We start from the raw sequence: 144,179 nt of genomic DNA, 5'->3' as shown, positions 1-144,179 counted from the left end.
CCCCTGTAAGTTATGTAATCAGATAAAATCTCCTTTTCTTTTCTTCCTTTAAACTTTTTTTATTTTTAAAAAATTCTCTGTAGTTTTCTAAAAAAGAATTCTTTATCTCACTCTCTTCATTAATTCTCTTCCTTTTCTATCCTAAATAGTTTTGTTCCTTATGTTCATATATTCCTATGATTCTAGATGCACTATTTTGAATTCTCTCTTCTAAAATAAATTTCTGTTATTGCCTTATAGATCTTGCTATCTCCACAACCACCCCTCCTTTTTCTGTTATATTTTGCTCTTAGACATACCAAAGCCTATAGGAGATAGATGTTATTGCCCTAGAAATTTTCTTGTATTCTTAAATCATATGGTCCATTTTTACCCCTTGCTTTTTTGATCATTTTCTTTTCCATTTATTATGAAATATCCTTTTTTGGATTCATATCTTCTCTAGATGTAGGTTGTCCCCAGGAGATGTTATTTCACCTTCTGATGCAGGAGGCTGCACATTTTCTCAGAACAATAAATCCGGCATTGTAAAGTCCCTATTTCCTGTTACAGAATATATCTTTCCCATCATGGGAATGCTCTTCAGAGGTACTTTTGCTAATCCTTAAATTAAGATTTTTTTCCTTTCTTTCTCACTAGTTTCTTTGATATCACTCTAGTTCTCTCATTGCCCCTCTTCTTAAGAAAATGAAGGAATTGTTTTCTTTTCATTGTTTACTATTGCCTAGCTTAGGATCATCACTCATTCTCCTCTCTCTTCTTCCTTCCCTTTTCTTTTTGATGCCCCCTCCTATTCCTCCTATTTAGTCCCTCAGAAAGTAAAAACAAAAACACTGATTCACCTGAACAGTATGGGTTGTGATGTTTTGTCCATGGTATTTCAGATTTGGTCCTCCATTAACATTTTCCATTTAGATTGTATTTTATCTTTAGTTTCTTGTATGCTTTTAGAAATCTGTTGCTATTTTATTGTTTTTAGCCCCATAGGTATCTTTGGGGGGGTCTATTTTTCCTTTTTATTATCCTTTATCTATGGGACCATTTATTTTGTTACTTGTGCTTTCCTTGGTAATTGCATTTAGTTAATTTTCTTGTGTTTTTATTACAAGGATGCTTGAAATGAAGTAATTTGCTCACATCCTTTTTTTTTTGCCTTATTTTGAAAGACAATCTTTTTAAAAATGATGATTAGACTTAGGTTTGCAAGATAGGACCAGTTTGGTTTGTATCTTGACCTATTTTGCTCTTCAAAATATGTTATTCCATTCCCATCTTTAGTTTCTGATGGGTACATAATAGTCTTGTATTTAAATTTCCATATTGTAATAGTTGAAGGTCTTTCTTCTGCTCACTTGCAGAATTTGTTGTTAGAATTGTTAAATTTAATTATTAATGTATCTTGGAATTTGTAACATAGAGTTGTTTTCCTTTCTTGGAAGCATTCTATGACTTTTTAAAGTTGGTACTTTGGTTTTTATATAATATTTTATTTTCCCCCAATTACATGTGAAAATTTTTTTAACATTATTACTAACTTTTGATTTCCAAATTCTATTTCTCCTTCTCTTCCTCCCTGAAATCAATCTGATATGTCAGCCGTGCAATTGTGTAAAGTGTTTCCAAATTAGTCATTTTAATGAAAGAAAAATAGCCCTAAAAGAGGCAAGGAAGAAAGTGAAAAGTTGTATGCTTCATTCTCTTATTCAGATGCCAATGCTATCAGAGGCAGATAGATTTTTCATTATAAATCCTTTGAGATTATCTTGAATCATTCTATTGCTGAGAATAGCTAAGTCATTCACAATTGTTTTTCATATAATATCGTGGTTATTGTGTACAATGTTCTCCTAATTCTGTTCACTTTATTCTGTGTTGGTTCATGTAAGTTTCCAAGTTTTTCTGAAATTATTATGTTTATCATTTCTTCTAGCACAACAATATTCTGTTTAAATCATATACCATCATTTAGTCAACCATTATTCAAAAGATGACATCCCCTCAATTTCCAATTCTCAACCCCCACAAAATGAGTTACTACAAATATTTTTTATTGCTACAAATAGGCTCTTCTCTTCCTCCTTCCAGTGTGTGTTCTCTCTCTCTCTCTCTCTCTCTCTCTCTCTCTCTCTCTCTCTCTCTCTCTCTCTCTCTCTCTCTCTCTCTCTCTTTCTCTCTCTGTATGGGTTGTGTTTCCTTTCTCCCTCTTTTTGGGAAACAGATAGCGATTTCTTTTATCTATTTAGGGAAATTTTTTAAAAGAAAACTTTTAATTATGTTTCTTATATTTTAATTTTTGTTGTGTTGTTATTTCCATTTGCATTGTTGTATTTGCTGTGAATATAGTTCTCTCGGGTTTGCTTGCTTCACTCTGTATCAGTTCATATATATCTTTCCAAACTTCTCTGTGTTCATTGCACTATTATTTCTTACCATAAATAATATTCCATTACATTAATGAACTACACTTAGTTTACCCATGCCCCAGTTGATGGGCATCAACTTTGTTTCCAATTTTTAGCTATTACAAAAAGTGCCACTATAAATATTTTGGAGTATATGGAGATTTTCTTGTTATCAATGGCTTCCTTGGGGTATCATAAATCTAGTAATGGAGTCTCTGAATCACTCAAGTTTGTATCTGTTGTCCTTCCTGATTTCACCTTCACAGAATAAGATCCCAGGGTAAATTTGTCATGTCTAAACTCACCAACGTGCTTCCAATTCAACTCTCCATTGATACCATCTCTTTGAGTTTCCTTCTCTTCTTCTGACTATAGGATTGGAAGATAGACTACCAAATTCCTAACATCTTCTTTTATGCAGGGCTATAAATGAACTCTTAATTCAATTCACTTTGCACCTGCTGCTCTAAAACCAACCTGGTTTCAATTCCATGGAACATTTGTTCCCATGTCAGGTACTCTCTGGTGTGCTCCCATTACCCCCTGCACTGGTTTTTTTTAACCATCTTTTTTTTTGTGTGATCTCTCTCTCTCTCTCTCTTTAGATTGTAATTTTTTTATTAATTTTTATTAATTGTATTCCTAGCATTTAGCGACAGTGCCTGGAACATAGTAGGTGCTTAATAAATAATTATTGGATTGAATCAGTTCAAAAAGCATTAGCATTTTAGTTCTTTATTTATATAATTCCAGATTGCTTTCCAAAATAATTGAACTATTTACACAACCTTTCAACATTGTTATCATTTTTGTTGATTTGCAGGGTATAAAGTGAAACCTCAGTATTGTTTGGATTTGTGTTTTTTTTAATTAGTGATTTGGACCGTTTTTAGTTGTGAATATTATGCTGGGTGGGTTTTTTTTTTTTTTTTTTTTTTGAGAACTGTTTGTTCATATCCTTTGGCCACTTATCTATTTTTTAACATAATCTTTTTTTATTATTATAGCTTTTTATTGACAGAACATATCATGGGTAATTTTTCAACATTGTCCCTTGCAATCACTTCTGTTCCAACTTTTCCCTTCCTTCCCTCCACCCCCTCCCCTAGATGGTAGGCAGTCTCATACATGTTAAACATGTTAAAGTATATCTTAAATGCAATATATGTGCATATATCCATACAATTCTCTTGTTGCACAAGAAAAATCGGATTTATAAAGGTAAAAATAACCTGGGGGGAAAAAACAAAAATGCAAATAGTCCACATTCATTTCCCAGTGTTATTTTGCTGGGTGTAGCTGGTTCTGTTCCTCATTGATCATTGGAACTGAATTGGATCTTCTCATTGCCAAAGATATCCACTGCCATCAGAATTGATCCTCATATAGTATTGTTGTTGAAGTATATAATGATCTCCCGGTTCTGCTCATTTCATTCACCATCATTTCATGGTAAGTCTCTCCAAGCCTCTCCGTATTCGTCCTGCTGGTCATTTCTTACAGAACAGTAATAATATTCTATAACATTCATATACCACAATTTACCAATCATTTTCCAATTGATGGGCATCCGTTCAATTTCCAGTTTCTAGTCACTACAAAAAGGGCTGCCACAAACATTTCCCTTCTTTAAGATCTTTTTGGGATATAATCCCAATAACAGCAATGCTGGATCAAAAGATACACACAGTTTGATAACTCTTTGAGCATCATTCCAAATTGCTCTCCAGAATGGTTGGATTCTTTCACAACTCCACCAACAATGCATCAGTGTCCCAGTTTTCCCGCATCCCCTCCAACATTCATCATTATCTTTTCCTGTCATTTTAGCCAATCTGACCGGTATGTGGTGGCCATTTATCTATTAAGGAATGACTATTAGTTATGAAAATATTGATGTTGTTGTTCAGTTGTGTTTGACTCTTCATAGCCTGCCTGTGCTTGTTATTATTTTTTACTTCTCTTCTAGATTATCCTTTACTTCTGCATTTTTGCATTCCCAGCCTATTCTTTTTGTTTGTTTGTTTCTATGGTGAAACTTGCCACTACAGATTCTAGAGAGGTTTGTTTTTGTTTTTTATTTTTTATTCTATTATGATCATAGCAATTGCCTAATTGATGAATATCCACATAATTTCCATTTCTTGGCTACCACAAAAAGCTTTGTATTGTTTTCCTTTGATTTGCAGAATTTAAATATTTATTCATAGCTTCCTGAACTCACTTACTAGACCTGAAGAATATATTTCTCTCTGATGTTTCTGTTTTCCTTTTGATTCTGATTTCCTATTGATTATCAGATTGTAACTTTGTGATTTTTCTTCCAGAAATCTCTAATAATCTCAGGATTTTCCTTCTCTTATTTTCCCCTATCATTCACTTTTTATTCCCTCCTCTCTGAGTGTAGTTTCTGTAGGGGCTAAATCTCAGAGTATTACTGCCTCTTTCCATGTTCTGCAATTCACAATTCACCAGCCTAGATCTCTTCCTCAAAGTGATCTTTGAGTGGTTAGGATTAGCATATTTGGATGCAGTGCCCTTGTGCCCTCTATGGTACTAGAAAGAAGAAGAAGGAACAGGATAATGGGAGTGAATTTTGTTGTAACCCTGTGTCATGCCCTGGAGTCTGCTAATTCAGCCTTAATGCTAGAGACATGGGGGAAAGGTAAGATCAATCAGTCAGTGTCAGTTCATAAGTTGGCATTTTGGTTTGTTTTTTTTTTTTTAACTTCTTTTTAGATTCTGGGTATCCTAGAATATGAAGATAGTTGAAGTTGTTTTATCTTAAATACTTAATTTCTGTTTCAAGAAGTTAGTGAAGATAAGAGGATTGGAAAAAATGTTTAGTCCTCCATCTTATTACTCACATGATGACAGTTTTCTTATATTATTTCTTGCATTATAATTTCAAGTTTTTTTGACTTATCAAGTACTTCTGGGATATCTGTGATCTGTAAGTTGCCGTTATATATCCTGACTTTGAGATCAGTATGTTTTGCTGCTGTTCTTTTAATAGTATTTCTTTTTGCTTCTTTTCTATTAAATTGACATTTATTTCTATATATTTGTGTTCTCCATAAGGTATCGTCTTTCACCTTTTTAGACAGACTCACTTCCATGGATTCAATAGTTTCCTATTTTGACAATTATTTTTGCTGTGGAGTACATACATTTTGTTTTCACAATTCTAATTCCTTTCTTGAGCATTTGTGAACACTGTGTTACTGTTCCATGTTGGGGTCCTCTACCTCATCAAGTGTGGTTCCTTTGTCTTGAAATATTTATTGAGAGATATTTTAGTTCATTTAGATGAACCACTGACTACCTTCCCTTCTATTTTAATATCTTTTTGGTTGATTGAGCTATTTTTGCTCAGAGTTTTAAATTGGATTTTCTTATTCTTGATGTTCATAATTTCTATAGAGACTCATCAAGGTCTGGACCTTAAAGTTGCCACAGACTTCTATTATATTGGGGAATTTACTTTTCATTGGTTTCAATTAGTGACCCCAAATGAATTTTGGAAGTACAGGATTGGGTGTAACTAGATTCTAGTCCCCTTTGCCTCAGATTTATGCAGTCTAACACATAAATTGGTTTTCTTACTCAGTTTTTTTCTATTCTTTATTTCTTTGACTAAGATCTACTATAGCAGCATAGTGCCATCCCATATAGAATACACTTTCATATTTCTGTATTTCTCTCCACATCTCAAGGGAGGGAGAGGTGAGTACCGTTGAGAACCTCCTGCTTGTAGTGAGGGTACTTTGTAATGGCAAAGACTGCAAAAGTAACAAGGGGTTTACTAAACAGTTCCTGTGGGTCAGGTTATGTTGTCCTTCCAGAATGTGAGGACCAAGTGAACACATTAGCTATCAGCAATTCTGTATTGTCAATTCATTAGATTGTTACTTTGATCAGCTTCTTAGTTTATTGGCCTTCAGAAACAGCTGTAATTACTTTACCTCTTGCATATAATTTTTATTTTGGGGAGTTTTGAAGGTTCAAGAGAGTTGAAGAAAATATCTAGTTCTCCTTTTTAGTCATGTGATCTGTATTCTCCAGCATAATTTCTTGCATGGCATATGCATTCAGTAAATGTTTGGTGAATTGAATGAATTAAAATTTGGCTAAATTTTCATTCAGGATACATCACCTTACAGTGAACTCTAAAATATTGCCCTAATTCAATATTATGTTTAATGTTATTCTAAGTAAGTGGTCCATCAACTGGGGTTTGGAAATGTTTTAGCTCTGTCATAATTGTTTTGCTGATAGAGGAACTGATAGGTATATTGTTTCAAGTAGTTTTTTAGGGCAGCTTCCTTGAAGAGGAAGGAGGGAGTTGGAGATTGGCAACCTTACCACATAATTGGGCGTAGAGTGTAGTCAAGGTGGTGGCTGACAGGGTAATTGCTCCAAAACAGGCTGATCTATTGCAGAGCTCGTTTTATAAATACCATGATTGTTAGAAAGGGCTGTAAGTACTCAGGACACTACTATTCCTCGGCCCTGCTGGACAAAGGGGAAAAATGCAGGCAATCCATAAAGGCCCATCGAAAAATTGTTCACTGACTCTGGTTAGGTGCATACTTGGAGTGTTTGAGTCAAGAATCTGTGGTCCAACCCAGGTACCCTCCACCCCATCTGGATTTTATTCTGGTTCACTCCCCTTCTACTATAAAGGCCATTCAGTTCACTGAAAAAGGATACAATTTCCCTAGAGACATAGTTATATACTCAAAAAAGGTGAAGGGTTTTGCAACTTGCTAGTCTGTGATTTTGGCTAAGTTCCTTTACTTTTTTGCATATTGTATAGACACATCCTCCTTCCCCAAAGTGAAGAACTTATAGAAGGGCATGGACAAGAGTCACTTAGAAATGGAAAAGTTGCAACTGATATTACTGTGCAAAAAATCTATCTAGATTAGATGGAATATGATTTCCACCAAGAGTTATGCTGGTAAGTATTTTATAACTAGTTCTCCAGGAAAAAAACAACAACAAACAAAATTTCAAACACAACACTTTTTAATCTGCATAATTAACACTTTCTTCAGCAGTTTCTTAAATCTAGAAAATAATTTAAGCAAGAAATCAAGCCCTAATTTATAGCAGTCAGTAATTTCTAAGGTGTAAAAGTTCACACTAAAAACTGAACAATTTGAATGGACTCCTATATACTCTCAATTAGGGGGTTCTGTGCATATCAACCAATTTGATTTTTCTTTAGGGCATCTGAAGAAGCCTCAGAGCATCTAGTGGCCAGTTATCTACCAGAGCTGTCTTCTGAACTAGGCTACTCTAATTTTTTACTTATTGCAGTCCAAAGGTATATTTTTTATGTCTTGCTTCTGTCACTTATTTCTTCCCTTAGCTCACAGCTCTTAGATGTACTTCAGCAAACTAACTCTGTCCATCTAATAATTTTAGAAAACATTTTATAAGACTAGTATAAGAGTTTATAAGCTCATCAATATCCATCCCCATAGGTCTCTCATATCATCAGTCACCCCTAAGCCTGGATCTTCAGATGAGGAGTGTAGTCACATACACTTTACTGCATGTAAAATGTTGTTTGTTAATGGTTTCTAGGATCCCTTTCAGCTCTATCATTGTAGATCTACACTATACTGACTCTGGATACAATAAATTTTAGTTTTTCTTCCAGCCAGGTATGAATTCATTATTTCAATAACAGGAGGAAAATGCTTCATGGAAGATTAAAAAAAAGATTACTGAAAAGAAAAAATTCTAAGAAATTATAATACCATTTATATGGTGCTTATAACTTGCATTTATATGGTACTTTGAGGTTTGCAAAGTATTTCAAATGCTATATCATTTACAATTATCTCCCTGGAAAGATTTATATGAACTGATTCTGAGTGAAGTGAGAATAATCAAGAAAATATTGACAGCAACACTATGTGATGATCAACTATGATAGTCTTAGCTCTTCTCAGAAATATGGTGAACCAAGACAATTCCAATAGACTTGGGATGGAAATGCTATCCACATTTAGGGAGAGAACTATGAAGACTGACTATGGATCAAAGCATAGTACTTTTTTGTTTTGTTTTTTTTTTTCTTTTGATTTGATTTTTCTTGCACAACATAAAAAATATGGAAATACATTTGATAAAAGTACTATACATGTATAACCTGTATCACATTACTTGCTGTCTCAGGGAAGGGAGATATAAGGGAGAGAGGGAGAACAGATTTGGAACACAACATCTTACAAAAACGAATATTGAAAACTATCTCTACATGCATTTGGAAAAATAAAATACTATTAAGGAAAAAACCCATTATCCTTAATTTATAGATAAAATACTGAGGTTAAGAGAGTGATTTGTTCATAATCATATAGGTAGTATTACAGATAAGATTTGAATAAAAGTCTTTGTAATTTACATAATTTATTAATGGTGCTGATTTGGGGAGAAATTTCTGCTTTTATTTAATGGCCAATGATTGTCATATGCACTCACTGACCAGCAAAAGCTATCCACAGGGAAACCTCTCCTAGGGGTTTTATAGTGCAACAAAATTCAAGATAAAAATTCATCCTAAACAACTCTTATCATAAAGTTCATATTCTGTGAAATGGTCTCATAATAAGGAGTGAACATATTTCTCCTCAGATGGTGAATACCTTTGATTGACCAAAACTCTGTTATGTCCTTGTGTGAAGGACACAAGAAAGAAGTTTGATCCACTGATAACTTTTTTTTTTCCTTCATGACAGGTGCTTCAGGAGTTAGTTGCTTTGCACTCACCATTGGGAATTTAATTAGGATACTGTATGAGGATGTATTCTGATGGAAGTGGATATCTTCAACATAGAGAAGAGCTAATCCAATTCCAGTTGATTAATGATGGACAGAATCAGCTACATCCAGAAAAGGAACACTGGGAAATGAATGTAAACTGTTATTTTTACCTTCTGAATCCAATTCTTCCTGTGCAACAAGAAATTTGGTTCTACACACATATATTGTAGTATAAGACTGCCTGCTATCTGGGGGAGGGGGTTGGGGGAGGAAGGGAAAAAATCTGAATAGAAGTAAGTGCAAGGGATAATGTTGTAAAAAATTACCCATGCATATGTACTGTCAAAAAAGTTATAATTATAAAATAAAATAAAAATTAAATTAAAAAAAAAAAGAGAGAATGTAATTAGGACTCATGTTCCCATCTATAGGTCCGGAAAACACAAAGTCCCTAGAGATGTAAAATACTTCCAAATCCTTTGTGAGGTTGCTTAAGGGAAAGGGGGACTGCCACAGAACTCAATGAGAGTAGAAAGCAGATGTTTCCAATCAAGTGTAGTTTCGAAGATCATAGAAGAAGAACTGGAAGGCCAGCTAGTCCTTCATTTTCCAGATAAGGAAACTGAGGCTAACACAACTTAAGCAACCTGCTCAAGATGATGTATAATAAGAAAAGGAATTGGATCTAATTCCATAAATACCAAATGCCATGTGCTTTCTTTCATACCAGGAATCATTGAGGCCAGGAGGAGTATAGTTGAGAATTTCTAATAAAACTTTATAATTTCCTTATTCCCCTCTCTATCTCTCCATGAAACCCATATATCTGTGGGGGCATTGTGGATGATTGTTAATCTATGGGGAAGCCTATTAGACTTCCCCAGTAGGAAGAATGAAGAAGGACCTTTCCATCCTCATTAGAGCTGGCCCTGGTTATTACACTCCCCTGCCCCAGTCTACTAATTGGAGCACAGAGGGAATCCAAGGGAATGTTTAGCAACCCAGGAAAAGACTCAAGAGCTACTGACTATCCTATCAGATGCCAAGAGTCTTCAGTAGAGGTTTGGTTTGAGAAAAGAGAAACCAATTGGTTAAAAGACGGGCTAACTTTGGCTACCTCTAGTAGTTTAGTAGTTATTGGCTTTAAACTTGCCGGGCCATATATGACTAGATTCCCAGTTGTTGGGCCTTTCATGTATATTGACTTAGCAGCGTGCAAACATGTTAAAAGTTCACTCTCTCTTTTATAGGAGTCTATAAAAAAAGCTCTTAAACTGGAGTCATAGAGTTTCAATGAGACAAATGAATGATCTGCTTCTTGGAGCTGCCCTTTCTAAAGACTTAACCTAGTAGGTGTGAGCAGTTTTAAGATGTTGCTTCAGCTTGAAGATTTGGTTTGGCTGTGAGGCCTTTGGCAATGGGCTCTGGCCACCAGGAGGCAGGATGGGAGGTCCAAAAGGCAGAAGGAACAGCCTCTGGGGAATGGGCTCATGGAGACAGCCCCAGATGTCTGAAGCGTGGTCAGACTAGGAACATAGAGACCTTCAGGCTATGATAGGAGGATGCTGAGAAGGCTTGTTCCTCCGAATTGCTGCTTCACTTATACATACTGACATAAAGGACAGGTCTTTGCACTAGAAAGACTGAAATTCAAATCTGACTCCTGACACATAAATAATTTTATTATATGTAAATTTCAGGCAAATCCGGGAACCTCTTTGTGTTCTGGATAACTTTCTAAGATAAATAAGGTGTCAGCCTGCATTGGGAAAAAGAGTTTCTTCCAAGGAAATCATAAGTCTAGTTTCCATCTCTATCCTAAGAGTTTAATAAATGTATTATACTCTGATGGACGTGGCTCTTTTCAACAATGAGGTGATTCAGGTGATTCAGGCCAATTCCAATGAACTTTGATGGAGAGAGCCACCGCATGCAGAGAGAGGACTGTGGGGGCTGAGTGTGGATCATAACATAGTATTTTCACTTTTTGTTGTTGTTGTTGTTGTTGTTTGCTTGCTTGGGTGTTTTCTTATTTTTTCCTTTTTGATCTTATTTTTCTTGTACAGCATGATAAACATGGAAATGTGTACAGAAGAATTGTACCTGTTTAATATATATATTATATTACTTGTTGTGGAAGGGAAGCAGTGGGGGGAAAGGAGGGAGAAAAATTTGGAACACAAGTTTTACAAATCTGAATGTTGAAAACTATGAAAAGAACTGACTATTCTTGATATGCACATTTCATTAAGAAAATACTTATTAGCTAACTCTATGTTCAGCATGAGGAGGACAGTTTAGCTAAGATACAATCTCTGCTTTCATGTCACTTGGTTTGACTGAAGAGAAAGTTAAGAAAGGGTATTGAGATGTAAGCACAGAGAATTAAACAATATCACGTGATAAACATGGGAAGATTTATATGTCTTAAGTAGTGTCATAAGAAGACCCAATAAAGGCACACAATATAAGTGGAAAGAATAACCAGACAGCAGTTGAAACTTGAATTTTTCTAAGTTATAAAAACCAAATGCTCCAAAGAAGAGATCTGACAAAAGAGTTCTACCTGACCCACACCCCATTTACAAAGGGATTGGATGATGGATGTTCAACACTACATCTACAGATTTATTCAAAGTGTTGAATGATTTTACTGCTTTTATTCTCTTCTCTCTTATTCTTTGTTATACAAGGAATGACTCTCTGAGATGGGGGAGGGATAAAGGATAAAATTTTAATGATGTAAAACAAAATATATTAGCAAAATCTATTTTTAAGACACATAGAGGCAGCTAGGTGGCACAATGGATAGAGCACCAGCCTTGAAGTCAAGAGGACCTGAGTTCAAATCTAAGCCCTGATGCTTAACACTTCCTAGCTGTGTGACCCTGGACAAGTCACTTAACTCCAATTGCCTCAGGAAAAAAAAACAGTAATACATGTTGCAAAGATATAAAGCACTTTGTTGAGTTTCAAGGGGACAAGTAGGGAAAGCTGCTATTATACTGTGCCTGTTTTGCTAAGTTTGATGGTGAACTTGGATCTATAGTTACAGGAAACAATCACGCTAAACAGCTCTGAGTTAGTACCTTTTACACTAATATCATGTGAGCCACAAAAGCTAGCATAGGTTCTGAAAGAATGGCCTAAATTTGGTTTCTCAAGAACATGCTATTGTCATAGAGAACTCATTTGTTGGCAAATTTGTTCCCAAAAAGTTGAACACAATTAAACAACAACAAATCATTCCACTATTTTTCGATGAAGGTATGTGTGTGTGTTTGTGAATTTATAAATAAAGGACAGAGCTGCACCCAGGTAAAGTACTCAGTAAATGTCACTGGAGAGAATAGAATTGAATCTCATTTTATCCTCTGCTTTCAGCACCAACATAGGACTCTTGAGTGTGAGATTTCATGATGGAATATGACCTTATTTTATCTTCTTAAAAACCTTCCATAGATTCCCATTGTTCACTGAATAAAGTAACACAATAATAACATTAAATGCCTGACACAGCTAGTGTCTGAGCTTGGATTTGAACTCAGATCTTCGGGAATCCAGGCCTAGTACTCTAGCTGCTGCACTAACTTAGCTTACTCCCAGCATTTAGGGCCCTCCTTGTGGTTGCTGTAGTAGTTGTTTATCCTTCATCTTGAAGAAGACCATGCTCTTGATGTGTTTGAGATACAAGCACAGAGATGAGACTGAGGAGAGAAATTGGTACCAAGCATTGGGGTTTGGTCATGTTAAAAATTCACAATGGTCTTTCTCTTTGGCAAAAGGTAAATAAATTTATTTGGAAGAGGTGATAGACAAAATGAAGAGGTAAAAATAGACACCAGTAATGCTAAATATGAAATAGAGTTGGGAGAGCATAGAGTATGATACCATCAGGACTGGAAGAGGTGTGAGAAGAAAGCCCTCAGGAGGCATAGACAAAGTGGGCTAACTCAAAAGGGGTTCAGCGAAGATGGCATGGGCCAAGGACAGATTTATAGGGTAAATTTAACTTTAGGGATTTGACATAACTTGGCTTTCTGATTGGATTCAGTAAGGTAGGGTTACATAAGACTTCCATGGGGTGAAACTGTAAGGCTGATCTGATCCCCATCAAGGCCCTTCCCTGCTTGCCTCGGGGAGTATTCTTATCAGTACTTTACACTCTCTCTGCCAACCTTACCAAGGAACCCAGAACTTCATCACTGTGACATGCAAGCTAATAGGATTTAAATGGGAAGGAAGATGCTGTGCAAGGTCACCTGCCTCATTTTTTCCTCCAGAGTCATCTGGGTCCAATGGCCAGATATAAATCAGAATGACTGCACATGGCCCTGGAATGCAGTGAGACCCTGAACTTTTTAAGCTAAGGACTTCAACAGGTCTCAGTTTGACTGAGGTCATTCCTATCCAGTGATTAAGGTTAGTTTGCAAATGAAGCAAAAAAAAATGGCCTCTTTCACCTAGTCCAAATAAGAAAATAATAAGAAAAAAAAATCAATCTGGGAGGGAAAGATCCTCAGAGTTTCTGGTCAAAACAGAAATGATTTTTATTTATATTCACTGAGTCAATCAAGACCCAAACAATGATCAATAGTGGCAAGGCCTGGGACTTATTGTTGGCCAATAAATGAAATTCAAAGAGATTTGGATTTGAGGCAGAGCCCTTAAGAAAGAAATCTAGACAGTAAATACTTAAATATCTTGGGAAGGTTGCTACCTTGGAGCTTTACATAGTTTTGCCTGAACCTGTTTTCCCAGCATTCTCAACTTGCTTCTTTTGATTAATGCTGTAATCTTCACAAACAGTATTATCCTCTAGTGCCATCCTCATCTTTCTTTCTATTTTGATGTGAATCTTTGCTCATGTCATATTCCATGCTTAGCACAGACTCTACTTCCATTTTTATTTGTTGAATACTTTATTTCCTTCCCTGACTAACTGAGATGACAAATCCTCCAGGAATCTTTCCATTATCCTCTGACTAAAAGTGATAGTTTTCTGCTCAATTTAGCACTTTTCATGGACCTCTCCTTTGCACTTATCTCATTGTCCCAATTATCATATTGTGTAAATGTCTTTCTCCCCAATTAGACTGTAAGTTCCTTGAGAGCAGGACTTCTGACTAGTCTATCTTTATGGGGGAATGGATAAGTAAATTTTAGAAACTGAACCTAATAAAATATCATTGTGCTATGACACAATTACTAAGGGGAATTCAGAGAAACATGGAATCTATGTAAATTGAGATAGAATGGATTAAGTAGAATGAAGAAAATAATGTGGCATAATTATAACAGAATAATGTATAATTATAATGATCAAGCTTGGCTCTGAAAAAGAGATGAAAAATGGAGCTCCTCTTTTTGTTGAGGATATCGGGGACTATGGATTTAGGATGCTGCACATGCTATCAGACAAGGTCCACGTATTGGTTTGCTTAACTAGATTTACTAGTTTTTAAAAAGAATCAGTGTTATTTGCTGGGTAGAAAAAGGGGAGAAGAATATTCAAAAATGAATATGTATAAATGGAAAAACCACCAATATAAGGATATTTATTTTTTAATAATTTGAAAATATTTACACAATACCCCTAATAAATAGAATTTAGTAGAGGAAACACTACTATTTAGTCATCCCTGCAGAGACTACTTTAGAGGCCTTTAGGTTATGCAGTACCTAAGAGTGCCAGGCTGGGAGTCATCAGGAAGAACTGATCTTCCAGTTCAAATCTGGCCTCAGATACTAGAGGTGTGATCCTGGGCAAGTCACATAACCCCATTTGTCTCAGTTTTCTCATTTTTAAAATGAGCTGGAGAAGGAATGGTAAACTATTATAATATCTTTGCCAATGAGGTCACATAGTGTTGGCTATGACTGAAAATGACTGAATAACAATAACAGGACTCATTTAATTCTCTGAGATTCAGGTTATTTATTTATGGGGATAATATTTGTATTACATATTCCAAGTATTACTGTAAGGAAAACTCTTTGTAAAGTATAAAGAGCTGAATAAGTGTTGATTAGGGTGTGAGATGGGGATAAGGTTTGAATTTGGACCTGTGATTTGATGAGTGGGAAGAATTCCTTCGTATGAAAACTCTGATCACCAATCTTAGACAGATAGGTTCATAACCTACATGGTTTTAAGAGAGAATTGCCTAAGGTAATGAAATATTAATATTGCTCATGACCAATGACATTACTAGTTGTCATAAATTTCTGGTCAGCTTGAAGAAAGCTTATATCTACATCTTATTTTAGAATAGCATTAGGAAGCTGAAAGAAATTGTAGGTTGAAAAAAAAATCAAGTTTTCAGTCAATTGAATAAAGTTATAAAAAATATCTGTTATAAAGAAATAAAATTACATTTAAGTGACATTTACAAAGATATTGTTTATTATTCTGATTAGGCTATTGATACAAAGAATTTTGTGCGCTTAATCATGTTTGAGCTTACAAATGAAAACATTAAATAAAAATAGTCATTTGATGGTAACTTCAAAAAAATCTGGTTTTGTATCCCTAGTGCCCAGCATAAGATCTTGCATACATTAGGTATCTTTAATAAATATTGAAACTGGCTAAATTATTCATGCTTAAGATTGGCCTTGCCTATAGAGAAGAAAGGATTATTTGAGGAAGTAGGATGCCAATTTTGCCTAAAAGTATTTTTAGGTGGCCTCCAAAATTGTTACCTTTAGTAGAAATTTATTCCTAGGTGTCAGATGGAAGAACTAGAATAAAGAGTAGACATTCCACGGAAAGATGTTTCATCATACTCACTGTAAGGAAGCTTTCTGACAATTGGTGCTTTTCAATAAAAGAAAAGGTCAGATCATGAGCTTCCTAGTGTTGGAAATGTTTAAGCAGAATTTGGATAACTCTATGTCAGGTACAGGTAGACAGGATTCCCATCTGGCATGGGAGACCAGACTATTCAGTACTTTGTCCAGCTCTGAGACTCAAGGATTTTATGACTATAAGAACCTTATTTAGATTTTATGACTATAAGAATCTTACAACTGCTAGGTAAGGACACACAATATCAATTGTTATTGTCTCAGTAAAATAACTCAGATTGCTTTGGTCTATTGAGTTTAGGATAGGGAGAGGCAGGAAGGATGGGCCTAGAAGTTTAGGGTCTGATAGCAGGACCTCCCAGGTGAGTTAATTCTCTGTACCAATGCAGATTGGCACCTTCTTTGTTACTAGTAATCTAAGTCACCTAAAATACTGAAAAGCTGTGACACTTTCCCCCACAACCACGACATTTCAAGGGTAGTTCTAGAACCCATATCTTTCTGAAACAAAAATCCATCCATACTGCCACATTGTCTCTGGGTAGAAAGTGTGAAGCTGGTGGAAAGCAGGTCAGGGCTCAAGACCAGCTTTTCCATTTCATGTTTTTAACTAGGACTGGCCATATCAGTGTGGTTGACAAAAGACTGTTTTCCAGAATTTCCAGCTAAACTGTTGCTGCTGCTGCTGCTGCTGGTGGCAGTGGTGGTGATGGTGGGGTGTGTGTGTGTGTGTGTGTGTATGTGTGTGTAAAATGTGGGAGGTGGGGGCAAGCTTCACTGTGTGGGGTGTGAAGTGTGTGGGGATTTGGATGAGGAAGCAACGGGGGTGAAATGTATCTCAGACATGGGGCATTCGTTTCTTCCAGTTGTTTGGATTTGTCCATAATTAAATCCTGGTGGAGCTGTCAGTGGCTGTTGACAAATATATTACAAGCACATTGAGTTAAGTGAAAGTTACTTAAAATTAATCCTGCCCTTGCACAATATTTCTATTTTCCCTCAGAAGAATGCATTGTGCAGCCCGAGTACAATTTCTGTCAAGGTTCTGAGAGACAGAACCACCTAAAGGTGGAAATTTGCAAATCAGGCTCCTGTAGAACCTAATGAGAAGCTGCAAAGGTTTCAATTATCCTCCCTAGCCTCTCTCTTTGCAGGCTGACTGACAGCTAATTATGCTGGTGCCATTTTTTGGCAGTGGAATTTAATCTCCCAGATGGTAAAGCAAATCAATTTGCCCATCCACTGCAGCTGAGCCTACTTGAGCTCAGTTTTAATTTATTCTCCTAAGCCTAAGAAGACCACTCATTTCGAGTACAAAAATATCAAATTTCTCCCACTTAGCCTGGGCAATGGAAACATGGGGCTAGGATAAGTGGGGGTGGGGGTGGGCAGTAAAGGCCAAAGGCGGTTTTGTAGGTTAGCCATAGGGAGTACTAGTGGTAGTGTCCTCTCTGAGGCCTTGGGAAAGGCTCCAAGAAAGGTCAATGTCACTGAGGCTGCTGGGATAATGGTTACACATGAGTCAGAGAGGCATTAAGTTGGATTTTAAGGAAGGGCAAAGTAAATCTCTAAAGGACATAAGACAGAAAGGAATTGGTGGCAATTTCTAAGTCTTTGAGCTAGTGGCTGCCTTCTACTTCCCAGAAGGTATGTAAATTCAATCCTCTCCCTACCTGCATTCTTTGGGCCCAACAATTATGCTACTGCTGTTACATCTTCGGGCCTCACAATTTTTGTTATTGGAATGTTATGGAAAAATAAGGTATTTTTACTGAGACTTGACTCTCAATTTCTGTTCGTCTTCCTATTAAGTCTGAAGGCCACTGGCTGCAAATCATGTGGCATTGTTTCATGAAAGGCTGCCTTGTCGCTGCTGATTCAGCCTTCCTTCTCCTTTTGGTATAAGTCAAGTCAAGTCATCAAGCATTTATTAAATGTGTACTACATGCTAAGCACTATGCCAAGCTCTAGGGATACAAAGAAAAGCGAAAACTTGGTGTAACAAGGAGATTTGTAATGCTGTTGACATAAGAATGTTAATCTGAAAGTTCTATCCAATCCTTAGTTGGCCAGGCCAGTTCATTTCCAAATGAACTAAAGCAATATTCAGAGAATTTTTGCTGTGATTCCACAAAATCATAGAACCTCACATTTGGAGGGAACCTCCAGGGCCTTTGAGTCTAACCTGTATCTGTTCAAGAATTGTTTCTATGACATTTCAAATAAATGGTCTGCCATCTTTCACATTTTCATACTTCCTCAATCAATTGCTTCTACTTAGGGATAGTTCTAATAAGAAATTTTCTTTTTCTTTTTTTCTTTATTTCTATGCAATTTCCAACTAGTATGCCTAGTTCTAAACTCTCAGGCCAAACAGAATAAAACTAATTTCACTTCCACATGAAAGTACTTCAAAAACTCAAAAGACATCCTACTCAAGTTTTCTTATTCCCCAACCTGATATCCTCAAGTGCCTTAAACTAATCCTCTCTGGAATTTCTTGTCTCCTCAATCATCTTGGTTACCCTTCTTAATAAGCTAGAAAATGCCCAAGTCATCAATAGTTTTCTAAAAATGTGGTACTCAGAATTAAATAGAATTCTCCAAAGTTCTCCAAAAAAAGTTCTCCAAATCTTCTAGTCTTAATGAGTTATCTGGAGTACTGAAACTGAAATATCTGCTCAGAGTCAGTATATGCAAGAGGTGGAACTTGAACTCAGGTCTTCATGATTTTTTTCTTTTCTTTTTTTTAGGCAATTGGGGTCAAGTGACTTGCCCAGGGTCACACAGCTAGGAAGTGTTAAGTGTCTGAGACCACATTCGAACTCAGGTCCTCCTGACTTCAGGGCTGGTGCTCTATCCACTGCATGACCTAGCTGCCCCTGGTCTTCATGATTTCAAGGCCAGTTTAACCATTATGCATGTTATATAATTAGAAATGGAGATATCTTAGGTATCAATATTGCTACATAGATATGCATATTCATGCCCATGTATATATCATCTCCATCATCTTTGTCATCTTTTCAGTATAGATAAAAATACCTTTAGGGAAGAAAAGAGAGAAGAAAAGGAAGAAAAGAGAAAGAAGAAAGGAAGAAAGATGGAAGAAAAGAAAAAAGGAAGGAAAAACAGAAAAAGAGGGAAGGAAACAAAAAAGTGATAAAAAGAAAGAAAAAAGAAAAAGGAAGAAAGGGAATAATGAACAAAAAAGAAAAATATAAAAGGAAAAAGAAATGAGTAAAGAAAAAGAGAAAGTAGTTACTAGAGAAAGTAGGTGCTTCCAGTGAGTCCATAGAAGTCTATATGCCAGTACTTTATTCAATTTTTAAAAACCCAACAAACCAGTCATTTGATCTACCTGTATAATAAATCCCCTGAACATTAAATAGTATTATTTTTGTTGTTGTTTGTCCTTCATTCTCAAAGAGGACCATGACATCAAGGAGGAGATACCATGATATGCAAGTGAACTGGATTGAAGTAAAGGAGGGCTATGCAAAATCACCTGCCTCACTTTCTCCTCCAGAGACATCTAGGTCCAGTGGCCAGATAAGATCAGGGTGACTGGAGATGACCCTGCATGCAATAGGAGACCTTGGTCTTTTAAAACTAAGGTCTTTGACTGAGGCCATATCCATTCCGTGATTAAGGCTCGGTAGCAATTGAAGCAAAAAACCTCTTTTATCTATTAAAAAAACAACAACAACAACAAAAACCAAAACTAACCATTTTTATCTTAACTCCATAATGTATAAAGATGAAAAACAATAACAATGACAATTTTATTTCTTTAATGTCTGCAAAGGATAATCATAATCCTGTTTCAGGTTGGGTTGGGAGTCCCAAAAGAAAAAGGACCTTCAATATGTTGCCATGGTTTGGTGGGAAGGTGTCCCTAATAATCTTCTCAACAAAACTCTTCAAGTTGGGGACAGAGAAAAGATCATATATTTACATGTTTGCTGAGCAGCAGAGGGGCATGTGAGAAAAGGATTAATGAGAACTTTTATTGTGGGGCTTGTCAGTATGTTCTTACAGAACAATTTTGATGTCAAAGACAATGGGTACAAGATATAGAGAAAAAAGACCCAAGAAAATGCCCTCAAACAATCCCATTTAGAGCTAGCTTTCTCTTTTTTTTATTCCCCATTTCCATTCCTCATTTCTTTTCCTTCCTTTTCTATTTTCTTTCACTCTTCCTTTTTCCCCCCCCTTTCTCCCTGTTTCCTTTCCTTGCTGTTTCTTCCTTTGTTTTTATTTCTTTTTTCCCTACATGGCATTCTTATCTTTTCTGAGAAAACTAAAGAAACAGTGGTAGATAACCCCAAAAAAGATAGTCCACATCCAAAATACAAGCATATATATGCTTTCCCTTCACTCAAGTCTCAATGGTAAAAACAGCAAGTTGGAAAACTAGAACCCAAGAATTTGATGTTTATTAACCCGGGAGAAAATTGGAATTATTCCTTCTTCCTCTCTGTCCTTCCTTCTTTCTTTCCTCCCATCTCCCTCTTTCTTTCTTTCCTCAAACCTTCCTTTCTCAGTATCTTTCCCCTCCCTTCCTTCTTTCTTGTAAAATTACATTCCTGTAAGTGGCTAAATGCAGCTGTGACTTAACACTGCAGTTTGACCATGAATGTGATGGAGCAATTTTATAAGATAAACAAATCACATGGATGGACAACCCAGAAGGTGAGAGAATTCTGGTAGGAGCTGGACTGGAAAACAAGGCAGATCTAAAGTTACACATCTCAAGATGCATCTGAGCAGGAAGACTCTGCTGACTCATGGCTCTCACACAGTGTGCAGAGTCCATTTTAATCTCATTTATGTTCAATCATAAATACAAAAAGGAAATTTGAAGACTCTCCATGCATCTGCCTCAAGATGTCTTTCTACCTCAGCTCTTCAAAATCTGGGCTTTTTGAATTCTTTCCCTGGCACCTTTGCTCATACTATTTCTTCCACCTGGAATGTCCTTCCCTCTTCTCTATGTCTGTTCACCTCCCATTTGTGAATACTATGAATTTTTTCCTTCCTAACCCAGCCTACCCAGATTTCTTTCCTTTGAGCTTACAGAACTTTTCTTCACCACTCATTTAACATATGATTCCTCTAAACTGTACTTTCTAACTGTTTAACAAAACAAGTCACTTAATTTCTGAATGTCGGTTTTCTTATCCGTAAAATATTTGTTCTATTTCCCTATGTTGCTTTGAGGAAAATTTTGCAAATTTAAAAATGTTGCATAATTGCAAATTAGTTATGAATATAAATAATCATTTTGTGTATGAGTAAAGGTCCTTGTTTCCATTATGGAGAGGATACTCTCTGAGGGCAGAGATCTTGCTATGCACAAAGCTCTATTTCTGACTATAATAGTATAAAAACCTGTCTTTAAAAGACATATGGCATTTTTCATCTTTCATGGCAGAGTTGTACAGTGATTCTGAGTCACAGAATCCGAATTGGCAGGACCTTTGGAAGTTTGGTCCAGAGGCTTCTTTGGAGTCAAATTGACCCTTAAGGAAAAAATGCTGCTTATATCTAAAACTTAAACAGAACCTAGCAATTAAGATAAAGGAGATAACTGAGACAATTAACTTTTACCCAACTAATTCTAGATTGGAAAAAAAGAACACCCCTCCCAAAGATTATTGATATTGGCATAATTGCTTTATGGTTTGCAAAGTACTTAGCATATATCATTTTACCCTCATAATAAACCTAGAGGTAAACATAATAGGCATAACAAATTCTCCTTGGTTTTTTAGATAAGTAAAATGAGATTGGAAAAGTTAATGGTCATATAGCACAGAGGCAGTATTCAAACCCAGTTCTCTCCTGACTCCAAGTTTATCTTGTGATTCTTTCTTTTATAACTATTCAGATGAACTGATTGCTTTATCAAATCTATTCATTAGAATACAATGTAATTCATAACCTGCAGGGATTTCATTCAGGAGGAAATTTTTTAAAGAAGTCCTGATGTCCTGGGGCATGATTGAAAAGCAGAAGCAGATATCATAGTATATCCATTTACTGTGTGTCTGTTTTTGACAGTTGTTTATTTGGATTTATTTGGATAGGCATACTCATTTGTGATAGGTACACTGGTATGTTATTCTTAAATATATATGTGTGTGTATACATATATATCTTATATGTATATTTAATTTCTTGTAAAAACTTTTTAATATTTGGCACATTATTCTTTTGAAAGCACAAGATTCCCTCATCTGAAGCAAATTACTTTTTTGGTACTTTTTTTGTTGTTATGAGCTAACCTTCTGGCTAAGGGGAAAAGTGTGTTCTATGAGAATTTCTTTGCAGCATCTTGTGTTTGTGTTTTGATTCTTTTTTTCTAAAGGAAGAAACATCTCTCAAATCCTTAGCCCTAACATAACTACTGCTGAACTCATTTTGTTAAATGATTTTAACTGTATATAGAGCTCAGCATAGAGTAGTGGCAAGATTACTAGCTTTGGAGTTAGAGAATCTGGATTTTAACCCTTATTTTATCACTTTTCTAACCCCAGATAAGCCATTTAGCATCCCTGGGTCTCAGTTTTCTCATTTATAAAATGTGTGTGTGGTTGGGGGTGGGGGGGTGTATCTTCCAACTCTCAATCTGTGGTCCCGAGTATAGATTTTTAACAGATGGCAATATTTACACCATAAGATCACAACTTAGGAACTGGAAGGAATTTTAGAGATTGTTCATGGTCACACATGGTCACAGAGAGCAAACTCGTGTCTTCTGGCTCAAAACTTAGCACTCAGTTTTTTAAAATTATTGCTACAAATGGGAGATACTACATTTACAAAGAGAGTAAAATGTATGTAATTTTTCTGAAACTTCAGAGGTCTTCTGGTAATTATAGTAAATAATTACTGCAAACTTCACAGGATCCACACAATTCATGCCTTTGTGTGAACACATGGACAAATGCTTTTACTTTTCAGTCCTTTTAGCGACATCTAGTGGAATCCTTGCAAAACACATGGCATGATTTACCCAAAAAAGAAAGCCAAGTCATTTCAGAATGGGCATATCTCAATTTTCATCAGACCTTGTACCTAAATGTCCATCTTTAACCCAGGTCTTGGAAGTACTGTTTTTTTATTTTTCCAATCCATCCACCACTTAACAAAATTCTATTGATTATATTTCTACAAACTTATTCACCTACATAATTATCAGCCCCCAAATACGTACTAATTGAAATTTTTATCATTTTAAAAATGCATCTTCTTAAGGAATAGAGAAAAATTTTCTTTTGGGGGGAAAAATCTGATTCTTTGGTACCATAGTTACAAAGACTTAACACAAAGAAACTCCTGCAGAGATCATGGAAACAGTCAATGTATCTAATAATAGTCTACTGACTATTTAAAGAACAGTGCAGCAAGCCACATTTGTAGCCTAAATACAAAGTCATCACATGTTGTACAACCTTGGTTGGTTTGAGGAGGAAATCACCTTAGGATAGCACACAAAATGAAACACACTATATTGTATTATATTTTCTAATCTCCAAAATATGTTTAAGTGTATTCTTTCACAGGAGAGAATAATAATTCTCTCTCCCTCCCCTGCTCTAAGCTGGGCAAGATTATCCGGTCTAATTGTCATATAAAATGAAGTGGGCCTTCTAAGAGTCCTTGATGATGATGAACTTTTACTTCTCCCAGAGTGTTTGCTGCATGAAGAGAATAAAAAGATCACAGCTAGAGAGCTGGAAAGAATTGGCTCATTTTATAACTCTGAGAGATTATGTGATTTGCCTCTGGTAGTAAGGTACAGAGCACTGGGAATGTGTATGCCAGGATAGATTAGAGCAAGACAAAGTGTCCTGTGTTTAAAACAAATAATTGTTGTCGTTCAGTTATTCAGTCTGACTCATAACTCCAATGGATCACAGGATGTCAGGCCCTTCTATCTTCCACTATCCCCTGAAGTCTGTCTCAGCTCATGTTCCTTGCTTCTGTGACACTATCCATCTCCTCTTCAGCCACCTCTTTCTCCTTTTACCTTCAATCTTTCCCAATATGAGAGTCTTTTTTAATGAAAAAACAAATAAATGAAGTAACAAAATTGTTCTGAGGTTTGTTTTTCAAATTCAAGTATCTATTATTATTTTCAAAAAATATCCTAAAAAGCATGAAAACAAATTTTTTGTTTGTTTTAGGAAAGGGGGGAGTAGGGGAGATAAGGATACAGACTTGAGACTTTATTGAGATAGAATTTCTTGATGAGTAAACTATAACCAATGCAGATTAGGGGCTATTCTTCAATTTCCAGCTTTAGAGAGCTACCTGAGAACCTGAGAAGTTCCAACCATCCAGAATTACAAAGTTTGTATGGGCCAAGGGCATGACTTAAAGCCCCACATTCTTCATACAGAAGATAGCTTTACATCAGAGGTATCAAAAAGGCAACCCAACCATTGTCCCAGCTAAATTAAAAATATTTGGGAAATATTTAACAGAATAAATAAAAATCAAGTAGAACATAATATTAACATGTATGGCTTTCTAAATCAATATGTAGCAGAGATTCTTAATTACTAGTTAGTGGACTCTCTTTGTATAAGTGTGACCCTACTGTTCTATACAAATCTGACCCTCGCTGAAAAATCCTATCAATAAAGTCAGATTGGACACTTGTTTTTATAGACCTTGGTCTGCAACTGTGGGTGGATGACTGCAGGGACAAGTCCATGTCAAAGGTCCCTTCCTGAACCATTGGGCCTTGACCTAAATAGTTAGTATACAAACTATTTTGTAAGCTATGACATGCAGCTAATCTTAGCTTAGAAGGGTCTGACCTTGCAGGTAGAATGTGAGCTTCATTGCCTGAAAATGTGAGTGAGGATGGATGGGCTATGCATTCTGTGAAGGAGCTAGGAAAATCAATAGGACTTTTAACCCTGGTCTATCTTCTTCTCCAGACAAGCAAGATCTGGAACATTCCTAGAGCTTAACATCTTTTTCCCAACCATGGTGCCACCCAAAAACACACCAAGGCAAAGAAACAGTTTAACATTTTACTAAATCAATTCACACAAATTCCAAATTGCAAATATAATTAAGGACGACAGGCTTCTCTCCCCCTCTCCCCCATTTCAAGATCCATCATTAAGACAATAAGTAAACAGAAATTAGATGTGATTCGTTTTTTTTTCTTTTTTGTTGTTTTAGGGAAAAAAATGAGAACAATGTGATGAGAAGAACATCACGCAATGTAGGATTACGTACCACAACACAGTTACAAAATAGGGCTTCCTGGTTTTTTCCACATGTAAAAGACAATGTATTTCCCACTACTGTCTGCATCAATCCAGTATTCATTAAAATAAAACTATAAAATTTCCTAGATTACACTAAACTCATACAAGGGCTGAAACAGTGCATTAACAGCAGTAACGCCAACTATCAGTGCTAACATAAAAACATTTTAGAAGGTCAAAACAAATTAACCCAAAAAACAAAACAAAACAAAAAACCAAATCTCATTTCCCTAGATGAGCAAAATTGAAAATAAAGGGTGCTGCCTCACAATTAGGAGTTAAGGACTTTTTTTTTCTTTTTAATTTTAAATTGGAGAAAAGGACCAAGTGAGTCTGGGCTGCTTCTGTAGTTCTTTCAACTCAGTTAGCATCTAATTTTGCCATTTCCTGCACATATATCCCTATACTCTCACTGTCGAAGAGCACGAAATAAACCGTTTTGATTGATGAAGACATTGTAGACACAAAGTAGCTGGAGATGGCTCTCAGGATCAGCTGTGCTGCTGTCTGTTTGGGGAAACCATTTCTGTGAAGAAAAAAATACACCAGAGTTACTTTATGATTATCACAAATTGGGGTGAGGGCGAAGGAAATTTGGGGTCAAAAGTAGCAGCTGCTGTTCCTCTTTCCCATCAGCTAGTTAGGTATGTCCAGTAAGATGTCTTTTCAGCTCTGATCCTGGGAATTACTGGTCCAGTATTCTATGATTCCATTCTCCTATGCTGTTTCGTAAACAAGTGCCAGACTAAGATCTGAAAAGGCAAGTTTAGACCACTTACTTTTGTCTAGTACATTAGGCCTCTTCAGTAAGCACCATGTTTGTTGAATGAATGTGATAGAAAAGGAACAGCGATCACCTAAGTACATGCTGCTCTTCCAACAGAGTGTATTTGTATATATGTATAGGAACAGCCCTATTCCTAAACAGACATCAAAATAAACATTTTGAAAGTAAACATCTAGCCTTTTAAATAAAATGGGAAGATTCACTTAATTTAATCTTCTCATTTTATAAATGAATAATTCAGGCCTAGAATGGAAGTGATTTGTCTCAAGTCACACAGTTGTAAATAGTACAATCAGGAACTCAAAGCTTCTGCAAACCTTGAAGTATGATTACTTCCACTGTACACACTGATTTTTCATGACTACTTAAATGGACTCTAGAAGCATTTTAGGTCTCTGATTCCTATAACATGGGGATTTCTGATAGGGGAACTTCTACTGATGCAAATTTTGCCTAGATTACACAGAGTTTAAATGACTTTATATCAAGTTCTTTTAATGCAATTTAATTTTTAACAAGATAAACATACTCCACAGAGCATGTTCAAGAGTGGTGGGGCAGAAACACAGGATAGAAAAGGCTGGAAGCCACAAGCCTTATGGGTGAGTGAGTTTCTGTGCATTTCTCCAAATGCCACCCACAAACACAAGGGCCTGAAACAGAACTCGTAGACAATCTGGCTCCTAATTTTCTAACACTTGATTTTTATCTCAACATCCTTCTTGGTGTAAGGCATCTTTGAATTGTTCCTGGTGGAATGTGCCAAGTTGGATGAAAATTTAGTTTCTCGATTGATTTGTTCTTCTAAATGCATTCCATGTATAACTTTCATACATCAAGGTATCTAAAAATCATGGCTGGGAAGAAAGTCATTATAAAAAGCCAAGGAGGGGGGTAATTTGGAAAAATGAATACAAGGGATAATATTATAAAATATATATATATATATAATAAAAAAAAAATAAAAAAAAAATAAAAAAAATAAAAAGCCAAGGAAAAAACACTGTGAGGATAAACCCTGTTAGGGCCAAAGTATTAGGAGAAAAAGCAGGCCTATTTTGAGCATACCTAATGAAAACTGGGATGCCAATTTTAGGCAAGCCTAAGTAAACCATTTTAAGTCTGCAAAGAGTGATAAATACATCATCTTCAAATTATACTTCCTACACTATTTTTTTTGGTCCCCTTGAGGTAGCTAGCATTTTTTAGTATGTCAAATAATAATGGTGACAGTGGACATCCTTATTTATTCCCAATTTTATTTGAAACATCCAGAGTTTCTTCGTTCATTCAGCTAGTATGTGGTAAATATCTATTATTACTACACCTGAAAAGGCACTGGACCCTTAACTTCATTTATATAGGGAACTTCTAGAAGAGGAGATTTCCTCTTTGACTTAGAAAATGTCTGGAGCCCTGTAGGCTTAAAGGAACTTGCTCAGGTCTATGTGGCAGTCTTTGAACTCAAGTCTTCTTGGTTTCAAAGTCAGATTCTTAGCCACACTCTCTCTCCTAAATAATCCCCTCTCCTCAAGAAGTCTATATGCTATTACAATGCAAACAATGCTAGACCTTGCTTTTAAATATACTTTTCGTCATATTAAGGCAAGGTGTTTCATTCCTGTGTTTTTACTTTTTTCAACAAATAGATTTTGATTTTTCTAAGTAGCTGTCCTTTCTCCTCATTCCCCCTTTTAAACACCTTCCCCCCCAAACTGTCATGGAAATCACATTTACTTTGTATACATTATTTATTTATTTATTTGGATATACATTGCTTCCCCCAAGATAAGTTCATTATGTAGCAGGGAATATTTTCATTTTTACCTTTGCATACCGAGAACAATGTCTGGCATAGTATAATTACTTAATAAATGCTTACTAAATTATTCTGAATGCTAAGTGAATGGTTCAGCCTAGTTCTCACATGTAAGGAGTCATTCAGTAGGGTTCAACTTACATAAGACTATGCATACATATACTCAATTTTCATTATAGGGCATGAGTTAAATTCTTGTTCAAATGCCTGGAGTCAGGAGGGTCTGAGTTCAAATCATGTCTCAGATACTTTCTAGCTGTGTAACTGGAAAATCACTTAACCTGTCAGCTTCAGTTTCCTCATTTGTAAATTGAGGATAACAATAGCCCCTATCCCCCAGAGTTGTTATAAAGATCAAATCAAGAAAATTTGTAAATAGTGCTTAGCACATAGTAGGAGCTATAAAAATATTTATTACCTTCCCTGCTTTTCCTCTTTACATTAAGATCCTTCATGGATTTTGGAAAAGTAGTATATATATCATATATATATATATCATATATATACTACTTTTATATATATACAATAGTATAGAAATGATTTCTTTCTTCCTTTCTCTAGATCCCATTTCTGCTCAATTTTTTTCCAGGTAAATACTGTAGTAGTCTAATTTTAAGAGAAGGGGAAAAAAAGGTAATATGTTCTATTCCTGTCTCATTTTAACATGAAATAAGGTATGTCATTTATGTAAATTTTATTTAAATTTAAAATAAAAAGGTGAAATCTGTGACATATTTGAAAGAAGCCAATCCAACTATTTACTTTTTTCAGGATTTCTTTTCCCCATTTTGTCATCTAAACATGTTCTGAACTCTCTCAGGCTTTTAACTTTAAAAATGAATTTTTGTAAAACTTTGCAGGGGAATTCAACCAAATAGTTTGGGCAGGATTAAAGTCATGATCATCTTTTAATATAACAAAATTAGTACATTCAAAAAGAGTATGGAAGAATGAAATCTCCTTGAGAACAGGCTCATTTCTTTTTTTCTCTGAAGCCCCCAAATTTAGGAAAATATTGGTTACAGAGGAATAAGGTGACCCCGTGAATTCATTGTTCTACAAAGGCAACAACTTCTCTTATGCTTCTAGTCCCATAGAGTCACGAGAGTACTCACTTGCCTAGTCACACAAGCTAGCATGTTTCAGAAGACAGACTTGAACCCAGATTTTATTGGCATATAGTAGTTGCTTAATAAATATTTGTTGAATCAAACTATACACTCATCATTATTTTGGAAGATTGTATACTCATTCCAACAATTCTGCCAATTGCCTAAAACATTTTTGGATTTCCCTTTGATAAATCATCCATTTAGTCATAACCAGTTTGTAAGCCATTTCATTAATTGATAATCATACTTCTATTCTGGACTGAAAACACAATCATGAGCTTGATCACAAACTGAATTTGGCTGACTCTAAGGGGTTTCTTTCTATCTCCGAAATCAAATACAGTCTTAAAGAAGGAATATTTGCTCCCATGCCTGTGCCCCAGGCTCTGATTGCAGTTCCTAAAGGGAAATCTGGAACAATTGTGGGAAAAAGCAGCATCACTGGATTACGTAAGCAACATGTTGTCTCCCAAGAGAACTATTTGTAAGAGTATTCATTTGGATGGAGAATCTTTCTGATAGGTTTTGAAAAGTAACATTTCTCTTTATTGGGGCAATGTTTTCATGGTGGTTGGCAGCATGGTGCCGTAGGAAGAAATGCTGGACTTTATTAAGGAACTTAGTTTTGAATCCTATGTACCTGTTTTTCTTATGTGTAAAATGAGAGGTTTAGCCTAGGTGACTTTCATTGTTCCTCCTCGCTCTTTATGTAAGACTATAATCATGACATTGAAAAGGCAGTACAGACAAGTTTTGGAAAGCTGAGTGGGAAAACTAATTGGCACATGCCATCAGTTAATACTCTGGGGATAGAAAAGCCATATCCAGAAATAGGATAGAATGATTCCACTGCCTCCCCACTTTCTCTAGATACCCATTTCTGCTCAAATTTTTTTCGGATAAGTATTAAAATAGCCTAACTTTAAGAGAAAGAAAAAAGATGATATGCTCTATTCCTGCTTCATTTTAACATGAAATAATACATGCCATTTTAAATTTAAAATAGGTAGGTGAAGTCTGTAGCACATATAAAAGAAGACAGCTCAACTATCTACTTTTTCTAGAACTTCTTTTCCCCATTTTGTCTTCTAATCATATTCTGAGATCCCTCAGGCTTTTAACTTTAAAGATAATACCAGGTGTGATGGTGAGAATATATGTGGTAGTTCTGGACATTTTGCGTGTTGATTTCTAAACTAAGCAGTGGCCAAGGCTGCATATTGTTAAGCTCCCCTTTATAGAATCATCTTTTAGAAGCAGAAGGAATCTTAGGGTTTCTTCAGTCCAACCAAGGCCTAAAGAAATAGACAGATTTTCCCAAGGTCACAAAGGTAATGAATAAGCAGAGTTGGAAATTGGCTCCAGGTACTTTGAACCCAAGTTGGACATTCTTGTCCCTGAACCATTTTGCTACTTCTCATTCCAAGGGTTGTCCATGATTGAGAATTGGAAAAAATCTCACCAGTTCCACAAAGATCCATTCTTGAGTGAAGGCAAAGTAACTATGGAGATAGGATAAGGGATGTTGAAGATCATGTAGGAACCATTTGAATAAAAGATCATTTAAATGTCACCCAAAGAATGAAAGATTATTTTCATGCTCTAAGTACAAGCTAACTTTTAGAGTACCTGATAAGGTTACAGTGATTCCATTAATTTTGCCAGCTGTGAGAGCAACCCAAGGAAGCCGGACTGGTGGGAAGCCTTCCCAGGACTGCAGACATAAATGGGCTTACTAACAACCCAGGATGTGGGAAGGAACTCTAGAAACACATGCTTGAAGAGAAAAATTCTGTTCACTATGGAGATCAAGTCTGGGTTTCTGTTGAGTCTCAAAATACTTCTTTGATTAAGAAGGAAACTGTTGGCTATGAGTGCAATGCCCAGCAGGGGTCTTGGCTGGTGGGGATGGGGAACAGGATTTCATCCCATTATGCTCTCACTTATTTAGTTCACTGCAATACACTCTGCTTTTAAAGTAATGTTGGTTCTCACTGAAGATGAAGAGCCATCTCTATTTTGACTTCATCTAGTATATACCATGGCACTGGACAGAAAAGAAGGCCAAGCAACACATCAGTTGTTCATTAAGTACCCATGTATATGCTAGGTGCTATGGGCATACATTTTATAATTCTTCTACCCTCAGGGAGCTTCTATGCGAAAAATCCAAATATCTGTATCCTTGGTCATCTACTATTATATATTGTTTTCTAATAGCACAGTTCTCTACGCTGCAAGTTCTTAATAAATGTTTATTGAAAAAAAAGATCTTACAACTTGATTCCCCTACAGTGGAGAGAATGCTGGATTTGCAATAACAGGACTTGGGTTCAAATCTCAGATTTGCTACTATATGACCTTGGACAAATCATTTAACCTCTTTGAGAATCATGATTCCTGTGGCTCTCTTCAACAATGGGATGATTCAGACAATTTCCAATGATCTTGTGATAAAGAAAACCACCCTACACCCAGAGAGAGAAGTGTAGAAACTGAGTGTGGTTCATAACATAACATTTTCACTCTTTTTGTTGTTGTTTGCTTGCATTTTATTTTCTTTCTCGCTTTTTCCCTGTTTGATCTGATTTTTCTTGTGTAGCAAGATAATTGTACAAATATGTATGCATATACTGGATTTAGCATATATTTCTACCTTGTTTAACATATATTGGATTACTTGCCATCTAGGGGAGGGAGTAGAGGAAGGGGAGGGAAAATTGGAAAACAAAGTTCTGCAAGGGTTAATGTTGAAAATTATCCATATATATGTTTTGAAAATAAAAAGCTTTAATAAAAAAAAGAGAGAGAGAGAATTGTAGTTCCTGATGTGTAATGGACTAGATGGCCTTAAAGTCTCAAATCTATGCTGTTGTAAACCAGGCCATGTTTATATAAGCAGAACTGGGTTATCTATTTCTGTGTCTTGAAACAATGGTAAGAATATAGCAAATACTCAAGGGCTAACTGACAACTGAATGACTTATAGTTCTAGAGCCAGATAACAATTCTAGGCTTTTTTGCCTCTGGAGCATTTGAACTATTCCCACCAAACTCTTAACAGAGTTTAGGAACTGAATTTTTGAGATCATTTTAGCTTTGCAGACCTAGCCTCTTAACATGGTCCTGAGGGATGATATTTGGATATTCATATGAAATAGGAACATAATTATGATCACTTCCTATACATAGGGCTAATCTCTAAAAGACTCTCATCCAATGTTTCTAATAGTGTCTACTTCAAGTAGCTGGAAAAGACTCAGAGCAAAGGGAAAAGGGGATAAGAGTGATATTTTAAACCACTCCTATATTATCAGTGTTTACTTTGCAATCTAAGCCCTCAAAATGCATTTGTTTCTGTGGTCTGACAGAACCAGGACAGTGAATATTGGAGAAACTCTTGCTCAGGCAAGGAGAAAGCAGAAGCTGCCCATTATGTCTAGGAAATTTTTACATTTTTTGAGCATCATATGTGTATATTTACATGCATGTGTGATATAGTAACCAACACTGTCATATTTAACCACAAGAAAACATGACCTCATTCACAGTCTACTAATGAATGAATGAATGTTAATAAGGATTTATTAACAGAAAATTCTTATGTTCATTTTCCTGAAATGTCTTCCAAGATGTATACCACTTTTATAGTAAATATTTCCCCCTTGTTGTTCAACATGGGTCTCTATGATAAAAACAAATTCTTTTCACCCTTTCAGGTCAGGGGTATAGTCCCAGGAAAATTGGAAAAATGACAAAAAATTTTTTTTCCAGAGAAATAATGGAAAGAAATAACTTTCACCAAGTATTTTCAGTCCACGAGGACTGTCTTGCCAGTCAGGAATTAAATCTATTTCTGTCTCTTTCTCTAAGAAAATTTTCTTTTCTCAAAAGTTAAATTCAATTTAATTCAGCAAGCATTTCTTAACCACCCATATGCCAGGAATTGTTCTGGGTACTGAGGATTTAAAGATAAAAACAAAAACATCTTCAATGATTTTACCCTGCCCTGGGAAGAAATATAAATACACACATATAAGGGAGGCCTCTTGTAGAGATGATACTTGAATTAAGCCCTGAAAAGAGTTCTGTGTGAAGAGAATGAGAAGTGTGGGGAATGATTTCATTATAAAATGGAAGTGAAGTGAATATGGATCCACTTACTTTACCTACAGCTGTGTATTGACATGATAAAAGGAACCTTGTAATCCTAAGTACTGGATATGGCTCTTCTGTAAAATGGAAATAATAAATGTTGTGAGGTTCCAATTACATGTTCCTTTAGCATTTTGCACATTTTAGGGTTCTTAATCTGTGGCTCATGAATAGTTTGATAACTATTTGAACATTGTAATTTCATGCATTTTATCTACTATGCATGTTTAAATTATTATTTCACAAGAAGGGTCCCACAGCTTTCACCAAACTGCCAAAGAGGCCTATGACACAAAAAAGTTAAGTAATCCTACCATAAAGCAATAGTCAGCTATTAGCATTATTTGGCTTTTTTTTTTAATTGGATGCATCATTAAGTAGTGAGATCTTTAAAATTTTGAAAGTCAAGTTTTCTACCATGGGTCTTCTAAGTGTCTGTGGCACAAACTACTCTGTCTTTGCTATATGACTAAGAGAGCATTACATAAATACTCTAGTTCATTTCTCTCAGCCTGCAGGGAAAGCTCTATTAACACTCCAAAAGCATGACAATAAAAAACCTTGTATGTATAATCATGTAAAAAGAAAGGGGTTTCAAAAATGACCATCAAACTCCCACTTGCATCTAGAGTAAAGCTTAAAGTGACTTTTGGAGGGAAGGGAGTACCATCATTTTCTTTTACTTGTAGTGAGGTTGCATGGAATAGGGGAAAACATTGGAAATGAGATTCCCCTCAATACAGAGGAGTACCTCCTGTGCAACTCAGTCTTAGAGAGATGTAGTGTTTTGTCCACTGTCATAGAGGTGCTATCTTTTTCTTACTTTTCTTTGCAGACAGGGACTGTGATTGCATTGGTGATTTTTTATTTTATACTATGTAAACAAAATGCCTCCAACCCACAGTTTCGGACACCTGCTCCAGACAGCCTGCCCATTATTATCCTGCCCATTCCTCCCTTGCATCATCCTGATTAGAATAATTTTCCCCATCCTCTCAGTCTCTTCAAATCTTACCCCATTATTCAAGTTCAGATGCCAAAACAATTACCTTCATGACAGATTGTAGAGCTAGAAGGGCCTACAGAGATCACCTTATAGAAATTCTCTCATTTTACATAAAAGGAATCTGGAGTCCAAATGAGGAAAAAGATCTCAAAGTCACACAGAAAGCCTTTTCTGACAATCTTCCTTCCCTGAATTCTTACTATTTATGTTATTAAATAATTGGTACATCCTGTTGCTAATTATTATCTGTACATAATTTATCTTCAACTAGAGTGTAAGTTTCATGAAGGTAGGAATCCAGTTTCATTCCTAGGATAATAGAATCTCAGAAATAATTTATTCTTTGTCTTTTGTTATAATAGCTACTTAGAGGACTAATGTACTCTATGTAGCACATATTCAATTGTTGAGATTGCAGTGCAAATGGAAAAATCTCATTCTTTTTAATCATTATTACTTTGGCCAAGTGAATAAAAAACCTCTGTTCCAGCTCAGGTACTTTGGCTCAACTACTTTGTGAGTGAGATTAAGATACATAGTAGTTTCCTCTATCTACAAGTACTCACTATTTGTGAATAATGAAACTATCAGAGTATTGGGGAAAAAGTGCACAGTCCAACAACTTAAGAAAATTCACTAAGTGAGTATGAGAGGCAGGCTGGTGTCCTAAAAATAGCCAAAACTCAGTACAACAGAACAAAGTTCTATTCCCAGCTTTGAGACTTTGGATATATCATTTCTCTCTCGGCCTCAGTTTTCTTCTCTTTAAAGGAACAGGTTTAGATGAGATGGTTTCCAGATCCTTATGTAAACTGTCATTTGGTTATGGCAATGTATTATCCTCAGTCCACAAACCCCTTTATCTATTTCTGTACTTTCTAAGCACAGAAATCTCTTTCTTACTTACTTCCTTGGAGAAGCAGCTCTAAATTGACTTTGTCTTAGAACTCATAAATTCAAGAAAAGTTCATGCAAAGTCCTTTAAATAAAAGAGAGCAAATTGACTCTGTGTTCTTCTCCTAGGAGATTGTGTGCACCCTCTTAATGTCAACCAGAATCCAAGAAGGCTTTGCATGGAGTGGGGATCAATAAATATTGTGGTCTAACAGGCTGGAAAGAGGATGTCTAGATGCCAAAGGTAGTTTCCTGTAACGTGCTCTCCTGGCAGTTACAATTACTAGCTTAATAACCGGTAGCGCACTCAAGAACAACCACGTGTAATCTTAAAAGCCTTTATTATACCTACTCACATAATGCCCTAACTGATGCCCTGACTTGTTGGTTCCCTAGTGAACACCTGGTCAGAAGACCCACGTGTTCACTACCAAAACCCTTACCTCTTTTGGCTATCCATCTTGGCTTGGCCACCCAGGCTAGGGAGCCAGGGTGAAGAACGCCAGGTTAAAGAGAGCGATTGCTGCCTGCAGTGGGCTTACATAGGGCCTGTGAGGTCACACACACAGCCAATCAGCGAGAGAGTCACCCATTATGAAGCTATCTCAATATGGCCAGGATCCTGCCCAAGGGCAGTCCTAATATCCACAGAAATTACTTCCGGGCCTCAATCTCCCGATTTGCTGTGGCACCCATTTAAAGGCCCCTTACAGTTTCCTACATCCCATGTTATGATGTTGAGTTTTATTTAACCAAAGCACATTTTAAAAGAAATTATCTGAGGCAAATGTCCAATACAAAGTACACACTGATGCATACTGTATTGTAATCATAATGGCTGCTGGAGGCTGAGGATATCGAAATACTGTTATATGAGAATGCCATCACCAAGTCTTTCCTTTAGCATGCTGGACTTTTTTTTTTTAATCCTAGCATGACTTTCATGCTGGAGATACTGAATGCCACAAACAAGCTTTTTTATTTCCCTTCCTAAAATCCAATATGATTTATTTGAACAGCTTTAGTGTAATCCCATTCTTGAGCCATGAAAGGGAATGAAACTGTTTACATGGCTTTATAAGGTGATGTCTGCTTGACAGATGTCTGTAACAGAACAGCTGTGCACATGTGGTGCCTTTGGCACTTGTGGATCTTAAAAAGGTTTTCAATTTATTATTTTTAAAAAATGTTTTACTCCATGAGAAATGTAAATATGCTTGAAATAACAGATGTACTTTTATGGGAATTAATTTTCATAATTCAATTAAAAGCTTTCTCAATAGCTAAAGAAAAAATACTGTTACCAATAAAGAATAATATTACCTCTCATGTCTGAAACACCTTTTATTAGCATATATCAAAGTGCATTATAAACACTAATTAATGGCGCCTCATAATACCTTCTATGAGGAAGGTAAATCATACTTACTGATAAACAAACCAAGAGATAGAGAGATTGATTCATTTATCAAAGGTAATTCAGTGACAATGAAGAGATGTTACAGGCATGACTATTTTAAACTCCTACAAGACTGCTTTGTGGAAAGTAGTTCCAAATCTACTCAGGCCCTAGTTCTATGTTACTTGCAATAAATCTCCTTAATTGCAAATAAAATGCATTCTACCAGGAGCTTGTTGACTACCTCCTCTTATTAAAAAGGCAGTCACTTTTTTCCCCTTAATTGAATGTAGTAATATCCATATCCTATTTTTTTTTTTAGATAATTCTCAATCAGACAATACTGAAAATCTTCAACATGTGCACAGCAAAATATCCCAGTGAAAAAAAGTACAGTATACTGCCAATGTAAAACAGGCAATGGAGTAGACTGGGAATAACACTAGCTTTCAAGTGAGAGTCTGAATCTCAGTTATGCTCATTTACTGTGTAACCCTGGGCAAGTAACTAAATTTCTTTGGACCTGTTTTCTTATCTATTAAAGAAGAGATTTGAATTAGATGAGTTATAAGATCTCTAAATCTTATAAATGATGCTTCCATTGTCTATCCAGAAAATATCCTATGGCTGACAAACAGAGTTAGCTTTGAATTTTATCCAATTTTGTCTCTGCATGTCAGACCATGTTCCAAGATAATGACTGTAATGTCATTGAGAGGGAGAACAAGACAAGGAAGTAAGAATGTGTTTACAGAATCACAGGGTCTCCAGTCTGACTCTCTCCAATCTAAATTGTTCTGCTAGGCATTTAAAGCCCTTTGCAATTAATCTCCAACTTTTTTTTAAGCTTTGTTTTTCATTGTGCATATTCTTTATCACTGGGCCTGGGCCAGACTTGACTGCTTAGTGCTCCTCAATTTTGTCCTTTTCTTTCCCACCTACTTACATCCTTCTCACTTTCAAGGTCCAGTTTAGGTACCACTTCCTTCATAAAACATTCCTCAATACATCCCTTTCATTCCCCAGTTAGAAGTGACTAATTCCTTCCTTACATTGCCTTTAAGTATAGTTAATTTCTACTCTATGCTTATCTAAACCTGATATGCACTATAATTATAATACATTAACTGAACTTCTACTAAACTGGAAGGTCCAGGAAAATCAGGACGATGTCTTATTTTAAATTTGTATTCTTAGTACTCAAAATAAGACTGCTGTCCTGAGTAAATTTTCTTAGATGAAATTAAGTTATTTAATTTTCAGCATGTCTTATCTTTTCAATTAGATTATAAACCACATGGTGATTAAAACCTAGCTTTACTCATTTTTTTGCCTCTGATCTCTCAACTGAGTGTCCACATTAGTCCCTCAATAATTGGATAAATGAAATACATTACTTGAGAATTATCTTCTGGAACAAATATTTCAACAAGTAGGTTCTCTTACCGGCCACTGCCAATTGATGGAAATGCAATTGATTTCAGCTTCTTGTCATCTGCCAAAGCCAAACAATTCTTCACGGTCTTTTCCAGAAGCTCTTCGCACTTGTCAGAACCCCATATTGGACTGTTACAATGGATCACAAACTTGGCAGGCAAACCATGGCCAGCACTGACAGCCGCTGGTGGGAAAAAGAATCCAAACCTTTAATTCCCATCCCTTGTAAACAAAAAACAATTGACATGTGTACATAGAGTTAACAACAACAACTACTCAGCTCTAAATTTAAACCACCTGCAGATATGGCAGTGGAATGATTGCTTTAACTAGGGACTGATTACTAATCCTGGCTCCTGTACCTACTAGAAGTAGGCTTGAATTAGTCTTTTTTCTCCCCCAATCTATTTCCTCATCAATAAAATGGGGATGATTAGGCCTGCCCTGACTTCCTCATAGAACTGTTGAGATAGTCAAGTAAGTTATTGCATATGAAGAAGTTTTATAAATGGTAAAATGCTATACACCTATTTTAAAACTGTGCTATTTCTTTGAAGTTAGGAGTCTGAAGTGGGAACAAGAGCACTTCTAATGTATTTACATGTGTAACCTAGGTTCCCATGGTGCTAAAACATATGTTTAGTCATAGTCATTTACAATTACACTGCCCAGCCAAGGCATAGATTTGGAAACTTGGCATTCGGTATCCATTTAGCTACTGCCAGGAATGGGTTTCATTATTGTAGGGCAATTCCCTTCCTACCACAGTGAACTTCATATGCCAGACTAATAACCCCTTGTGGTGTTCAAAGTGTTTGAATGCATTGCTTCCAATGGGTTCGTTTGAAAAACGATTAAGTGTGATCTATAATTTCCCCTGACTGACATGTCAATGCAGACACATTAGGAAAACCATTTGTGTTTATTTATAGAATTTAACCAAATACCCCAATATCCTGCTTCAATGGCTTTATTAGGGAAGGAAGGTCTTGAGAGTCTATATGATTTAAATCAGTTTGCTTTAGGTAGGTTCATTTCATTTTAATAGAAAATGTTTTCATTCTTATGTATGTTTTTTGGTGTCTGAGGCAACAATAGAAAAGGGAAAGCTCTATCTTATAGTTTTTCCTTTTGAGGCATTTGTGGAGAATGGTTAATGTTCTTGTTCATTTATCTTACAGATTCAGAGTGCTTAACCTGGAATTTACAGGCTTCCTTAGAGATCAGTGCAAATTTAGTATATGGAAGTAAACTGGTACATCAAACATAATTTCTAATGAAAAGTGTGTCCTGAGGCCTAGACAACTGATCAACAAATAAATTTTTGTTATACAACCAGTTATTATGCTTATACACAAACTGTTTCATAAAGTGTAGGAGTTCTTTTCCCAACTACTTTGTATAAGCTCCAAGGGCTGGGACCATATTTTCTACTCCTCTGTTAAGCAATGGTTCACTATCACTTTCCCTCTGTGGGACAGAGCTTTCTACTATGTAAAATAAAGGGGTTAAATGTGACAGTCTCTGAGATTCTATCAAGCTGACATTCTGTGGTCTACTTTGAACTTATATGTCTTTGCGCTTGAGTTGTAGTAGGTTGGCTTTCCCAACTGGATGAACTTGTGCCTTATGAGGACCATCACAATGTCTCATTTCCTCAGGCAATAAAAAAAGTGTGGAACTGGTTCTATCATCACCTATTCCATCCACAATATATTGCTTAATGCTTCATACTACAAATATTCAGACCATCTGAAGGAATCCTACCATCATTTTATCCTAATAAGTTCTGGTCCTAAGTAACCAGAGAAGACATAAGGAACTGACACTGTTGGAAACAATAAAACCACAGGATTCCTCAATAAGTGAAAAAAAATGGCCTAGTTGCAACTGGTTTGTTATTATCAAAGTTATCATTTTGTAAAACATCCAATAACATTTGTATATTTCACATCCAGCAGCTTGGGTAATACTGTTCTTTCCTATTACTTAAACAGATTAATATTTGCACTGATCTATATGCTCAATTAAATTCTCTTCCAACTTCAGATTTTAAACCAGCTTGGATGGAGGATTCTGTTAGGACCAGGAAAAAGAAAAAATAACTTAAGCAGATAATGAAAAATTGTGTCTGCAGTTCAATGTAATGTTCAAAAGTAAGATTTCCCCTTTTCCTTTCTTTCAAGAGGAATTTAAGTGGCAAATTATAACTAATTTCATTTTTTGCAATTATAAATACAGATGGGTGAATGAAGATTATTACTTTTAAAACATTTATCAGCAACTTTACAGATGGTTTAAAATATTACCCTTTGTAATTTATAAGAGCTTATGTTTGCAGTGTTCTTTCCTTTGTTTTGAAACTCCATTTAGAATCTTAGATCTACAAAAACTATTTTTAATGTGATGGATTCTAACTTTGATTCTATGACTTCAATAAAATTCTCTTTTATAAAGATAACAGCCTTTTACTTCACTCCATTGCACGGATGGGATGAATGTCATATTGTGATTTTCATTTTAAGACTCTAAAGGAAAAATCTATAGGAACAATATACAGAATGGTGGTTGAGCTTAATGTTTAGTGCCCTTGCTCACTTATTTTAATCATCCAGGAGGGCATCCCTAAGAGTGTTTTGTGAGGATTAAAAGATGGAACAGCCCACCCAAGAATGTGCCCAGATGAAACAAGAACCCAAACTGGAAATTGGCAATGTTACTTTAGTCTTACCTCCAGCAATGTCCAATGGACCATTTTTTTTCCGAAGCTCTAACACTGCTTCCACAAATTCCTTGCCACCTTTCTTCTCCAGGGTATTCCCTAAACAAGGACAGTGTCTGATTAAATTTTAAGCATTGTCACTTGGACCCACATAAAGCATGTAGCATATTTAGCTACTATGCTTCTCACAAAATGATTTGACCCACTCAATTTTGGAAGAACTGCAAAATAGGAACTAAATGTTAGTTTTGTTCATGTAAAACTTCAAAGCCATTCCCAGATAGCCACTGGGCACCTTTCACATTGCCTCTTGCTCTTCCTATCTAAGTTGGAACTTGATTCAGATATCAGTGAGTTTCATTTTAACTGGTCTCAGAGGGGTCCAAGTCATCAGAAGGCCAAGGGAATCAGGCCTTTTTTGCGTGGGCCTCTTCCTATTTGTTTTATTTTGGTCAGAAAAGAAACTAGATGGCTAGAAACAAAACCTGAAGACCTATTCCCACCTGAGCTTCTCTGGGGAAAACCAAATTTTCCCTACTGCCCCTTGTTCCTTAAAATAATGAGATCTTTAAAGAAGACTCTCATTCTTCCACCAAACTTCTAATTTCTCCTGTGGCTAAACCTGGAACAAAAGGAGAACACTCCAGTGCTTGGTGGGCATCATTAAGGGTTTTTTTGTTTTAATCAACTTATGGGCACCAATTATTAAGGGAATTAGTTCTTGTTTTGCAGTTCTGTCATCATAGGCAAATACAAAATGGCCCCAGACAATATTTCCCTAATTATACTAATGATCCCCCAATTGCCATATATAAAGATGAGCAAAAAAAGAAACAGAGCTTAAAGATCTTTTATTATATAAAGACTTTTTGCAGTCCCAACACATAGCACAGTCCCATGATAAGACAAGTTTGTGGTGATTTGCTTTTGAGGCAATGGAATGAATTATCCCAACTTTGGTTTGGGCATATGCTACAAAAACAAGGATTGAATGTTTTAAAGAAATCTGCTTTATTCACATGAAATTCACATCCCCAAAATGGGTGCATGGGTGGAAAAACTTCTAGTATGAATGAAAAAAAAAACAAAAAAGACAAATGGCTTCTGTGCAAATAGTTAAGTATTTGAAAAATGTTTAGTGATGGATTGAAATGATTACCGAGTTTTCAACAATTTCAGGCTCAAAACATAAAAATAATATTTCTGTCCACTTATTTGGTAAAAATATAATTGGGAAAATTGTGAAGCAAAAAGCACAGGATCTAAAACCATAAGTCCTGGGTTCAAATCTTGGTTCTTCACTCAGTTACCATATTTACGAAAGAAAGAATATTAAAAAGACAACTTATTATGTCCCTTCCAACTTTAATGTATGATTTTATGCTCTATTACCTTTTATTGGAGGATATTTTTCCAAGTGGAAATACAAGCTCACAGCATAATCTAATGTTAAATATTTAAAACTGGACCATGGCATTGTTCTGATGGACAGCTAGCAAAGCCAATGGATTTTTGTCATTGAAACAAAAGAAAGCAATAAGACTGAACGTTTCTGAATGAATAGAGTTTGGCTTTTTTTTTTTTTTTTTTTTAAAGCTCTGATTCCTGTTTTGCACATCTTAAAAGTTACTTTCCTGAAGGGAGGCTGAAGTACACCCTTTTAACTATTTACTTATGCTTTAATTTGGGGGAAAAATCATGATATACATAGTAAGACAAGTTTGTGGTGATTCATTTTTGAGGCACTGGAATGAATTATCCCAAATTTGCTTTGAATATATGCTGCAAAAACAAGGACTGGATGTTTTAAAGAAATCTGACTTATTCACATGGAGTTCACATCCCCAAAATGGGCAGACTGCATGGGTGAAATGCTTCTAGTGTGGCTTAAGAAAAAAAGATAAATGGCTTCTGTACAAATAGAATTTGGGGTCAGAGATACACTTATGTTTGCAGAGTCCTGTCCCAAAATAGAACCATAGAATTTAGAGTTGGAAAGGATCCTAAAGATTATTTATTCCAACTACTGGGACTGCAGAGTCTGAAAAAGCACTATTGTGAGTACTGAGAGGGTGATAATCAAACTCCAGTCAGCTCCCCATAAGGCAGAGACATTAAGGTGTTAAACCTGGTCCTAGGCTGACTTTCAGAGAGGTGTTCATTTTAAGATGCTTTATGTGGAATCCAGTCTTTCCTTCTACACTATAAAGTTCAGAAAAAAAGAAATAAGGTGTTTTGATAGGTCATGAGGCAAAAGCCACTTTTCAATATAAGTTTCTGAGCTCCAATAATTTTAAGCTCAAATGACAGGAATTATAATTTGCATATGATATCTATCTAAGATAATAATGAATAATAGAGAATAAGGGATAAGCACTTACATAATACAGGTTTGAAATGACCAGAGAATTGAAGCAAGGCCACTATGGAACTGAAAGATGCAAACCTTAGCCTTGGTTCTCCATTCATTACCATCCAGAATGATTGTATCACTTCTTTCATATCAGATTATATATGCAAAATATATTTGCAAAGCTTAAAACACTAAATATTGTGAACCATTATTATGATGATGTATAGCATAGTACTACTTTGGTCTTATACTTTAGCTTGATTTGAGGGGAGAAGAAACATTCTAGAGTAAATGAACACAATTCAGGTTTTCTAACTTTATATATTAACTGAAATGAAACAGAAATTCCAAATTAGAAAATGTTAACAGCATTACAATAAGCCTCTTCCTTTCTACTGCTAAGAGAGATGGCAAATTAATATTTTATTCAATGAAAAGCATATGTTTTAAATTACTTAACAAATTGCCTTACTTTTTTTAATTTGGAAAGAAATTAAAATTAAACTATGTTTAGATTAAGTATTGTGGTATCTGAATTCTACCCAAAATTAAGGACACACAATCAAGGTCCATTTTGATTCTATACATAGCTAGGTATGCATGAATGCATATGTATCTGTAATTTTTTTTAGTAAGATACATTTTTCTTCTATATAGTCAAAATTCTTAACAAAAGTATATTTCCTTTTTTAGTCTAATATCAGGGTTAATGATAAAGCAATTGGCTTATTTTCTCCCAAGCATAACTATGTGTTACTCTCATGAGAATAAGAGCATTATCTCATGCTTACAAAGCAGGCATAATAAGTATTATAGTGCTTAGAACAGCCTAAGCAAGAATTTTGGCCTAGATGACTTGAGGCTTTATGCCTGTGGTAAATTTCACTGTTAGAAAGAACTTTAGGTGATCAAAGTTAATCATCAGAAGCTAAGCATTCGTGCAGGTTCACTTCTTCTTCCAGCAGTCATGGGACCTGGGAATTTATTATCAATGATGAGAAATTGGATTATCCGGCAGGGGTTTCTTTGAGTTAAACAGGCTCACTTCAAAGCAGACAGCAGATCCAAATAGGGTATAAGTTTAGGTTGGGTTTGGTTGAGATGAAGTATGGCTCTGGTTTGATTCTGGTTTAAATGGATTCAGCAGGTATCACTCCTAAAAACAGTTCCATGCTGTCATATTCTAACACTGGTTCCATTAACAACTAACTGTGCAACCTTCAAGTCTTTCAAATTCTCTAGTCCCAACTTCTCTTTGTTCAATTGTGAGGTACACATACCCTTGGGAATGTAGAAAACTACTGAATGTTAAGGTATCATTGCCACCATTGTTCTGACAGTATTTCAAAGGGTTAAGGCGGTTTCCTTTGGTTTCTGTGTCATCTGTCTGCAGAGGTATTATATCATACTGTAAGGTGGGTGTCTAGGGAAAAAAAAAATGGAATTCTTATCTTCCCTAGGATTGTTTGGAATTGTCCTTGTCTGAGAAGAATCTGAACAATCTCATTCTCAGGGAGTACCTTTAGCTTCTAAACCAAGAGATTTGAGTTCAAAATTCTCAGGACAACTGGTAATTCAGAAAATGGCCTTCTAAGTCCAAAGCATATTTACTAGGTATTATGTGTCTAGAGGTCCTATCTTTGGACTAAAAGAGACAAGCTGATCATGATGGATTGAGTATATAGTTCTCAACTTGATAAAGTTTATTATTAAATTGTTTTGTTATTCATAAAACAACTTTTTCCTGCTCATCACATTTCCATTTGGTTAAGTAAAGAGTAAAGTAGTTTCTGCCTCTTAGACTCTCTGCCTTAGGAAGTTTGAATTTCCCTTTTCATACTTGGATTTCCATATATTTCATTTGTCTACATTAGGATTTAATTTTGGTTTAACAGCCTCATTAAGATTCTGCTTAATATTGTCTTCCAAGATGCCACATTAGAAAACAAAATCTATGTAAGTACCTTGAATTACAAAATGTAACAACGATGAATTGTGACAGTCTACAAATACTATATTTTCTTTAGAAATAGTGAACAAAACAGAACAGCAAAAGACTGTTAGATTATAGCCATTTTGGAGACAATATTATAAATTTCTGAAGGTGTCATCTTCTTTAGCTACCTTTAATGTAAGCTGACATTTAGGTAATCAATAACCTTAATTTCTAATATTTTGGTGGCTATCTTTGAACCTACAACTTAGTATTTCTGCATGATATGCTGCATTACATTTCTATATAAATATTCCTTACTATAGAACCATAAAATTTAGAGTTGGAAAATATCCTAAAAATCATTTATTCCACCCATTGGGAACCAGTGAACTCAAAGAAAATAACTCCTCCAGCACATAGAAAAATTACCTGGCACATAGAAAGTGCTAAATAAACACTTGCTGATTGAAAGATTAAATTAGCAAGTGATAAAAAGTCCTTTCTAGAATTTAAGGTTCTAGAAAGTCTTTGGAGAGATTAAACATGTTAATTAAACAACCAACAAGTATTTATTTATTTATTAGGTACCTACTATAATGCACCAAGTACTATGCTAAGCACTGGAGATATAAACACAAAGAATTATGAATATTTTTTTAGAAACATGTCTGTCCCATATATCTATATGCTACACAGAACTATGGATTCAGTTTTGATTCCTTCAGCTCTTGTGCAATCTAAGGCTGTGGTATCTACATGATGTTAAAACAGCTTATCAACCCAGTAAAAGATTGAAGGAAAATAAAAATGAGTCAATTCTGTGATTAAAACAAACAGTGTCATGTAGAGAAACTATACTAATCAGATGATTTTTTTTTTCTCTTTCAATTTACTATGGTGACATTGTTAAGTTAACCTGAAAGCTTTATTCGGCTTGAAAAAAAGTTGTCCTGATGGCATCAGGAGGAGGGAGAAAGGAAGGAAGGAGGGAGGGAGGGAAGGGGGGGAGAGAGAGAGAAAGGAAGGGAGAGAGGGAGGGAGGGATGGAGGAAGAGAGAAATTCCTCAACCAGAAACATCCATTTGATGGCTGCATGGCCCATCACAACTGGTCTTTTTGCCTTTTACATTGAGCCTAGGGAATACATTTTAGAGCTATGATCAGGGGAACTTTGGAGGAAGGATATTTCATTTTTAAGACCCCATGAGTCAGGACTGCTGGAAGTGCAAGATGAATGCAGCCCTGCATAGCTATCAGAACGATCAAGCTTTTGTGGCTGATGGCCCATGCACACACACAAACTCCGCAGCACTGGGCTTTCCATTACCTACTTCACCACCGATGTAGAAGTCAGAGTTTGTCGGGTGAACGACAGCATCACTGTCGATCGTGGCAATGTCAGCCTGTACAACTTGCAACTATAACAGGTAAACAAATGTAGATCAACTGGGTTGGATTGAGACCCATGCATAGGCTGTACATTCACTAACGCACCAATGGAAGTGTGGACCTACCTGGTGGATTCCAAAGTATGAGCCAAAACGGTAATCCAAGATGTGTGTACACGTGTGGATGGGGGTGAGAGGAGGAGGGATATCAAATGTGACATGTTTCAATTAAATGTTTGAATGACAGGTCTGAAAAAATCACATGAGATCATTTCCAAAGTTTTTTAAAGTGGCTAACACCCCTTTCACTTCGCAGACACCTATAAAAGTGGTACCCCACTGAGAAGGATACTAAAATATAGCACTTTTTTTTTTTTTAATTGCGGATCATCAGGCCAACCAAAATAACGAGTTTCTCCATTTTGTCAGCAGCAATAAACTCACAGGTCTTAATTTTTATTCATATGACATTTATCATTTTATCTACCTTCAAGGTACTTCTCTTTTAAATTGAGAAAACAGTGTATTTGTCTGTAGAGAACTGGTAATTTCCCCCCTAATGTATTTTACATTTTAAGATATACTCGGCCCCTCTATTTGGCTGTATTTTCAATGAAAATAGTATCTGGGCAGGCAGTTAGGTGGTGCAATGTATAGAACACCAGCCCTAGATTCAGGAAAATCAAACTTCAAGTTACTTAACCTTGATAAGAAAAAAAGGAAGGAAGAAAAGGAAGAAAAGGAAGAAAAGGAAGGAAGGAAGGAAGGAAGGAAGGAAGGAAGGAAGGAAGGAAGGAAGGAAGGAAGGAAGGAAGGAAGGAAGGAAGGAAGGAAGGAAGGAAGGAAGGAAGGAAGGAAGGAAGGAAGGAAGGAAGGAAGGAAGGAAGGAAGGGAGGAAGAGTCTGAACTGTGTGAAAATGGTATACTTGAAGCATAATGGCATAATCATAAATACTTGAAATGGGGCTGGGCATAGAATACATCTGTAGATTTTGTTTACTCCTATACTTTGCAAAAATGTTTATGTATAATACTTGAAGAGTAGAATGGAATTATTCTTTCATTAAGGAAAGTTGATGTTTTTAAAAAGTTAATAAGTATTTAGCACTATTACTATACACTATTTACTGGAAAGAGTTCCTTTGAGGTCTTTCAATGTAGTGGAGAAGGAGACATCTTCATCTCCACAGCCTATCATTGGGAGGAGCAGAGGTATTGCTAATAGCTTATCACCATGACAGTGAAGGCTAAAGTGTATTTCTAAGCATGAGGATAATATGCACAGACCCACTCATTGACGTTTTCTCACACATATCTTGTCTGCTCAATGGAATTACATGAAACTCTGGAACAGAGATTTTCTTTTCATAAAGTATCCAGAGACTGAATTCCTATCTTTGGACTTTGATCTATTTCTTCTAAAGCACAGGTTAGGAAAGCCCCCTCCTATATAGAGGCCTTTTCTAGCTTCCCCCAATTTGAAGTTACTTTTTATTACGTACACATTTTATTATGTGTATGTGTTGTACCCCCTCAGGAGACTAGTCTGTGAGCTCCTGTTCTGCAAGGTAGGCTGGGTTGAGGGGTATTCACTGTAGTTTCTTTCCTCTGTTTTCAATATCTAAGGCAGGGTTTTGCATATAATTTGCTGAATCAAATTCACTCTTTGATACCACAGTATGCTCTAAATAATTGGCACTGATTATTATACTTTTTCAATATAAAAGACAATGCGAAGGTAGATAATATTGAGAAAATCAATTTGTTTACCAATTAAAGTCAGCATGACAACTCGTAGCCACATTATATAATTTTCTTCTATTTTTCAATTATTTTCAGGTTTAGTTTGAATAACATTTGTTATGAGGGTTAGAATGGAGAAATTCTCATTTTGTTGTTACCTGAGTATTTCAGTCAGTTAAAAAAAAATCCCCCCTCCCTCCACCCCAAGAAGCCAACAGTCAGTTTGATCATTATGGAAAAGAATTTAGACATAAATGTATTTGCAATCAGATGAGATGATGCCAATCAGAATCAATGAAATGTACTGAGTCCCTTATACCTGGGCTAAGGTTGGTGTAAGCTGGACACAGCTCTGCAGGCTCAAACGTCAGCCTAGGATTTGGGAATTTGGGTTAAACTATTTTACAAAAAAAGTTGTTCAAGAAGCTAAATTCTGGGTTCCATAGTTTTCCATCTGACAGCTGGTTGCGCCAAACCCATTCCCCCAATTACCTAGGTCATCTTTAAGGTCAATGTCAGCATTGGTAGGATTGATAATGGCCTCCACCTCAAAGCCGGCTAAATTACTGATTTCACTGTGAATAAGGTTCAGCTGAAAAGAAAAGCATGAGGTGGGAAATAACAGGACAGCTGGGAAGTCACAGAAAAGCTGCAGAGAAGTGAGCCTTGCAACATAGATGGAAGTAACAAATACTCAAAACAAAGTATACATCACAAACACGGTTGGTGATGGTGCAGGGATGGGGTGGGGAGGATCAGTGCTCAAAATGAATCCATTTCAAACACAAGACTCAAATGCTACTCAGAATGCTGAAAGGAAGTTTTTTGTTTTTTTTTTTGTTTTTTGGTGTTTTTTTTTAGGTGCCAGCTTTAGAAAGACATTAATGATGTTAATATGGAGTGAGGTGGGGTTGGCAAAGTCTTAAACTGCACTAGATACATATATTACCCTTGGCAATGTTGATCATCCCAGAGCCTCTGTCCCAGAAAATCCCTACCATGAGATTCAAAATCTTTCATTATGAGAACACAATGTTATTGAATTCCTGTCCCCTCCCAGTGGCTTCATAGAACCAGACTGGCTTTGTTAGGGCTGGGGGTTGGGGAGGAGTAATGTCATGTCAAACAAAGCAATCATATATCTTCTGATTCAGTCAGGAGGCCAGTTAGGAGTCCTAATGGTCTGTTGCTTAGAGACATTTAATTTCACCTGCCCATTCATCACCAGAGGCTGGATTTCTCCAGAGAGAACCAAGGGGAAAGGAAAAATAGTACTTCTCCAAGGACTGGTAATCTTAAAATTTCCCAAACTCTTTGGGCACCATTGTCCTAATACCCAATAGACTTCTCCTCTAGAGTACTTCTCTTTGGCAAGTTTATTTCTATCCAATAAAATAGCTCCTTTATATTCTAGCTCATGGCCATCCTTTTATCACACTTCCATGACAACCCTGAACTATGAAGGGAAATTTTACACAGCAACCAGTAGGGTGTTGAAAATTAAAGTAGAGACCAATGGATGTAGTCTCATATCTTCTATTTATTGTTTTTTAGATGCAAATATTCAAATAGATTTTTTTAAAAATGCAGATGTTAACAATTCGGCTTTGGTATTTTAAGAAAAATTTGTGCCGAAGAAAAATATCAATGCTAAAAATATCAATGAAGGTTTCTGAGACAGATTCTAGCCAAAATCTACCCCCAGAAAAGAGGATGACCCATTGCTGGTAAAGGATATAACTAACCCTACATAGCCAGAATCTACTCTAGTCAGAGCTGTCTTATATTGGTTTTCTGGGAAAACAAGTGAAAATCACATCAGAGGAACTGAAAACTGGCAATTGGGTCAACTGCTGCTTAGACTTCAATCCTCTGAATTTATGGAATCAAATATTTTATTGAAAACAAAACAAAACAAAACAAAAGCCCAGTACACTCTAAGCATTAGAAACATAAACCCAGGTTTATGATCCCCAGAAGTAGTTAGTACATTCTCAAAATCAGGACCCTGTTTAGACTAAGAGCAATCCTTTCTTAGGAAAACAGTAGTGGAAACAAACTCTATGTAACTATGCCAGGAACCATGCTCAGGGTAGGTCTAGCCATCTGACAAAGGGAATCACTTTTAATTACTAACTAGAGAGGTAGTAGACTAGCTTTCAGTTTGAACATTTAGTGGTTTAAGATAATCTTCCAAATGGCCTTGAATTGAGATCCTCAGATGTGTTTCTTGGAACTCATGTGTGATGACCCGGGGATAGGGAGGAATGGTCTTCAAATAAAGAACTGCAATCTGGGACTTCAGCTGCCCGCAGTCCAGGCTTTTGAAAAAAAAAATTAGTTTGGGATTAATTCTCATTCATTCATTCACTCACTCATTAGATGGATTCTTCCTGTGAACAGGAATAAATGGCATTAACGAAAGTCAAGATTAACACTTGTAAACCATGGGTCTACCAATTGTAAGAAATGTGGAGGCAATTTAATGGTTACTGTCTTAACATATGCACAATTGAGAACAAGGGGCGGTTGTTTCCAAATGATATCATTTGAGTCTTGCAATCTGACAACATGCAAATGCTGTTTAAAAAACAAAACAAAAAAAAAAAAAACTCAAATAAAGCCAATACCAAAGAAACACTGTTTCAGGGTTGGGAAAGGGAAGGAAAGAGGGGAGAAAGGAAAAGGGAAAGAAATACTTCATTTGGCATAGTATGGATGAGTGCACTTTTTATTATATCTATCACATTACTGCATTTTTGTATGTGCTTAAAACCATACATGCTTAAATCCTTAGAAATTCACACTTTTTTCCAGTTATATAAACTGTTCTGGTTTTGTGTTCAGAAATGCCTCATAGGAAAGCTGGTTATTTATGTAGGATCTAATTCAACCAAGCCATAAAATACTCTCCAGTTTTGAGCTGGCTTTGTCCTAGGGAGACTGACTGCCTACATTTAGTGGAATTGGATTCTCTGCTGAGAATATGGAGTATAATATGAGTAGAATCTTATATCCTAGTCTGGTAAAGAGACAGAAATTTCAAACTGAAGCCATGAGGCTCCACAGACAATTTACAACTGTGGTGTGGAAATGTTTATCTTTATACCTGACACCAGTTCCGTAGAGAGACACGGGATACCAGAGAACAGCCATTGCTCATTGCTATGGACATATATACCTTCAAATCAAGATTTTTTTTCCTTCTTTTTTTGAGGGACAGAAGGGAGGAAAAAGAAGTAGATGAAAAGAGGTGCAGGTACCTTGGTGTGCAGGTAACTGCACATCATGTGGAAAAAATGAAATTCAGCAGAGACAAGTAATACAAAAAGGAAGAACAAACAGTGCACAGAAAACAGAAAGGCAGTGGGCTGGGCATGAGCAGAGATGGTCAAGAAGATCTCAATGCCATAACACATCACATACCAGCCGGAATGAGTCAGCCCTTCATAAAAAATGCAAATGTAGAAGGCCAAAATAAGAGAACTCAAGACAGAAAATGTAAGGCCACCCTCTCATTTTCCTAGAAAGAACCTGACTGGGCAACAATGGACTCCCCCCCAAAAAAATGTGTAAAAGAGAAAAGGACTAGAAGGCAATTGAAACTACAACATAGGGAAATTTAGACTCGATATGAAGAACACTTTCCTGCCAGTAAGAATTGTGAGGCATTGGAAAGGGTGACATAATAATGTTGATATGTTTATAAAAATAAGATGGTTTCTCATAGATCAATCAGAATTTAATAAAATCATGTCTGAGAGACATCAAGGATAACTTCTCAAAGTTGCTGCCTGCACAAGGCTTCACAAGAAGTCCATGGCTTTAATTTTATTGGTTCTTAATGACATTGACCTTGTTCCTGACCACCTCAAAGCATTTGTCTTTACTCTGCATTTCAGACCCTAGATTATGTTCAACTAAACACTAGATATTGACATTTGTTTGTATTGGTTTCTAAATGGTATGTGTGTGTAAGAGAGGTTAGAACCCCAACTAGCCTGGAAGCTTCTTGAGGGTGAGGGACCGATTTCATGCTTCCCATAAGTGTACTCCCATAGTATCTAGGACAGGGATAAATAACAGACGAAATTAAATATTAGCTGAAATGAATAATAAAACATATGGAGATGTAATGGTGAAATGGAATAATATTTTTATTATAGTCTCTCTTCCTTCAATATAGAAAATAGAGTGAACCACTTTAAATATTCTAGATCTACCCACTACAGTGACAGAAAACTGCCTTAACCTTCTTTCTTTTTATGCAGAATAATAAGGTCAGAAACAATTATCATGTCTATTTTGAACAGACTTTTGAACAGAATTAGCTTTTTTAATGATCTGAGATGATGGTATCAGTGTCAGAAGTATTAAAATCGGAAGCTGCCATATGCAGATAAATTTGCAATATATAGCAAGTGTTTTCTTAAAACCTTTTAGATATAAAGGCAGATTTTATGAAATCAATGTGAATGATCAATAAAAAAAGATTTAGATAATTAAAGATTATTGATATTGATAATCCTTTCCTGTAATAGAGGCTTGGGTGTTAGCATATATTAATTCTCTGAAAATGGGGAATTTAGATGAAATTGGAGTTTTATCTTCCTACATTATTCACAAAGAATGGAACAATCCACTATCTCCAAAAGAAAAATCCAATCCCATAGAGCCTGTTTTTCTAATCCATTGTGAGAATTAGAACTTAAGGTAGTATTTGTTCATCTTCCCCATGCTGGGGAGAGTCATGATTGAACACTCTTACTTTTTTTCTTATAAATATCTTTACTGGGGTATCATGAAACATCCAATGGCCACCAGGCCTTAATAATCTTGATGAGAGAAGTGCTGAGGCAATTCTGGGAGTTTCAAATTGGCAACTTCCTCATAAAAAGCTTTTAGTTTGTTCTATATGGAAACAACAACCAAAATTCCCTGAAATGGAGTCATTGCAAATTGTTCTGCTTGTTGTCCGAGTTGGTTCATAGAAATTTTCAAACAATAGCTGAAATAGTCACAGAATGGGATGGGAATACATGAATCTTTTCATAATCTAAAATAAAAAGAGTCTAGAACTACAAGGAAAAAATAAGGAATTAAGAGTCCTGAGGCTGATCCATGAACACTAGGAAGATTTGTAAGTAATGACTCATCACACTTCCTGGGCTGTTCTGAAGAAGTATTAACTCTACTAAGAAAATTATTAAATTTGCTATCATTTGACAGTAATTTATGGAAATCTATGTTGGATGCTCTTTGAAAATGTATCAGGTTCTGAAAAGTTCTGAAAAAATGACTCTTGTCTTAAGTAGTAATTGCATCAGAGACCACAAAACAAAGGCAAACAATTGGTTCAATATCACAGCACTGCCTTCATTTTCACAACCATTTTACAACGCAGTATTTATATGTGTTTATTAAAAACTTACAGCATAATTAAAGCAATTATTTCAGAGATTTAAATATGTCAAGTACAACATTGTTAACAAGAACAATTAACTTATAGTCTCAAACAGCATCTTCCAGCCCAACCTTCTAGCCATGTTCAGGAGACACAAATTTTTCTCTTCACAGATGGGCAATCCTGATACATATTTGAAAAGTATGACTTGAGCAGTATAAAGGACCATTATATAGAAACTGTACCACTATGAGATTTCTAAAATCAAAATTAACCTGTAGGTTAAAATGGCTAAATCAAAGTGCCCCAATTAAAAGGCAACTTGAATCTGAATACTGGCATTTTTTTTTTCTGAGGCAATTGGGGTTAAGTAATTTGCCCAGCTGGGCAATAATAAGTGTCTGAGACCAAATTTGAATTCAGATCCTCCTGACTTCAGGCTTGGTGCTCTATCTACTGCAACACCTAGGTGCCCCTGAAGACTGGACATTTTTAATGGTGTTTTGAGATAGTGAGAATCATAGATTTATGATTCACATGATTCACAACATATGGTGTCACTTGTTTGTGTAAATGTTATAGTAGACAAATGACTGGAAAAATCTCTTATCAAATAAAATTATATTAAATGTAAAATTCTTTCTTTGTTTAATACCTCAAAGGATGAGAATGAAAGCCTTTTGACTTTTATAGTGTTAACATCTAACACTATAGGGGAGAGAACAGCCATACTAACAATATACTATGTTATATCTTACTTTTTTGAGTTTTATTTGGGCAGTGGGTAAAGGAAGCATGATCTGAATCACAGAGAAAGTGCAATTTAGGGAAAGGAGAAATAGGTGCAGAGAAATTCTTAGGTTCAAAATCAGGCTCTGACATTTGCTGTTAATGTGAACATAAGTTATTTAACTATTCAGATTATCAGTGTCTTCATCAGCAAAATCGAGGCACTAATACCTATAGGCTTGTGAACAAAATGCCTTGTAAGGTTTAATGTGTCATGTAAGTGTGTTATTATATATATAAATCTAACATTTAACTGCTTTATAAGAAGACTGAATTTTATTTAGGAAATATCTCTTGCTGATGTTTATGTATCTTTAGTTTATTATATATAGGAACAAGTGATAAGCATTTTTCCTGTGCTGATCAGACTTTATTTTGAAGTTGTTATTTGAAGGTAATCTAAACACAATTAATTCTGTGAAAACTATGGGAGTACAACTCAATAATTGCTTCCAACTTTAAAATGCTGGAGGATAATTTTCTAACAAAGTGCTCAACACAAAACGCTTGCTGAGAGGCTTAATAGTTAAATTGCAAAAATTCAGTCTTAGCATTGTATTTCAGTAGCATACTGAATTACTAATGTGCAAACTCTCTCCCGCCAATGTAATGCAATAACTGTCCTGCAACTTAAGAAGTCTTAATTAGTTGCACGGAAAAATTAAGTGACTTGCCAAAAGTCACACATTCAGGATATGCTAAGGCAGAAGTTGAACCCAGGTCTTTATTACTTTGAAATTGGCCCTATGGCCAACCTGACACCTATTGTGTGTAGTCTACAGATTCTAAATTTGGCCACAGAAATAGTTCTTCTGCATGGAGTTCTGGCATTAACTTTTACCTGCATGCTTCCTAAAGTATCCAACATTCTTAACTGAAATACAAATTAAAAGAACAGTATTGTTTCAGGGACTTTCTTTTCAAGGATCAAATAGCGAAAAGGAAATACTGATTTCATTGCTATACTCTAACACAACTCCTTATATTTTTGCTATTTCCTAAATAATATTGCTTTAAATGTCTGCAAACAGTTTAAATGGTGACAGCACAAGTTACAAGCTTGCTATGCATTTTGGCTGGCTGCTCCAAGTCCCTGAACACTGTTGTGTGGTTGACATTAACTAGTTTAGCCTGTTTAAAGAATACTCTTCTCATACCAAAAACATTTCTGTGGAGTCTGGTAATGAAACATAAATGAGAAGGAAGAATAAATTTAAATGAGTCGTGTACAAGTTCCACCTCTTTCCATCTTAACTTTCAACAGACTTTTGAATGAATGAATAAAAAACTCCTGATTCTTTTATGTGCACTGAATCCTACCTACTGTGCTCAGGGAAAAAAAAAATAGTGGATTGGGTCAAGTTTACTATAAGTGTAAAAACACTGTATCCAAGGAACTTACAAATAACTAGGAAGGAGAAAGGCAAGCCAGAGGCTGTTTCTTTATAAAATATAAAAGAGTTGGAAAAAGGGGGAGAATTTTTCCTTAATTCACACACATAAAAAATTTCTTTTTAACTATGTGGGAAGCATTTTTTCCCCTATACATCAAGGCAGGGTGAGAAATTCTGACACAAAGCAACAATAGGAGTTAGCTTTAAGTAAGTAGCAGAGATAGAAGCAAGCAGAAGAGACTGTAGGGATAAGCTGCCAAAGAGCAGGGAAAGGGGATTGAAGAAGTAGGGGTGGGAATGGAACCCTAAGGGCTCTATGTCTTCCTGTACTTAACAGATTACCAGGTCTTAGAAATTCCATCTGGCCCAAGGAACTTAGTATAAACTCTGGGGGAGGGGGACAGGGCTCAAGTTGCAACATTTTTCACCCCTTATTCCAATCAAGATAATTTGTATGAAGAGTCACATTAATCTGGGATCTAAGGCCCAAGGAACAAATAAAAGTATGTAAAAAAAAATATTCCCAATCAATTGACTTTCTTATTTTGTGCAATTAAAAACATAAAGTGAATTTAGAAAGTTAAGTAAAAATTTCAAACCTTATGCCTTAAAACAACAAATTTGTGCTATTTTTACAAAAAAAAAAAAAAAAAAGCACTAAAAGCACAAACAGCATTTGCAAAACAGAAGCTGTTTTGATTACATTTTAAAACAATAAATTAGCATAAAATCACAATAAGAGACTACATATAACCTGGTTTTGGAAAAACATAAAAGATTCAAAGAAAAATCTCAATGGTGTGATTAAATAGAATGAATCACTTATGATGCAAAAATAACTTCACACTGAGAGTTAACAAATGATGCCATGTCTAAATAAAATATTAAAAATAGATTAAATTGTACCACTTAAATTTTCAAGAAAGGAAATGATCCGAATATAATATCTAATTCTTTTTTATTCACTGTATGTTTTTTAAGGCAGTGTTCATAACTATTATATTTTCAAGGCTTAAAAGCTCTTGATATCATTTTTATTTGCAATAAAAACAAATTATCTTTTATAAATTGTGATATCTTTTGCAAAACTGCATCATCAGAACAACTGAAAATATATTGCACAAAGTTAAAAAAAACAAACAACCAAACAATAAGGATTTTTATAAATTGATGTCAATAAATAAACCCAGTACACCTACCCGTTAGGTCAGAAAGATTACTGTACTGGAAAATGAAAGTGATATTCTTCCAGATGTGATTAGTGACCCACCAGTTGTTCTCTCACTTTCTGCAGAGGATTCTTTTTGCTTCTAGCTAATTTAACAATTTACCTTTCAGACAGAGTTCCATCTGTACCAGGAAGCTTATAGGATCTGCTGACCATATTATATACACATATCAGCTTCTTAATCTCTTATATTTGAAATGTCTACACTTTTCCTTATCCACACAGCACTGAACATTCTTTTTTTGAACATTCTTTTTCACCATTCCCAGTTTTTCCAAATTTTCTATTACCTTCAATGTTTTCTCAACATATCTGACACCTGTAGCTCCTCTGGGATCCAATCTAGTCCTTTCCTCAATCATGGTGCTATCTTAGAGTCCCAAGGTTCCCACAAATCACACCAGATCACCCCCCCCCTAAAAGTTCCCAGATTTCACAAAGGGCATTATGTGGCTCTGTGTGTGTGTGTGTGTGTGTGTGTGTGTGTGTGTGTGTGTGTGTGTGTGTGTGTGTAAGAAAGAGAGAATCTTGAAGGGCTGTTCAATAGTTCATTTAATTTAGAAGAGTGTTAGCATACCTTCTGGCCGAGGAAGAGGCTTTTGGTGGAGAGGACGGTGAATCCATCAGCAGGAGTGCCCTCCGTGGTACTATCTGCACTGGCTGCTTTGCTGACTTCTCCCTGCTTCTTCTTGCATAAATAGAGTTGATTAGTTTAAATCTGCATATTAGGAGGTTCTCATTTAACTGAACATTTATCTGCTGAGGCTGGCATGTAGCACTTCACTGCAAAATCAAGAGAACAATTTTAAAACATCCAATCATGGAGTTTAAATTTAGAGATGAGCAGAACTTTATGGCTTATATACTTCAATACCCCTCATTTTGCAGAGAAAGAAATTAAAGCTAGGTATTATACAGGCGAAAAATGGCAGAGCTGGAATCATCTAGATTTTCTGATTTTAAATCCAGTATTATTTTTACTGTGCCCATGACATACTATCAGTAATGGACTAAAGACAAGTATCCCTCCCCTCTCTGTCACATGTCCCACACTCTGAGAATCCTTTTCTCACTCCTAGCAAAATCCAGTCTTAGAAAATATATGATAAATTCTTTCACAAAGAGCTGTAATTGACTGGGTTTTTTTGTTTTGTTTTGTTTTTTTGCTGAGGCAATTAGGATTACATGACTTGCCCAGGGTCACAAGTTAGAAAGTGTTAAGTATCTGAGGTCACATTTGAACTCAGGTCCTCCTGACTTCAGGACTGGTGCTCTATCCACTGTGCCGCCTAGCTGCCTCAACTGACTGATTCTTAAAAGATTGATTTTTCTTGATTCTTGTATCTTCACAAAATCTTGAGCTAGATGAATGGATCTGATGAAATTTCAAACATTAATAATAAAGGTAAAAGATCTGGTAAAAGGTTTTTTGGGGTTTTTTGTATGTGTGGCTATAGATCTTCCTGGCAACCCAGAAATAATCTGGTTCACTTTATTTTATGCCAACATTTATAACTTTTAGGCTAAAACCAATGATTTGCCTAAGATCTCCCTCCCCAGTGTCTCACCTAAAAGCAGTGTTGATGTTCCATGAATTATAGTTGGAATAGTTTAACAGTGCTCAGGAAAAACAGGTAAAGCAGGGTGACATGAGGTCTTTTGTCCAAAAGAATGGTCCCTGGACCCCTAAATGTCTGAGGGTCAACAATCTAGATATGAATTACCCATTCTATACGTATTCTATCTGCTCCTTTAAGGACTCAATTGGGACACACACTTCTCCATAAGAGGACTAATTCAGAAGGGCTTTGAGAACAGCACCAAAGATGGTTGCTTTTAATATATACAAAATGGATTTCCTGTGTCTTCTGTGAATTTAATGAAACAGAAGTGGGATTTCTTTTTTTTTCTTTTTGTCTCTTTTACATTCTGCATAGTATTTAGCTGGGAACTGGAAAAAAAAAAAAGAGGTTGGTGGCTTTTGAGCACAGAATGGATGACAGTGAATAATTATTAACAGAAAATAGGATTGTAGAACTTAAGGCTAGAAGGGAAATCAGAGATAATCTAGTCTAATCTCCTGAGAAAATGGAGGCCTAGCAGTTAAATACTTAGGCTCCTATAACTTAGTGCTGGAAGGTCTCTCAGAGATCAATTTGCCCAGTAAGCAGTAGAACCAGAATTTAAACCTCAGTCTCCAAACTCCAAATCAACTTCTCTGTCACTGATGCAAAGGAAGAGATAGCACCATCGTTTCTAGAAGGGCCAAGTCCCTTCTTCATAGGCCTTGCAATCAACTCAAAAGGTGGGACAGTAGTGCAGTACTAAGGAAACTTGGACCTTGGAGTCAAAGGAACTAAATCTGAATCCAAACTCTGCCATTCACTCTGTATAGAACTCTGAACACTTCAGCTGTCTGGGCCTCAGAATTGAGGTTAAATTAGATGACCTCTAAGGTCCCGGAGAACATTAGATCTGGAGTTCAAAATGTAGTTTCAGACACTTACTAGCTGTATGACCTGAATCAGTCTGCCTCAATTTCCTCAACTGTAAAAGGTGATAATATTGTCAGGATTAAGTGATTAAATTAAATTTGAATATTTGTAAAATGCTTAACATACAGTTAAGGTAATTAATAAATATTTGTTTCTTTTGTTTCCCTACTTTCTTCCTTTCCTTTCTAGAACTCTTGTTCTATGATCCTATAAAGCAGTCTAAATGACTGACATCCATTCCAGATTTTGTTTCAATATCCCAAATGTTCAGCTGATCTATGATCCAGATTTGCATACTTAAAGAGCAACAATATCCCTCTTATTGATTCCCTATATTAGATGGCAGAAACTCAGTTGTCACTCATGGAAAAAGAGTCTGACTCCTCAATAAAAGTTTACCAAAGGGTCAGTAGAAGTGTTAAAACAATGGCAGCTTTTCCAAAGAGCCATTTCACTTTGTTGTTATCCTGACCTAAACACCTAAACAATCCTTACCTGAATCCCTTATATTTGTGCTTAGAATATTTAGACCTCCAATAGAGAAAGACTATAACAATATCATCCAGGATCTTGATTAACCTGTGAGAAGGGAGAACTGATGCCAATGTCCTATTTTTTACACTGGGTAAAGGAAAAGATTCTGAATGAAAATTATCTTTACCCTAACTTCCGGGTAAAAAAAACTAATCACATTAGTAGGTTACCAATCCCCCAAGAATAATCTAAATGTTATTTGTCCTTAAGTTTATTGTCAAGATATTTATCCATAAATTCCTTTCCTCAACTTAATATGCACATAAAGTTTACAGACACAATTCAAGTCCTCATCTAGATAGGGATTATATTTGTGATTTCACTGAGTTAGAGAATGCCTAGATGAGAGAAAACTTTCAATGCAGGTGGCACCCTCTTTGTAACTTAAAAGTACTAGAGAATTGCCTAGACTACTATTGAGGTTAAATGCTTTACTGGCCAGTCACCGAATCAGAAGGTTTCAGAGGCAGACTGTGAACCCAGATCTTCCCCACTTCTTCCCACATCTATCTGTATTTGTGTGTACATTCAAAGACAATTTTTAAAATGAAGTGTTTGAAACTAACTGGATCAAATGCGTTAAATGAAACATTTTACTATCTGCTTAAAAACCTCCATTATAACAGATTCAGTTGTTAGATACTTGGAAAGAGTTTTTTGTTTTTGTTTTTGTTTTTTTTAATTTAAATGACATGCAATTGAAAAAGAATACAGTATATCGGACTTCAATGTTTGACACTTGATAAGGAGCAATGCCCTTTCCCTTCAAGTGTTTGGGAATGTTAGAGGGCATTCCAAGTATTCTTTGACAAGGTATTTTAAGAAGAGGAAGAGAGGAGAAGCAGGGCTTTCCACTGATTTCTGGGAGTTGACACCACAATTCACATTAAACAAATGTTTGGAAAACTAGCTGTTCACAGGTCCAATTTCAATTCCCCTCAGGGTTTAACGTTAGCCAAATACTGGTACAGTAAGCACACAATGTGCTTTATTGTGTGGAAGAAAAACAGACCACCATCACAGACTTCCTGCTTTTGTAATCAAGGAAAAAGTGGAGTTTTGGAGTGATCATTCGTGTGTGGTTATTAGAAATTCTGAGCTCTAAATAAAACTCCATCAAGAAATGTTCCCCACTATTTTCCTCTCTCTCCTGTCTCAGTCCAAAAAGAAAACATGCCTGGATTTGGAAGGTCTGGAAGTTGAAAAAGGCACTGGGAATAAATAAATACATTTTAAAAACACCTAGGGGTCAAGGTAGCAGGACTGGGAATGACCAAAGGCTGCATTCTGAAATCATAATGAAAAGCCAGAGACTTTGTTTAGCTACTCAGGCAGGCTTTCTTCAGCATTCTGGATTAAATATGAAGCAGTGAAGTTTGAATACAAAAAATGAAATTCTTCTGCTGTTCAACTGTTCAGATAAGTTGCTCAACCACAGTGCTTATGGGATGCTTATGGTCAGAGCTGGGAAATCTCTCAAAGAACAGATCTGGATCTTTTTCATAAGCTTCGGAATTGATCCACCTGACTTTTTTCTTAGTCATCTCAAATGCACATATGAGAAGGGAAAAAGAACAGTTCAACCTGTTAATTTTATACTTTGCAAGAACAAGTATGAAACATTCCATGGAATCCCTGAGAAGCCCTGAACCACCTATGGGACTTCTGAGGGAAGTGGAATTCAAGTCTGGAAATAACTTCTAGTAAGTTATTCAATATTTTGTTTCCCTTTCAAAAGGCTTTCAAATTCTCAGGTGGTCTGGGAAAGGTTTTTTGAACTGTTGTTTTATGGGAAGTACCTCATTGCTCTGAAAGAAATAAGGTTTGCATGGAAGAAATTTCTCCAAGTTTACTTTGACTCTACTCAGAGACATTAGCAAATTCTAAAGGAAATAGATAGCAGGCAGACAAAAGGGGTTAGTAAGCCAGTCTTAAAGCTGGAAAGGGGCAGGTTCCAGTCTTTCTTTTGGTATAAATGGAACAGAATGGAAAAGCACACGTTAAGTGCTTTCTAGATACTAAGTACTATCATCATAAATAGACAACCTGTAGAAGTTCACATTCTAAACGGGGAGACAACAAATAAAGGAGGTTTCATATTCATGTTCAGTTCACAGAAGATAGAAAAGTCAGGAAGTAATTAAGCAAGAGAGGCAGATGGCAAGGCCCTGAGGACCTGGAGAACCATGTCAGAGCAGATGGTCCCCTACCAAGATAGTGGGTCCAAGGGTTAAAATGGAGTGGGGCTCTGGCACAACTCCAACAGAAGCAGGGAGATATATATATATACACATAGAAACAGACATACAAGCTGTCTGTGGTTCGACTCTCTTAATCTCTCAGTGTCCTCAGCAAATTTCTAAAAACTGTAAGCTAAAGATGACTCTATTTAAACAAAGAACCAACCCCATCTCGAACCCTCCACCCCAAAACAATAACAACCACAAAACAGGCAGCAAGAGGTAATTGATTACAAACCGTCTTTAAAATTTCCAAAAAAAAGAGGAATTCTCTTCATGCTGATAATACACTCCCACTAGGCAAGTCATTCAATAAACTCCCAGAGCTTCACCCTCCCCATTTGTAAAATGAGAAGGGTTGCAGCATTTGATCCCTACGGACCCTTTCTTGCCACAACTCTATGATTCTATGGTTAAATAGGGAGACAAAGACTAAAGGTTTTCATCACACTCCTGCTAAAACCCAGGCTGTGCTGACCAGAGACATAGAAGAAGTGATGCATACATATATAGATAGATAGATTTTTTTTTTAAAGAAAAAAATGTATGCTGTAGGAATGGATGGCAGATCATTCATCTTGATCATTTCCTTTCTATCAATCTAACCTTCCAAAGGACACTCTCCTTATTGGTAGAAATTAAAAGATCCTCATCCCAGGAAGCAGAAGTGGCCTTCTAAATCTGCCATCCATCTTCTGTGATTTTAAGATTCCTTCCAGTTCTGAAATTCTGAGTTTGCATGGAAAATTGCATATGTCTCCATGAAATTAGTGCCAATGAAATCCTAGATCCAAGCCCTAGATTCCACTAGTTTTATTTATATACTTGGAGACAATATGGTACACAAGATAAGAGGACCTGGTTTAGGACACAAGTTCTGCTACTAATTATGTAATCATGAGTGAGTCACATAACTTTTCTGTATCTCAGCTCCATACCTGTAAAATGAGGAAAGATGGGGGTAGATGGGATAAAATGGTTTGCAAGATCTTCTCCAGCTCTAAATCTATGAAAGATGAATGATGATCCTATGAACCTGTCAGGTAGAAGTAGAGGTACCAAAAGCAGAATATGGCATGTATTGTCAAATTGTTATGTAGTAAGTTTGGCTTAATTGCTTCCTTTTTAGATGGACTAATAACAAAATTCAATATAGCACTTTTTAAAAAGAATGGGTTACCAAAGAGTTGGGAGAACAAATTTTTCAAAACAGAATGGCCATCATTCTGTTTGAGATAGGAGACTAAAATGAATGCCTTCTAAGCACTTTTCCAGCTCAAGTGCTGTGGTGCCTATCTTATTAAAAATGCATCTGATGAAGCAAAAGGAAAAGTTTCATCTTTACCCTTGCGGCCTCTTGATTTAAAATGGAAGTCTTTTGGCCACAGTTGACAGATATGTAGAAAGCAGGACAAATGTGTTTATAGATTATTCTCAGTTACTCCTCTCTGGTCAAAACAAGCATATCATTATTATGCTTCATAAGAGTCAGCTTAATCTATTTCCTACAAGTAATCTGATAACTAAGATTCAGTTCCATCAGAATCTTTTCATGCTCACCCACTCTCCCACTAAGAAAAAGGCAAATCATTCCCATTTGCTTGTTTTATTCCATAAATTAAAATAAAATTTTAAAAATTGTAATGTAATCTGAATTTCAGAAGATAAAACAGAGCAGTTCATTTACAAGAGCAAAAAGTCATCTACCTACCACCCCTCAGTAACTAACCCTCTTCACATTCTCTGAACAGGAATGTATGGCACTAAATGTCTGGACAGCACTTGTGTTTTTCTCATTGATGCTGGAGTGATAACATTCCAATGAAGAAAACATCTGGGATATTTGGGAATGCTCCCATTTACCGGGAGATATAAAGTCATTGCAATTAGTAGTGACAACTGGGGAAAACTTATTTTTCGAGGGTCTAACATATTCCTTTGATGGTAAATATTTCCCTTCGAATAATCAACCAGCATGTTCTCTTATATATTGAATATTTAATTTTTGAGGAATGTAGATTACTTAAAGAAAAATTCCTAAGTACAAGTATATGTGAGAACATAAGAACTGCTACACCTAGTTGTCCCATAGGCTATCTGACCCATTATTCTGTATCCAACATGATAAGAAGGAACAGAATATGAAGGGTTTGGCAGATCTAAGTGATATAACACATGAAGATTAGATAGATAGATAGGTTTTTTAGAAGGACATACAGTTCTGTTAGTCATGAATGTGTCCAATTCCTTAAATTCATTTTTACTTCCTGCCTCTAACAGTTCTTGGGGTAACAACTTCCACAAATTATTGGTCATTGTACAAAGCAAGACTTCCTTTTATTTGCCCTAAATTTACTTCATCTAAAGTTCCTAAAACTCCCTTATCCTAGAGCAGGGGTTCTCAAACTACGGCCCGCAGGCCAGATGTGACCCTTTGAGGACATTTATGCCGCCCGCCAGGTTATGGCAAGTGGGCTGAGGGGCAGAGACAGAGTGTGAGCTTTTGTTTTTACTACAGTCTGGCCCTCCAACAGTCTGAGGGACAGTGAACTGGCCCCTATTTAAAAAGTTTGAAGACCACTGTCCTGGAGGATTCACATAGAGTTTGAGTGGAACTTTGTTCTTATTTCACTAGTGCCTCACACACAGAAAGGGCTTAATAAATGCATGTTGGCATGAATAGTGTATTAAGCCTCAGGGGTCCAATGTTGGCTTGGCAAAACAACGTACCTTAGATTTCCTGGGACCTTTCTTGCCTCCTGCTTTCTTTGATACAGGTTTCTTCTGTGATGGAGATTTGGCCTTTTTGGCTGGTGGGGGAGTAATGATGGCTTCCAGTTTGCCTTTGGATCCTCTCTTCTTTGCTAGCAATTCTGGGTGAATATTTGGTAAAACACCCCCGCTGGCAATGGTGACCCCCTTTAACAGCTGCCGGCAAATCAAAGAGGTGCATTATAAATCAATGTTCCCATATTGACAACTTTTTCATATTGAAGCTGATCACCTAGGGCCATGGAAGGTCAAAACTTCAGGGAATTTAAGGACTGTGGCTTAGAAAAGGGAAAGATCCTGTGACCAGGCTGAGACAAGAAGACAAACTTTTGGACTTTTATTTTTAAGTGTTCTTTATCAAATGGGCCTCTCCATCAGAGAATATACATCATGTCTTCTAAAGTGGGAAAGTTGTTGTATTACATGATCTCCAAGTTTACTTCCAATTCTAAAATTCTAAGTACTCATTTTTAACGAATGGCATACTTTTCCTCTACTGTCAAACACAAAGTTTCAAGCACTGAAAAAAAAAAAGTGAAATTTCCATCTGCATTAGCATCTTTGCTTTTATATAGTACTTTCTCTCCCTCAAACTGCATATACTTATTTCACTCCATATTAGACATGTGCTGATAAATATTTAATAAACAACTCTCCCACCGCCCCCCAAAAAGGCACATACAACACATTTTTAAGATTAATCTGCATAATTAATACCTTTCCCATTACCTTTTTAAGGCTAGACAACCCATTACCTTTTTAAGGCTAGACAAAAATAAAATGATAATAACCCCTGATTTTGTAGCATAACCAATTTCTGATGGGTAAATACTTACATTGAATACTTAACAATGAATTTTCATGAACAGGTATGAGCCATCTGTAACAGACCAATGTTTCAGAACCTCCCCCCCTTCCTTTCTGTATAGTCAAGGAAAAAAAAAAAGCCTCTCTAAAATTAGCATGACACATGAATTGCTTGATGCTTAATACAGCATACAACTTTTGCCTCCTGCTCTACTCATTCTTGGAGATTTGTTCTTTCAAGAATCTTACATTTAAATCTTACTTTAATGTCTGACTGTAGAATGGTGGTGATGTGGCATTCTACTAAGCAGTCAGTTAATAAAGATGTGAGAGCCACTTGACAAATTGTATACCTCTAGTGTCAAATAAGGAAGAGACCAGTTAAGTCCAGAGAGGCCTATTATTAGCAAGGAGACAACAGAAGAGGTATAAACAAACTCCTGGACTTTCCCAAGTACACAGAACCAGATTAAAATGTAATTGGCAAATGTTTGAATAAATTAAAATACAATACAAATAAATTTAGTGGTTTTATGAGTCAAAATGAAGCCCATACCCTCAGACTACAGAATAAGTTTTTCAACCAGGGCATCTCTTGAATACAATCTACCAAAACTGGGGGTTCAATAACTGAAGATTAGCCTTTCCCAATAGGCCATGAGATTGCAGATAAATGAAAGAGAAATCAAAGTGATGACCCTTGATACTGATCTCATCCTTCAAAACTGGCAGACACAGAAAGGCTTTGGAGAAGGGAGAGGCTGATATAAAAAAAACAAAAACAAAAACAAAAACAAAACAAAACAAAACTAGACTGTTTGCTAAAACCTTTGAATGAAAGAAGTTCTTCAAAAGGGGGTCAACTATTTAAAATCTATCTGAGATGCACCCATGGCTTGTGTTCCTACCTGGTTTAATTCTTCATCATTGGCTACAGCCAAAAGGATGTGCCGAGGAGTGACTCTTCCCTTCTTGTTATCTCTTGCAGCATTCCCAGCCAATTCCAGAATTTCTGCTGTAGATGGGAAGATGCAGAAGAATAATGGCTCTTGGTTAGTGTCACAGAAGTGGGAAATTTCCCCTTGTGACATACAAAGTAACTTCTTATTAGGCACTGCAACTTGGTTACCTCATGAAACATTACAATCCTGATCAAATGTCTCATTCTTTCTTGATTCTAACAATTATCATACAACATGGTAACGAGAGAAAATTAACTTCCAGGACCTTTCAATGAAGCAATATTCTGTATAGGGCTGCTTCGTAGAATGGTGTTTCCTGAAGTCACTGGTTTAGAAACTAGTTTCTTTTCCTTTCTGAGTGCTAGTTTTCTTGTGAAATAAAAAAGGTCTTAGATTAGATGAGGTTGAAGACTTCTCCCTACTCTGATAGAAACAGTACAGTATAGAAGAAAGAGAAAAGGCTCATTTATTGTCAGAAAACAGGAGTTCACATCCCTACTTTATGACCTGGGCTGAAAAACTTAAGCTACATAAACCTCAATTTTCTTATCTGTTCATGAGGGATTGTGATATTTAAAATATTTCAGATTAATATAAAGACCAAATAAGATGTATAAAACACTTTATAAACTGTAAAGCATCATAAATAAAGGAATTATGGAAAGAATTCTGGTGTGGATGTAGCTGGATGGAGACCTGGGGCCAGAATAACACTATGGCCATATAAGATAGCATTCTACCGAAGATATAGGTTTGAATTCTATTTCATCTTTACTAGCTCTGTGACCAAAAGCTAGTTCTCTCACTTTCTGAATCTCAATTTCTTCATGTCTACAAGTAGGGTTTGGTATCTAAATCATGATGGCATCTAATGCCAAAAGACCCTTCTGTTGCTCACTTTCCATATTTCAGTTAGTGAGCATGAAGTGAGTAAATATGTCTAAGACAATGACATACAGAAGTTTTAACACATTCCTATTCCCTCAAACCTCTAAAGTCCCCTCACAATTTCCGTAACTTGTTTTGAAAATGAGAGATTTTAAAACTTAGGAGTTTGTGTCTATTGAGATTCCATGTTCACGTTAACTGGCATCTGTCTGCAAAATAAAGCATTAGGTTTCAATGACAAATGTTTCAACTGCTGCAACTGAAAAAAAAATTATGAATAAGCCATTGAGGCAATATAGATGGTGTTTATTTTGTTGCACCAAATATGTAACAAGGAATGGATCAACTAATCAATAAATATTTAAGTGCCTACTCTGTATTAGGCACAATTCTAAACACTTTATAGATTCTATCTCATTTGATCAGATAAGATGTACCCCTGAGCAAGAGATTTCCTCTTTTAGTATCAATAGAATCATAGACCATTAAAGTTGAAAGATACCTTAGAAATCATTTAATTCAATCCCATATTTCACAATATATAAGGAATTTGAGTTTTTTTTATAGATAAGATGACTTTTCTTGATCACACAAGAACTGAAACTTTGAACCAGGTCTCCTTAAACTCAACATCTGAGTCCTTCTCAAGAATGTTTTTTACCTACTGCTCACTCACCTTTCTAAGCATTATGCTTTAACCAAACTGATTTCCTCTCCCTGATCCTTAAATACATTCTGGGTTCAAGCCACTCCCACCAGAAATACCTTCCCTCTCCTCTGGACCTATCCAAAAATAAGTTCATGCTTTGGTTTACAAGGCATCTGCTGCCTGATATCTCTCCAGCACATGGTGATCCCTACCACTTCTTAGGCTACCTTTTGGGCTTACAATTATGTTCTGACTTGTTTGTGATATGTTGTCTTTTTAAGTTTTTGGTTGTGTTTCATTTCCCTAACTAGTTTATAAGGCAAGAGCTTCAATATTTATAACTAACAATGCCTCCCCAGGCAATCACACCTGCTCAGTTTGCAGGACTCCAGGTCATCCTGAAAATCTTATCCTTTTGCTTAGCAAGACTTATCCTTTGTACACAGTAAATTTTCAATAAAATCTGTTAATTCAAATGAATTTAACAAATTTTTATTCAACTCCTATTTACTAGGTACAAGCCAGCATGATGCATACTAGAGACAAATATATTAAAAATGACACTTCTGCTTTTTAAAGAATGTATATTTCACTAGAGAATATAACATGTAAACACAATTGAATATATGGAAATCTGAGCAGCGAGAACATTTACAAAGCCATTAAGTGACCATATATTATATCTCTGAGTTAGATAGAGAGGGAGCTCAGAGGCTATCTAGTTTAACCCACTCATTTTATCACTTAAGAAAAGTTAAGTTGTGACTGAATATGCAAGCACAACCTTTGCATGTATGATATAGAATTTAGATTGTGCTTAGCCTTTTGGCCTAAATTTTATAAATAAATTGTTGCATAGAATAATAATAGAAATAATCACTATTTATTAAATAGATAACCATTGTTTTATAAATATCTATTACTGTTTTTAAGAAATCATATTGGTTATGTTGATTGGCCTTTTTCCTCTATCCCTGATTTAAGACCTGCCTTCAGAGAGGATGGAGCCCTATTTACAAGGTAATTGAACCAAGTTTATGATGAGTCCTAGAATAACTAAGCTTTCTGAAGAGATTCTTAATTATGTCAAGATTTGTCGCTAAGTTTATAATGGTTTCTGATAGGAAAAGATGAGCTGTGTTTATTGGTGGAAGCTAAGTAAAAATTGCATATAATTTTCAGGTTTTTCTAAGCTTAAAAGACTATAAGACAGAAAAGGCAAAAGGAGTAAGAGTTAAGAAAAAGAAGAGAGGGGAGGAAGGGAGGGAGAGACAGACAGAACAGAGAGGGGGGTGGGGGAGAAGAGGAGAGGATATTAAAAAAAAAAAAAAAAAACCTCAGTAGAAATTAAATACAAGGAGGAGAGGTTAGAGGATCTTCCCCTCAACCACTGAAATTATCTTTCTACTTACAATCCAATTTATAAAAGCCCCTAACACATGTTCAGGTATCTGTGGTATTAGGAACACATGCCGACTTCCTTCCTTCTACATAACCATAACTAGGAATCTTTTTTCTTCTTTGGAGGCAAATGGGGTTAAGTACCTTACCCAAAGTCACACAGCTACTAAATGTCTGAGGCCAAATTAGAAGTCAGATCCCCCTGGCTCTGGGGCCAATGCTCTATCCATTGTGTCATCAAGCTGCCTCTACGTAACTTTTTAAATGGCTAGAAATACATTCTTAATTATACCTTGGTCATTTGAAGAAAGGGAATAGCAATAAAGCTGAAAAACAAAATTGAACAGTGGGTTTCCATCAACTAGGAAGGTACTTTTGGCTTATGAATTAAATAGGGCTTCATTGGACCTTAAGAAATAAAAAATATGACAAATTCAGAGAAACATAGAAAGAATTTTACAAATTTACACATAGCAAAGAAAAGAGAACCATAAATTCAATACAATAATGTAAGTGATGTACAAAAAAAATAAATGAACTCAGATGAAATGCAAAGACCAATCTTGATCTCAGAAGTCAGATGATGAAAGACAACTCCTCCTTTCAAAAGAGAAATAGGAAATATGGGTAAAGAATGTTGCTAATACTATCAATTAGGGGCGATTGTGTGTCTTGGTTTTGTTTAATGATTTTTTTAGTTACAAAGGGAGGGACTTATTGTGTGGGTATGTTTGTGGAGAGAGGGTTGGAGAGAGAGGGTTAAAACTAGGAAACTGTAATTTGAAAAATAAAAATTTACTATTAAAGATTTTGAAAAAAAAATCACCATGAAATTCATCTATAATATTCTATGCATAATCATATTATGCCTTCTGAATATATTGTATTATTAAATTTTCATGCATTTATATCTTCTCTCTCTTACTGCATTGTAAACTTCTTGAAGGCAGGAATCTTATGTGTGTGTTTTTCTTCATTTCATCCACTGAACCCATTTATCTTAAGTCCATAATGAGCAGATCTTTAAAACATTAACATTCACAATTAAAATAAGGGATACTACTATAGACACTATAAAAGACACAAAGTCTTAAATATTTTGGCAGGATTCTGGTTGTGTCACTCTCTTATTCAAAAATGTTCAATGGCTCCCTATTGCTCAAAGAATAAAATTTGTACTTTTTCATTTGGTATCTAAGGTCCTTCACAAGTTGTAGCTGCCTTACTCTTTCAAAAATAACTTAGTGACTAAATGTTTCCTTTTTGTATAAGGTCAATAGCAATTTGTTCACAGTCAAGATAACAAAAGTCCTGCAAAACAAAATGGAAGCAATATTAGATCTGAAATCAGAGGACCTGGATTTTAAAAAAAAATCTCCCTAGAACCTGTTAATAAAACCAAAGATCTCAGCTTCTGGGATAAGAACTCACTATTTGACAAAAATTGCTGGGAAAATTGGAAATTAGTTTGGCAGAAACTAGGCAATGACCCACTCCTAACACCATATATTAAGAGAATGTCAAAATGGATTCATGATTTAGACATAAAGAGTGATAATCTAGGGCAGCTAGGTGGCACAGTGGATAGAGCACCAGCCCTGAAATCAGGAGAATTTAGGTTCAAATCTGGCCTCAGACAACACTTAACACTTCCTAGCTGTGTGACCCTGGGCAACTCACTTGACCCCAATTGCCTCAGGGGGAAAAAAGTGATACTGTAAATAAATTAGAAGAACAAAGGATCTGTGGAGAAGTAAGGGATTTGTAACTAAAAGAACTAGAGTACATTATGGAATACAAAATGAATAATTTTGATTATAGTAAGTTTAAAAGTTTTTGTATAAACCCATGCAGAAGATTAGAAGAAAAGCAGAAAACGGGAAAATTTTTTACATCCAAGGATTCTGATAAAGGCCTCATTTCTAAATTACAGAGAGAACTGACTCAAATTTATAAGAATTCAAATCACTCTCCAAATGATAGTCAAAGGACATGAACAGATAGCTTTCAGATAAGGAATTAAACCATTTCTAGTCATATGAAAAAATGCTCTAAATCATTATTGATCAGATAAATGCAAATTAAGATAACTCTGAGCTACTATTACAAACTTCTCAGTTTGGCTAAGATGACAGGAAAAGATAATGATGAATGTTGGAGAGAATGTGGAAAAACTGGGACATTAAAACATTGCTGGTGGAGTTGTAAATTGATCCAACCATTCTGGAAAGCAATATAGAACTATCCAAAGTGTAACAAATAAAACTGTGCATATCCTTTGATCCAGCAATATCTCTACTGGACTTCATGTACAAAAATGTTTGTAGCAGACTAAATGGCAAGGAAGTAGAAATTGAGTGAATGCCCATCAGTTGGAGAGTGGCTGAATAAATTATGGCATATGAATATTATTGTTCTATGAGAAATGACCAGCAAGATGATTTCAGAAAGGCCTGCAGAAAATTATATGAACTGATGCTGAGTGAAATGAGCAGGACCAGAAGATCATTATACATGACAACAAGAAGACTATACAATGATCAATTCTGATGGACATGGCTCTTTTCAACAGTGAGATTATTCAGGTTAGTTCCAATGATCTTGTGATAGAGAGACACAGCTGTACCCAAAGAGAGGGATTGTGGGGACTGACTGTGGATCAAAACACAATATTTTCACTTTTTCTGTTGTTGGTTTGCTTGCTTTTTGTTTTCTTTCTCTTTTTTCCCCTTTTTGCTATTTTTGTTGTACAGCATGATAATTATGGAAATATGTAGATTACTTGCTGTCTTAGGGGAGGGGATGGGGGAAGGGAAGGAAAAAATTTGGAACATAAATTTTTTCAAGAGTGAAGGTTGAAAACTATCTATGCATATGTTTTGAAAATAAACTTAAAACTCTGAGATACCACTCAGATACCTGTCAGATTGGCTAGAATAACAGGGAAAGATAATGCAGAATGTTGGAGGGAATGTGGGAAAAGTGGGACATTGATGCACTGTTGGTGAAATTGTGAATACATCCAGCCATTCTGGAGAGCAATTTGGAACTATGCTCAAAGAGTTATCAAACTGTGCAAACCCTTTGATCCAGTAGTGTTTCTACTGGGGTTATATCCCAAAGAGATTTTAAAGAAGGGAAAGAGACCTGTATGTTCAAGAATATTTGTGGCAGCTCTCTTTTAGTGGTCAGAAACTGAGTGGATGCCCATCAATTGGAGAATGGCTGAATAAATTGTGGTATATGAAGATTACGGAATATTATTGTTCTGTAAGAAATGACCAACAGGATGATTTCAGAAAGGCCTGGAGAGACTTACATGAACTGATGCTGAGTGAAATGAGCAGGACCAGGAAATCATTGTATACTTCAGCAACAATACTATATGATGATCATGGACGTGGCCCTCTTCAACAATGAGATGAACCAAATTAGTTCCAATAGAGCAGTAATGAACAGAGCCAGCTACACCCAGCTAAAGAACTCTGGGAGACGACTATGAACCACTACATAGAATTCCCAATCCCTCTATTTTTGTCCACCTGCATTTTTTATTTTCTTCATAGGCTAATTGTACATTATTTCAAAGTCCAATTCTTTTTGTACAGCAAAATAACTGTATGGACATGTATACATATATTGAATTTAACTTATACTTTAACATATTTAACATGTATTGGTCAACCTGCCATCTAGGGGAGGGGGTGAGGGGAAGGAGGGGAAAAGTTGGAACAAAAGGTTTTGTAATTGTCAATGCTGAAAAATTACCCATGCATAGATCTTGTAAATAAAAAGCTATTAAAAAAAAAAAAAGAAGGGGCCTACACCATCATGGGCCCCTAATTTAGAAAGAAACATTCAACAGAAAGAAAGAAAGAAAGAAAGAAAGAAAGAAAGAAAGAAAGAAAGAAAGAAAGAAAGAAAGAAAGAAAGAAAGAAAGAAAGAAAGAAAGAAAGAAAGAAAGAAAGAAAGAAAGAAAGAAAGAAAGAAAGAAAGAAAGAAAGAAAGAAAGAAAGAAAGAAAGAAAGAAAGAAAGAAAGAAAGAAAGAAAGAAAGAAAGAAAGAAAGAAAGAAAGAAATTAAGAAAGAAAGAAAGAAAGAAAGAAAGAAAGAAAACTTAAAAAAAAAAAAGAACCTAATTCTTATCTATGAAACCTCTTTTTCATAAGTATTAGAGGAGTTGGATTACTTAGAGGAGTTGGATACTTTTAGTCACTACAGATAGGTTAGATGGTGGGTTTAGTAGGCATTATTAGACCTAGAGTCAAGAAGATGTGAACAGAAGTTCTCTTAGTCACTTATTAGCTCTGTGATCCTGGGCAAGTTACTTAATATCTCTCAAACTCAGTTTCCTAAATGTAAAATGAGAGAACTGGATTCAATGGCCTCAAAGATCCCTTCTAAGCTCTATATCTGCTAACCTAATTTTGTGCATGAGTAGGTTAGCAAATTATTTTATAGTTGAAGAACAAAATAAAAAGTGAACAGAGATATGGGGGAGGAGGAGAGAGAGGGCAATATTTCACCATTTGAAGACTACTGTCCTAGAAAAGAAAATGTTGTTTTCACAGAAGAAAGTGATTCTGCTAAATCATGTTCCTTCAGCAGGAAATTCAGTTTAAGTTACGGTTTTCTACTGGCCATTTAGGGAAGTTAAGGTGATCTACTTTTTTTCCGGTCTGGTAAATGGTATGCAGGGGGTTAGAGGGAAAATTAAGAAAGAAAGGGTTTTTTTTTTTTTTTAATTTTTCTCCTCTCTTTACTCTCTTACTCTAAAAAGTAAAACAGATTAGTAAGAGAATAAGATTCCAACACTTAGACGGTCAATGTAACCATGGACAGTAAAAACTGAGCCTAGAATTGAAAAGGACAAGAATGAGCAGTTTGTCATTCACCCTTGTATGAAAAAAGGTTTTCATTAACATGACACCAGAAAGTGGATGGGGAAGATAAAAAGGTAGAAAAGATAGTTAAGTGGCTTGAAGGGGACAACATGGCATTGGGAGATAATCCTAATTTGCTTTTTCTATACTTCTTGCCTAGTCATTCCCTTGCTGAAACTTCATTAGTCCCAGTTATTTTATTAGGGAAAAATTTATGATGCCATTTAGTACAATGGCAATGAAGTTCAAAATATCTAGTCATAGAAGTAGATATAGACATTCTAAGAGAAGAAGAGAAAGAAAAGTGATTACGAAAGCAGAAGGCTGTGCATTTTGGCTATTTGGATTCTGATCCTCCTTCCTAAAATTCAAGAAAAATCCAGGCTTCCTTCCAAGTCTACTGTGTCTGAATCTTAGTTTCGGAGAAAGATTTAGAATAAGAGGACCTTGTTCTGATGATGATGTTTGTCTATGTGGCTTTTACAAGTTAAGTCTCTACCTTTCTGTAGATCTATCTCCTTATTATTAAAAAAAGAAAAAAAGGAAGAGCTTATATCTAAGAATCTTTTTTTATGAGATTAAAAAAAAAGGATTCTCAAGTGTAAGCCCTTCCTTTTTTTTTTTTTTCCCCTTCCTTATTAGCACACATTATCAGACAATACCTATTCCAGGCTTTCTCCTAATTCTTCAAAACTCCAAATCCATTCCCATTCCTTTCCCTTCATTCTTGACTTTTCCTTCATTAAAGAAAGGAGAAAATCTAAGTTCCCCTACCTACCATCCTTCTCTAAATATATTTCTGTCAGTCCCTTTAACTACTCTCTATGACTTCCCTCCAATCTCAGACTAAGATATAGACATCTTCCTATCCTAAGTCTCATTTTTGCCCTTATGCCCTACACTTCATTTTTTCCCTACTGACAGATATCAATTTGACATTTATGTCCTCTCTTCCAGCTTTTTCCATCTTCTCTTTCCAACAGCTCCTTTCTGCCAAATATAATAAAGAAGCACTGGCCTTACAGACACAAATCCTGGAGTTCAAGTACAACCTTTGCTATCTCTGTGATTTTCAGTAACTTCTTAAGGGGCTTTGTTCCTTCTTTTGCAAAAAGTCAGAGAATGGACTCAGGTATTTAGCTAGGGGAAAAAATTACCTCTTAGTTTTGTAATGCACAGAATCACAGATTTAAGGCTAGAAGGGACCCTTGAGGCCATTGAATCCAATCTGCTCATTTTATAGATAAGGAAACTGAGGGGGAAAAAAGGTTATTTGCCTAGTGTCACTTTATGTTCTACCATGCTATGGACTTAGGAGTTTTGACCTACACTGAGCACTGCAGTATGATGAAATTGAAAAATATTTTGGTGCTAGGTTAAGAATCACAAATCTTGTATTCTAATTCCAGCTCTGGCATTTACTCTTACATACTCTTGGGAAAGTTCCTTAAACTTTCCCCATCTGTTTGTTAGCTCACATACAAAATGAGGAGGTTGGACTAAATAATCTCTTAGATTGCTTCTAGATCCATTCTTCCTTTCAACAACAATTTCTCAAATGATAGATTACATCATATGCTTTTATTTGATTATCATCTATCCTGTTTCTAACGAGTGAAAATCCCAGAAGCAAAGGAACAATACAAATTCTGAGATTCCAAAATAAACAGAATGACTGCCATAGATCACAATGAACCTTATTTAATATTGCTTCCTTCATGGAGCCATTCTATGCTGCATATTTGTCTATGGTACAATGCAAAATGGAATCCAAAATCAAACAATATAAAATGAAGTCCAAGCAGAAGTAACAGGGCCTATCATAGTAATAAGTAGGCACACTCCCTATTCACATGATTCTCCCCCTTCCATATAAATTGGGGAACTTCTTTATGTGCTGTGAGGACTACACAAAGGATTGTTCATGGATACCCTCTGGATAGCTGTGCAGTGGCATTTATAACTGTTTACTCAGGCACTTTTTTCCCCCAGATGGACAGTTACTATAGCAACCTCTTCATCAAGGGACACACAAGACACAGCACCCTAAGACCCACCTTTTCAAAACCACTCCCCTCTTTCCCTTATATGGATGGCTGCATGTTTCACAATAGCAAGGAGAAAATGAGCACAAAGATCCCAAACAAAACAAATCCTTAAACATCTGGTGTCCTTTCCAACTTTTTAACACAGCTTTCTTCTAACACTCTTTAGGAAAAAAAAGGGACCTAAAAGTGCTTTCCTGGTAAGAGACAAGGCAGCAAATGGCCTATAACTCAGTGGAAAAAACTAAGAGGAGGGAAGGAGAGACAATAATAAGAAGAGACAATAAGGCACAAAGGGAAAAAGATGAAGGAAGAGAGGTGAGAAGGAGAGGATAAAGGAGAGAAAAGATGGGAGAGGGAGAAAGTGAAAGACAGAAAATATGGGAGGAGAAGAAAAACAAGGAAGAGGAGGAGTTAGAAGAGGAGAAAAGGAAGAGAGGGACAAAGTAGGAGAAGGAAAAGAGGCCGAGACACACAAAATACAAACGATCAACAAAGACTGTTTCTAGACTTTGTTTTCCTGTAAATAGATGAGCCCCTCCTTTTCATGCTCTAACAAGAGACAAGGTCATGGAGGCTTCAGGCACTGAGCTGCACACTAAATTATTAACAGCCAAATTCAGCTCCCCAAAATGATTCTACATACCATTTGCATCAACTCTACCAAAACCTTGGTGATTTTCAGCAGGAGGTGCACTGTTTTACATTAAATCAGAACCAGCTTCAGTTATTGCCTAAAACTTGAACTGAGCCCAAACTCTTTTAGGGGAAGGTTTTCCTAAGTTCAGTTAATTTATTTTGGGGAAGGTTTTGTGCATATCTGAATTGCCTGACTGTAGCTGGATTAGGAGAAAAGAGAATCTCTGGAGCCAAGAATGCCCTAGGATTCACAGACCAAAAGCCTCATCTTGCAGAGATTGACAGAATAACGTCTGGATGCAGTTTGAATTCTCAGGTGTCAAAAGTAACTCTTCTTGAGACAATAGGAACCAGAATCTAAGAACAAAGGAAACCAAGAGAAAAGTAATTAAGGAGGAAAAAACAAAAACAAAACCGGGCTTATATCAAGTTCACTGCTGCCTTGGTTGGATCATTTTTTACTCCACACTTTGGCTAAGGGGGGGGAGTTATTTCCTATAAAGAATGCCGACCATAGAGCTATTCATACATATTAGTACCTAAGGCAAAGTCTAAAGAAGATAAAAAAGGAGGGATAAATGAGAAAAGTTGCAGCTGAAAAGAAGACAGGTAGAAAGGATGAGAAATTCTCTCCAATCTCATTAATTCTTATTTTGCAAAAAATCCTAGATTTAGGCAGTGCTTATTTCAGCTTCTTTAGCTTTAAAACCTATACTGGCCCACGCTCACCCACACTTCGTGACCTCATTTGCAGTGACCCCAGGACTAAGAGACACAGCATACTTTTCTTTCCCCAGAGCAGCAATTCTGACAGATTTCTTGCTAGCCTAAATGTCCCTTGGCCTCATTGAACATGATATTTTAAAGGCTATTCTGACAAAATTCTTGCAGCCTTGAATAACGGTGTGATTTGGCAGCCTTTTCAGCCCCTAACCAGCTGTCAGAATGTGAGTACCTTTGACAGGTCTACTTTCCGAGTTCATCCAGAGACCAAAGCTTAGATTTGTTTTTTTGGTTTTTTTTTTTTAAGTTTAGTGGTTTTTTTTTTTTTTTTTCTTGAACAAAACCATATCTGTAGTACTGAAGCCTTTTGTCTATCTTCCCTTTAGGGAGATGAAGTCATGGCTTGCAGAATTAGGCTCATAACAACTAACAGGTGATGTGTTGAGGCCAAGCCAAAATTTAAAACACAGATCTTCCAATAGGAAAAAGTCAGGGGCCTTTTCAGAGGTATTTGAAGAGACTCATGTAACAAAAGAGAAATTGAAAATAACATCTTGAAATCAAAGAAAAGCAAAAGCTGTTGTAATCCCAAGGAGAAAACAGGCATTTGCTACAAAGCCAACAACATGACAAGGTATCTGTTTATTGTATGTCTTTAAGTTAATCAACCTTCCATCAGCAGTTTATTGAGTTCAGAATTGTTTCACACAATTCTGAAAGGTTTTAACCCAATCAACCCCAATCTGAGGGTGACAGTAGAGTTTCCTGCATGCCTTCCCCTACTGGAGTTTTTTACAATCCCCTTGGACTCTCCCAAATCTTAGTAGTTAAAGATGGATCCACATGCATTCCTGTAATTGTGCCTCATCTGTGACCCCTCCAGACCCACTATCCTAAGACCTTTATCAATTCTATAAATGTAAAGAATCTCACTTGATCCTTATAATAACTTCATGAAAGTTGTTGTATTATCATTATTATTATTCCCATTTTACAGAAGTCCTAGTTACATTAAGCTCAAAGTTATCCATGCTTAGGATGTATACACAGCATATCAATCCTTTGGGCTATATCCTGGACTTGAGTCTGCACTGCAAGAAGAAATTTATTGTAGAAAAGCAGTGAAAATAGAGAATGCAAGCTTCCCACTTCTTTGTAGCCCTAAAAGGTGCATAGCATCTGGTACATAGTAGACCTTTAAACTTTTGCCAATTGAATGACTGGCCATGGAAGTCAGAAGACACAGGTTAAGGGAATGATTCATTTTTAGCTCCTATTTATGTGCTGTCTTCCCTTATTAGAAGATGAGCTCCTTGGGAAAAGGAACTGTCCTGCTTTTAATTTGGATTTGTATTATCAAGACAGCAAAGTGCCCAGAACTCAGTAGGTGCTTGATAAATGCTCTGTCAGGCTGGCAAAGTAAAAGTATAGAATAATATGATGATCTCATTTCGTAAATAAAGTCCCTAAAAACAGGATTTATGCTCATCAACTGGTGAAGCTTAAGTGTAAAGAAAATAAAGGAATAGATTATATCAGAGATATCAAACAATTTAACTGCAACATTCCCTAATGAAGCTAGAACCAGATTAAAATATACTTGGAAAATATTTAACAAAATAAATAAAAATATAAAAAGTCCCAAAGATAATGTTAGTATGTAGTTTTCTAAGTCATATGTGATCTGTAGGGATCCTTATTTACAATTAAGAGTTTGATATCACTAGACTAGATGACGTCCCCTCATTCTGTCTGACTGACAGAATCAAAAAATTCTAGTTAACAAAGAGAATTTGAAATCTTTCAAAGACCAATTTGAATTGTTCCCATTTTACAAACAAGATCCTAGTCACACCCATGTTTCTTCTTGTCTTCATATCTCATATTTTGCACAAAATTGTCAGTTCACTGCTCTTTAATCAAAAGACTACTTCTAATTTTTGATACTTAGAAGCGATGAAAGGTTAGGGTTATAATTTTTTAATACCGAAATTCCCCATGCTTCAATCAATACATGATTTTTTTCTTGCTCCATTCTTGATGGAACTAGCAAATAAACCAATCTCCATACATTTAGTAATACTGTTAAAGCCTCATAAGTACCCAGAAAGACATAAATATGCTAATTACTATTAACAATAATAATTGGTGTGCAAAAAGCAAATGTAATCAAATCACCATCCCACCTCTAAATTTCCCAAGAATAGAGGATTTCAGAATGAAAGAGTTCTAAGAACATGAAGTCAGTGGTTCTCAAACTTTTTCAGAGTACTAGAACTGCTCAGTTTAAACAAGACTTTGGCTAGTCTTATTTTAGTGCCTGTTAACAAACAAAAAGTTCATTAAAAAAAAAAATAAAAACCATCACCAACAAAATGTTTAGGAACTCCTTGAAACACAATCCTGAGAAAAACTGATCTAATACAACTCCCTGACTTTACAAATGAGGAATTATGACCCAGAGAGATTAAGAGACTTGGCTGAAGTCACTCAAGTACCAAATAGAAGAATAAAAATTCAAATTCCAGTACTGAGAATCCAACTTCAGCATTCTTCCTACTGCAAGATGGGTCATACAGTGAATGACTAGCATAGTCAGGATAAAAATCTATACCTCCTGACTGCTCGCCTTATGAATCCTGAGTCATATCTACTTTTTCTAACTAAGAAGTTTTTCTAGCTTCTTTCATTTATACATTCATCTTGACATAAATCAGTAAGGACTTTGTAGTCAACATAAAATGTAGCCATAAAAATGCCACCAAACCACACACTCTATCGAAATAGTTTACAAAGGCTGGCCGACTTGATTTTCCAACACACCATACACACACACACACACACACACACATACACACACAGTATATATACTGCATATATATGTGTAGACACACAAGCAAACAAAAGAGAGGAAGAGAATCTGTGTGAGGAGACTCATTGTGGGGAAAGAAGGAAAGGAGAGAAATAGAAAACCTAGTGTTTCCTCCCCCTTATAGTTTACACTTTGTTGTTACTCTTAACGGTTTACATATGTTTGAAAAAATGCACTTGAACCTGATTAACCTAAGTGCTGCCAGACATGACTTGATTGAATGCAGAGTGTATGTCTTGGCCCAGCAGGCTCGTTATTCCTTAGAGTTGGGGGTCTTGGTTTTTAGTCCCTGACCTTATCCTGCATTTGCCAAATTTGCATTTATGAGGGGAGAGTCAGAGCTGACAGGTGTCAGCTGCCAGTCACTAGCTAGTGCCCACCCTACATTTGCTGAGGCAGCAAATGCCAGCACGATTAGTAAAGAAAAAGAATGGAGAAGGTGACCTCATCATCACCAGCTGGTCTGAAATAAGTATCTTTGAGCTCTAGCCATTTGGGAGGTCTCTGTTGTCCTTATGAATCAATTTCTTCTTTTAAGGGCTCAAAACACATTTGAGAGAAAGTGGTTAATTTGCATATTTGTCTACAGAAATACCAAACTGCAGAGAGGAGGGTACAATACAAAGAAATCTGCTTAAAACTACGATGAAGGATAATTCATAAAACATCACAAAACTTCTCACTACTACTTCAGCAAGACCTTAGAGACAGAGATCACACCTTTACTTCCATCATTAAAAACTTTTGGTTTTATCCTCCTCATCCATCTTACTCTTTGGAGTGGAAACTATAACCAGATGGTATGTCCTCTACTCTAAAAAAACTGAATCGTTTCTTTTTTTTATTTGCTGGGCTTCATTCTAAAGTACTGTGAGCTTGGTGACTAAAAAAGCAATTTTTGAAACTTTCTGATCCAAAGATATGGCTGTTCTCCAGTGTTTAAATCAGGAGAATCTGTGGGCTAGACATTTTGCACCCTTCTTCCAGTCTCTCCCTTTCCAATAGTCAGAGGTAGAGAAGAGATTAAGTTCTTAATGTAACTCCTGGCTGCAACTCATCTGTCACCATTACATTAATCTTCCTAAAATATCATTTTCATCAAAGAAGAGAGGTCATTTAGTCTAATCACTCATTTTACAGGTGAGGAAACTGAGGCCCTTGTAGGTTGAATGGTTTGATCAAGTTAACATAGATAAGTCACAGAGCCAGGATTCAAACTTAAATGACCTTCCTCTCAGAAACATAGTTTCTCATTAACAAGTGGATAAAGTACAAGATTTTCAGCCCAGTATTCAAAGCCCCTCACAACCTAATGCTTCCTTACTTTTTCTATCTTAACACTATACTGATCCCACATGTATGGGATATGACTGGTCTTTTCAATGACACCCACCCCTTTTACATTTCTGTCTCCATACCTTTATTCACATCATTTCTCCTTACCTAGAATGCTGTTCCTCTTTAATACCTATCTAATTTCTGTCCATTTCTCAAAGATCACACCTACAAGAAATCTTTCCACAATTCTCTTGAAACCTTTGCATCCTTGGTACTTGGCACAAAGTGCTGTTCAGATCAGAAGGGACTTGGCCATCTAGCTCAAGTACCCTCATTTTAAAGATCAGGAAACAGGTTGAGAGAGGTCAAGTGACTAGCATAGGATTTCACATAGAGAAAATTAGCAGTCAAGATTTGAAGCCAGTCCTGAACCAGAGCTTTTTTCCCACTGTTCCATATTACTTATCTCTTTTTCTATATATGTCTTTTCTCCCCAATAGACCATGAGCTCCTTGAGGACAAAAACTACATGTTATGCACCTCTGTTCCACCCAAATAACTTGGAACAAGCACTCACAGGTAGTACTCAGTAATCATTAATAAAAAGATGACACTTAAAAATAACTAGAGACACTTGTCATAATTTTTAAAACCCATGACCCAAGTCTTAGGCTTTGACTATTAGACTTCCCATCATGGAGGAAATCCTATTTTGTGAAAGGTTTACTATACAACAGATGGAAACTTTGCTAGAACCCCCCTATGTGTTTGCTGGTTCCCTCACTCTATGGACCCTCCCATTTTGCACTAGCTGTTCCTTTGGGCAATTCTGCCAGGTCTCACCTCTGACTCTTAGAAGACTACAGGAATTAGGGCTGAATGGATCTTATAAATAATCTAGTACAAAGTTCTAATTTTCCATAAGAGGCTCACTGAGACCCACAGATGAGTAATGTCTCATTTAAAGTCACACAATTATTTATTATTATATTATATCTTGGATTCAAATCCTAACTCCATACTTAGTATGAATTAGGATTTGAATCCAAGATGTTGGACCCTAAATCCAATGTTTTCCTAATGGGAAATTCCTTCATGATACTTTCCAGCGCAGAATCCAAGGAGTTAGAGGGGATAAAGAAGAAGGAGGGAATAAAGAACTTATTTTAACATAGTGCTTTAAGGTTTACAAAATGCTTCCCTTACAATTATTCACTGATGTAATTGATGCAAGAATTATCTCTATATAAATTAGGAAAATGGGACTCACAGGAGGAAGGACTTGCCTACAGCTACTCAGATAGTAAATATAAGAGCTAGGATTTGAATCTAGTTCTTCTGACTCCAAGTCTAGTGTTTTATCCCATAAAGCAAAATCCAAACCCTCCTCTTCCTAAGAAGCTAGGAAGATAACAGGGAAACAAGCAGCATGGGAAGGAAGATCATGATCTGGAGTCAGAGACCTTAGTTCTGAGTCCCAGCCACTATCATGTGCAATTTGGATGAATGAAGGCAGGTTATTTAATCTCTCTGGAACTTAGTTTGTCTCATCTGTAAAATGGTATGGCTAGATCAGATGGATTCTCTACAGTTTCTTCCACCTTTAATTTTTTGATGATTGAGTTAACAATCTTGAGATTCAAGACAGGGTCATGTAAAAATTTCTCAAATGAAAAGGGGTGACAAATGGGAAAAGTTTAATTAGTCCTAATCTATATCACATAATTTAGCACTTTATCATACTATCTTATATCACTGTTTGTTTTGCATGAGGATAAGTCTAATGATTGTGAACTCCCTGATCAGGGTCTTTTCCATATCTTGTATCCTCCATCGTGCCCTAGCATAGTAACAGTTATGACAGTGAAGAGGAACCTAAAACAACATAGCCATCATACCATTCCATATAATACCATAAGGCTGGGTTGTGAATATGTCAAGGAAGTGAACTGTGAGGACCAAGATGCTTACAGGATCACTTCTAAATCAATGAGAACTACACAGTAATTTGTAATGTCTGGGAGGGGTTTCCCTGAAGGATGCTATATTACCACATATGAAATTCCTACCTGGAAGCCCAAGATCCTTAGGGAACCATTCCTTTACTTTGATCACAACCTGCTCCATGGCTTTCTGTGGTTTGCATTTTTAAATGCCAACTCAGGGCCTGAGTTTTACATCTCAACTGACTGCCTTCAGAGGGACTTTAACCAGGCCAGACTATGAACACTAAAAACCAGAATCAATCATAATTAATTAACCCAAATTGTAATTTTAAATAAGATTATAGTATATGAGAAAACCCACTATGTAGAGAACCTGTCTTTGAATTGTAAATCAACCTCAGTTTGCTCACCTAGAAAATGAGGACTTGAGTAGAACTAAAGTCCCTCCAACCTGTAAGTCCCAGGGTCCAACTTATTGGAAAAGTTCTCTGCTTCCTTCTTTAATATCTGGCTACTGCACATAGGATTATAAGATTTAGAACTGAAAGGAGTTGGCTCAGAGGGTGATATTATTCAAGTTGACAAGACCTGTTTTCTAATGAATAACTGATACTAACTTTTAGTAGTCAATATCCAGATTTATGGATCAACAGATAAATTATTAGTCAAAGATCAACCTTGGCCAATAATTAGCCCAAGGACAATAAATCCGAATTCAACCAGAATATAAAGCTAATGCCTCCAGGGTCAATTTAGTGAAGCTGTGAATTTTCCTGGGTTTCTCAAGCAATGAGCCAGCTTTGTATGCAGTGTATTTTGTTTCAAAGTTATTGTTATCCAGCCAGTAAAATCAGAATTTGATTGAGATATTAAAACTAAGAAGTGGTTCCTAGGGAGGGAGAGTAAAGAAGGATGTAGAGAAGAAAAAAATTTCTCTTCTTCACCATTTCTCTTAGACACTTTAATTGCAATTTTATAGGTATATGGAGAAAACAGCTATATGTGCCACAGAAACAATAGAGATAGTATCTGTTTGTTCACCACTGTCCCTGCCCCTGGCATAATGGAAAAATCAATTGAGTGTTTGGAGGCACAATAGGGAAAGAGAAGGAAAAGAGAGAAGAAAAAGTTATTGTTTACTGATATATTCACCATGTAATGCTATGTTACCAGTGTTTCCTATTATCCTTCTACATGACTGTGAACTCTAAGAGGGCAGGGATCCTGTCTGGCTCCCCAAATTCTGAGAATCATGCTTTACACACCAATGGAAGGAAGCTCATTTAATGTTTGCTGAATGAATAAATAAATGGATAGTTGGAGAAAGGAAGAAGGGAGGGAAAGGAGAGGAGAAAAAGAAGGAAGAAAAAGGAGATAAGCAGCAAGGAAGGGAAAGAAAAAGAGGAGGAAAGGAAAGAGAGAAAGAGAAGGGAAAAAAGGGAGAGTAAAGAGGAGAAGGAATGGAAAAAAGGGTTGTTTCATTCAGTTTGGCAGATCTAAGGAACGTTGAGTATTAAACTCCTAACAAACAAGAAGCCAGGTAGAAAAAGACTATCTTTCTTGGGGACTATGATTAATATTCCCTTTATGACTGGTCCCCTCAACTGTATTTATTTATAGATCTGAACTTTAGGTTTTGCTTTCCTGACATATTATTATGGCCTAAATAACTAGGGAGAGAGAGTAATAAAAATATTTTTATTAGCTGTTGATATTTTGATAGAATGATAGCTGGAAAAATTATTCACAAAACTCATACTGGTTTCTTTTCTCCATAGGGAATCTGATATCTCAAAAACAAATTCTAATAATCATCTTCAATGGTTTAAGGCACTTGGGAGATTTTTAGGAGCACAGAACTGTCCCCAAATCCTATACCCTAGTGATTCCCACATATCCACCTGGAATATACTATTACAATCCAACTGGATTGTTCAGCGTTTGGATACTTTTTTTGCCTCAACAAACACTGCTCATTTCATGCAGTCCGGGCATAAAGAAAAGATCATCTCTTGAAGCATTTAAGAAGATAACTAGTTTCTTGGGGCAGCTAGATGTCACAGTGGATCTAACCCTGAAGGCAGGAGGATCAGAGTTTAAAACCTGCCCTAGATACTTAACACTTCCTAGCCAGAGCAAATCACAACCCCAATTGCCTCAGGGGAAAAAAAAAAGATAACTAGTTGCCTTTTCAGCAACTACCATCTGTCTTATCACAGACTTGGCCTTGACAAACATTTGATTTCTACTTTTTTTTTGGAATGTTAATATGAATATGTCAAAGCGGGGCCCAAGATCAGAAGCTCATGTCTAAAACATCATTTCTAAGAAAAAGACATATAATGGTATAATCATAGCATATGGAATTTGTGTAGCATTTATCACCTAAAGATCTAAAACTGATTCATTCTTTTTTTTCTCTTTATTCTCTGAAACAGAGAGAAAACTTTAACTGAGCAATGATGCAGCTCACTCAGACCATAAAAGTGGGCAAGTTGTAGGATTATTGGAAAGGTCACCTTCTCTCCTTCCAAGACCAAAAGAATATGAGTTTTCCTACTGGATCAGGATTTGCTGAGCTCCAGATTCTGTCTGACAGTAAGCAGACATGGATCATTTCAGGCAGGGCATGAAAATCTTGTCTGGTGCTGACCTTAATGGTTAAGGATCAAAAGACCAAGAGAGATTTAGAGTTATAAGGGACCTTAGAGGTAATCTAGTTCAGCCCTTTCATTATAGAGATGAAGAAACTGAGAACCAGAAAGGTGGAATGACCTGCCCATAACTGAGGCTCAAACCTTGATTCTCTGACTTCAAATAAAGTGCTTTTTCCAACTTATCATGCCAGCATTCATGTGTCTGATATTGTTTCCCTTCAATTCTTGGATGATAGATTTCTTTCTGAATTATTTTCATCCTTTTAAAAATTTGTGTATATACTCCATCAGTGCTCTTTCTGTTGGAAGACAAAGAAATCTTTCAGTAGATATGCTCAAGGAGGCTGACATTTCAGGTGACAGATAACCCTCCAAATTTCAGTTATCCTCCACTAAATCACTTAACCACTTGAACACTTACTAGGTTTTGCCTTGTCAACAAGACTATATATTCACAAGCCTAGACAATAGACCATAGCAGACTTTTTCCAGAAAGAGATGCATAGACTTCTAAAGTGATCAGAAGTTAAGACTAGTGAATACTGCTGCTGGACTCTCCAAGCACTTCCAAGTACAGGAGCTCTGTGAGTAACATCTCTCAAAACGCCATTCTTGGCTTCCAGGACAGCACTTAAGAGACATTAACCAGGCAAGCACCTCTTGTGGAAAAGAAGTGAGCCATTTCTTCTGACTACCATCTATCTAGATGGCAGACAAACCAGATGAGTGAAGTAGCATGGTATCCTGAGAGGGAGAAAAGAGACGATATTCTAAAGGCAAATTAGAACTCCATTACTACCTTGACCATGGCCTCCCCTCAAACCTAGATGAAGATTCTGAACTCAAGAGGCTTGGGAATAGTAATGCTTTCTAATAGTAGTAATGCCTACTATAATCATCATCTTGGGAAGCGATCCCTATGGAGACCTAGCAATTTCTCTTGCAATTGCTATAGCTACAGTTACTAAAGACATAGTCAATGTCAAATGATTCAACAACAGAAAATGATAGGATTTCATCAGTGGAAATGAAATTAAGGATGAGCATAGACAACATGGCATAGTGGCAGGAAGAAATATAGGCAGGCTCCTCCAACATAACCCTTCCACTAAGATCTTACCAGATCCTGAGAGAGAAATGCAAGAAAAAAACAAAATAAAACAAAACACAGTAAGTCATATTTCCAGTCTAGGTCAGCATAGATGTCTTGGGACCCTAAGGATGAAGTCTGGACAACAGGGCACTGTATCAAGCATTCCAGTGTATTGGAACTCAGAAAGGGCTGAGGCTATGCACCAGGATAAGAGATCCAGAACTTTACTGAAGAACCCCGCTCTTTCAGGACTGTGGAGAACAGGTGCAAACTGGCACTTCAGACATTTGCTACCCAGTTTCAAGTCAGATTCAGGGTGGAGTGAGGTTTCAGAAAGCCGTAGGCTTTGTACTGAGCTAAAAATAAGTTCAAAAACAAATAAAAGCAGTAAGGATCTGACTTAAGGAACTGGTTTTGGTTGTAGACTCGAGTCCAGTAGAGTTGTGAACCAATCCAGCCATTCTAGAAAGCAATTTGGAACTATGTCTTAAAAGCTATTAAAGTATACGTACCCTTTGATTCAACATTGCTTCTATTAGGTCTGGTACCTCAAAAAAATTAAAGAAAAAAGGAAAAGAACCAGAGCTGCTAAAACTATATTTTTACAGATGGGCAAAGAAGTAAAAACTGAGGGAGTATACATCAATTGGAGAATGGCTAAATTAGTTATAAGAGGTAATATAATGATTATTCTGCGCTACATAAGGAAAACAGTTTAAAAAAATTTTAAAGTAATTATATTAAAGAAGAGGCACTACTATCCATTTTCTTTGCTGATGTACATTAAGGGCCATGAAACCTTTCTTTCTTACTTTAAGTGAAAACTTTCCATATATGTTGTTTCTCCCATTAAAAGGAGAATTCCTTCAAAGCAGTTGGTTTTGTATTTTCAGGGGTTAGCAAAATGTTTAGCAAAATGTAAAAAAATGCAAGTCTTTAATTAATACTTTTTTCTTTCTTTCATACATTCATGTAGGGAAGCTAAAGTACTATGCTACCTGTATGAGGGGCCAGGTAATAAAAGTTTACCTTTTATCAATTAAAAAAAAAAGAAAAGAAAAGAGGATAAACAATAAGCAGCTGTCAATTCAAGAGTAATAATTCATTAGAGGGGGAAAAGAGCATGAGGTAAACTAAAGAGGCTAGTCACTTCACCACAATAGAATGATGGTCTTCCAGTATTTCCAAATGCTATTATTTACATGGCAACATATGGAGGAGGAAGAACAACAATAACAACCACCACCCAATTGGGAATCACTGGTATAAATATACTTCTTTATTATAAAAGAGATTTCAGAAAGCACAGTCAAGGACATTTGGGAAATGACAATTATAATAAAAACAAAACATCAGTAAAACATTTTTAAAATTATTCACAGGAAGTAGCAATTTTCTGCTAACAATCAATTGACATAAATCAATTCCTATCCCCACACATGCCCCATGATTCTGCTGGCCTTCATTTATCTAATTTCTGCTCCATTTTAATTCCTCTTAACTGTCTTGAATATAATAAAGCAGAATGATTCTAGGAAAAATATGACTGGCAGAAAATATCACTCCCACATGTCAGCTATAGTCAAGGAAGGATCACCAAATTATTCTGTATGAAACATTCAAAGAACTTACGACCTAGTAAGAAAGAGAATTATATCAATTTCAAATTCCTCTCAAAGTGTTCCAGACTGTCAATATTCTTTCTAAAATGTGGTAACCAGAACTGAACAAAATAATCCATTTGTAATCTGACCACATCAATAAAAACCAACTCCCAACCACAAAGTCCCTCATTCTGGACATTATGTCTTTCCATGGAACCTAATTTCATATTTGCTTTTTAGGGTATCATCATGTAATACAATTGACATCTACTGAGCTTGCAGTCCACTAAGACTTCCAGATCTTTTGCATATGATCTGATATCACACCATGATTTCTACACTTGTGAAATAGATTAATCACCTGAACTCAAATGCAGAAATTAAAATTTGTCCCTATTAATAACATTTTATCTTCTTAGATACAATCCTCAATTCTAGACAGCTATGATCATTGTGGATCCTGATTCTACTATCCCTTTAGATATCTTTCCCAGCTTCATTAATCTGTAAATCAAATAAGCATGTGATTGATGCCTTCTTTGAAATCATGTTGAATAGTATGAGCCTCAGACTTCTGGCCAAGATGGCAGCGTGGAGGCAGACAGCTGCTTGAGCTCCGCGTTTTCTCTCAGAACTTACTTCATGACAAGCCTCGGAATTAATGCTTGATCAAGAAAGAAACGCACAAATAATCACCAACAGACGACATCCTTGAAATTCGCCAGAGAAAGTCTGTGTTTGCTCGGGGGAGGGTCGAACAGACTGGGCGCAGACTGAGGGCAGGCAAGCCAGAGTGAGACAGGCAGCTCACACAGCTCAGACCAGAGGGGGAGGGGTACAATCTCTGCCGTTTCTGTGAAAGGGCTTTTGCCCCAGTGTGGATGCTCCGTCTTGGCAGCAAGCCAGGAGCAGCAGAGAGGGTGTAAACACAGGAGGTGAAGATTAAAACCCCAGAAAGCCAGTGTCTCTCAGAACCCGGCCACCCCCCAACCCCCACCTGGACTGACTCAGCGAGTTCTCAGAGCCTCAGAGCGCAGAGCCATCGCTGTCCTGTTAGTGGCTCCTTGCTACCCTCCCCCCCAGTCTGTAGAGGAAGCCCATTAACACCATCCAGCCCCATCCCCCCCAAAACAGACCAATTGGTTCTCTTGTCAATTTGTTTTCTTCTATTCCTGCTCTGACAAAATTAACAAAAAATTCAAAAGGGCTCTAACCATTGACAGCTTCTGTATGGAGAGAGAGCAGACTTCAAACACTGAGGAGACTAAAAACAGACTGTCCCCAGAGGAATCCCCTAAGGAGGATATGAGCTGCTTCTCAATACAAAAGAATCTCATAGAGAAAATCAAAAAGGCTCTCACAAGAGAACTAGAAGAGAAATGGGAAGCTTGGCAAGAGAGCCTAGAGAAGTCATCCCACGCATTTAAAGACAGAGTGGATAAAGAAATCAAATCATTGAGAAACAAGATTAGTGAGCTGGAAAAGGTAAACAACTCCAAGGAAAACAGGATTAGTGAGCTACATAAAGAAATCAGCTCTCTAAAAAATAAAATGGATAAAATGGAAAAAAATCCATAGAAGATAAAAACCCAATTGGACAATTACAAAAAGATATTTAAAAAGTGAGTGAAGAAAATACATCATTGAAAATTAGACTGGAACAAGTAGAAATGAATGACTCAAGGAGAAACCAAGAGGTAGTCAAGCAAAACCAGAGAAATGAAACAATTGAAAAGAATGTCAAGTACCTTATTAGAAAGACAACAGGCCTGGAAAACAAACAGATCCAGGAGAGACAATTTGAGAATAATCGGACTCCCTGAAAAATGTGAGGAAAAAAAGAGCTTGGACACTATTTTCGAGGAAATTATCAAAGAGAACTGCCCAGACGTTTTGGAAACAGAGGGTAAAATAGACATTGAAAAAATTCATCGATCACCTACTGAAAGGGACCCTAAAATCAAAACGCCAAGAAATATAGTGGCCAAGTTCAAGGACCATCAGACAAAGGATAAAATACTGGAAGCTGCTAGAAAAAAGCAATTCAGATATGGAGGAGCCACAATAAGGATAACCCAGGATCTAGCAGTGTCCACCTAAAAGAACAAAGAGCCTGGAACATGATATTCCGAAAGGCTAAGGAACTTGGTATGCAGCCAAGAATAACTTACCCAGCAAAAATGAGCATCGTTTTCCAGGGAAGAAGATGGACATTTAACGAAATAAATGAATTCCATCTATTCTTGATGAAAAAACCAGACCTACATAAAATGTTTGATCTTCAAATACAGAACTCAAGAGATTTCTAAAAAGGTAAAAAGAAATCTTGAGAACTATACTTCTGCCAAAAAAATATGTAAAGAACATATGTACAATTTGTCTTAGAAACTAGAGGTGGAAAGGAAATTATATCATAAAAAAGTGTAAAGTGGTGGTACTACATCTCATGAAGAGGCAAAGGTAACCTATTATATCTGAGAGAAAGAAAGGAGCGAGATGAACATAGTGTGTATCAATAGACATATTCGATTTATGGTGAAACTTCTTCCACTTCATTGAAAAGTGAGAGGTAAAGAGTAAGCTAAGGGGAAGGGAATACAGAAATTGTGAGGAAAAGGGGTAAAATAAGGGAAGTAACTTTAAGGTGGGGGAGGGATACTAAAAAGGGAGGGCTGTGAAAAGCAAGTGGTGTTCACAAGTTTAATACTGGGTAGAGGAGTAAGAGGGAAGGAAAGGGGAAAAGCATAAGCAGAGGTTAACAGGATGGCAAGCAATATAGAATTAGTCTTTCTAACCATAAATGTGAATGGGGTAAACTCCCTCATAAAGAGGAAGCAGTTAGCAGACTGGATTAAAAGTCAGAATACTACTATATGTTGTTTACAGGAAACACACCTGAAACAGGGTGAGACATTCAAACTAAAAGTAAAAGGGTGGAGCAGAATCTACTATGCTTCAGGCAAAGCCAAAAAAGCAGGGGTAGCCATCCTCATCTCAGATCACGCAAAAACAAAAATTGATCTAATTAAAAGAGATAAGGAAGGGCACTATATCCTGCTAAAGGGTAGCATCAATAATGAAGCAGTATCAATATTAAACATATATGCACCAAGTGGTGCAGCATTTAAATTCTTAAAAGAGAAATTAAGAGAGCTGCAAGAAGAAATAGACAGCAAAACTATAATAATGGGAGATCTCAACCTTGCACTTTCAGAATTAGATAAATCAAACCACAAAATAAATAAGAAAGAAGTCAAAGAGGTAAATAGAATACTAGAAAAGTTTGATATGATAGATCTTTGGCGAAAGCTAAATGGAGACAGAAAGGAGTATACTTTCTTCTCAGCAGTTCGTGGAACCTATACAAAAATTGACCATATACTAGGACATAAAAACCTCAAAATCAAATGCAGTAAGGCAGAAATAGTAAATGCATCTTTTTCAGACCACAATGCAATTAAAATTACATTTAATAAAAAGCCAGGGGAAAATAGACCAGGAAATAATTGGAAACTAAATAATCTTATACTAAAGAATGATTGGGTAAAACAGCAAATCATAGACATAATTAATAACTTCACCCAAGAAAATGACAATAATGAGACATCATACCAAAATGTGTGGGATACAGCCAAAGCAGTAATAAGGGAAAGCTTTATATCTCTACAAGCCTACTTGCATAAAATAGAGAAAGAGAGGGCCAATGAATTGGGCTTACAACTAAAACTGCTAGAAAAGGAACAAATTAAAAATCCCCAGACAAACACAAAACTTGAAATTCTAAAAATAAAAGGTGAGATTAATAAAATTGAAAGTAAAAAAACTATTGAATTAATTAATAAAACTAAGAGTTGGTTCTATGAAAAAACCAACAAAATAGACAAACTCTTAGTAAACTTGATTTAAAAAAGGAAAGACAAAAAGCAAATTGTTAGTCTTGAAAATGAAAAGGGTGAACTCACCACTAATGAAGAGGAAATTAGAACAATAGTTAGGAGCTACTTTGCTCAACTTTATGCCGATAAATTCGATAACTTAAATGAAATGGAAGAATACCTTCAAAAATATAGCTTGCCCAGATTAACAGAGGAAGAAGTAAGTAGTCTAAATAGTCCCATCTCAGAAAAAGAAATAGAACAAACTATTAACCAACTCCCTAAGAAAAAATCTCCAGGACCAGATGGATTTACATGTGAATTCTACCAAACATTTAAAGAACAACTAACTCCAATGCTATATAAACTATTTGAAAAAATAGGGATTGAAGGAGTCCTACCAAATTCCTTTTATGACACAGACATGGTACTGATACCTAAACCAGGTAGATCGAAAACTGAGAAAGAAAACTATAGACCAATTTCCTTAATGAATATTGATGCTAAAATCTTAAATAAGATATTAGCAAAAAGACTTCAGAAAATCATCCCCAGGATAATACACTATGACCAAGTGGGATTTATACCAGGAATGCAGGGCTGGTTTAATATTAGGAGAACTATTAGTATAATTGACCATATTAATAATCAAATTAATAAAAACCATATGGTCATCTCAATAGATGCAGAAAAAGCATTTGATAAAATCCAACATCCATTCCTACTAAAAACACTTGAGAGTATAGGAATACATGGACTATTGCTTAAAATAAAAACGAGCATATATTTAAAACCGTCAGTAAACATCATATGAAATGGTGATAAACTAGAACCTTTCCCTATAAGATCAGGAGTGAAACAAGGTTGCCCACTATCACCATTACTATTCAATATAGTACTAGAAACTCTAGCCTCGGCAATAAGAGCCGAGAAAGAGATTCAAGGAATTAGAGTAGGAAATGAAGAAATCAAATTGTCACTTTTCGCAGATGACATGATGGTATACTTAGAGAACCCCAAAGACTCTGCTAAAAAGCTATTAGAAATAATTCAGAACTTTAGCAAAGTTGCAGGATACAAAATAAATCCACATAAATCCTCAGCATTTTTATATATTACCAACACAATCCAACAGCAAGAGATACAAAGAGAAATTCCATTCAAAATAACGGTCGATAGTATAAAATATTTGGGAATATATCTACCAAAGGAAAGTCAGGAATTATATGAGCAAAATTACAAAACACTTGCCACAAAAATAAAGTCAGATTTAAATAATTGGAAAGACATTCAGTGCTCTTGGATAGGCTGAGCGAATATAATTAAGATGACAATACTTCCTAAACTAATCTATTTATTTAGTGCTATACCAATCAGACTCCCAAGAAACTATTTTAATGACCTAGAAAAAATAACAACAAAATTCATATGGAAGAATAAAAGGTCGAGAATTGCAAGGGAACTAATGAAAAAAAAGTCAGAGGAAGGTGGTCTAAGTGTACCTGATTTAAAGCTATATTATAAAGCAACAGTCACCAAAACCATTTGGTATTGGCTAAGAAATAGACTAGTTGATCAGTGGAACAGGTTAGGTTCACAGGGCAAGACAGTGAATAAAAATAGCAATCTAGTGTTTGACAAACCCAAAGATCCCAACTTTTGGGATAAGAATTCATTATTTGACAAAAACTTCTGGGAAAACTGGAAATTAGTATGGCAGAAACTAGGCATGGACCCACATTTAACACCACATACTAAGATAAGATCAAAATGGGTCCAAGATTTAGGCATAAAGAACGAAATCATAAATAAATTGGAGGAACATGGGATGGTTTACCTCTCAGACTTGTGGAGGAGGAAGGAGTTTGTGTCCAAGGGAGAACTAGAGACCATTATTGATCACAAAATAGAACATTTTGATTACACCAAATTAAAAAGTTTCTGCACAAACAAAACTAATGCAAACAAGATTAGAAGGGAAGTAACAAATTGGGAAAACATTTTTACAGTTAAAGGTTCTGATAAAGGCTTCATCTCCAAAATATACAGAGAATTGACTTTAATTTATAAGAAATCAAGCCATTCTCCAATTGATAAATGGTCAAAGGATATGAACAGACAATTTTCAGATGATGAAATTGAAACTATTTCCACTCATGAAAGAGTGTTCCAAAGCACTATTGATCAGAGAAATGCAAATTAAGACAACTCTGAGATATCATTACATACCTGTCAGATTGGCTAAGTAAGATGACAGGAACTAATAATGATGAATGTTGGAGGGGATATGGGAAAACTGGGACACTGATGCATTGTTGGTGGAGTTGTGAAAGAATCCAACTATTCTGGAGAGTAATCTGGAATTATGCCCAAAAAGTTATCAAAATGTGTATACCCTTTGACCCAGCAGTGCTACTCCTGGGCTTATATCCCAAGGAAATAGTAAAGAAGGGAAAGGGACCTGTATGTGCCAAAATGTTTGTGGCAGCCCTTTTCATAGTGGCTAGAAACTGGAAAATGAATGGATGTCCATCAATTGGAGAATGGTTAGGTAAATTATGGTATATGAATGTTATGGAATATTATTGTTCTGTAAGAAATGACCAACAGGAGGAATACAGAGAGGCTTGGAGAGACTTACATCAACTGATGCTAAGTGAAACGAGCAGAACCAGGAGATCATTATACACTTCAACAATGATACTGTATGAGGATGTATTCTGATGGAAGTGGATATCTTCAACATAGAGAAGAGCTAATCCAATTCCAATTGATCAATGATGGACAGAATCAGCTACATCCAGGAAAGGAACACTGGGAAATGAGTATAAACTGTGAGCACTGTTTTGTTTTGTTTTTCTTCCCAGATTATTTTTAGCTTCCGAATACAATTCTTCCTTTGCAACAACAACAAAATTCGGTTCTGTACATATATATTGTACCTAGGATATACTATAAGATATTTAATATGTATGGGAATGGCTGCCATCTAGGGGAGGGGTTGGAGGGAAGGAGGGGAAAAATTTGGAACAGAAGGGAGTACAACGGATAATGTTGTAAAAAAAAAAAAATTACCTATGAATATGTACTGTCAAAGAAAATGTTATAATTATAAAAATTAATTAAAAAAAAAAAAAGAATAGTATGAGCCTCAAGGACAAATCCCTAAATTACTATACTAAAGGACTTCCTCCAAATTAGTACTGACTTACTAATAACAACTCTTTTGGGTCTAGTTGATCAACAAATTCCGAATTCACTCAATCATTTTATCTCACATTTCTACCTTATGCACAAAGACAGAATGAAAGATGCTACGTTGAAATTTAAGATATAAATAGCTATATATATATATATATATATATATATATTTGTGTAAATACATATATCAATCTAATATGTATATATATGAAAATTATATCAAAAAAAAAGAACAAGAAGGTAATAGGCTGGCATGACCTATTTTTCATGAATCCATGAAAGTTCCTACCAATCTTAAAAATACTCAGAAACACTCACTCTAATCATGAATTTTATAATTTTTTCAAGAATCAAAGTCAAATTTATCATCCAATTCACAGATTCCAACTCCAGTAATACACCATCTTCTCCTGTTCTCCATGATTTTTCAAAAAATGACTAACAGCAGCTTGTTAATTATAGTATCTAATTCTTTCTGAACCTGGGATGTATTTCTGGGTACCAAGATTTCTGGGAGCCACTTTTATACTGGGTTTCGATATTAACTTCTTTAGTAAGGAAATAATTGCTAGCAATGATCATATCTATCCACTAAAATTTATCTAGAATTACATAAATCTTTACACATTTGTATGGTGCTTTGCCATTTACATTGTGCTTAAATAAATTACATAAATGATCTCGTTTGAGCTTAATAATACCCTCTGAGAAAAGTAGGGCAAGGACTATTTCTTCTATTTTAGAAAATGAAGAAATGGAGGCTCAAATCAATTAAGTAACTCTTAAAAGTTCATAAAGCTAGTTAATGGTCAATCCAGGACGTGAACAAGTAGATACATTGGCCCAGGCTCAATTTAAATCAACAGTGTGATATGGCAGCCAAAAATGAGAATTCAATTTTAGGCATAAGAGTTTCATAATACCCAGAATTAAGGAGATGATAGTTATATAACATCTGTGGTATTTAGTTCTTTTAGGAAGGATATTGATCAATCAAAGGATAAACTGGATAAATGTCCAGAGGAAAACAACCGAGGATAATGAAGAGCCTTGAGATCAAGCTATATGAGGTTACTAAAGAAATTTAAGACATTTAGTGTAGAAAAGACAAGACTTAGGAAGGGCATGGTAGCTACTTTAAAGCATTTGATAAGTTACCACATTAAAAGAAAAGGATTAAATTTGTTCTTCTTAACCACAGATGGCAGAACAAGAAGCAGAGAAGATTTAAGTCAGATTTTATATATTTCTTTATGAAAAATTTCCTAATAAAGAAGAGCTATTCCAAAGTGGAATCACTCCTTGGGAGGTAGGCAGTGTTGCCTTCACTGAATTTCTTCATACAAAGGCTAAATGAAGACTTGCTAAGTATGCTGCAGGGTGTCTCCAGTTCAGAAGACCTGGGTGTGTGCAATTAGCAGCTCCACTGTGCAAAAGGGCTATCTGGGCCTCAGTTTCCTCATATGTAAAACAAGTAGATTAGCTCAGAGGTTAGATTAGCTAAAGGTCCCTCCATGTCTATCAAACACTGCCAAGTGATGAATTTTTTGGCCATAGCAATAAAAAAGATTTTAAAGTTATAAAGAGGGAAGGAGTACTCATCCCAATGTGCCAACAAAAATATACACACATATTGAGAGATGGTCTATTAAGAGAACCAGCTTGGTGTCAGGAAGTCCTATCTTAAAATATATTGGCTATGTGACTCTGGGTAAGTCCACTTAACCACTAAGTTCCCCACAAAGCTCTCTAAATCTATAAATTTTAAAACAGGGTCCAATCTGAATAGTTAGAAGGAGTTCCCTCTATAAATAGAATCACAGGTAAGCTCCAAAATATATACAAAAAGGCACATACACACACACAAACATATACGCCATCTTTAAAAATTGGTGATATATTCATGTAGTCAAATAACTTTCGAGCCAGAAGAGACCTTTAATCCAACTCTTCGTTTTACAGAAGAAAAAAATTCAGACTTGTTCAAAGTTGAGTAACAAGTAGCAGATCTAGGATTTAAACCTAAGCTCTCTGACTTCAAATTTAGCACTCTTCTTACCATACCAGGTCTCTCCTTTGTAAAGTCATGAATTTGTGGCAGACTCAAGACTAGATTCCACAATCTGGACTCCTGTTCCAATGCTCTTTAAACCATGGAAACTCAATGATGCCCCCATTCTGCTTCTTCGTTCTAATTAAGTGGTACTCAATGAATATATTCAGGAAGGACTGGGAGGATGATTAGGGGGTAGAGATAGTAAATTAAACCATGATCTCTGATCTTAGAGTTAATGTTAGGGCCAAACACATACCTTCTATCCCTAAGCTCTCTGAGCCTGAGAGATTTACTTCTTTTTCCAAGGCCAGAAGTCTCAGAATGATGTATGTTCACTGAAACAACTATCCGTATAAGCAGGATGTGCTGACAATAGAATTTTCTCACACACTGATTTGAGAAGAGCAGCATAGCTGAAAAAGTGATGGCAGAAGGACAGAGAACATCTGACCCAAGTTAAAGATCAGAAGTCAAGCAAGCAGAAATGTGGAATTAAAAAAAAATCATTTTATTAGTTTAGACTAGACTTCAAGGTGTATTTTTAATGACTATCCATTTCCTCCATGTTTTATTGCAAAATGAAATCAGGCTCCAAAGAATACCTCATCCAGCCTGTCAAATGGCTAAAAGATCACCCAAGGGATACCTATTATTCCCTGAGTCAAAAATCAGCTGTGTAAAAATATAAATTACTCAGATCTATTAACAACAGACAGCTGCAGGAGACTTCTATTATCTAAGGACACTAGGTTTCTATTAGGAAGTCTTATGTTCAGTAGTTAATATAAGAGAGAAGACAAAGAGGGTGCAGAGTGCTGAAATGAAGGAGAGTGGGTTGGGATTTTGGGAAAATCACAGGAAGGATAACAAAAAGAAGGGGAAGGGGGAGCTAAATGGAAGCTATGAGTTCAGTATGTTTACAGAAAAGACAAAAAGCCAAACTAAAAATGAGAATTAAATTCTAACCACAAATGCATGCCATGGGAAATATGCACAAGGCATCTAAAACATAATACATCAAAATAAGCATTGGTCCCTCTAAAGTAAAAAAACTGTCTCTTTGGGGGGGACTTATTCTGGTGCTGCTGTCCTAGCCCATTTCTACACTTCTCCTTGGGAACTGCCTTTAAAGCAAGTCATAGATCATTTGAGTTGCAAATTACCTTGGAGATCCTTCATTTTGTACTTGACAAACTAAAGTCCAAAGTCATACAGGCAGGAAATGTTTGAGCCTAACAATCTTTTGAGTTCCAAGTTCAAATTGACACATCGATCCCCAAATCCTTCAATCTTGCCCAATTGGACTTCTCTTTCTTTCACTGACACCTTCTTTTTTTCTCTCCTCTACCCCCCCTACCTATCTTTTGCTTATGTCAGCTTTTAGTTCTTTTCCTCTCTACCTATCCAAACTCTACCTATTCTTTAAACGCCTCCATGAAATTTTCCCTACTTCTCTCAATCCATAGTTACCTTTTTGCTCAGACCTCACAAAGCACTCTGTGTACACCACTCTACTGCAGTTATCATAATTTTTCTTGGTTGGGAGTAATGGAGGAAATTATACAATGTAGTTGTTTATATGAGTACTGTATTATCCCCCTATTAGATTGTGAACTATGAGAGGGCAGGAGCTGTGATCCAGTTCCATTTCCCTGTACTAGAATAATTCTTTGCACACAATAGTTGCTTATTAAAAATTTGGTAAATGAGTGAATGGGCTCGCAGAAACCTCTCTGGCTTTGCTCTTTTCCCTACAATTCAGCCCAGCCCAAGCCCAAGCCAAGGTAGCTTCCTGGAAACTTATGGAGGAGAAACAGTGCCAGTTTACAGTTTTCTCCCATGCTTACTCTCCACTAGCTCAGATTCTGGCCTGAGTCTCCAACAACAGCTATTCCAAGTTAGTTATGGTCTCTACCCACTCTTTAGGTCACATTAAGACCTAGACATTAGTGCATAGAATAGAATCGCTATAATATTATTTTTCAAATGCCCTCTAGGAGGAATATGATTTGTAGAAGCAGCTAAAAGTCACTCAAAACTAAGACTGGTGAATGGTAATAGTATGTTTGGTTGAATCAAGTCCAGATGCAGTTTAACCAATGTCAGAAGTATAGTCTCCCAAGAGGATGGGACTCATCTGGATATACAAGTTTTGTTCTGTTTATTTGTAAAAATAAGTCACATGGCTACACAGTCAAACCTCATCTGGTCCATCTGTTAAAGGCCTCTCATTGATTTATGGTTGGCATCACCTTGAATGAGAAGTGTAAATACAAATAGACAGACCAAAACCCAACTCTTTAAATGTGGAGCTTTGATATTCTCCTAAAATTTGGTACTAGACTTCCCTATGATCTTCAAGTAAGAAATAAATCAGAGAAACATGGAATTTTAGAGCTGGAATGGACCTTAAAAAGTCATCTAGTCCACATTCTCATACCCAATCCTCCTCGCCCCAAATTTTACAGATAAAGGAACAAGCCCAAGGAACTGACTTGCTAAGGTTGTATGTGAAAAAGAAACAGAGCTGGGATTTGAACCCTGATCCTGACCTCAAATCCATAACTCTGTGAACTCTGCTTCCAATACTCTATCCCTTTCAGTTTCAGATCCTAGTGACATAATGCTGAAGATTTATAACTGAAAAGGACATCAGCAGTCACCAGAATAGAATGAGGAAATTGAGGCCTAAGAGTAGGGACTTGCCTGTGATCATAGAAGCAGAAGGGATTCATGATTAAAATCAGAACCTGTGACTCTGAATTGGTTGTGATTTTTTTTTCTTTATTTTCTTTTTCCAATCTTTTCTATCTTCATGACTCTCGCTGTCTACTCTTTAATCTACACCAAGGTTCTTGCTAACTGAACAACATACTCTGGCTTTAGTTAGACTCAGTTTTAGCATTTAATTCTATGTCATAATTAACTCACAAGTCTGTGTGATCCTACCTAAACTAGGAGTTATTCAAGGGCTGGGACCATAACACATTCTTCCTTGATCTCCTTGCAACTCTTTAACACAATGGTAGGCCCCCAGTAGACACTTACTAAATAAACACAATGCTTTGCTGACTTCATGATTTCATTAATGTGGGTACTATCTCAGTTCGGAAAATCACAACCCTCCTACATCTTTTTAATCACTAGTGAAGTGATTCTTATCTATGCCTTCCCATAAATCTACTAAGGATCCACCCAATGAAATCCTTTACCTTGTTTACAGGGTAGTTCGGAAGCATTTAGGCTATCTGTTCATCAGTTTTCTTTCATTTTGGCTCTGTGATTTTTTTTCCTTTTCAAGTCAGACATGTCCTTTATATGTTATAGTTTAGTGGATATACACTTATACTCAAATGTCTTACAAAGAATATAAGTCCTATCTCTGATACATACTGACTGTGACCCTGAACAAATCATTTAACCTCTAAGCATCTAAGACTATGAGTTTCAGAAAAGATGCCAACTTGAATTGGTTGAGGGCATTTTCTCACCTTGGAGTATCCTATACTAATAAAATCCCAAGTCTTCTCCTTATTCTTCTACCACTTCCTATATACATCTCCACTAATAAGATGCATTAATCTGCTTAAATCTAGTTTGCATTTTATTTTATTTGTCCTTTAAGATATTTAGAATGTTATTTAGTCTAAGATCATGTTGTTCTATGAGTCACAAATATATAGCATCACTTGGAGAACACCAGTGTTAAAGAATGTTGAGCTTTCTTTAGAAGCATTCTCTTTGAGAAACAATCAACTATGCAAAATGGCGGCCAAAAAAGTTAATGAGATCCTGGACTACGATAAAAAACACATTGTCAGCTTGATACCTGTTGGGTGGCATGAAGTGGTAAAGTTTGGAATCCATCTGAGTTTTGATCCTGACTCTGGTACTTATGCTGTAACTTTGAATTACATACTTCACCACTCTGGGCCTCAGTTCCCTCATCTGTAAATTGAGCCCACTACACTATTTGGCCTCTAAATTTCCTTCCAGCTCTGAATCTATATTCCTAGGATAATCCTGTTATATTCTTCCTGGTCAGATTACATTTCTCTTCTGAGGAAATGGTAAAGTGTTCCCAGAGAACTATCTGGCTGAGTAAGAAGACACTGAAGATATTTAGCCTAAAAAAAAAAAAAAACAACTTAAATGGGGACATAATAGCACTTCAAGAATCATCATGTGGAAGGGGGATTACTTTGTTTAGTCCTAAAGGGCAAAAGGTGGCAGTTACTGAGTGAACTTCTCAATAATTAACACTATATATAAGTAGAATGGGATGTTTTTGGAAATCCTGTGTGAGAGGTCTTCAAGTAAAGACTGAGGACAACTCCTTAAACTTATCACAGAACACTGTTCAGGTACAAATTAGAAGTTTGCTGAAGTTTGTTCCAATGCTAAGATTCACAATTCTCTTTCCACTAAACCAATTTTGGACCCTATTCATTATTAATCCTAAGTACCTGTTTCAAGACATGCAGATTGAAAAATTGAAACTCAAACAACTGTCAGTAAGGCAGCATATCACAAACTGGTATTGCCCATGGCTTCTAATAAGTGCTTACTAAATAATAACAATAAACATATTAAAAGATACCATTATGCAGTACTCCAAAAGGACTTTATAAACTTTATACAGTTCCAAAGGACTTTATAAACCTTATCTCATTTGAGCCTTACAATAATCCTATGTGGGAGGCAGGATTAGCCCCACCTTACAAATTATAAATAAAGATCAAAAGGAAAAGTGAAATGTCTGAAGTTGTACTATTAATGAAAAAAGCATAACTGGGGCTTGATTCCTGATTCCAAGTTCAATGCTCTTTCAACTACAATATTGACCTCAATATTCCCTTTCCCTTAAAAGACATGTCCTTTTTGAAGCATGTTGCAAAAAAAAAAAAAAAAGAGCCAATCAGTTCAAATCCAGCCTCAGACACTTACAAGCTGTGTGATCTTGGGAAAGTCACTTAACTCAGTTTTCCTTAATTCACTGGAGAAGGAAATGGCAAATGACTGCTGAATCTTTGCTAAGAAAACTCCAAGGACAGTTTTGGCATTATCCATGGGATCACAAAGAGGTGAACAAGTAAACAATGGCCAAGTATTGCCTAGGGGAATATGGAACAGAAATGTCAGAAAGGACAAAGACCCAGTGAAAGTCACAAACAGAGCCATGATTACAATCCTGAATATCATCTCAAGTGTCTCTGCTCGCCCTCAGAAACTCTGAATTTCATTGCTCTGGATGAACAAAGATATGGAAAAGCATTAACAGTCTGCAAATTATGTGAGAAAGGTGTAGATGCCACTACTGAAAGACTAGTAAGATACCATAATGTAATTGAGAGAAATGGGCAATAGTGCATGGTATATGAAGGGATCATATTCCATGGGGAAAGGTCTGGGAAAAAATCTGAGAGGTTAGGGCTCAGTGAGACTAGAAAGCCATCTGTAACAATGATTTCTGAAAGAGTGCATTCTGGTCACCAGACATAGGTTCACTCCAGATGCTGTATTTTCCTTTCAAGTAAGATGGATGATTCGCCTAATCATGCCAGAGGAGAAACAGATGCCCAGCCTCAAATTACAGAACAACAAACACAGTCCACACTGCTGCTCCTCCTAACAGAACAGAACAGAACCACCCCCTCACCAAGATCAAGACACTTAAGCATGTCACCCAACATCCCCAGCTCTAAAAGAAATATCCTTTTCATCACTCCCTCTCTTTAATCTAGGGAATTTCTAACTTGATTATGACTATATCAACTTTGCTAGCAATAGTTCATGGATTCATAGGACCCTAGGGAGCAGGAAAGGGGTTTCAAGATAATCTAATTCAACTCACTCACCTTAAAAATGGAAAACAGAGAAATTAAATGATCACACAGGTAGTAAACAGAAGAGCTATTATTCAAAACCAAGCCCTTCAACTTCAGGAACTCCCACTTTCCTTATGGTGAAGCTTCCATGCATACACACATGTGTTTGGCTGACCTGTACACATCCCAAGGATAATTCACAGAACTGCAATAGAAATACCTGAACCCAACTTTACTGTGTATCCAACTTGTCCTAGCTAGGTGAGAAAAAGAGTTCACCTGTGGAAGATAGACTCTTTGGAAGAAAGGCATGAGGATGATAGTAGAAAAAGTACCAATTACCCCTTCCAAATCATGGGAGATGGGGAAAATCATAATGTGGAAGGGTTAACTGTAGGAAAAGGGAAAAGGCTTGTGTCCCAGGTCTGCCAGTGCCTGACTAGGTGTGTGATATTATTAGAAAAGTTACTTCCTCTTTTCAGGCCTGTTCCCTTTTTCATAAAAAGAGGAAGCTGAACTAGATTGTCTCTAAGCTCCCTCATAGCTCTAACGTTTTGTGGTTTAAGATCCTTTTTTAGTTGCGACATTCTATAACCTTCGTAGTCAGAGTACCTTTTTTTGCAACAATTTTCTGGATACTTTAATTAAGGACATACAAACTGGGACCAGTGAAGTGGGACGGCAGAGCTCAAATCTTGATTCTTAACTTACTGGGACTGAGACTTGAGTTTCCTCACCTATAAAAATAAAGTGGTTGGACTAAATGTCTTCTAAGGTTCCTCAAACTCTACAAATCTATGATTTGTACTCGTATAGTATGGCTTTTTTTTCCCCCCTGAGGCTGGGGTTAAGTGACTTGCCCAGGGTCACACAGCTAGGAAGTGTTAAGTGTCTGAGATCAAATTTGAACTCGGGTCCTCCTGAATTCAGGGCTGGTGCTCTCTCCACTGTGCCACCTAGCTGCCCCTGGTATGGCTTTTATACATCTTTGACTGGCTCAGAAATATCAGAAGAAAACACTATCACTGGCCTACTATGTCAAAAGGGTAAGAATGTTCACTTATTTGTAACTCCTCCAAACTGCTTTCTTTTCCCAATATAAGCCTGAAAGGTCCACAAAAATTGTTTGATGATTGAGATGCAGAACTACCATCAGGACTATTATACTGGAGGAGAGGAGAGAAGAAAAAGAGGATGAAGACTTTAATTTCCTTTATGAGTAATACTGAAATCAATCAGGGGAAAGGAACAGGCTAGGGAGGGAAGAAAGATAGGGAAAATCCAGCAAGGGGGTTAGGTTATTTAACTCAAAGTGAAAATGGTGCAATGAGCAATTTTTAAAAATCAGGAATCTCTATTTTCAAATCCTATAAAGTAAGGCTGAAAGGGGTCTTAGAAATCCAATCTAACACCATTAGTTTACATATGACACAAATTGACTCTCAGAGAGGGGGAAGGACTTGACTAAAGGATTCATTCCTACTATATAGCAACTTTGCAAGTTAAAATTTCATAGAGTGGAGGTATGATTTTTTTCCCCCAGAACTCTCTGAAGAATATAATAAAAGCGTCCTTAATCCCATTTTACAGATGAAGAAACTAAAGTTCAGTGAAATAATAATAATATAATGAAATAATAAGGCTCTTCTGATCAATCTCCCAATGGGCAGCTGATTGTGAAGTGGACAGAGTACCAAGCCTTGAATTAGGAAATTTAAGTTTAAATCCCACTTCAGACACTCACTAGCTGGGTAGCACTTAAACTCTGTTGCCTTGATTTCTTCAACTGTAAAAAAAAAAAAGGGGGGGGAATAACAGCACCTATTTCCTGTGATTATTGAAAGGATAAGACGAAATACAATGTGTAAAGCACTTAGCACAGTGCTCAGCACAAAGTAGCTGCTAAAATACTACCTCTTATTATTGTATGTATTGCAGAAAAATGTGTTATAAAAGAGAAGGCACTACAATTCGAGTCAGATTTCAAATACCTGAATTGCCATCAGCTGCCTGATTCTAGATAACTAACATTTTTTGTTCAGCCAGAGCCAAAATTATCCTTAAAGAAGCCCTTTAACTGTGCTTGTCAAAAGATCTTTGCAGGCAGGGAAACACAGTGAAGTAAGGCTTCAGAAATGTTCTTTGCATGCATAAAGCCTTTAGAGGCCCCCTGTTTAAGCTATCCTATATGTTCTCATTCTCCCTCCCCACAAACTATTCCCAAAGCTGGTGTACATACACACATCACTTCCTTGTGCAACCTTGTAATGACTCCCCACTAATGATGACTAGACAAACTCTTAGTTTCATGGATCATCTACGATTCAAACTCAATCTAGCCCTCTAGCCTCATCTTCCTCTAGCTGCATCTTTAACTCCTTCTCTGTCCTCTTTTCTCACATTGAGTTAACAAATCCTCTGAAATGTTACTTCTGCGTCAACTTTTTCCTTTGTTCCCTCCTCACTAGACCCAACGTCACCTCCATCATTAGCACTCTTATCAATTATTGCAAAAACTTCTCTATAGGGCTTCTTGATTCTATAATTTTTGTTTCAACAATTCATTCCCTACACTGGTCAAAATAATCTTCCAGAGGATCAAAGGATTATAGAAACAGAGTAGAAAGGGACTTAAAGGCATTCATGTGGTCATATCACTCTTCTTAAAAACTTCAATGATTCCCTAGTACCTACTGATTCAAGTTCAAATGTCTTTAAAACATTCAAAGACTTCTACAACTGAGCTATACCTATACCTTCCAAACTTATCTTATAATACTCTTCTTCTCCCACAAGGTTCTGAGTTTCAGCCAGAAATATTAAAACTCCCACTTCCTTTTTTTTTTTTTTTTTTTAATTTTTTATTTTATTTTATAATTATAACATTCTTTGACAGTACATATGCATGGGTAATTTTTTACAACATTATCCCTTGCACTTACTTCTATTCAGATTTTTTCCCTTCCTCCCCCAACCCCCTCCCCCAGATGGCAAGCAGTCTTATATATGTTAAATATATTACAGTATAATTTAGATACAATATATGTGTGTAGAACCGAATTTTTTGTTGCACAGGAAGAATTGGATTCAGAAGGTAAAAATAACAGTTTACATTCATTTCCCAGTGTTCCTTTTCTGGATGTAGCTGGTTCTGTCCATCATTAATCAATTGGAATTGGATTAGCTCTTCTCTATGTTGAAGAAATCCACTTCCATCAGCATACATCCTCGTACAGTATCATTGTTGAAGTGTATAATGATCTTCTGGTTCTGCTTGTTTCACTCAGCATCAGTTGATGTAAGTCTCTCCAAGCCTCTCTGTATTTCTCCTGTGGGTCATTTCTTATAGAACAATAATATTCCATAACATTCATATACCATAGTTTACCCAACCATTCTCCAATTGATGGACATCCATTCATCTTCCAGCTTCTAGCCACTAAGAAAAGGGCTGCCACAAACATTTTGGCACATACAGGACCCTTTCCCTTCTCTAGTAGTTCCTTGGGGTATAAGCCCAGTAGTAGTATGGCTGGGTCAAAGGGTATGCACATTTTGATAACTTTTTGGGCATAATTCCAGATTGCTCTCCAGAATGGTTGGATTCTTTCACAACTCCACCAACAATGCATCAGTGTCCCAGTTTTCCCACAGCCCCTCCAACATTCATCGTTATTTGTTCCTGTCATCTTAGCCAATCTGACAGGTGTGTAATGATACCTCAGAGTTGTCTTAATTTGCATTTCTCTGATCAATAGTGATTTGGAACACTCTTTCATGAGTGGAAATAGTTTCAATTTCATCATCTGAAAATTGTCTGTTCATATCCTTTGACCATTTATCAATTGGAGAATGGCTTGATTTCTTATAAATTAAAGTCAATTCTCTGTATATTTTGGAGATGAGGCCTTTATCAGAACCTTTAACTGTAAAAATTTTTTCCCAATTTGTTACTTCCCTTCTAATCTTGTTTGCATTAGTTTTGTTTGTGCAGAAACTTTTTAATTTGGTGTAATCAAAATGTTCTATTTTGTGATCAATAATGGTCTCTAGTTCTCCCTTGGACACAAACTCCTTCCTCCTCCACAAGTCTGAGAGGTAAACCATCCCTTGTTCCTCCAATTTATTTATGATTTCATTCTTTATGCCTAAATCTTGGACCCATTTTGATCTAATCTTAGTATGTGGTGTTAAATGTGGGTCCATGCCTAGTTTCTGCCATACTAATTTCCAGTTTTCCCAGCAGTTTTTGTCAAATAATGAATTCTTATCCCAAAATTTGGGATCTTTGGGTTTGTCAAAGATTAGATTGCTATTTTTATTCACTATCTTGTCCTGTGAACCTAACCTATGCCACTGATCAACTAGTCTATTTCTTAGCCAATACCAAATGGTTTTGGTGACTGTTGCTTTATAATATAGCTTTAAATCAGGTACACTTAGACCACCTTCCTCTGACTTTTTTTTCATTAGTTCCCTTGCAATTCTCGACCTTTTATTCTTCCATATGAATTTTGTTGTTATTTTTTCTAGGTCATTAAAATAGTTTCTTGGGAGTCTGATTGGTATCGCACTAAATAAATAGATTAGTTTGGGGAGTATTGTCATCTTTATTATATTCACTAGGCCTATCCAAGAACATTGAATGTCTTTCCAATTATTTAAATCTGACTTTATTTTTGTGGCAAGTGTTTTGTAATTTTGCTCATATAATTCCTGACTCTCCTTTGGTAGATATATTCCCAAATATTTGATACTATCGACTGTTATTTTGAATGGAATTTCTCTTTGTATCTCTTGCTGTTGGATTGTGTTGGTAATGTATAAAAATCCTGAGGATTTATGTGGATTTATTTTGTATCCTGCGACTTTGCTAAAATTCTGAATTATTTCTAATAGCTTTTTAGCAGAGTCTTTGGGGTTCTCTAAGTATACCATCATGTCATCTGCGAAAAGTGACAATTTGATTTCTTCATTTCCTACTCTAATTCCTTGGATCTCTTTCTCGGCTCTTATTGCCAAGGCTAGAGTTTCTAGTACTATATCGAATAGTAATGGTGATAGTGGGCAACCTTGTTTCACTCCTGATCTTACAGGGAAAGGTTCTAGTTTATCACCATTACATATGATGTTTACTGAAGGTTTTAAATATATGCTCCTTATTTTAAGGAATAGTCCATTTATTCCTATACTCTCAAGCGTTTTTAGTAGGAATGGATGTTGGATTTTATCAAATGCCTTTTCTGCATCTATTGAGATGATCATATGGTTTTTATTAATTTGATTATTAATATGGTCAATTATACTAATAGTTTTCCTAATATTAAACCAGCCCTGCATTCCTGGTATAAATCCCACTTGGTCATAGTGTATTATCCTGGGGATGATTTTCTGAAGTCTATTTGCTAATATCTTATTTAAGATTTTAGCATCAATATTCATTAAGGAAATTGGTCTATAGTTTTCTTTCTCAGTTTTCGATCTACCTGGTTTAGGTATCAGTACCATGTCTGTGTCATAGAAGGAATTTGGTAGGACTCCTTCAATCCCTATTTTTTCAAATAGTTTACATAGCATTGGAGTTAGTTGTTCTTTAAATGTTTGGTAGAATTCACCTGTAAATCCATCTGGTCCTGGGGACTTTTTCTTAGGAAGTTGGTTAATAGCTTGGTCTATTTCTTTTTCTGAGATGGGACTATTTAGACTACTTACTTCTTCCTCTGTTAATCTGGGCAAGCTATATTTTTGAAGGTATTCTTCCATTTCATTTAAGTTATCGAATTTATCGGCATAAAGTTGAGCAAAGTAGCTCCTAACTATTGTTCTAATTTCCTCTTCATTAGTGGTGAGTTCACCCTTTTCATTTTCAAGACTATCAATTTGCTTTTTCTCTTTCCTTTTTTTAATCAGGTTTACTAAGGGTTTGTCTATTTTGTTGGTTTTTTCATAAAACCAACTCTTAGTTTTATTAATTAATTCAATAGTTTTTTTACTTTCAATTTTATTAATCTCACCTTTTATTTTTAGAATTTCAAGTTTTGTGTTTGTCTGGGGGTAAAACTCCCACTTCCAATACACTTTGTATTCTCCTGCCCCCATGTGTTTGTTCACATTGCTACTTTATTTAAAATGTCCTCCCTTCTCTTTTTGCCTAAGTTCCTTAGAGTTAGGTAGTAAGAGAAAGAGGTTTTCCTGAAGGAAGCAGCTTGAGTTTTAAAGAAAACCGTCAAAGTCTAATTCAAGAGCAAACTGTTCTATGAAACTTCAACAATGCCCTCCTCTACACCCAGCCCAACTTCACAAAGTAAAAATGTCCTAGAAAAAATGCGAGACTAGTGAGAAGGGATATGGGCTTGAATCCTGCCTCCAAAACTTAACTAGTTGTATGACCAAGGGAAAGTTCTGTCTCCTTCACTTCCAAATGGGGATTAATACCTTATAGTATCTTACAGGATGTAGTACAGGTCAAATGAGATAACTTGTGTATTATGCTTTATAAATCTTAAGGTACTGTTTAAATGTAAGCTATTTTTCTTGTTTTGTGCCTCTTTCCAACATATTTATTTTAGGCTCTATTACAATTAGGTATCTTTTCCCTGTTAGATTACAAAATCCTCCTTACAGTTACAATTACTAGTCTGCCCTAGGCCCAACAGAGTACCTTTGACCACTGACCTTTGCAGTGTCAACTCTACCCGGCTCGCTTCCTCTGAGGCCTTCAAAGGTCTCTGGCCACGATCTCTTGAATCTATAGCTTAATAACCAGTAGCATGCCCAAGAACAGCCACGTGTAATCTTAAAAGCCTTTATTATATCTACTCACATAATGCCCTGACTTGATGCCCTGACTTGTTGGTTCCCGAGTGAACACCTGGTCAGAAGACCCACGTGTTCACTACCAAAATCCTTACCTCTTTTGGCTACAAAAAGGAATTATGTAGCACAGTAATTCAGTGCTCAATATTTGCTTATGAAAAAAATTAATATATTCCATATCCCATCCAATTTGCTGTACTCACATTGCACCAAGAAAGCCTGATCTTCTTTGGTGTGTCTTGCTCATACTGTTTAATCACTGCCTGCAATGCCTAATTCCTCCCTCTGTTTTCTATTTATTTAAATGCTGTCCTTCCTTCAAGATGCCATCTTCTCTGTGAAACCACCTTTATTCACACCAATAGTGAGTGACCTCTCTCTCCTTTATGTTCTAAAAGCTTCTGTCTTCATCATTCATGAGGCCTGCCACATGCTGCCTTGTAGCATATTTATGTGTTCATGTCTTAAGCCCTACCATTTCCGCTAAACCAAAAGCTCTGTGAGGACAATTATTGGGTCTTATTCATTTAGGTCCTTCCACAGACTTTTACAAATACTAGACATTTAATATTTGTTGAAAGTGTTCTCACTCCCAAGAAACTATTTTAATGACCTAGAAAAAATAACAACAAAATTCATATGGAAGAATAAAAGGTCGAGAATTGCAAGGGAATTAATGAAAAAAAAAGTCAGAGGAAGGTGGTCTAAATGTACCTGATCTAAAGCTATATTTTATAGCAGCAGTCACCAAAACCATTTGGTACTGGCTAAGAAATAGAACGGTAGATCAGTGGAACAGATTAGATACAAAAGACAAAAAAGGGTACATCTATAGCAATCTAATCTTTGACAAACCCAAAGATACCAACATTAGGGACAAAAATTCATTATTTGGAAAAAACTGTTGGGAAAACTGGAAATTAGTATGGCAGAAATTAGATATGGATCCACACTTAACACCATATACCAAGATAAGATCAAAATGGGTCCATGATTTAGGCATAAAAAATGAAATAATAAATAGATTAGAGAAACAGAGGATAGTCTACCTCTCAGACCTGTGGAGGAGGAAGGAATTTATGACCAGAGGAGAACTAGAGATCATTATTGATCACAAAATAGAAGATTTTGATTACATCAAACTAAAAAGTTTCTGTACAAACAATACTAATGCAAATAAGATTAGAAGGGAAGTCACAAATTGGGAAAATATTTTTTAAAGTAAAGGTCCTGACGAAGGTCTCATTTCCAAAATATATAGAGAACTGACCCTAATTTATAAGAAATCAAGCCATTCTCCAATTGATAAATGGTCAAAGGATATGAACAGACTATTTTCAGATGATGAAATTGAAACTATTTCCACTCACATGAAAGAGTGTTCCAAATCACTACTGATCAGAGAAATGCAAATTAAGACAACTCTGAGATACCACTACCCACCTGTCAGATTGGCTAAGATGACAGGAACAAATAATGATGAATGTTGGAGGGGATGTGGGGAAACTGGGACACTAATACATTGTTGGTGGAGTTGTGAAAGAATCCAGCTGTTCTGGAGAGCAATTTGGAACTATGCCCAAAAAGTTATCGGGCTGTGCATACCCTTTGACCCAGCATTGCTGTTATTGGGATTATATCCCAAAGAATTACTAAAGAGCGGAAAGGGACCTGTATGTGCCAAAATGTTTGTGGCAGCTCTTTTTGTTGTAGCTAGAAACTGGAAGATGAACGGATGCCCATCAATTGGAGAATGGTTGGGTAAATTATGGTATATGAAGGTTATGTAATATTATTGCTCTGTAAGAAATGACCAACAGGAGGAATACAGAGAGGCTTGGAGAGACTTACATCAACTGATGCTGAGTGAAATGAATAGAACCAGAAGATCGCTGTACACTTCAATGTTGTATGAAGATGTATTCTGATGGGAGTGGATATCTTCAACATAAAGAAGATCCAACTCACTTCCAGTTGATCAATGATGGACAGAAATAACTACACCCAGAGAAGGAACACTGGGAAGTGAATGTAAATTGTTAGCACTACTGTCTATCTACCCAGGTTACTTATACCTTCGGAATCTAATACTCAATGTGCAACAAGAAAATAGTATTTACACACATATATTGTATCTAGGTTATATTGTAACACATGTAAAACGTATGGGATTGCCTGTCATTGGGGGGAGGGAGTAGAGGGAGGGGGGGATAATTTGGAAAAATGAATACAAGGGATATTATAAATTAAAAAAAAAAAAAAAAAAGAAAGTGTTCTCACTGAAGCAAAAATTAAAGGATACTAAAATAACAGATGGGAGAAACTCAAAACACTAATCTCTTTGAGCCTTTTTATCTATGAAATGGGGGGGGTGGAGAAGAGAAGTTTGTATTAGATGATCTCAAAGCTATCTTTCAATTGCAAATTTAGGAATCTCCTCTCATTCTGATAAGGTAATTTAAAACATAAGCTTAAGGATGAATCATCCCCTCTTTAACCCAGGATTCCAACATCCCACTAAAAAAAAGATCAAAGAATATAAGGGGATTCTAAATATCAGAAGCATGTTCATTAAAGACTGATACTCTTTCCAATTCCCAACTACAAGATCACCACTGTTTTCTATTACAGCTAGACCCCCATGAACTACACATGACAGAAGAGTAGAGAAAGGTAACTGAATGAGATGAGGTAAGATCTTTCAAGACAGTTGTGAAAATCGAGTAAGGCTTCATCTACTTCAGAGTTTGAGTAGGCCTGAAGGACTTTGAGCATTGATTCAAGGGCATAATCGGGTCCCCTTCCAACTACCCTCCCACGACACAATCTCCTCCCTATTTCTGTCAAATATGGGCAACTATGTACTTATTGCTCAAGTTCAATTTCGTGGGTAGATCTCGCGTTAAGAATGTTAAGACTCTCAGCCAATGAGGATGAGATTCTCTTCTCGAGAAAATGTACAATGAACTTTGCTTTTCTCTAGAGCTCTCTCCAGCTTTTTTTTATTAAATGGTGACCCCCTCACCATTTCTGTACCACACATAACTGATCAGAAGTCCTCATTTTACATAAATACCCACATTTATTATTACTCTTCAGCTGCCCAAATTTACTTAATGTTTATTCTGCATATGCATACTCTGTATATAGTATATTATAATAATAACTAATGATATTAATTAATAGCTAATAAAGCACTTTAAAGTTTGGAAAGTATGGGACAGACATAGAGTATCTCATTTGATTTTCAAAATAAACCTTTAAGGCAGATATTATTTTCCTTACTTCATAGAAGGAGCAGAGAGTTCTAAGGGAGTTGGATTTTATATATACTACAGATAATTTGATTCATTGGTTGGTTTGGCAGAACTGCTTTTTTTTTTTCTTTCATTCTTTGTTAGAAGGGATATGAGTAGGAGCAAGAAGGATATGTTCAGAAATAAAGGTGATGATAAAATATATCAATATAAACAAGATGTAAAATGCTTTTTTTAATAGAAGTGCATTTAAACCATCATGCTTCAGGATATAAGGCACTTTAACAATACTCTGCTAAATGCAATGCTTAGAAACCCTGGATTTTAATTCTAGACCTTTAGGTAATTTGTTTTATGATCCTTAACCAAGTCCCATCTTCTCTGAGCCTCAGTTTTTAACTGATCTCTAAAGCCCTTAGACTAATTTAATAATCTTTATTTAAAACTTGACTGTTTACAAAGCATTTACACATATGTGAGCATGAGCCCTTCACAACAATCAGTATGAGGAACAACATGCAATATTTTTTTTTTCATTCTAACCTATAATTTCATTAAGTTAAGGAATTTCTCATCAATTAATTCCTTTTATCAATGTAGATCACTATGTGATATGGAATTTATTATCTTAAAGAGTATAGTATAAGATCATTCAGACAGTATGAGCTCTTACCTCTCATCCAAAGGTGAGATTGGAACTCTTGTCTTGACCACAAGGCCAGTTCTCTACCCACTATGTAATTTTACTTCTACAACAAGCAAAACTAATTGCCCCTATTTAATAAATGAGAAAATGGAAATTCGGAGTATAGGCCTCCAGAGTAGTGGATTCCATATCATTGGATGTATTTTAGCATATTGGATGACCCCTTTTAAGGATAATCAAAAGAGATTACTGTTTTGAATAAGGGGTGGCTTTCTGAGTAATTCCTGACTTCCAATTCACTAATCTTTCTCCTAGATTATCTAACTCTGGAAAGTCTCATCCCCTCCATGTTAAACACTTTATAAAGCAGCTGGTTTGCATGAGCATATGATAGTTTTTTCTTTTTACTTTCCAAGTACCAAAAATAGTAGTAGTAGAACAATAAAAATATGGCTCCAGGAGTACTGAATATATAGATTTAAGGAATTTAAGCCCCATTTTGTTGAGGCTAGTATTTCAATAAACCACTCAACAAACATTTATTAAGCTCCTACTCTGCACAAAATATGGCCTTGAAATAGTCTTGAATAGTCTTGAAACCTAAAAAGTCTTGAAGTTCTGCTCTGACACATATTGATTGGGACAAGTGACTTAATTTCTTGGTTGATCAATCATGATCAACCTCTGAGACTCATCTGCACTAGCAGATAAGAATTCCCCACACCAGGAAAATTACAGGTCCAGACAAAAAAAATATATAAAATACAAAAGAGTCAGAAATAATTCTTCATACCATGGAATTTAATTCTTACTGGTGGAATTCTTTAAGAATCTTCTTCCCTAAAGAGACTCCTCCTAACTTGCCCTTTCTCAGCTGTTCCATCCCTCCTCAAATTTTCTTCAGTCACTTTGTCTGGAGCTCTTCTTTGTAAAATCCATTTTATACATGCCTTATCCATAGTATAAGCTTCTTGAGGACAGAAACTACATTCTTCATTTTAATCCCCAGGCTGTAGTACAGAGTCTCACATATAAAAGGTGCTTAATAAATGTTGTTAAAATGCACTTTCTGTGTAACCCTGGGCAAGTCACTTAACCCCACTTGCCTCAGCAAAAATTTTTTTAAAAATTAAATTGCACTTTTTTCCAATTATCCCAACAAATCCCTGTCATATGATGTCTCCCAAACAGACCCCACTTATCCCTGTCTCTGTAGCTTTGGTTGTGCTGTTGTCACAGCCTGAAATGCCCTTGTCCTCCTCTTCTATTTTCTGTGCCAATCCATATTTTCCCCATCCATCAAGGCTGAGCTCAAAACCTATGTGCCCCTGTAAGCCTTCTCTAAATTTCCCAGCCCATACTGATCTCCCCTTTCCTGTACCTTAGTCTGTATCACATTTAGTATTTAAACATGTAAGTCATATTCATTGTTTCTTGTGTATAAAGTCTTGTCTCCCTTACCAATGTGTAAATTTGCAGAAAAAATCTGGAGCTTTTTCTTCATCCTGTGTCTCTCTCTCTCCAGTGAAATTCCAGGTCAGGCTCATAGCAGATGTCATGTGAATGCTTATTGAATGGCCACTTAACAGACAAGTTTAATAATACTCACCAGTCAGGTATTCCAGCACAGCAGCCATGTACACAGGAGCACCCACCCCAATCCTGTACTTGGGGTGTCCTTTCTTAATGTATCGCAACATTCGGCCCACAGGGAAGATGACTCCAGCCTTTGCTGATCGGGAGGTTTTGGTGGACTTCTTCTTTCCACCTCGGCTTGACATCTTGCTTTTCCTGAATATGAAACAGCACACTATAAAGAGAAAGGGAATAAAGCAATCAGATCACCCACACCAATTCTGGGATCATCTAGAATAGGATATGCATGCATAGACTAATAATCTACCTCATTTTGCTCAACTGAGGGCAAATGAAAGTCAGTAGATTTGGTTCTTCTGCATAGATGTGAAAATACTTAAGTCCTTTTTATTCTTTTACAATGAATTTGCTCCCTCCTTTAAATAAAAGATTCTATTTTCCATGTCTGACACTGACATCCATTTACTTTATTTGCCATTCCCTTTAAATATTACCATGAAAATGATGTGATTGCCCTTAAGTGCCTTTACATGTATATTTAAAAAAGAAAAGTAGATTTCTTTGCTAGGTTCTCTATGGTTTATATTTAATCATTATATTTACACAGAACTAAAACCTAGGGCTTATCTATTTGCTGATCATACATATTTTGAAGCTATTTCTTTAGCATGGAGAATGACTAAGTCTTAAAAATCTATGACTTATAATGCGTATGGTTCTAAATGGCAAGAACTAATTTCCAAGATCTCTTCAGAATTTAATTGATGGTTTTCCAGGACTTGAAGGTCCTACCAAATAACTCCCTGATTCTTGGCCTGACTGTAAGAGAAACAGCAGTCAAGTTCTCTCACACCTTTAACCTCTTAAAGATGATGTTGTAGAATTATGTAGCAGTGAGAAGGAAAGTGGGGGAAAGCAGCAAGACTGACATTTAATATTGCTGTACTTATATAAAGCATACTTTATAAATACAGCATGGTACAGGGGAAAGTGCTACATTTAGAATCCAAAGTCCTGGGTTCAAATCCTGACTAGACTTAATATTTATATGAACTTGAAGAATAAGATATGTTATTATAAAGGAATGATTTCATTTTTGTTTCTGTATCTCGAGGGCCTAGTTCCCTAGCCTAATTCCTGGAATAGAGCAGGTCCTTAGTGCTCATTAAATGAATAAAAATAAATTAAATTACTTGAAACAGGATGGTATAGCAGACAAGATGCTAGGCTTGAAGTCAGAAGACCTTCAAAAATTCTGAAACTTAGTGGCTATGTGATTCTGAACAAGTGCATAATCTCTATCTCAGTTTCCTTATCTGTTAAAGGAGCCAGTTAAACTAGACTTCTTCTAAGGGTTCTTCTAGCACTAACGCTTATGATCCTATGCCCCCAAAAGACTCATATTTTTTGAAGAATCGTTTTCTTAAAGTACTTGGTATTCTATACCAGTGTGAGAGAAATTATATTTCTATTATATTAATAACCAATCAAAACTTTGCTCTTTATTTCCTCATTCAAGATCTAGCACTAGAACTCAATCAACCAGTCTCCGAAGGACAAGGCTGACAGATGAGATTGATAGAGATGAGACTGCCCGAATTTTCTGGTAACATAATCCACAATCTTGAGCAGTATTGTACCAAACGAGGAGACTTTATTTCTCTTTCAAGTGTAAATAAAATCCCCCACTGGAATATAGGGAGATTTAGCTCATGAAGGAAAAAAACAACCAGAGTGGTTTAGGTAAAGTTGTATTCCTTTGTCCAGATTCTAAGAGGCAGTTGTGTCTCTTAATCAAGTTATATTCTCAGCAGGAGAAGCTGAAGACTTTAGCCCACCTCCTCATTAACATACCTACTCCTTACTTTACCAATCAGGTTTTACCAATCAGGGTTGATTTTCATCTGTCAGGGATATTATTCCCTTTTCCAAAATTACATTAAGGCTTTCAGTCTCTTCAAGTTTTTGTTTGTTTGTTTGTTTTGTTTTTGTTTCTGGTTATCAAAAGAATCCACTGAACTTATTAATCAACTTATTAATATCTAGCCTAATTAATAAACTGTTTATCAATTATACAGAAACTATCTGTTAGTGTGTCAAGTATGATGGCACAAAGAAATGGGTGTCAAGAAAAGTAATTCACTTTACAATTCATGGAATATTTTCCTTGAAATAACCCTTGGAGAAAGTAGTATAAATACTATTTTTCCATTTGACAAGTGAGAAAATTGAGATTTAAAGATTAAGTGACTCATCTACAAAACTGGTAAATAGCTGATCTAAGACTAGAACCAACCTCATCCAGTCTTAAATACATCATTCTTTCCACTATATCTTGCTCCCTTGGAATATGAATTCTTAGCAGAATTACTGACTGGCTATTGGCAGCTCACAACACCCTTTATCTGTTCAATTTCTTAATCTATGAAATGGAATTAACATCATAAAATGAAGGCTTCAGTCATCAGTCCATAGGGCCAGTTCTCTAGTAAGTTAAATTCAGGTAGCTCACTGAAGGCCATAAGGGTATTTATGTTTATAAAAACACTAATTATAGTTTCATAAACAGCACTACCAGGTACACTTTGTTCACTGCATCAGACATTTTCCAATAATACAACATATTTTATATTTGCCTTACTGTTTCATTCTTCCTCCTTGAGAGGCCTGGTTCAAATATCAATAAGCTTAATTTTAAGAAAAATCGGAGCTTTGTGACAGGCAAATCTGACAGGAGCTAAGACAGCCCAAGCTTTGGTTCAGAATCAACCGTAGAGGCAATTGTCCAAGAGAGGGAGAGGGAGAGAAAGAGGGAGACCTTATTTCTTGGAACATATCTATCCACCCATACACCTGAGAATGATGGAGTCAACTGTCCCCTAAAGGCTAAATAAAGCAACAACAGGACTTACTGTCAGAAAGTCAGTCTTTATAATTGTAAGCCTTGATCATTTTAATAAGCATGATTCTATTTGGTGTCCATCAATCCAATGAATCTCATTACTTTACAATACTATTTAGTTGAGGTAGACTGTTTCTTATGTCAACTTTGTATTTTCACCACAAAGTAATAGTACTTTCAATGACAGGCCATAGGATTTAGAGTTCTGAAAATCTAATCCAACTCCCTCATTTTAGAAAGGAGGAAACTGAGGTTCACAAAAGTTAAATACACACAAGTCACAAAGGTAATATAATACAATGCAGGAGCTGCAATTTGGGCCAGTCTCTCAGGACTGCTGTGAACAATGCTTAATCTGTAACAGATTTATGGTGAATAAATGTGATTTTAAAATATTCCCTCCTTGTAAATGCTTCTATCTCCTAAAAGCAGGGAATGTGTGCTTCTCATGTCTTAAGGATTCCATCTTGGTTTAGAATAAAGATTTTACTACCTTCTGTGTAGGATAACTGCAAGTATTTCTTAAAACCATAAGCCCAACTAGAAATTTCCATTAAGTCTATTGATATCAAAATTGATATCAATTGTATTGATATTGATTATCAATACAATTGATATCAATGTATGATATACATTGTTCTAATAATTTTTAAAATGGGTGGATATTTTTGTATTTTAAACAGAAGCACATGGAAGTGGTATTTCCTGAAACTAGTTTCAGAAAGCTAGTTTCAGGAAACTAGCTCTTTATTTGAACATGACTTTAGCTCAAACATCCTTCAATAATCCCCAGGGCAAAGCCCACCTTAAACAATCAGCCATCTTCAGTGGCTTCTGGCTAATTACAGCTAGAGGAGAGTATGTTCAGGAGAGGAACAATAATACTTCTGTGCTTGATATATTCTGAAGTAAACTTGTTCCCTAGAATTAAATTTCTTTGTCCCATTCTGTACTCGGGCATTCACAGGATGTTTCCAGCAGCTTGCCCTGAATAGTCCCAACTTTACACTTACACCTAGCCTAGGGAAGGGCCAAACTGCTTGTCAAGCCTTATTTATGGCAAAGTAGAGTTATATGGGCCAGACCTTTCAGAAATTAATTTTTTTTAATTACATAAAGGCTTTTTATCCTTGTGTAAGAAATTTTTACCAACAGCTCCAAACTAGCTAAATATATGTGATACAGTTAGGATGTTCAAAGTTTAGGCTCCAATTTAGTAAGACAAGACAGTGAACATTTGTCTTCCAGGATTTTCAATGAAGTATCCTTCTTCAGACATGTTTCAAGTTAGGGTTCAGAAACCATGCCATCAAAATTATTGATAATTATAGGAAGGGCATTAGGGATTTTTGTTTTTGGATTCCATATAGCTGAGTTTCAGAGAAACTGACCACCCCTCACCAGGGGATGCCTGGTTGTACAGGTTAAGGGGAGTAGGTTATATTAATCTTTTCTTCTAATGAAGTATTCCCTCTTCATGAATGAGATTCAGCGCTAACTCCTCTACATCTTGCATGCTGAGATGCCATTTTTCTTATTTACTTGCTGTCTCTGCAGTTTCACATCATTTCCTAAAGCTAAGATTCTAGGACACCAAGTCCACAATCCATTTAGGAAGAAAAGCTCTACTCATTTTGCATCAAATGAAATGCTTAACCATTATTTTTTTTTTAATTTTGATAATTTAATTCCACTGTGTGCCTTTTCTTTGGGAGCTTATGCAATTAAGAACATTCTGAGAAGGGGTTCATAGGCTTCCTCAAAATGCCTTCATAGCACTTCAAGACTATTTTTCATGTTTAGTCCACTTTGTATTCATTTTATCCCAAGATTTTTAAATCAAACTAGAGAAGGCATCTATCTTCTGACCAACATGCCATGTTAGCCACACAGAATCAAGCACTTTTACACTATGGTCACATTTCACAACAAAGCCAACTCTAGAATATCTAGATCAGATTTTTCAATACTTTTCTTTAAATTGAGACACAGATAATGGCAGTGTTTTCACCTTTCTGCATTTATCCAATGCCTTTTTAATGCATATTTTCTTTTTTCCTTCTCTTCTCTGGATTCTATCTTTAAGTAAAATAAGAAGGCTTACTGATCTTAAAGGTTTCTTCTAGCTTTAAGATTATCTGACCCTCTGCATTATTATTAAACACCAGCTTTTCTTTGCCCAAGCTAGCCAGAAATTACATTGTATTTATTTGGTATGGATTCTGTATATACTTATGAACATATATATTATTTCCCTCTGATAGACCATAAGCTCCTGGAGGAAAAGAACAGTTCTGCTTTTGTCTTTGTATAAGGAGTACCAAGCATAGTAGGTACTTAATACATAATTATTGATTTGTCATTGTGGAAGAATAACCAGCATATGCATTCTAACTATGTAGTCTACTTTCTCATCTTTTTAAAATCTTTGAGAATGAACAAACACATACTGACAGCACTCTTGATGAAAAGTATCAAACAACCACAGGGAAGTTACCCCAAACAGCTCTGTGAAAGGATGAATGTTATCAGGTTGAGCAATATGGCTTCAATCCAACTATGATTTCCTATGGAGACTAAGTGCCTACAGAGAATGTACACAAGACTCATCCAATGAAGAAATCAAAGTCATGAATTGCCTTCAGGTTTTCTGACTCCAATCTTCTTAATTACAAGTATAGTTTTCTAAGCATTTGGGGTCAGAGTTGAGTCTGAAGTCTTGGTGCCAGTGCCTATGATATCTTGAACAACTCACTCCTTGCTTAATTAGGGGATTACACTGGATCAGAGATTCTTAAATTTTCCATGCCATAGACCCCATTCTTAAATAATCTTTTTAAACTAATAAAGTAAAATACATAGGCTTAGAGAGGAAACAAATTCTTTTCAAGCACAGATATCAAAATATATTAAAAACTAGTGCATGGACTCCAGGTTAAGAAGCCCTGTCCTAAATAGGTTCTTAAAAGAGCAGCTGGTCCTTTCTACCTCTAAAATCTATTACAAACTCAAAATATATGATTTTCTTAAGACTTATTTTTATGCAAAGCACATAAAACCTACTCTCTTAAATTTTGTCCTTTTTCATTTGAACCATCCTAGAGCCCTCTCTGCTCCATCAATTGTTTTATGTTGTTTTAGGAATTAATTGTTTTAGGAAAGTTAATAGACATTAAGTTACTGTGATAACCAGTGTATGTCTGACAGCTATAATTTTGTCTGTCACCTGGTTAGATGGGGGAGCAAAAGAAGTTTCTAACAGTGATCACTTACCAAAAAAATATTTTTGAGAATTTATTTTGCAAAGACCCTACTCTTCCTACTCTTTAATCAAATGCAGAAAAATCATCCCATTTTTTTTTGAAAGCCACAAATCTGAGCCTTTCCAATTTTAGCATTAAATTAGCTATGTGACAAGAATAAAGGTCATCTAACTTCACTGACCCTCCATTTCCTTATTTGTAAAGAAAATAATATTTGCACTATCTCACAGGAAAATGCTTTGAAAACTCTGAAATGCTCTAATGCACACTTATTATGACTCACCTTGACTGAACACAGAACAGCTGAAACCCCGAGGTTGTATCTCATATAGAAAAGTAGAGGGAAGATAGCATGGGCAACCCCCTCTAAGCCAAAGCCAAGCCCCAGGTAGGAAAACACACTGGAAAAAAGAATTTGAGGACTTCAGTTTCAGAACCAAATCTACTATTTTCTAACCATAGGCTTTGGTCGTGCAATTTCCTCACTTGTCTTCTCTGGTACTTAATTCTACTCTTTCATTTTCTAGATGAAGCCCCAAAAAAGTGAAGTCACACAGCCAAGACAGTGTCAGAGTGGGATTAGGATGCTTGTGGATCAGATGGGGAAATCAAGCCACACTCTACATACTACACTGGGCTATTGCAATCAGACAAGATTATTTATGTAAACTAAAAAAAACTCTGTCCAACATCAGAACAGAAGAGCAAATCCTGGAATCAGTGGAACCACATAGCTTTTAAGGCCATCCATAACATGGCCCCAGCCCACCTATCCAACTAAACAGCACACTGTTCCCCAACTCTGGACCTTACTTCTCCATTTGTCAGTCTCAGTTCTAATTCTGTCATGTTATTCTTTCTCTCTTTAATACCTATCTTTTCCCCACATTCTAAATCCTATGCCCATCCTTGAGGTCCAGTTCCAACTCTTCCTCCTCTAGGAAGCCTTTCTTGGCCACTACATGTCCCAGTTATTGTTGGGATAGTAGTTCAAAGCAGTCTTTCCAGCATTGGATTCCATAATATGAAATCACTCTTACATTTTTCTCATATTAATTTGGTCCCTTCTTCCTACTTAGACAGTCACCATCCTAGTTCAGACACACTCAACTCTCATCTTTACTACTATAGTGCCCTAATTGTTCTTCATGCCTCAGTGTCTCCCCCTTCTTCCCTACCATCCACTGAAATAATAGTGGTTTTCATAAAGCACAAGTCAGACCATTGTTTCTAAAATCAAAGGTAAACTCTTTAGTTTGGTTTTTAGAACCCTTCACAAATTAGCTCTACCCTGTATGGTATTGCTGTATTCCCAAATTGGTCTTCTTATTATTGTTTCTCATACATGATATTCCATTTCTAATCTGTTATATTTTTGGGCTGGCTATTCCTCCTTTCCCTGGGAAATAGTCCTTTTCACCCCTAACTCTTAGAATCTTGTTGTTTTCAAAATTCAGCTAAAGCACCAACTCTTAAATCAAAGCTTCTTAAAAACCCTATTCAATGCTGGGGTCATGAAATTATGACATTATAAATAAATGTTTGATTTGTATACTCATTTTATATACCTATATATCCAGGTTCATGTAAAAATTTCTGGAGTAAAAAGGGGTCAGAAGTGGAAAAGTTTAAGAAGTCCTGTTCTAAATTAAGCTCTTCCTAATTCCTTTAGCTGCAAATGCCTCCGCCACATTATTCTTTATTTTGTATGTGTTTCATTTTTATCTTTATACTACCCCAAGCACCTAATACAGTGGCTAGCATATAATAGATGCTTAATAAATAATTTTTAACTGATTCTATCTTCTACTAAAATAAGAAATCCCAGAGATAAAAAAAAAAATCTTCTTTTGTGTCCCCTGCATCACTGATTTGATATTGGATACACAGTAGGAGCTTTATAAATGCCTTTTATTTCAATACATTAGAAGAACTATGATTTCAAATGGTTATGGGCACTCCCTCTAATTATATGTAGAAGAATCACAGACTTCAAGCTGATAGGGAACTTAGATATAATTGAATTCAATTCCTTCATTTAATAAATGATGAAACTAAAGCCCACATATATGAAATGATGTGCCCAAAGGTATTCAAATAAAAAATGGCAGAGCTGAGATTTGAACCCAGATCCTCTGACAACAAATCTAATGCTCTTTCCACTGCACCACACTTAATAAACATCCTCATGAGTTTTTAGTAAACTATCTTTAAAAAAAATTCACCACCTTATGGCCAACCCTATGACAATGACAAGTGGATGAGAGTTCTGGATTTATAATCAAAAAGATTTGAGATTGAATTCTACCTGTGCCCTGAGTAAATCACTTAACCTCAGCCTCAGTTTCCTGACTTGTAAAATGGGACTAACAATCATACCAACTTTACAGGGGTTTTGTGAAGTTAAAATGGGATAATAAGCTCCTTGAAAATCTTCAAGGGCAATAAGAAATCCAGGGACACTTACTTATTACCCTGAAAGTTTCTTAAACTTCTCATCTTTCAAAAAGATAGAACACTTCCTAGCTGTGTGTCCCTGAGCAAGCCACTTAACTCCAATTGCCTCAGCAAAAAAAAAAAAAAAAAAAAAAAAGATAGAATATTTAAAGGATTTCTTGTCCCCTTTGGAGGGCACAGGCTCTTCTCCATGCCTGGAATGTTCAGCCTTTTAGAATCTTAGGCCAAAGCTCAGCCTAAGAGCCACCTCCTTAAAGAAGCTGTCCTGAGTCCTCAGTCATTTTATCCTTCAGGTAAATATCATTTCATACATATCTGTGAATATACTGCATTCCTGTAAGGCAGTGGTCCTCAAACTTTTTAAATAGGGGCCAGTTCACTGTCCCTCAGACTGTGGGAGGGCCGGACTATAGTAAAAACAAAACCTCACACTGTCTCTGCCCCTCAGCCCATTTGCCATAACCCAGCCGCATAAATGTCCTCAGTGGGCCGCATCTAGACTGCAGGTCCATAGTTTGAGAACCCCTGTTCTAAGGGGTAGGGATTGGCTTCCTTTCCTATTAGTTTTCCCTAAGTCTGACACATAGGAAGGCTTAATAAATGCACATTAACAAGTTGATTAATTATAAAATTTACACCTGGAAGGGCTCGAATAGCATCTTCTAGTCCTATCCTCTCATTTTAAGATGAAGTAACTGAGAAGTTAAATAATTTGCCCAATATCACAGAAGTAATAACTATCAGACCCAAGTCTTGCAGTGCCTATTTCACAGGGCTATTATGAAGACAGTGCTTTATTATATATAATAGCAGCTAACATTCCTATAGCTCTTACTATGTGGAAAGCACTGTGTGAAGAACTTTATAATTATCATCATCTAAGCGTCTCTTCCATCTGATTTCCTTTTCTAATTTCAGGACTACACCCCAATTCTAAGCAATACTGTTGTGTATGACTTTTTCAGTTCGCCATTATGAGAAATACTTGTCATGTCCACACCAGAATCCATTCATTAATAGCAATTCCATTTCCAAAGTACACAGCAACTTTCCTCCGAGGAGTTCAAAGTGCCTCATTCACATACCCTTCTCACATACCTGTGAGAGGAGTAGGCCAAAGAGTATACTTTTCTAATCTGTTACAATTCATGAAACTGAAACCCACAGAAGGTACGAAACTAATCTAAGATTAAACAATAATAAAGGGATAATAATCTCAGTAGAAATGTAACCTACTTATTCTGATTCCCTAGCAATCCCCCAAAGGAAACAAAAAGATGCTTTGAAGTTATTTCCAAATAAACACTTCTGCTATCTCTTAAAAGTTTCTTTCTTGAGGAAAACCAAAAAAAGGATTTTTTTTCAGACTTGCTAATTTAACTCCATTATTAGTAACTCCATTTTAAAAATCAAGTAGTAAGAAGCAAATAATCAAGACAATTACAAAATAGCTTAAAGATATATTATAAAGATTTTTATTAGCTAAATAATTAATACTTGTACATTTGCCACAAATAAAAGTATTGATTAGAGTCTGATTGGTGACAGCTATTTAAAGGTGATTACATCCTACTATAAGGATGACAGATTCTGTAAGATTAGAGCTCGGATCAAAGCCATGTTGCACAGGATAATGATCTCATGGAGTTGGATAAATGCCCGTTTTTTACACAAGCATTTGTCACCCTCCTATCAACTTCAATCACTAAGGACAATCTGAGACACTTAATTCTGGAGCGTGCGACACTAATCCTGTTACAACATTCCTTTCCATTTATTCCCATCATACAAAATGATTAACCGTGTCACTATTGTTACTCCCAAGAGGGATAAGATACAGTACAATAACCATCACTCACCGGGCTGGGGTTAAAATGTGTCACTATGATTGGTTTAAAATAGGGTACTCTAGTTTTCCAACCAATCAAAAATGTCATCCTTCCCCATTCTTGCATAAATGCTTCTTTGATAACATGCAATATAAACTAAATATCCCATAGTCAACTCTCCACAATTCTTTGGAAGCAAGCCATGAAGTGCTACAGGTAAATCCAATACATATATAATACAAAGACTCAGTTATTCTGTACTTGGGAATGCCATATGTACTTGCTATATGTCTTCCTAATTAGTTTATGTTGGGACTTAAAATTAACCCAGTGTGCAACTGAGCATTATGTAACTGACAGGGAACTTCAATTTGGTAGGGAAATCTACTACAGAGAAGACAGCACCAATGTAGATCAACCAAGATATGTTTGCTTGCTTAACGGAATTTTCACCAAATGTTAAAACTCAGTAAAAGAAACCCAAAAAATCTCTTTAGTTCTCATTTCTAATCTAATTACAACTATCCTAATTCTCTTAGAACAAAAACAGTTCTTTATACTCAAGTCTATGCTTTCTTATCTCCCCTTTGAATTATATCTTGGCCTGAAAAAACTTCAGGGACTCCCTATTGCCTACTGATTGAAGTATACAGTTCTGAACCTCCAAACCATATTTTCAATACATTCAAGTATGATTCCCCTTCAATCTATGCTATTTCTGCCTTTCCCCATCTTTACACACATCATCCCTAATGGCTACCATAGCATCCCTCCTCCCTTCAGTTTCATCAATTAAACATTCCATTTTACTTCAAGTTGACTTCAGATGTCACTTTGCTATTCTCCCTGGAATCATAGCCATGTATCATCGTTCTCCATCCCCTCCCTGTTAAATTGTAAGGTCTACACCCCCAGACTCAAATACAAGGCCTTACACATAAGAAGTCACATGTTGCACTGAATTAAGGCATATGCCCAATTCACAAAGAGATTTCCTTACCCCATTCTTAGTCCACCACAATTCCCAGCTTCTTCCATTTGAGAAGGATATGTCCCAATATAAATTGGGAAATATCCACTCTATTGAAGAATCCATCAAATAAAAGCTTCCAGGGATAGTAACATTATTCTGTGAAAACCATTCCCAAACAATACACATATTGGAATACAATACAAATAATAATACAAATCTTGGAAATGTTTCCATTTTCCATTTCTAAACATTTACAAGATTTTTGACTTACACAAATCCTAAATAGCAAAACTGGGATTTGAAGCCAGATCCTCCAACTCCAGATCTGTTGTCAATTCCTGTACCAAACAGCCTTAGTGAAACTGAGATGATATAGGAAAACACAAGCAGAATATGGAATTGGGTGAAATACTTTGTCATCATAATTTCCTTTAAAGTTTCAGAGAATCTTTCTGAATTAAGAAACACAGTTACTTTACAATATCCACAGGTGTCTGCTCTGGCCAGCAGCCCTAGATGTGTAAAATAAAAGATGAACAATCTTCTGAGGCAGCTACAATAATGTCAAAAGCAGTCAGGCTATTAAGGGAAAGGGTTATTTTACAGTTTTCCTTTTAGTTTTTGAAGCAAAGCAACTTCTACTACTACTCTGCTTGGTGGCAGTGGCAGAGGTAATAAAATGAACTAGACTTTTGTTATGAGTTGTCCAAAGTAAATTTCTTGTAAAATACTTTGGAATATTTAAAAATTCCATACTATCTTGGGCCTCCTCAGCTAACTAATTAAGTAGGTATACTATGAACTGATCCTTATCAGTTTTCTGTTAAGTAGGAGCTGTCAGAAAGTTCCAGTGTGCATTATTCAAAGTTACAGAAGTAAGAACCTTAAACCCATCTAATCCAGTTAATAATGTACAAGAATATCTTCTACAATATCTCCACAAGTGGCACCCAATCTTTGTATGGAAACTTTTAGGGAGAAGGAAATTCAATAAATACACAGGAACCCAGATCTAATTTTTACCCTCATGAAATCAAAATCTACCTATTATTTCTACCTATTACCAATTGTTCTGCTGTTCAGATTCAAGCTTAACTATGCATCATCCACATGACAACTATAATGTCTATTCTGAAGTCTTCTCTTCTCCATGCTATACATCTCTATTACCTTCAACTTATCCTCATCCAGCATGATTTCAGGACTCTCCAACATCCAGGTTGCCATGTCTCCAGACATTCTCTAGGCATTTCCTAAAAGTGGGTACCCAGAAGACAATGTTCTACATATGTACTAAATAAGAAATAACAGTGGGACTTTCACATGCCTAATCCTCTTTTAATGCAACCTAAGATTTTATTTTCATTTGTTGGCAACTGTATCACAGTTGACATGTTAAGCTTGAAGTCCACTAAAACTCCTAGTTTTTTTGTTAGTTTGTTTTTTAAAAATCCGCCATCTCAGTCATTACCTATTAATAAAAATTCATATTTAAGGCAACAGGTAGAACAATGGATCTGAAGATAGGATGAATTTCATTTAAATCCTAACTCAGATAGTAGCTATGTTAACTATCAGCTAGTCACAATCTCTCTCAGCCCCCTTCCAGGATCCTCATCTCTAAAATAAAGAGAAGGTTTAACTCTAAGGTCCCTTCAAGTTCTAAATTTAAGGTGCTCTTCAAAAGTGCTTTAAAATTTGTAAGACACTTTTTGCCCAAATTCTGCCAATTCATCAGAGATGTTACAGATTAAATAATATAACTGAAACCACTATGAAAACTAAACTATATGATGCAAAGCAATGTACATGTGTAAGGGATTATGCTCCATTTCAATTACTATTTTTATATAGTAATCATAACAATTTTATTGAATCACTAGGCAAGGTCAAGAAGAGTTATGATATGATTCAAGTCAAGACCCAGGCTGTAGTCCTTTTGTGCCACTGATTTATTATGTGATCTTGGACACACACAGTGCTTAGAAAATTGTAGGTGCTTAATAAATGTTTGTTGGTTGACTGATTTATAAATCCTTTATGCCCTTCCTTCAAATGATTAACACATGGTATAACCTCAAGAACTCTCACCATCTGGTGCCTCTTTTCTGGACACTCTCCTGCTTGTAAAAATCCTTCTTAAAATATAGTACTTAGAACTAAAAACAATACTAAAAGAGAATGCAAGCTCCCTGAAGACAGGGTTTTCTGCAACTTGATATCTGGAACATAGCAGGAACTTAATAAATCCTAGCTAAATGAATAGTGGAACTAAAACTTAACACATTTGGGAGTGTCATAGGATCATAAATTTAAGAGTTAAAGGGCCCCGTGGGGTAGTCTTCCTATTTTATACAGGAAAATTAGTGACTCTGCCCCTAATTTTAGCACTCTTTTCACCACATCACGGCATACCAAGTCTTTATTCTCTTAAGATGAAATTACCTTTTTTGTCTGTCCTGTGTGTTGATTTATACTATGCTTGCTAGATATTAAAAACCTCAGTTTGTATTTGTTTAGGGCAAGTGGACAATTTCTGAGGTCCAAAAAATAAAATGTCTCAATACCTAACCTCTCCCTGGTATAATTTCATGCATGCTTCCTTTACCCTCCACTATACATATCAGCTTTCAGTACTACCTCTAATTGTGTCAGCTAGGTGATAACGATAGTTTGTTTAACATGGAATCAAAAAGACCTCAGTTCAAATCTTGTCTTGAATATACTAGCTGTGTGATCCTGGGCAAATCATTTAAAACTTCTCAACTTCAGTTTCCTCATCTGTAAAATGGGTATAATAATGGTACCTGCCTTATACGGTTGTACCAAGAATTAAAATGAGAATATTAGTGAAGTACTAAGATAAACTTTAAATTGCTTTATAAATACTAGGTAATACTATCATTAAATTGTTTAAGAAGACAAACCCAGAGTTTTGTAGAATGTTAAAGTATTAAATGTAGAGAGTATTAAAGTATTTCACTGAGAAAAGCTGAGAGAGAAAAAAAGCAATTTTAAAATCCTGTGTTTTTTTTAATTAAAATTTTTTCTACAAAGGTGGGTTGTAACTTTCCCATGAAATTTAGGAAGCACAACAAACAAAACTTGGTTTAGTTTCACATAGATGATTTGGTGCCAATTCTGGGAAATCATAGGTGCTAGTTCGGGGTTTAATTATACCATGGACACTAAATTAGTGTTTGCTTCCATAATCAAATGGGTAAAAGTGAGCCCCAGTTGCCAAAAATGAGTTCCAAAGTTGTAAATGAGTGTTATCAGCTTCACAAATGCAAATGATCTTTAAAGAAAGCCTAATCTTAAAAGAGAAGGAAGCACCTAGAACTTAGAAACCTCAAACTATGAGGGTAAGGAAGGGAAACTGGCAAGACTGCAATTTCCTATTCTTATAGGACATTTATGGCATCATAAAAATCTTACAACTTCACAATTGCAAGTGTTAGACATTAAGATCTATTTACTCTTCATAATCCTCTTGGTCTCTTTTGAAATAAAGCATTTTCTTAACATGTATGTAAGAATTACAAATGCAGTTGTAATCTCATTTTCCTTTAATGGGGGGAGTAATGGATTGTCAGGGGAAAGAGGATGAACTCACCCACTGGTGCTCAGGTGAGATGACAGACAACATTCAGGTATCCCTCCCAATCCCCTCCCCTGCCCAGGGAAAAAATGGCAAGTCCAAAGTTCCAAACCTTTCTCAAACTACAGAGGATCAAAGATGTAGAACCTTACAAGTCATCTATTCGTCCCCCTCGTTTTACTGACAAGGAAAAACAAGGCCCAAAGTGCAGTGACATGCCCAAGATTACAGGGAGCAGTTTTGACAGTCTAATATGAAACTCAGTTCTTCAGGTTCCAAATCCAGCACTTCAGGCTGCTACAGAAGGAAAATATAAGTCCTTCTGGAATTACCTTAGAGAAAAAACAAATTTAAACTGTCAACAAAAGAATTACCTAAAAACTAAAGAACATGGAGTGCTGATAGGTTCCCCAAAATTTAATGAGAAGAAGCTTGTCCAGATATCATCTTCGGGTACCAACCGGGTCAACTCAGGGCAACCCGTCCCCCCCAACTGAAGAGGATTCCTTGCCAGGTTAGCTCTTGGAGCTTCTTCCTCCAGGAGGAGTGAGGGGAAGTAATGACAGCATCTGGAATGCCAAAGCCTAAATCCCCACACGCACTTCCATCTCCTTGTTTCCAGGGCCTGCTTCTCTGCCCTTACTCCCTCTGCCAGTATTGTTCTGGGGACCTCGGACCCCCCCCCTTCCCGAACACCCCCTTCTTTCTTCCATTCACTCTCGTAACTCCGGGATGTCAGGTGGCTGCAGATGCTGCCTCATCTTCCAAGTGCAACTTTTAGGCACCTTTAACACAAGGCTCCCAAACACCGCCCCGAGTCCGGGCCTGGCTAAAGAGCAGGGAGGGGACAGTAGAAAGGGGGAGGGGAGGAGTCCTTTTCTTCACTTCACCTCTTTCCAGGTTCCAGATTCTGCACCTTCCCTTCCGGGAACCGAAGGCACTAGGCTCTACCCTCCCCTCCACACTGCCCCCCCCCCCCCCATGGCCCGGACTCCCAGAAGGGCGGGAACAGCCCCGGGAGGCTCCATCGGCTCCAGGGCCCGGGAGGGGAGTGGGGGCGGGTGAGAGGAGAGCAGCGGCGGCAGCGGCAGCGACAGCAGCAGCGGCGGCGGCGGTGGCGGCAGCAGCAGCAGCGTCAGAGATAGGATGCTTTTTTTTTCTTCCAAAGGAAGTTGGTTTCCGGGTTTATTTTTAAAAATTAAGAAGCTGTCGGCCTTGCAAGCTTCCTCGCAATAAAGGAAAGAAAGCAAGGCGACCTCTTTAAAGGGAAAAAAAGGGGGGGGAGGGGGAGGAATTGGGAGAGAAACAAACGAAATCTTTCCTTTCTTTTGCTCTCCCAGCAGCTGGAGCAGGTTACCCCCACCCCCAACCCCGGCCCCGAGCAGCCTTGCCCCCACCCCGCGCCCAAAGACAAGCGGAAAAGGACACAATGTATCCTCTCCAGAGAGGCCCGGGTCGCCTAGAGCAAGAATTCTCAAAGGAAAGCCGAGCGCTCCGCAGCGCAGCCCGCCAGTCCCGGGGGTCAGCAGCGGTGGCTGCCAGTGCAAACAAGCGCACGGCCCCAGAGGAGCGGGAAAGACTGGATCCTCCCCCTAGCCCCGCGCCGATCACTTACGGAGCGGCTCCCAGATAGCAGTAGCAGCAATAGCAAGATGTCTCCTGCCTCGGCCGCTCTCGGTCTTTCTCTCCGAGCTCGCTCGTCCGGTCTCTTTCCCCCACACACACACACACCTCTTGCTCGCTCGCTTGCTCGCTCGCGCGCTCGCTCTCCTCTCTCTCCCACTCTCCTCTCAGCCGCCGTGTGAACTGGAACCAGTCGGCAGTGTCTAAGTGTGTTCCCACAATGCACCGCGAGTCTCTCGTCACATCCCCATCCTCGACCCGTGTCCGGCTGGCAGCGGTCCTTCCCTTCTCTCTTTACCCCCCTTCCCCCAACGCCGCGCACCGTGCACATACCCCATCTACACCCTCCTTTTCCAATGCGCGGCCTCGCGCGGCCACGTACAAGCACGACCCAAGTCGCAACCTAAGGCTCCAAAATATTCCAGTCCAGCTGCCCAGCTTCCCCCAGGCCTCAGAGCCCTCTGCAGGAGAGCCTGGCTTCTTGTCCCAGGCAGGCTCGAGCTGCGGTCCTGACGTCTAGAGGGCCTTCTCTTTCTCCTCTCACCATTTGGGTTGCTATTTCCCAGTTCAATTCGAAAAGCGTTATTAAAAACCTGCGGTTTGCTAGGCAACGCTCTCAAGAAACAAAAGATGCACACAAAAAAACAACCCCTACCCTCAAGGAGCTTTCGTTCTGCGGGATAGGCTTGATCTGTTCTGCTGGAGTTTCTTGACGATAACAACTACCTTGCTACCACAAGTCATACATTACTTGCTGTATTGAACTGTGCCTTTATCCATAGTGATGAATACCAAAGTGGAAGAAAGACTGAGAAGTAATTGAAGACTATGCAATCATCAATTCTGTCTATCTCAGGTAGACTAGAAGATTTAGAACTGGAAGGGGCCTGATTGACTATCTAGGGCAAATCTTCAGTTATAAGAATGAGAAAATGTAAGCACAGAAAAGAGAAAGTAGTCGGTCATTAAGGCCATACAGCTTAGCATGTAGTAAAGTCAATATTCAAACCCAAGTTTTCTCATTCCAAATTCAATGCTCCTTCCATTACATCACAGCAGAACGCTTATTGAGGGTGATTATGGAAGCTTTCCTGGATGGAAGCACATACTGACCATCTCTCAGGTTGGTTTAAAAAGGAAAGAAGGAAATGAAAGAAATCACTTCCTTGTGATTTTCATATTCGTAATGTACCAAAAGGCCACTGAGAAATATATTCCCAAGTATGAAAGGAGAGAGAATATCATAAACGTGTGTGTGAAAAACTTTCCTGATTAAGGAACTCCAGATGAAGAGATATTTTTCTATGAATTCAGCAATTTATTGATCCAGAGTTGCCTGATGCTTTTAAACTTAAACAATTTGCCCAAGGTCATGTAGGTAATGTTATATGCTAAACCATATCTTCTTGTCTTCTTGCCCAGGCCATTCTATTGTCTAGTTTTCTCTACTTCTTATCACCCCCAAAAGGGCAAGCCAGAAATTTTCAATAACTATTGAACTAAATTCCTTCCTCATTTCTACAACTTTTTTATGTTATTAATACACTCAAATTAAAGCACTTATAAAGATATGAGGAAAACAGACTTTCACAAAAGATATTACACAAAAGAACCATCTGTAATAGGCACATGACTGACTGGAGGGTACAAAAATACAAGATCCGAATGGGTTTATTTTTTATTAACCATAAAAAAGTATTTAATTTAGTACAGAAATATATCACCTTAACACCTCTTTTCCAACAAAGTGTTTCTCTTTCATGTGTTAAAACCATATAAGACTGAAAAATGTAACAACAGATAACTTTATTTTCTACTTTATTATTATCAAGGGAAGCATAAAACAGGGAGATGTATATTTGACAAAATTCTTCCTACTGTCAAGAAATATATCCTTTACAAAATACCATTTAAAGAGGTATTTCCCATAGACAGTGTCTTCCAGATACTTCTGCTTTGCAGGTGACATGGTTCCGATTTCATCAGGCACTGGAATACAAGTTTCCTAATAAGATATATAATCATTCAAAAGAATTAGACCTAACTTCCTACAGGAAAAAAAAAAAAAAAAAAGATGTAGACAAAGAATATCAACTCCATGATATGAAGTAGGCTGGGCAATTTATATAATTGGTCCATTGGTATATATGTCTTAGATAATAACTTTGATTGAACAATCTAGAATTGTATAGAAGGAAGGGAGCAGGCTAGATAGCCTTTTGGAATTGTATGCCATTTTTAATGATCTGAATATTTTCCAGGAAAAAAAAGACTTATCTTTTTTTAACACTAATATTCTTTCCACAATACTATATGGTATTTGGGGAATAATGGAGGACTTAGTAAAATGAATCGACTATACCATTACCATACAATTCTTGGCAAAAAGTTACAAAAATAATAACAGACAGACTTCCAGGGGCAGAGTCAAGATGGTGGAGATAGCACATGTTTCTCTCTGACATTCTCCTACAAATCTCAAACTAATTAGTAAATCCAGCCTCTGAATTAACTCTGGATCAGCAGAACCCACAAATACTGGAAGTGCAACAAATTACCAACAGAAGATAACTTAGAAGATCATCAGAAAATGTCTGTTTCAATTGTACACAGGAGGGAGGCACCCAGCACAAGCAGCTGAGGCCAAACACCAGCGCACACAACACAGAGTCGGGGACAGAGTGGACTCCACTGGCAGGTATGGACTCCACCTAGCAGAGAATCTACAAGGAGGAATCTACAGCAGCAGTGTTGGCTACTCTGCCCTGGCTGCAAGCCAGTAGAGCAGCAGAGAAGTTAGAAAACACCCAACACAAACACAAAAGATCTGTAGTGAAACTCAAAACGCCAGAATCTCACAGGACCTGGCCATGCCCACCCAGCACCAGAAGTGAGTTGGCACTGACCCAATGCAGCCCTGGCAATTTAGAAGAACCTTGAAAAACTTCCCCTGCCCTAAAAGCAGACCTTAACTTAAAAAAAAAATGAGTAAAAAAGTAAAGAGAACACTGATGATAGACAGCTTTTATGGTGAAAGAGAAAAACAGATGTCAAACCCTGAGGAGACTAAAGACAGATTGTCTCCAGATGAAGCCCCAAAAAGTGATATAACCTGGGCCTCAGTACACAAGGCTCTCCTAGAAGAAATTAAAAGGGATTTTAAAAGAGAGCTAGAAGAAAAATGGGGAAAGGAAAACTTTGCAAGAGAGAGTTTGGAAAAGGCACATAACTCATTAAAAGATAGATTTGATCAAATGAAAAGAGAACACAACTCCCAGAAAAACAGAATTGTTTAAACAGAAAAGGAAAATAACTCCTTAAAAAACAGAATTTGTGAAATGGGAAAAATTCCATTGAACGAAACAACTCATTTAAAAATTCAATTGGACAATTACAAAAAGAAGTAAAAAAAGTAAATGAAGAAAATAATTCACTAAAATTCAGAACTGAACAAGAGGAAATTAATGACTCAATGAGAAAACAAGAATCAGTCAAGCAAAACCCCCCCCCAAAAAATAGAAAAAAATGTAAAATACCTAATTGGGAAAACAACTGACCTGGAGAATTGATCTTGGAGAGAGCATCTAAGGATTATTGTACTCCCTGAAATCCATGATGACAAAAAGATGCTAGGCATTATTTTTCAGGAAATCATCAAAGAGAAGTGCACAGATACCATAGAAATAGAAGGCAAAATGACCATTGAAAGAATCCACTGAACACCTCTTGAAAGAGACCCCAAAATTAAAACCCCAAGAAATATTGTAGCTAAATTTAAGAACTATCAGACTAAGGAAAAAATATTACAAGCAGCCATAAAGAAACAATTCAAAGGTCAAAGAACTACAATAAGGATTACTCAGGATCTAGCAGCTTCCACTTTAAATGATCGAAGAGCCAGTAATCTGATATTCAGAAAGATGAAGGATCTTGGAATGCAGCCAAGAATAAATTACCCTGCTAAACTGAGCATTTTCTTTCAGGGAAGAAAATGGACATTCAATTAAACTGATGAATTCCATGTATTTTTGATGAAAAGACCAGAAATAAACAAAAAATTTGACCTCCAAATATAAAACTCAAGAGAAACATAACAGGTAAAAAGAAAAAAAAAATAATCTCTTGAGAACTATTTCTGTTATGGATATACACAGAGAATACATGTATAATATGATTTTACTGTTATAATATTAAAAAAAAGAAACTAGAGGTGGAAAGGGAATTATAAAAGAAAAAAAGGGGGGGAAGTGGAGGTAAAATGAGGGAAATCACATCTCAGGAAGAGGCAAAGAAAACATTATAAATGACAGGAAAAAATGGAGGGTGATGAATATTTAATATTCTGTGAATCTTACTGTCATCAGATTTGGCTCAAAAAAAGAATATTAGCTATATTTGGTTTCACTGAGAAACTTCTCTCATCTTATAAAAAGTGGGAGAGGAAAGGCAAAAAGGGAAGAAAATATATCTGGAGTTACAAATACCACCATTCCCACTCATCTCCTTGCTGACTTTCTCTCTAGGTTCAAAGGCTGTGTATTCTTGTCCAGAATAGTGTGAAAAATTTTTTTTCCAGATAGTGATTTAACTAGATGATTATTAAGTTATCCAACTGTATAATAATTCTATAAATGTATGAAAAATTCATGTTGCCTAGGATTTTACAATGGAATTAAATAGACGGCCCATTTAGTTGGTCCAATTATAAGGCCTAGAATTGAATAGGAAAATGAATAAGTTGGCTCATATTTGGGAAATTGCTCAGTGCTTTGAATGTTCTCAAATGCTGGCAAATACTATATAACAATGAGGCCTACAAAGTTATCTACTAAAGATATAAGATATCCTAAGACCAATGTTGTAATTGAATTATACTGTTCCTGGGGTCCGGCATTCAAGGAGCTGATATGACTGAAGTGGTGAGACTGGTAATTGCCATATCTCCTTCTAGCATATTGGAAGGCAAGGAAAGTAATACACCTCCTTTCCCCTCCTTGTTTTTTTTCCTTTATTTGTAGAGATGACTCCAAGTGTGATAACACCTGCAACCTTTTTTTAAGATATTATAGAGACTCTGATGAGTATTTTGGAATTATTCTTCTTAATGCAATTAAAATCAGATGTCAGGAAGAAGTTCTTAAAAACTACTGGATAAAGTTGCCTGTGAAGGGGGGTGATTAACAATTTTATTTATAATTTTTGTTATGTTGAATAAATCATTATAAATATAAAATACTAAGACTGAATACTAGGAAATTTCTTACAGAAGGGATGAGATCTCTAGAGCTATAGATTGTTGTCTTTTTATACTCAAATACTAAAAGGGAGCTGTGATCACTGTTTTGGAAACTTCAAATAATGCAGATTGTATAGGAGTTGTTTGGTGGACTAAGAGAGAGAAAACTGTTAGGGTAAGGGGACTGCATCAGAAAATTGCTGTTCTAGCACATATCACTCCTTGCAAAATCTTAATGATTTTGGGAAGGACCTTCCATCATTTAAAGGCAGACTAATTAATGCAGACAAGATTAGAAGGGAAGCAATAAACTGGAAAAATATTTTTCATTCAAAGGTTCTGATGAAGGCCTCATTAACAAAATATAGAGAGAATTGTCTCAACTTTCTACTCTCCAATTGATAAATGGTCACAGGATATGAATATCCTCTCATGGGCAAAAAGGTAGGAAAAAAGGGTAAAAGGTAAAATAAGACAAAAATGTGGAAGAATTCAAGAGCCTTCAGAAACACCTCAAAATTTCACAATCTTTGTCCATGTAAAGGATGATAGAACATCTTTTCAAGTTTATAGTGGTTTACCTAATAAGTGGAAATATGAGCCAAAGCAGCAATGAGAATATTAGAACTATAGCACAGATAATAGCATTCCAGAGGTCATAGATTTCATCTCCTGGTGTGAGGTGCTGATGATGAACAGGAGTAGCTCCAAAAATATTAGGGTCTCTGCATAGATATTTTTGACATAGTCAAGTATTCTTCATTCTGCATCAGAGTCATTTATATAGTAAAGTGGTTAAGAGGCCATAAACCTCCTATACGCAAAATATCTTGGTAACTAAATTGATAGTGAGGCTCTACCTGTGTCACACTCACTCAGTATTCTCTATTATACCTGTCCAAACTTCTCCCTAAAAGCTTAGAATGATGATAGAAAATGTTTGTTCCTTTAGACACCCATTGATAAAAAAACACATCCATGTAAATTAAACTAAGCCACACTATGAGGGAATTTCAAATTAAAGCTTTTTCCCCCTTTTTATAATTAATTATTTTTATTTTATAGTTATAACTTTTTTTTGACAGTACATATGCATGGGTAATTTTTTACAACATTATCCCTTGCACTCACTTCTGTTCCAATTTGTCCCTCCCTTCCCTCCACCTTTCCCCTAGATGGCAGGCAGTCTTATACATGTGAGATATGTTACAGTATATCCTAGATACAATATATGTGCACAGAATCGAATTTCTTATTGCACAGGAAGAATTGGATTCAGAAGGTAAAAATAACCTGGGAAGAAAAACAAAAATGCAAACAGTTTACCCTCATTTCCCAGTGTTCCTTCTCTGAGGGTAGCTGATTCTGTCCATCATTGATCAATTAGATCTTCTCTGTCGAAGATATCTATTTCCATCAGAATACATCCTCATACTGTATTGTTGTTGAAATGTATAATGATCTCCTGGTCCTGCTCATTTCACTCAGCATCAGTTCATGTAAGTCTCTCCAAACCTCTCTGTATTCATCCTGTTGGTCATTTCTTACAGAACCACGATTTACCCAACAATTCTCCAATTGATGGGCATCCATTCATTTTCCAGTTTCTAGCCACTACAAAAAGGGCTGCCACAAACATTTTGGCACATACAGGTCCCTTTCCCTTCTTTAGTATTTCCTTGGGATATAAGCCCCGTCGTAGCACTGCTGGATCAAAGGGTATGCACAGTTTGATAACTTTTTGGGCATAATTCCAGATTGCTCTCCAGAATGGTTGGATTCGTTCACAACTCCACCAACAATGCATCAGTGTCCCAGTTTTTCCACATCCCCTCCAATATTCATCATTATTTTTTCCTGTCATCTTAGCCAATCTAATAGATGTGCAGTGGTATCTGAGTTGTCTTAATTTGCATTTCTCTGATCAATAGTGATTTGGAATACTCTTTCATTTGAGTGGAAATAGTTTCAATTTCATCATCTGAAAATTGTCTGTTCATATCCTTTGACCATTTATCAATTGGAGAATGGCTTGATTTCTTATAAATTAGTCAGTTCTCTATATATTTTGGAAATGAGGCCTTTATCAGAAGCTTTAATTGTAAAAATGTTTTCCAAGTTTGTTACTTCTCTTCTAATCTTGTTTGCATTAGTTTTGTTTGTATAAAAGCTTTTTAATTTGATATAATCAAAATCTTCTATTTTGTGATCAATAATGATCTCTAGTTCTTCTTTGGTCACAAATTCCTTCCTCCTCCACAAGTCTGAGAGGTAAACTATCCTATGTTCCTCTAATTTATTTATGATCTCATTTTTTATGCCTAAATCATGGACCCATTTTGATCTTATCTTGGTATATGGTGTTAAGTGTGGGTCCATGCCTAATTTCTGACATACTAATTTCCACTTTTCCCAGCAGTTTTTGTCAAATAATAAAATATTATCCCAAAAGTTGGGATCTTTGGATTTATCAAACACTAGATTGCTATAGTTATTGACTATTTTGTTTTGTGAACCTAACCTATTCCATTGACCAACTAATCTATTTCTTAGCCAATACCAAATGGTTTTGGTGACTGCTGCTTTATAATATAGTTCTAGATCAGGTACAGCTAGACCACCTTCATTTAATTTTTTTTTTCATTACTTCCCTTGAAATTCTTGACCTTTTGTTGTTCCATATAAATTTTATTGTTATTTTTTTCTAGGTCACTAAAATAGTTTCTTGGGAGCCTGATTGGTATAGCACTAAATAAATAGATTAGTTTAGAGAGCACTGTCATCTTTATTATATTTGCTTGGCCTATCCAAGATCACTTAATATTTTTCCAATTATTTAAACCTGACTTTATTTTTGTGGCAAGTGTTTTGTAATTTTGTTCATAATTCCTGACTTTCCTTTGATAGATAGATTCCCAAACATTTTATACTATCAACAATTATTTTGAATGGAATGTCTCTTTGTATCTCTTGCTATTGGATTTTTTTGGTGATGTATAAAAATGCTGAGGATTTATGTGGATTTATTTTATATCCAGCAACTTTGCTAAAGTTGTGAACTATTTCTAATAACTTATTAGAATCTCTGGGATTCTCTAAGTATACCATCATATCATCTGCAAAGAGTGATAGTTTGATTTCCTCATTACCTACTCTTATTCCTTTAATCTCTTTCTTGATTCTTATTGCTGAGGCTAGCATTTTTAATACAATATTGAATAGTAATGGTGATAGTGGGCAACCTTGTTTCATTCCTGATCTTACTGGGAAAGGTTCCAGTTTATCCCCATTACATATGATGCTTACTGACAGTTTTAAATATATGCTCCTGACTATTTTAAGGAATAGTCCATTTATTCCTATATTCTCAAGTGTTTTTATTATGAATGGATGTTGTTTTCTGTCAAATGCTTTTTGTGCATCTAATGAGATGATCATATGGTTTTTGTTAATTAGGATATTGATATAGTCGATTATTCTATAGTCGATGTGAAATAGTACCACAGAGTTGTGTTAACTTGAATTTCTCTAATTATTAATAATTTAGAGTATTTCAATAATATGACTATTGATAACTTGGATTTCTTCTTCTGAAAATTACTTATTCATATCCTTTGGCAATTTATTAATTGATAAATGGCTTTTATTCTTATAACTCAGTTCCTTATAAATTGTAGAAATGAGGAAATCAGAGAAACTTGTTGCAAAGATATTTCCCTGATTTCCTGCTTCTCTTTCAATTTTTGCTGCACTGGTTTTTTTGTGCAAAAATTTTCAAATCTTATATAATAAAAATTGCTCATTTTACCTCCTTTGAATCTATCACTTCTTCAGTCATAAATTATTTCCCTAATCTTACCTTACATGGTAAGTATTTTTCCCCTGATTCATTAATTAGCTTAAGATGACACTTTTAATGTCTAAATCAAATACCAATTTTATCTCAGTGTATGAGATGTTAGTCTAGGACTACTTTAAGACAGACTACTGTCTAGTTTTCTCAACAGTTTTTGTTTAAAAAAGGTTATTAGCCTAATATCCAAGATTTGGGAATTTGATTACAAACTAAGTCACCATGGTGATTTTCTTTGGTATATTGAATATCTAATCCATTCCACTGATCAACTTCTCTATTTCTTGTCCAATACCAAATTATTTTGATGATTACCACTTTGTAGTATTGTTTGAGATCTTGTATTGCTAAGCCTCTTTTTCTTCCTTTCCCCCCCAATGATCCTTTTGAAATTCTTTATTTTTTTTTCTCCAGATGAAATTTATTATTTTTCTATTTTTAAATGGTTCTTTAGTTAATTTGATTACTGTGGCACTAAATAAGTAGATTGATTTGGGTAGTATTGTCATATTTATCATATTGGATTGGTGTATTCATAAGCAATAAATACTTCCACAGTTACTGGATTTGCCTTTATTTATGCAAAGAATGTTTTATAATTATGTCCATAAAATGTCTTTGTGTAATTTAGCAAGAACAAGTTATTTTAAATAGAATTTTTCAAATGCAAAGGAAGGTAGCCTAACTGTACCAGACCTAAAACTATATTATAAAGCAGCAGTCATCAAAATCATTTGGTATTGGCTTAAGAAATAGAGTAGTTGATAAGTAGAATTTAGATACACAGAACAAAATAGTCAATGACTAGTAATCTAGTGTTTGACAAACACAAAGACTTCACACTATTTGATTAAAACTGCTGGGAAAATTGGAAATTAGTGTGGCAGAAACTAGGCATGGACCCACATCTAACACCCCATACCAAGATAAGGTCGAAATGGATTCATGATTTAGACATAAAAAGTGATGTTACAAGCAAATTAGAAGAACAAAGGATAATTTGTCTCTCAGACTGTGGACAAAGAAAGAATTTTTGGCCAAAGAAGAACTGGAGTACATTATTGAATACAAAATTGATAACATTGATTATATTAAGTTAAAAAGCTTTTGTACAAACAAAACCAATGCAGACAAGGTTAGAAGGGAAGCAATAAACTGAGAGGAAATTACATTTAAGACTTCTGATAAAGGCCTCATTTTTAAAATATAGAAAATTGGCTAAAAATTTATAAGAATTCAAGCCATTCTCCAATTGACAAATGGTTAAAGGATATGAACAATTTTCAGATAAAGAAATTGAAACCATTTCTAGTCATATGAAAAGACCCCCAAATCACTATTGATCAGAAAAATGCAAATTAAGACAATTCTGAAGTACCACCTGTCAGATTGGCTAAAATGACAGACAAAGATAATAATAAACATTGGAGGGGATGTGGGAAAAGTGGGACACTAACACATTGTTGGTGGAGTTGTAAACTGATTCAACAATTCTGGAGAATAATTTGGTACTATACCCAAAGAGCTACCAAACTGTGCACATTCTTTGATCCATCAGTGTTTCTACTAGTTTTGTATCCCAAAGAGATCATAAAGGAAGAAAATGTTTGTGGCAGCCCTTTTCGTAGTGACAAGGACCTGGAAACTGAATGGATGTTCATCAGTTGGAGAATGGTTGAATAAGTTATGATATATGAATGTTATGGAATATTATTGTTCTATAAGAAATGATTGGCAGGATGATTTCAGAGAGGCCTGGAAAGCCTGGAGGGCATCTATGCCTGATGCTGTAAAGTGAACAGAACTAGGAGATCATAGTATATA

At 36.2% G+C, this 144,179-nt stretch overlaps 1 protein-coding gene across 13 annotated transcripts; it reads right to left on the bottom strand.

The window, feature by feature from the left end:
- Positions 1-25,031: 25,031 nt before the first annotated feature.
- On the bottom strand, positions 25,032-133,527 carry MACROH2A1 (macroH2A.1 histone). 13 transcript variants are annotated; one of them, XR_012486571.1, is made up of 10 exons: positions 133,375-133,526; positions 116,632-116,832; positions 66,611-66,717; positions 64,854-65,051; positions 57,432-57,542; positions 48,532-48,631; positions 46,236-46,326; positions 40,629-40,718; positions 37,907-38,081; positions 25,474-25,814 (listed from the first exon to the last, which is right to left on the bottom strand). XR_012486571.1 is itself a non-coding variant. In XM_074290879.1 (9 exons), the coding sequence occupies exons 2-9, from the start codon at positions 116,801-116,803 to the stop codon at positions 25,649-25,651; spliced, it is 1,119 nt and encodes a 372-aa protein (XP_074146980.1). In that variant the 5' UTR covers positions 116,804-116,832; positions 133,375-133,526; the 3' UTR covers positions 25,032-25,648. The 13 variants fall into 13 exon arrangements, 10 of the variants coding, with proteins under 10 accessions (XP_074146980.1, XP_074146982.1, XP_074146981.1 ...); XR_012486572.1 differs by having other exon boundaries at positions 57,432-57,539; XR_012486573.1 differs by having other exon boundaries at positions 57,432-57,539; positions 133,259-133,461.
- Positions 133,528-144,179: the final 10,652 nt, after the last annotated feature.

This window comes from Sminthopsis crassicaudata, chromosome 2, assembly GCF_048593235.1.
Source record: "Sminthopsis crassicaudata isolate SCR6 chromosome 2, ASM4859323v1, whole genome shotgun sequence".
Taxonomy (NCBI): Eukaryota; Metazoa; Chordata; class Mammalia; order Dasyuromorphia; family Dasyuridae; genus Sminthopsis; species Sminthopsis crassicaudata.
Note: the sequence above shows the minus strand (reverse complement) of the source record. Positions and strands in the feature narration are given on the sequence as shown.

What these genes read in the sequence shown, in the direction of transcription:
- MACROH2A1 (XM_074290879.1), bottom strand. Translation starts at nt 116,803, where the DNA reads ATGTCAAGCCGAGGTGGAAAGAAGAAGTCCACCAAAACCTCCCGATCA. An exon ending in TGTGCTGGAATACCTGACTG is followed by an intron (nt 66,718 to 116,631) that starts GTGAGTATTATT and finishes TCCCATCTACAG; the next exon opens with CAGAAATTCTGGAATTGGCT. An exon ending in GCCTCTTCCTCGGCCAGAAG is followed by an intron (nt 48,632 to 57,431) that starts GTATGCTAACAC and finishes TTTTCTTTTCAG; the next exon opens with CTGAACCTTATTCACAGTGA.